At 43.3% G+C, this 144179-nt stretch overlaps 1 protein-coding gene across 3 annotated transcripts; it reads right to left on the bottom strand.

The window, feature by feature from the left end:
- Window positions 1-25569: 25569 nt before the first annotated feature.
- BICD2 (BICD cargo adaptor 2) lies at window positions 25570-143505 on the bottom strand. 3 transcript variants are annotated; one of them, XM_069736731.1, is made up of 8 exons: window positions 142989-143505; window positions 72110-72322; window positions 48298-48450; window positions 45118-45558; window positions 43504-44505; window positions 42841-42992; window positions 30949-31159; window positions 25570-27822 (listed from the first exon to the last, which is right to left on the bottom strand). In XM_069736731.1, the coding sequence occupies exons 1-8, from the start codon at window positions 143259-143261 to the stop codon at window positions 27817-27819; spliced, it is 2451 nt and encodes an 816-aa protein (XP_069592832.1). In that variant the 5' UTR covers window positions 143262-143505; the 3' UTR covers window positions 25570-27816. The 3 variants fall into 3 exon arrangements, with proteins under 3 accessions (XP_069592832.1, XP_069592831.1, XP_069592833.1); XM_069736730.1 differs by lacking the exon at window positions 25570-27822 and having other exon boundaries at window positions 30732-31159; XM_069736732.1 differs by lacking the exons at window positions 25570-27822; window positions 30949-31159; window positions 42841-42992; ... (1 more) ...; window positions 45118-45558; window positions 48298-48450 and adding an exon at window positions 61270-61458 and having other exon boundaries at window positions 142989-143387.
- Window positions 143506-144179: the final 674 nt, after the last annotated feature.

Genomic DNA, 144179 nt, shown 5'->3' with positions numbered 1-144179 from the left:
ACATACCAGCATCTGGTGCTGAAGCCGCGATTCATATCTTCCCTGCAGCAGCGTTTGCTGTAGAGAAGATATGAATAATTGTGTTTAAAATAAAGATCTATGTGCCCCCCGCCCTCCAACCCCCTGTGCGCCCCCTCCCCCCCGCGTTCTGAAAATACTCACCCGGCTCGCTCCCTCGCCAGCGCTGCTTCCTGTTCTGGCCGCATCTTCTCCTGTATGCGGTCACGTGGGGCCGCTCATTTACAGTAATGAATATGCGGCTCCACCCCTATGGGAGATGGAGCTGCATATTCATGACTGTAATCGGCGGCACCACGTGACCACTGATACAGAATAAGATGCGGCCAGAACAGGAAGCAGCGACAGCCAACGAGGGAGCCGGGTGAGTATTTTAATCACAGCGGGGGGGCGCACAGGAGGTGGGAGGGCGGTGGGCACATAGATCTTTATTTTAAACACAATTATTCATATCTTCTCTACAGCAAACGCTGCTGCAGGGAAGATATGAATCGCGGTTTCAGCACCAGTGGGGGGGACAGCGCTTAATGTAGCGCTGTCTCCTGCACGGCACACGGACTGCACACGAACAACATCCGTGTGCGGTACGTGTTTTACACGGACCCATTGACTTTAATGGGTCCGTGTAATACGTGCGCTCCCACAAACACTGACATGTCTCCGTGTTTGGCACACGGAGACACGGTCCGCAAAAAATCAATGACATCTGCACAGATGCATTGATTTTAATGTGTCTACGTGTGTCAGTGGCTCCGGTACATGAGGAAACTGTGACCTCACGTACCGGAGCCACTGACGTGTGAAACCGGCCTAATAAGTAGAATACCCAAGTACTTCTGTTCTGAAGAGCATCGGTTGTAAGTTCTGTTGCTGTAGAGCTGAAGACACCGAAGATTCAGTGTAGGGGGTGGGGGGGTCCCTTCCTGAAATAATGTCCACCCTCCTGTTCTGCTGCTCTTTTCCAGCACATTTAAAAAGAAATAAACAATTCTTAATGCTCTCCCTCATTTACACAACATACGACATCTTCTTCCATAGCCGGTGGAGAGGCTGGCAGCTGACGTGACGAGCGGTGCATGATGTGACTGCCATGTGCCTGTGATTTTTTTGGTGCCTTGTATTGCAGTGCAGGGAGCTGTGGGTTCTCTGCTCTGCAATTCATTTCAGCAGAATGTGCGTCTGAGAGTTCACATTTAGCTTAAATAGTCACTTGTGTCGGCGGGCCCAACTCCTGTACATCCGCAATCCTTATGCCCCTGCTTGTCATCCCCATTGCAGCCTTTATCCATTCTAGAGAATATCTAATTTACGACAAGGTTTTTTTTTCTGCTAACCAGTTTTTTGCCCATCTGCATATAATTTCCCCTAGCCCCTTCCCTTCTAGAGCTTCAGTATAAGTCTATTATGTGGTACAGTATCAAATGCCTTTTAAAAGTCCAGATTAATCACATCATCATTTTGACCAACATCCAGATTTGCACTTTCCTCTTCGTAGAAACCCAACATGTTGGTTAGACACAACCTATCTTTCATGAATCTGTGCTGGTTGTCAGTTATTATATTCTGTGTAATATATTTTTGCCCCCCTTTATTTTTTGTAACAAGCAAAGGTAAAGCGGACAGCTGAGTGCTGACATTATCAGAGCATGATCCCCACCATTTGGAAACTGGGATGCAGTGCAGTATTCCAACATGATAATGACCTCAAATACACCTCAAAGACGACCAATGCCTTGCTAAAAAAAAACTGAGGGTAAAGGTGCTGGACTGGCCAACCATGTCTTCAGACCTAAACCTTGTTCAGTATCTGTGTGGTATCCTCAAATGAAATGTGGAGGAGCGCAAGGTCTCTAACATCCGCCAGCTCCGTGATGTCGTCATGGAAGAGGGAAGAGGATTTCAGTGGCAACTTGTGATGCTCTAGTGAACTCCATGCCTGAGAGTTAAGGCAGTGCTTGCAAATAATGGTGATCACTAGTGATGAGCGAGTATACTCGTTGCTCAGGATTTCCCGAGCACGCTCGGGTGGTCTCCAAGTATTTGTGACTGCTCGGAGATTTAGTTTTCATCGCGGCAGATGAATGATTTACAGCTACAAGCCAGCTTGATTACATGTGGGGATTCCCTAGCAACAAGGCAACCACCACATGTACTCAGGCTGGCTAGTAGCTGTAAATAATTCAACTGCGGCGATGAAAACTTAATCTCTGAACACTAAGACTGTAGCAGTATTTGATCAATATTTTACATTATTATTATTATTATTTATTGTTATAGCGCCATTTATTCCATGGCGCTTTACATGTGAGGAGGGGTATACATAATGAAAACAAGTACAATAATCTTAAACAATACAAGTCATAACTGGTACAGGAGGAATGAGGACCCTCACAATCTACAAGGGATGGGTGAGAATACAGTAGGTGAGGGTAGAGATGGTCATGCAGCGGTTTGGTCGATCGGTGGTAGCTGCAGGTTGTAGGCTTGTCGGAAGAGGTGGGTCTTCAGGTTCTTTTTGAAGGTTTCGATGGTAGGCGAGAGTCTGATGTGTTGTGGTAGAGGGTTCCAGAGTAGGGGTGATATGCGAGAGAAATCTTGTATACGATTGTGGGAAGAGGAGATAAGAGGGGAGTAGAGTAGGAGATCTTGTGAGGATCGGAGGTTGCGGGTAGGTAAGTACCGGGAGACGAGGTCACAGATGTATGGAGGAGACAGGTTGTGGATGGCTTTGTACGTCATGGTTAGGGTTTTGTAGTGGAGTCTCTGGGCAATGGGGAGCCAGTGAAGGGATTGACAGAGGGGAGAGGCCGGGGAATAGCGGGGGGACAGGTGGATTAGTCGGGCAGCAGAGTTTAGAATAGATTGGAGGGGTGCGAGAGTGTTAGAGGGGAGGCCACAGAGCAGGAGGTTGCAGTAGTCAAGGCGAGAGATGATGAGGGCATGGACTAGCCAAAACCAGGAGTGGAACAATTAGAGGAAAAGTATAATAGAAACATATGCACCACTTGTGCATTTATCACCCACTCCTGGTTTTGGCTTACAAATACTGATGTAAAATACTGACCAAATACTGATAGGCAGCCTAACAAATACTCGGAGACTACCCGAGCGTGCTCGGGAAAACCTGAGCAACGAGTATACTCGCTCATCACTAGTGATCACACAGAATATTGACATTTTGGGCACAGTTTGGCCATTTTCACCTAGGGGTGTACTCACTTTTGTTGTCAGCTGTTTAGACATTACTGGCTGTGTATCGAGTTATTGAGAGGGCACACCAAATTTACCCTGTTATACACGTTCTACACTGACTATATTGGATCAGATCTTCAGTGTTGTCCCATGAAAACATATAATAAAAAATTTCCAAAAATGTGAGGGGTGTACTCACTTTTGTGAGGCTATATTTGTATGAGGCTGTAAATTTCAGGTCAGGAGAACTGCAGCTGGCTGGTGAATAAATGGCGGTACTGTGACACAGATGTGCTTTGGCTCCATCTCTTCCTTCAGATGTATGTGATACGTCTGAAAGCAGGTAGAGTGAAGCTAGCACTGCTTGGCTACAGGGATCGCATGACGTAATGCTGGTAAGTGATCAGAGTGCCAACACTGATGCAATGCAATGGCACCAGAACCGGACACGCGTATAAGTTTGATTATTTTAAAAGGGGAGAACATTTGGATTTAGAAGGGGTTGCCCAAGTAGCGTTTATTCCCTTTAAAGTGGTTATCCAACACGTTTAAGCAAGTGGTGTAACAAGTAAAGCAAAATTTAACACGACGTGTCAGTGCTCTGCGATTTGGGTAGACGACACTTAATGTATGTGGGATGTTGAATTTTGTGTGCCAGGGCTGCTTTTTAGGCCAGGGTCACACTTGCGAGTGCAATGCGAGAAATTCACACGCGTCTCATCAATACCCGTCACTGCGGCTGGCACTCGGGACCAGAGCATATGGCTGCATGTATTTCTATGCAACAGAACACTCCGGTCCCGAGTGCCGGCGGCAGTGCTGGATACTGAGGTGAGAGACTTGCGCGAGTTTCTCGAATTGCACTCGCAAGAGTGACCCCGGACTTAGTCCCAGTCTGGCACTGAATCACACCCATTATCTGAATGCAAGAGTGTGAACTTGTGCCAATTGTTCAGTAACTGTCATCTCTGCTCCGTCCTTTCTTCAAGCACAAGGTAAAAAATGCTCGACTCCATATCCAGCTTCATGGCTTGATCATACTGTATATGCCGGATCCTGATTCCCAAGAATATCCCATCAACCCAAGATTGTGAAAAAACGCAAAAACACTTTTATTGGATGTTAAATTGACCAAATATTATTACAAATCACATTATTATTATTTCATTCAGTGTCTGAAATGTAGAATTGGCCAATTGGTATGAAAAAGACGCAGAAAATGGCAAACCCTCGACTCACGAAGAGTCATCCTTCAACACTCAGGAGAGGAAAAACCCCAGTGGAGGAAACCTCTAGGGAACTATGGCTGGAGGATCGCCATTCCCTTGGGCTTAGAAGGTTAATGCCCACACATAACAGCAAATGGTACCAGAATTTGTACATTATATTATATTTACAGTGAGAATAGTCACACAGGTTATACATTACATCAGCAGAACAGAGACAGTAATGGAAAAGGTCAAGGCCGGTGCCCTCTGTGAGCATCGAATGGAGAAGCCTAATGTGACCTCTCCAGGATGTACACATAAAAGTGAAGGCTGCTAGTACCGAACGTGAGGGAGATCTGGCTACAACATCTGTCACCCCATTGATTGCTAGGGTTAGTTTGATCTGGCTGGCTAGGCGGTATGGCTAATCTGGCTGGCCAGGTGGTATCCCCTACCTCCCTCATAGATTATAGAGTGATGAAGCTCCAGGTCTCCAGATACATCAAGTACAGCGGCTCATACATCCGTATGAATACATCCAGATGAATTACCGGTAGTTCTGGAACCTTCTTTTATGACATCAGCACAGGTGCCGTAGTTTATTACAGATGCTTCATTGACTAGAAAGTCCCTCTGTGTTCCAAAGAATTAACCCTTGAATGACCGGCATTGTGCCTTATTCCAAAAGCCCATAAAATAAACGCGTCACTAGGCAGGACTATTATCATTATTATATTTTAAAGTTGCCCTAACCAAAGTTTAATTAGTGAGCGCATCTACAGATTTGATGTGTAACAAACAGAATTCCCTTAAGCCCTGCTAAATGCACAATACGATTACAGAGAAGTCCCATAAAGAATGAATGATACATTCGTTCAATGCAGTTGGAGAAAGAAGTAGAAAGCCAAAACCAAGATGTTTCCCATGACACAATACAACGTACACTGCAGAGGAATGGCATGACTGAGTGTCGCCCACAAAGGTGGCCTCTCCTAAAGACGAGGCACAAAAATGCACACTTCCAAGTTGCCAGGGCCCAGGCTGAAAAATATGAAAACTACTGACACTCTATTGTCACGGGTTTACCGTGACAGAGAGGAGCCAGAAGACTGCAGCATCTGATTTCTCCTACTCTTGCATTGTTTAAAAGCACTTCATCTTCCTTTTAAATGGTGAAAGTTTCTTTTAGCAATGCAGGGGTTAATCTGCTCAGTTGGGAGCTCTTAGAAGCTTTCCTGCTTTAAGCCTCTCAGCTGTTCACTGTTGGCCACTCCCCTCTCCTATATATTCTAGGCCCTGGATAGAGCTACTACACTGCATCGGGACACATATCTATTATCTGTATATCAAGCTTCCTGAGGATCTCAAATGGGGCGAAACGCGTTGAGGCGGTGAAAACCTATTTGGTATATGGCAGATGAAGGGAGGTAAGTGATCATATTGAACTATTTATGTAACACCACGTGGTTTCTTATCTGATGCTTGGATTGTGCTCGATTTCTGGGACATTGAAACCGTGGTGGTTGGTGGAATATGTACGGATGAGGGGCGTTTTACACTGCCCTTGCACTTTGATTGTGAATCTAGCAGGTCTGTTTAGGATATATCTCTAGGGGAAAGGAGACAATATGGTTGGTTAATTCTCTAAGCCAACATGATGTTTATCGAATGAATCTACTTAAATGGAGTGCTATCTGTATATGAAGTCATTTATACTCCTTCACTAAGGTGCCATGAATATGCCTCATGTGTTCTACATATACTATTGTTGTTATTGTGTTGGGGTCTAGGATTCCTTTAGTGCAGTAAATATCTTTGTTTATTGCTAGTGGACTATAGCCTGTGGGTAGGGGGATTCCTTAGTGGCGGTAGGGTGCAACAGGGTCCCTAGGGACAGCCATCGTGGAGCGGGGCCCAAAACGCTCCCCCCCTAGGGTGCCAACCTCCGCAGATAGGCAGGTGTGAGTATAGACAACATACCAGGGATACCTATTACCCCCCACTTTTAATTAGTGTCTATGTGTGAGCACTAGTGTTTATTTTTGATTTTGTCATTTGTGAACCAATTTGTGGGTTCTAATTATCAATAAAGATTTGTAGGTAGGGATTATTAGGATAAATGTTTTGAGACCCTGAGTATATATTTATTTACGTTAAGCAACTCATTGCCAGAGCAAGCTTTATGCTGCATGGTTAGGTGGTGGTGGTTTGTGGTTTGAGCAGGCGTTTGGTGGATTTATCTGGGACTGTTGCTAGATTTTAGTTGTATGCTAATTTCCTCTTCTGCTACTTTGATTTTACCCCATCCTCAACTCCCCAGTGTATACCTCTGTTGTTTGTGTGAGTATATTTGTCTGACTGGAATATTCCTTTATCCTTGTTTGTATTATCTTGTTAATCTGGTTGGTCTATTACGGTACACTAGTACTCCCCTCTTCCATGGGAGGATTCAGGAGCTAAGGCAAAGTATGTGGCCCTGGCATCTTCACCATCAGAAGTAATTCTGGGATAAGGACGAGCTAGCACGCCCCTTGTGCTAGGTACAGGAAAGGAGCCCCTGGTCCCGAGACACTCGACAACAGACTCGTGACGTCTATACTTTGGAGCAGGGGTGGACAATTAATTTTCCTAAGGGACCACATAAGAAACCATGACTGTTCTGGAGATCCGAACCAATAGGCTGAAATTAATTCTGTTCAATATTAATATTAATTGTAATTTTTTTATATTAACTAAGGGACCACATAAGAAACCATGACTGTTCTGGAGATCCGAACCAATAGGCTGAAATTAATTCTGTTCAATATTAATATTAATTGTAATTTTTTTATATTAACTAAGGGACCACATAAGAAACCATGACTGTTCTGGAGATCCGAACCAATAGGCTGAAATTAATTCTGTTCAATATTAATATTAATTGTAAATTTTTTATATTAATATTAATTGTATCACTTAATAGTGAGCAGAATTAAGTATAATGACATACCCCTATATACCGTATGAGCCCTCACACAGCCCGCTATATAACGCATGTTCCCCCACATAGCTTTCTATATAAAGCATCGGTCTCACATGGCCACCTACATACAGCATGAGTGTTGGCATAGCCTCCTATTTACAGCATGAGCCCCCACATAGTTTCCTATATACAGCATGAGCCCCCACATAGCCTCCCATATACAGCTTGAGTCTCCACTATAACCGTGCTCTAGCACTGACAACTGCCTCTGTACTGATGCACTGCTGAGCTGGCTGTCTGTCAGTGCCGGAGCATGGTTACAGCAGTGGCTCACTAGGTACTGAGTGGTGACTGAAGCCGCAACTTAATGGTTGAAAGCCGGAGGTGGCCAGAAGGAATAAAGTTAATTTCCATCTAGTAGTCAGACTGTCAGCTGTGCAGCTTTAGATTGCTATTAGCCTGCTGATTAACCCCATAGATGAAAGTTAATAGCGTAAAAAACTTCAACTGACGCTCAAAGTGTAGCTCAAATCTAACCAACAACTGGGTGTTGGTATTCCCCTTCTCAAAGGGATATGCAGCAAATCCGCAATCATTTTGATAGCATTTTTGACTTACTTCATTGAAGTCAATGGGTGAAAAAAAACGCTGCAAAAACGCTGAAAGAATTGACATGTTGCAGATTGGAATCTTGCTGGCATCAGGATTGCTTCAGGTTTTGTGAGAAGTCCACAGGGCAAAAATGCAACGTGTGCACACAGCCTTAAAATCCCCCATAATAAAGACCCTATTATTATTTGCTGTTTTTTTTTTTTTTATTTGTTGCAGAATTTCATCCTCTACCTGTTCAGCTATATTAGGAGGCTTGTAGCAAACTCCTATTAGCAGCTTTCCATTATTGCCATCCTCACGTACATTTACCTACACTGACTCTACATTGTCACAGCTCCCCCAATGTCATCATTGAGCTCAGGTCTTAAGCAGGATTTAAAGGGAATTTGTCATGTGAAAAAACACTATTAACCTGCTGATATGGGGTGAACCTGCCCGGCGCAGGCACTTAGACCGCCACTTTATTCCCGCAGCCGCTTTCGGCTTCCAGTCACAGGGCAGCGCCGACGCGCATTCTGTGTATAGTGAGCAGTGGCTGTAACCGCACCCCCGGCACTGACTGGCAGCACTCCTAGCATTAGAGCCGGCAGTCAGTCAGGGTCGAAGGTATGATTACAGCCGCAGCTCTCTATAAACAGAGTGTTGACTGAACTTGAGCCGGCGCTCCCATCCCCCCCCCCCCCCCGACTGAACGCCAAACACTACCATCGGGAGGAACAAAAGTTTGTTTCCTCCTGGAGGTGGGAATATAAGTGCAGGCACGGGGCATGTTCAAAACACTATTAACCTGCAGATTAACCTCATATCTGCAGGTTAATAGAGGTTTTTTTTCACGTGACGAGTTTGCTTTAACGGAAATACTCCCCCTCCCCCTTTTTTTGTCTTTCCTGTCCTTTCTCAATGTGTTCTAACCTTCCACATTTTCACCCGGTCATGGCCTACGTCGAGCTAGGTTTCTGTAATGCCCACCACATCGTGATCTGTGTCATTGCAGTATTAAAGACCCAGATACCCAGATAACCCCTTTAATATTACCATCAACTTTTTTTTAAATTAATGAATGAAAAGTCTTCATCCAGCAATAATAGGAAATCTTTGGCCAGTTTATGACCAGGGCTACACAACAATGGGCTTCCCGTGATAATTGTATGGATGCTCAAAAAAAAAACTATTACGACATTGCGTGCCATGTTTTCTTATGTGTACAGTAGGATGGGTAGAATATTGTATGATATTGAATAAAACCACCTGAATACCCTCCCCTACTACGATCGCAGGCAGCATACTGCATACGACTTTGCGACATCGCACGGTATTATAAAATCCCATAGAGCGTGGGGATGTCTATACATAGAGACAGGGATCATTTTTTTGTAAATACAGATCATAGACAAGTATATCCTAATGATAATAAAAATGGCGGCCTATCATCAAATCACCCGTATTTATTCCAAAATTGGTAAATTCTAGACTTTCAGAAATTTCGATAATTAGAATGTATATTATTATAGTCTATAATAAGATCCAGTCCCTAAACATGGACGATTTAGTGTCATATCCTTGGGCTACAGGACCGATCCTACAACATTAGCACTTACTAAGCTATGAGTCTCCTCGATAATCATCCGATCGTTAGCAGTGTCACATCCAGTCTACATGCGCCAGATAATTCATGTTTATAATAGTCCCATACATCCAGTGACATGTAATAAGCACTCACTGACAATTACTATGGGTTACTTTAACCCTGGAAGGACCTGAGAATTTTTCATTTCCTTCTTTTAAGAACCATAACATTTTTTTATTTTTATGTCATCATAGCCACATGAGGGCTTGGTTTTTGCAGGACGAGGTCTAGTTTTGAATGACACCATTCATGTTACCATATAATGTGCTAAAAAAAAGGGAAAGAGAATTTCGTGTGTGTTGAAAATGTGAAAAATAGAAGCAATTCAGCCGTTGGTTTTTGTTGTTGTTGTAAAAATGATCAAGCTTTGTCCTACAGGTCAGTACGACTACAGCCACAACTAACTTGACTAGATTTATTTTGTGATGAAATCAAATCTCAAATTTATAGAAATTTTGTTTGATGGGGTATCATTTTCTGAGAACAGTAATTTTTAGATTTTTCCGTTGACATAGGTGTTTGAGGGATTGTTTTTTTTGTGCCCTAAGTTTTAGCTTTGTTTGATACCATTTTACAGCACATTGTTATTTTTGCAATTTTTGTGGAATTGTCGCGACTAAAAAATGGCAATTCTGGCTTTCTGGTTTTCTTTTTAGTGTTTAGTTTTAAAAAGATAAATCATATTTTGATAGATATTGCAGTATATGGTGAAATCACGGTTCTATTATGAAGCTCAGCCTGAAGATTACCAAAGGATTTTGGGTTTCAATGTAGAGCCATTGTCAGAAAGCTAGGTTTGCGTCCTAGGTCATGGGACTTCCAGCAGGACAATGACCCAAAATAAACTTCATGAAGCCCCCAGAAATGGATGGAAACAAAGCACTGGAGATTTCTGAAGTGACCAGCAATGAGTCCGGATCTAAATCCCATTGAACACCTGTGGAGATATCTAAAAATTGATGTTGGGAGAAGGCGCCTTCAAGATGAGAGACCTCGAGCAGTTTGCCAAAGAGTGGTCCAAACTTCCACATGAGAGGTGTAAGAAGCTTGTTGATGGTTATAGGAAGCGATTGATTGCCGTTATTTATTCCAAAGGGTGCGCAAACAAATATTAAGCTGAGGGTGCCAACAATTTTCTCTGGCCCATTATTAGGGTTTTGTGAGAAACTATGTCCAATTTGCCTTTTTTTCGTGTTCTTCCAATACGCACAAAGGAAATAAACATGTGTATGTATAACAAAACGTGTGTAATTGCAATAATTTTCTGGGAGAAATACTTCATTTTCTGGAACAATTTCAAGGGTGCTAAAACTTTTGGCCATGACTGTATATTGTACAGTAGTAGTCTTCTCAAGCACAGATTAGATGCTATTAACCCTATGAATACATTGCAAATGGGCTCTAGAAACTATCCGAGGCTATAGCAATATGCCTGGAAGGTACATTTTAACGTACAAAAATTGCTGCTGTAGGAAAAAAATAGACATGGCCCCTCTATAATATATACAATTACTTTCCAAAACGGTTCAAAAAATATCCCAGAATCCTCTGCGCAGCTCATTAACCAAACTTCGCTCTTACACCGACAAGTGTGACCTCATTATTGCTACTTTGTATTTTTACCATTCACAGCCCGAGGGGTAAGACGCAAGACTGTGCTAGATTTTGACAACTTTTTTTTTTTTTTTCAATTTCTCGACTGATTTCCACTAGAAATTTATAGCAAATGAGTCCCATCAGACTGCACAGGGAAAGAATAATTCAAGACTTACCTGATAATCAATATGCAAATGAACGTCTAGGGGAAAATAAGCATAATTATCTTCTATTTCCTGTATGAGGGCAAGTGTCGGCGCTGACTCTCAGCACGTATGACCCAGATATGAAAACAGAGAGATGAACTTAATTATCATCTGCGGATATTTTGTGATGATTAAAGAGCTTGAACAGATGATAAAATGTAAAAAATGAGTGTGGTGTAACGACGATAAAAAAAAAAAACTTATCTCATCAATACCCAAGGATCCTATCTGGAAACCTGCCGAACTCTTCAGCCCTTCAGCTGTCTCGGTCTGTGGGCCAGATTGGAACAGCCAGAGGGCCAGATGTGGCCTGCGGGCTGCAGTTTTCCCGCGTCTGATCTACAGTGTAAAGAAGAACAAGGAGTCCTGGAAGTGATGATCCGGCCCCCACAGAGCGCTGATCTCAGCATCATCCAGTCTGTCTGGGATTACATAAAGAGACAGATGGATTTGCCAAATTCTAGATCTACAGAAGATCTGTCATTAGCTCTCCAAGATCTTTGGAACAACCTTCCTGCAGAGTTCCTTCAAAAATTGTGACCTAGTGTACCTAGAACTCTGGCCCGCAGGGTGATTATATTTGGCCTGCGATGCCGGGCTGATCCCTCCTGTAAATTTAGCCTGCGATGCCGGGCAGCTTCCATACTGTATGGAGCACTATGTGGGGCCATTATACTGTAGTGAGGAGTATGTGGGGCCATTATACTGTATGGAGCACTGTTTGTGGCCATTATACTGTATGAAGCACTATGTGGGGCTCATTACACTGTATGGAGCACTATTTGTGGCCATTATACTGTATGAAGCACTATTTGTGGCCATTATACTGTATGAAGCACTATGTGGGGCCCATTACACTGTATGGAGTACTATGTGGGCCCTTAATACTGTATGGAGCACTATGTGGGGTCATTATACAGTATGAAGCACTATGTGGGTCCATTATACTGTATGGAGCACTGTGTGTGGCCATCATAGTGTATGGAGCACTATGTGGGTCCATTATACTGTATGGAGCACTATGTGGGTCCATTATACTATATGGAGCACTGTGTGTGGCCATCATAGTGTATGGAGCACTATGTGGGTCCATTATACTGTATGGAGGACTATGTGGGGGCCATTATACTGTATGGAGCACTACGTGGGGCCCATTTTACTATATGGAGCACTGTGTGGCCCATTATACTGTATGGAGCATGATGTGGGGCCATTATACTGTATGGAGCACTAGATGGGGGCCCATTATACTGTATGGAGGACTATGTGGGGCCATTATACTGTATGGAGAACTTTGTGAGGCCCATTATACTGTATGGAGGGATTTGTGGGGATTACAGTGGGAGAATCATACTGTGATGGGGTCACCATTCTTTGTTGGGGGTTTAAGAGAGGGGAGATAATCATACCATGTGTATGGAGGAATTCACTGTGGGGGCATCATACGGTGTTTGGAGGCGCTTTTGTTGGCATCATACTTTATCTGTATTTAAGGGTTTTTTTTATCCTTTATTACATACTTAAAGTAGGCCATTAGGTCATATGCTTTTTTCTGACCTTACATAACATTTTAGATTATTCCTATACCCCTTTAAGTTTGTTTCCATATGAAAAAGTTCATTGTTATATTTGACGATAAGGTAAAACTTCCTCAACTGTAGACTTTTTTTTAAATAAATATCCAGGTTGGCCCGCGACTTTGTCCAAGCTTTTAATTTTGGCCCTCTGTTTGTTAGAACGATAGAAGACTTTGATGAAGTTTTGAAGGCGAAGGGTGGTTGATACCAATATGGATGCGATTTAGATTTATCTTTTGTCCATTTACTTTATTTGTATCAATTAAAATATAAACTATTAACCCTTCTATTTTTTTTATAGCAATCTTTTTGCAGCATTTTTTTCCACTCCTGCCTAAAAACTTTTTACAATCACTCACACTTGCGAATGAGACTAGTCCACTAATTCAATAAATGCTCAGAATAAAAGGAGACCGTACAGACACTATCCATATGGCATCAGCTTTCCACGGGTCAAGTACAAGAAGGTTACAGGAAACAGATTTGCCCTTTTTTTTTTTTAATGCGAACGTGAAAGAAAAAACAAAAATCAAACGATGTCACAAATAGACATATGGGCCACAAACAGGTGATTTTAGATATAGATGATAAGTAGTGCCGTTTTATCACAAGTTGGACTATTTTTATGTTGCAGTTTGGAATTCATCACTGTACAACAGAATTTTGGAAAGCAAATACTTGTAAAAAAAAATATGGTCCTATTTCTTTATAAATGACTATTAAATCATGTAGCGTCATGGTAAAATAGATCCTCTATGTGTATCCATATGACAGGCTGGCTTATGTTTTTCTCTCCAAAATTCCTGGCCTGTACTCACTGACAGTTCTATAGTTCTCTAAATATGAGCATGGCGTCATCTAGTGGTCAAATACTACAACTACAAGCCCTCATTCTCTCTGGGGAAAGGTGACCGATTAGCCTTTGTCCTGGGCTGTAGAAAATACTATATTTTAAATATCCTATACATATCGCAAAAGTAACAAGGCAGGATTCTAAGAAAATCTTGGATAAAAGGCAGGCTGACAGCACTCACTGAGGTGGATTCTCGTTCAGAGATCCGACTTGGAAGATTAACAGCATAAAGGAAAGTTAACGGCGTCCAGTCCAGGGTGATGCATTTCAAATATTGAAGTTTATTCCGCCATCATATAACGTTTTCACCTGTCATAGATCTTTATCAAGTATACATAGAAACAGACAAAGCAGGTTTATATAGTCGTCTTACAGTGCCTTGCGAAAGTATTCGGCTCCCTGGAACTTTTCAACGTTTTCCCACATATCATACTTCAAACATAAAGATACCAAATGTAAATTTTTGGTGAAGAATCAACAAGTGGAACACAATTGTGAAGTTGAACGAAATGTATTGGTTATTTTAAATTTTTGTGGAAAATCAAAAACTGAAAAGTGGGGCGTGCAATATTATTCGGCCCCTTTACTTTCAGTGCAGCAAACTCACTCCAGAAGTTCATTGTGGATCTCTGAATGATCCAATGTTGTCCTAAATGCCTAATGATGATAAATATAATTCACCTGTGTGTAATCAAGTCTCCGTATAAATGCACCTGCTCTGTGATAGTCTCAGGGTTCTGTTTGAAGCACAGAGAGCATCATGAAGACCAAGGAACACAACAGGCAGGTCCGTGATACTGTCGTGGAGAAGTTTAAAGCCGGATTTGGATACAAAATGATTTCCAAAAATTTAAACATCCCAAGGAGCACTGTGCAAGTGATCATATTGAAATGGAAGGAGTATCATACCACTGCAAATCTACCAAGACCCGGATGTCCGCTAAACTTTCATCTCAAACAAGGAGAAGACTGATCAGAGATGCAGCCAAGAGGCCCATGATCACTCTGGATGAACTGCAGAGATCTACAGCTGAGGTGGGACAGTCTGTCCATAGGACAACAATCAGTCGTACACTGCACAAATCTGGCCTTTATGGAAGAGTGGCAAGAAGGAAGCCATTTCTCAAAGATATCCATAAAAAGTGTTGTTTAAAGTTTGCAACAAGCCACCTGGGAGACACCAAACATGTGGAAGAAGGTGCTCTGGTCAGATGAAACCAAAATCGAACTTTTTGGCAACAATGCCAAACGATATGTTTGGCGTAAAGGCAACACAGCTCATCACCCTGAACACACCATCCCCACTGTCAAACATGGTGGTGGCTGCATCATGGTTTGGGCCTGCTTTTCTTCAGCAGGGACAGGGAAGATGGTTAAAATTGATGGGAAGATGGATGGAGCCAAATACAGGACCATTCTTGAAGAAAACCTGTTGGAGTCTGCATAAGACCTGAGACTCGGACGGAGATTTGTCTTCCAACAAGACAATGATCCCAAACATAAGGCAAAATCTACAATGGAATGGTTCACAAATAAATATATACAGGTGTTAGAATGGCCAAGTCAAAGTCCAGACCTCAATCCAATCGAGAATCTGTGGAAAGAGCTGAAAACTGCTGTTCACAAACGATCTCCATCAAACTTCATTGAGCTCGAGCTGTTTGCCAAGGAAGAATGGGCGAGAATTTCAGTCTCTCGATGTACAAAACTGATAGAGACATACCCCAAGCGACTTGTAATCACAGCAAAAGGTGGTGCAACAAAGTATTAAGTTAAAGGGGCCGAATAATATTGCATGCCCCGCTTTTCAGTTTTTGAATTTCCACAAAAATTTAACATAACCCTTAAATTTCATTCAACTTCACAATTGTGTTCCACTTGATGTTGATACTTCACCAAAAAATTGCATTTGGTATCTTTATGTTTGAAGCATGATATGTGGGAAAAGGGTGAAAAGTTCCAGGGGGCCGAATACTTTTGCAAGGCACTGTATATCCCTATTCTTTCTCCTCCCCCCACCTTTTTTCTTTTCTCTGGCCCTGGCTATGCACGCCACCGATGCATGTGCTCTATGTCAACAGGGGTGGAGACCTATGACAGGTCAAAACATTGTTATATGATGGTGGAATAAGCTTCAACATTTGTAATTCATCACCCTGGACTGGACAATGTTTACTTTCCTTTATGCTGTAAATCTACTTGGAAGATTAGGTTCCTTGGATCTCTGAATGAGCGTCCACCTTAGTGAGTGCGGTCAGCCTTCCTTTTATCTTTGAGTATCTATGTGATCCCTGGCTGGCGGTCACCTATCCGATATTATGGGTGAGCCAGAAACAGCTGATACTTTTTCATATACTGATGATGATGCTACAAGGATACGGTCCTGGTCCAGGTATGGACATTACCTTTTTGAATAAACCTACAACATAGGAAATGGGAGAAAGAGGAGACTCATTTCCTCTGAGCTGCATGTTATCACAGTGACTGAATATCATAAGGCATGCAGGATTCCTCGGGGGCTACGGCCACATCTGAGACCCACCTTGCTGCCAAATAATTTACAGTTTTGTGTGAAATTTGAATCAATCTCAAAAAAATTTGCCTTTGATATTATGTTGCTTAATATTGAATTTTTTCTTATGGAAATGGAGACAATCGGGAAGGATCTCTGATCTTGAGGGTCAACTGATTGAACAGCTGACATAACAGGAATGGACTTCCCTTCAAACTAAGGTGGATGAGAATATTGTTAAGTACAGGAGTGATGTAGAACAAGCTAAACGATCAAAATAGTTCCGTGATGCAGAGGACTGTAAAACGGGTCGTATCTTCAATTTGCATTTAGGAACTCAGTCTAATTTTAATAAGAAGGGCAGAGCGGTCCAGATGAGGAAATGATGTAGACCTCAGAAGAGGAATGTGCATAATTTTGGCGGAATCAGAATCAACAGATGACTCAAGCATAGTAGGATTCACTTCAACACATTTTTAGGGAAAAAGCAAAGTGGACAAAACAACACCTAAAAGGAGGTATCGCAGAGGCAGATGGAATTATGGAAAAAAGAGGAAGAGGAACAGTGCGAGAGCAGAGGACAACGAGACATGCCACAATGAGGACAAGAATGTGGAGGAGAAACGAAAGGATGCCACAATTTATAGGCCATCGAAAGGAAAGCTTTGAATGATCTGGTTAATAATAAATTAATTAAAATTAAATCGGCCGATAAGAGTGGAGCGGTGGTTGTAATGGTTAGATATAAATATAAAGCGGAAATACTACATCAATTGAACGATAAATTTATGAGAAATTAACCTGTGTTCCTTCAACACGTTTTTCAATCGATATTGCTGCTTCTGGTCAATAATTCCTTTCACAATGGACTCATTGACCAGATGCTGTCTGAATATGTTATTGTTGAATCCCCTGTTGTCCCTGTACTGTATATCCTCCATAAGATACATAAAGATTTGAATCCACCTGGATGTCCGATTATCTCGGGCAGAAGTTCCCTTTTCAGTTAAACAGCCATTTTTCCGCATCGCATTTTGCATAAATTTGCCATCAAAGGCTGTTCCTTTGTTAGGGACACTAGTGTTATTTTTGGAAAAGATTAAAGATATTAGTTACAAAATCCACCATTTTGGCATCGTTTGATGTGGTTTCATTATATACATCTATTGAACATGGTAAAATCCTCCAGGCTGTGGCCGATACGCTATTGGGCTCGGACTTGGGCCCCAGAGTGAGCATGACTTGTCCTGACCCTGCTTGCGCTTATTCTTGGGAGGAATTATTTCCTCTTTGGGGATGATTTCTTTCTGCAGCGTCGCGGCACCGCCATGGGGTCCAATTTGACACCCACTTGTGCTAACATCTACATGGCAGTATTCGAGGATAAGTACTTGTACAGTTCCATCCTCTAGTGCCATGTCGGAGCCTGTTGGCATTATATTGATGATGTTTTTTTTTTAGGTATGGGAAGGTAATCTCGCTAAACATTTTTCTTTTGAGAATGAGATCAACCAAATTTTTCCAGAACAGCAGTTTACTTTGACCCACCCTACAGCTCAGTTACAGTTCCTTGACACCTTAGTATATAAGGATACTGGTAACCTAAAAAAAAGATTTATTTTTCAAATGCATGGATAGTTACAGCTTGTTGCAATTTGATAGTAACCACCCACGTAGAATGATCTGCTCTCTCCCTTGGAGTCAACTGATCAGAGTTTGGAGGATAGCATCATGTGAAAAAAGGATAGATGAGAGACTGGAAGAAATGTACCAGAAATTTAGATCCAGGGGTTATCCTGACAGGCATGTCCATGTATTTAAGGATAAGGCACTGGAAACTGAGATGTAAACAACTATAAACACTGACCCGTAGGAAACAAATGGCAAAAAAGAGTTCAGTTTATATCAACATATTGACCAGCTAGGGAACGAATAACGGGCATTTTGAATAGGCATTGGCCCTTGTTACATATGGGTTCACCTGCAATACCGAATTTTGACGCTCAGCCATTTCTGTCGTACAGACGAAGTCGGAACTTGAAAGATCGTTTAGTGAAATCAGATTTCGGCACTTCAAAGGTGACACTTAGCACTCCCAGATTAGGGAGTTTTCCCTGTTTGGGGTGTGCATGTTGTGGTAACATGATTAAGGGAGATTCATTCTATCATCCCCATTCTGGTAGGAAGTATACATTAAATGAGACATGTACATGCTCATCAAAATTTGTTATATATATGATCTTATGTCCCTGTGGGCTAGTATATGTGGTGGAGACCGCCATGGAAATTAGGGCTCATATAGGCAAACATAAAAGTACCATCAGGACTGGACTGACTGATTTACCTGTTCCCAGACATTTTCTAAGTAACAGGCATTCGGTGAACCAGTTGAGATTTAGGGTCATTTTTAGGGTCCCTGTACAGCAGTGTTCCCCAACTCCGGTCCTCAAGACCCACCAACAGGTCATGTTTTCAGTATCTCCTTAGTATTGCACAGGTGATAACTGGTTCTTAAGGACCGGAGTTGGGGAACACTGCTGTACAGAGAAAGGGTGGGGACAGAAAATGATAAAAAGAAAGGAATTACGATGGATTTTTGCAACCTAAAAGGTTTGAATATTGAATACAGTTTGTATAATAGTCTGCCTTAAATCCATCCCTTCTTCATTATCGTTACTATCAGGTTGTTTTAAACATTAGTTGTGTTTTTTTTTTATTTTAGATGGTTCCCCTTTATAGAAGTGAACTTGGATGGACTAAGGTGCGGAGATGAAGTGTGAATGACAGCATTGGATAGAGATAATCCATCGGTGATTCATTATGTATATATGTACAGTGGGGCAAAAAAGTATTTAGTCAGTCAGCAATAGTGCAAGTTCCACCACCTAAAAAGATGAGAGGCGTCTGTAATTTACATCATAGGTAGACCTCAACTATGGGAGACAAACTGAGAAAAAAAAATCCAGAAAATCACATTGTCTGTTTTTTTAACAATTAATTTGCATATTATGGTGGAAAATAAGTATTTGGTCAGAAACAAACAATCAAGATTTCTGGCTCTCACAGACCTGTAACTTCTTCTTTAAGAGTCTCCTCTTTCCTCCACTCATTACCTGTAGTAATGGCACCTGTTTAAACTTGTTATCAGTATAAAAAGACACCTGTGCACACCCTCAAACAGTCTGACTCCAAACTCCACTATGGTGAAGACCAAAGAGCTGTCAAAGGACACCAGAAACAAAATTGTAGCCCTGCACCAGGCTGGGAAGACTGAATCTGCAATAGCCAACCAGCTTGGAGTGAAGAAATCAACAGTGGGAGCAATAATTAGAAAATGGAAGACATACAAGACCACTGATAATCTCCCTCGATCTGGGGCTCCACGCAAAATCCCACCCCGTGGGGTAAGAATGATCACAAGAACGGTGAGCAAAAATCCCAGAACCACACGGGGGGACCTAGTGAATGAACTGCAGAGAGCTGGGACCAATGTAACAAGGCCTACCATAAGTAACACACTACGCCACCATGGACTCAGATCCTGCAGTGCCAGACGTGTCCCAATGCTTAAGCCAGTACATGTCCGGGCCCGTCTGAAGTTTGCTAGAGAGCATTTGGATGATCCAGAGGAGTTTTGGGAGAATGTCCTATGGTCTGATGAAACCAAACTGGAACTGTTTGGTAGAAACACAACTTGTCGTGTTTGGAGGAAAAAGAATACTGAGTTGCATCCATCAAACACCATACCTACTGTAAAGCATGGTGGTGGAAACATCATGCTTTGGGGCTGTTTCTCTGCAAAGGGGCCAGGACGACTGATCTGGGTACATGAAAGAATGAATGGGGCCATGTATCATGAGATTTTGAGTGCAAACCTCCTTCCATCAGCAAGGGCATTGAAGATGAAACGTGGCTGTGTCTTTCAACATGACAATGATCCAAAGCACACCGCCAGGACAACAAAGGAGTGGCTTCGTAAGAAGCATTTCAAGGTCCTGGAGTGGCCTAGCCAGTCTCCAGATCTCAACCCTATAGAAAACCTTTGGAGGGAGTTGAAAGTCCGTGTTGCCAAGCGAAAAGCCAAAAACATCACTGCTCTAGAGGAGATCTGCATGGAGGAATGGGCCAACATACCAACAACAGTGTGTGGCAACCTTGTGAAGACTTACAGAAAACGTTTGACCTCTGTCATTGCCAACAAAGGATATATTAAAGTATTGAGATGAAATTTTGTTTCTGACCAAATACTTATTTTCCACCATAATATGCAAATAAAATGTTAAAAAAACAGACAATGTGATTTTCTGGATTTTTTTTTCTCAGTTTGTCTCCCATAGTTGAGGTCTACCTATGATGTAAATTACAGACGCCTCTCATCTTTTTAAGTGGTGGAACTTGCACTATTGCTGACTGACTAAATACTTTTTTGCCCCACTGTATTACTAATTTGATGATTGTTGTTATGTCCCTATTCTTGCTCCTCCCATCACCTTTTTTTGTTTTCTCGTGCCCCGTTTTGTGTATAAATTCCCTTTATATATGGACGGTTGCCATAGGTTATAACACAACACATATACAGTTGTGCCCAAAAGTTTACATACCCCGGCAGAATTTTTGCTTTCTTGGCCTTTTTTTCAGAGAATATGAATGATAACACCAAAACTTTTTCTCCACCCATGGTTAGTGGTAGTGGTTGGGTGAAGCCATTTATTGTCAAACTACTGTGTTTTTAAATCAATCGATTTCAAACTGTCGATTCTTTTGTTCTAGAGAAGCTGGGGAAGAGAGTGCTAGGCAAACAAACCATCAGTCAAACCATTCTTTCACAGACCACTATCTAAAGTGTAGGGGGGGCTGAAAAATCCATCTGGCCCATCTCCTGACTGGATAAAAGTTGGCTTAATCCACCGACCGCCTTATAGAGGCCTCCCGATTTTCCCTAAACATACGTCAGGGTAGACAAAGATGAGCAAGTTGAGTTTTCAGGGTAAGCTATCACAGATGCTTGGACAGTAGTAGAAATTTAACTGAAAATTAGTGTTTTAACTGCTTATCCTGGAAATGTTGATCTAAGTAGGATGTCCGGCCTTAGGCTACTGCACACAGTGAAGATTCTCCGCTGCTGCGAGTGGCGGGCACATGACTGCAAGTATGCAATTAGCATTCATGGCAAGTAGACGTGTGAAGCCTCGCTCAATACAAATGTATTGAGCGAAGCTGGACATCTGGTCAAAACATGGCCAGAAATAAGCAAATTACCTACCAGCGGTTACATGACTGACCGCTTCTGGTACTGGCAAACCCTGAGGCTGTGTGCAAATGTTGTGTTTTTTTCAAGTTTTTTCGCTATAAAAACACATTAAAAAAAGCATACATATGCATCCCAACAATTATAATGCATTCTGCAATTTTTGTGCACATGATGCGTTTTTTTTACGCAAAAAAACGCATTGCGGTAAAAAACGCATCATGTTCATTAATTTTGTGGATTTTTCGCGTTTTTCCCGCTATTTAATGCATTGGGAAGCTCCGAAAAAAAATGCGAAAAAAACATGCGGATTTCTTGCAGAAAATGTTCGGTTTTCTTCAGGAATGTTCTACAAGAAATTCTGACGTGTGCAAATACCCACATAGTGCACGCTGTGTGAGCGTTCACAAGTCTGCAGTTACATACAGTGACTAGTGGCTTATATCTTAAGGCTGAACAAAGGGGTTGCAACATTCTTCATTGTCCGGTTTGAAGGCGGATGTATACAGTACAGACCAAAAGTTTGGACACACCTCATTTAAAGATTTTTCCGTATTTTCAGGACTATGAAAATTGTACATTCATACTGAAGGCATCAAAACTATGAATTAACACATGTGGAATTATATACTTAACAAAAAAGTGTGAAAAAACTGAAATTATGTCATATTCTAGGTTCTTCAAAGTAGCCACCTTTTTCTTTGATGACTGCTTTGCACAGTTTAGAAGAAGCCACAAGGCGAAACGGCGCTGTCGGGGTTACTGGTGGGCACGCAGGATTGAGACACATTAAGATGTAAGTTATTACTACTACCTCATTATAGAACTGTTACCAATGGGTTGGTCCGTTAGGAATGTTTGTTCCACTGATCGGTCACTATCACATTGTTCTGCTGGGTTAGACACATTTGTTTAGCTTGCTTTTATTTGTGGCTATACCTGTTGGAGGATTAGAAGCCCTGTATTTTTGGTTCTTATTACAGTTATACATGCTCTTGTGAGCAGTATGTATTTTTCTTTATCCTCCATTCACACTTTATCAGCTTCTAGCCAGCTTTATGTGTCTATCAATATATCATGCGTTTATAGTCCGGTTTTGGTCATAATGCATGCCTTAATATTTGTATAGCAGTATGATATAGTATTTCTAGAGTAGCTTTACTTATTATATTTTGGTTGTTATTCCTGCTTGCCATCAGTTTTTACTGAAATTCCTTGTCTTGTTATGTCATTTTATTTTTGCTTTAATAAAATATATATTTTTAAATGTATGCCTATGCCTCATCTTCACCTGCATATTGGTATGGTGGTTTGTGTTGTTGAATAGACTGTTAGCTGCTTTTTTCTTGCCATAATACAAATTCTAAGTAAAGAAAAACTAGTGGCCATCATTACTTTAAGAAATGAAGGTCAGTCAGTCCGAAAAATTGGGAAAACTTTGAAAGTGTTCCCAAGTGCAGTTGCAAAAACCATCAAGCGCTACAAAGAAACTGGCTCACATGAGGACCACCCCAGGAAAGGAAAACCAAAAGTCACCTCTGCTTCTGAGGATAAGTTTATCCGAGTCACCAGCCTCAGATATCGCAGGTTAACAGCAGCTCAGATTAGAGACCAGGTCAATGCCACACAGAGTTCTAGCAGCAGACACATCTCTACAACAACTGTTAAGAGGAGACTATGTGCAGCAGGCCTTCATGGTAAAATAGCTGCTAGGAAACCACTGCTAAGGACAGGCAACAAGCAGAAGAGACTTGTTTGGGCTAAAGAACACAAGGAACGGACATTAGACCTGTGGAAATCTGTGCTTTGGTCTGATGAGTCCAAATTTGAGATCTTTGGTTCCAACTAGCGTGTCTTGCGGAAAAGGTGCAGAAAAGGTGAACGGATGGACTCTACATGCCTGGTTCCCACCGTGAAGCATGGAGGAGGAGGTGTGATGGTGTGGGGGTGCTTTGCTGGTGACACTGTTGGGGATTTAGTCAAAATTGAAGGCATACTTAACAAGCATGGCTACCACAGCATCTTGTAGCGGCATGTTATTCCATCTTGTTTGCGTTTAGTTGGACCATCATTTATTTTTCAACAGGACAATGACCCCAAACACACCTCCCGGCTGTGTAAGGACTATTTGACCAAGAAGGAGAGTGATGGGGTGCTACACCAGATGACCTGGCCTCCACAGTCACCAGACTTGAACCCCATCGAGATGGTTTGGGGTGAGCTGGACCGCAGAGTGAAGGCAACAAGTGCTATGCATCTCTGGGAACTCCAAGATTGTTGGAAGACCATTCCCAGTGACTACCTCTTGAAGCTCATCAAGAGAATGCCAAGAGTGTGCAAATTAGTCATCAAACCAAAAGGTGGCTACTTTGAAGAACCTAGAATATAAGACATCATTTCAGTTGTTTCACACTTTTTCAAGTATGTAATTCCACATGTGTTAATTAATAGTTTTGATGCCTTAAGTGTGAATGTACAATTTTCATAGTCATGAAAATACAGAAAAATATTTAAATGAGAAGGTGTGTCCAAACTTTTAGTCTGTACTGTATATATTTACACACATATATACACACACTGCATTTTGCAGACTATAAGACACACTGTTATCCCCCCAAATTTTGTATACTCCAGCTGTGATGGGGAGTGGCAGTGGCTGAGGAGTGGTCACAGGAGGCAGTAGCTGGCAGCTGCTGCTAAAACGTGTGCCCGCTATTTGAAGATGAATATTCACTGCTCCCGATGCCAATAGTCCCTTCCATCTCCGAACTGAAGCCACCACAGAGCTGAGCGAAACTACAGGAGTGGGGAGCAGTGAATATTAATTTTCTTTAATAACCGGCACATCTATTATCCACGGCTGTCCACTTCCTGCAGCTGCTAGGCGATCACCTGTGTTCGCTACTAAGAAAAATGAATATTCACTGCTCTCCACTCCCATAGTCCTGAGAATGGGGAGAAGTGAATATTCATTATCTTTAATAACCGGCACACGTGTTAGCCACAGCCGTCAGCTTCCTGCAGCTGCTAGGCGATCACCTGTGTTCGCTACTAAGGAAAATTAATGTTCACTACTCTCCACTTCCATAGTCTCAAGCATGGGGAGAAGTGAAAATTCCCTTTATATATGGACGGTTGTCATAGGTTATAACACAACACATATACAGTTGTGCTCAAAAGTTTACATACCCCGGCAGTCTTGGCCTTTTTTTTAGAGAATATGAATGATAACACCAAAACTTTTTCTCCACTCATGATTAGTGGTTGGGTGAAGCCATTTATTATCACACTACTGTAGTTTCTCTTTTGAAATTATAATGGCAACCCAAAACATCCAAATGACCCTGAACAAAAGTTCACATACCCCATTTCTTAATACCGTGTATTGCCCCCTCTAACATCAAGGACAGCTTGAAGTCTTTAGTGATAGTTGTGGATGAGGTTCTTTATTTTCTCAGATGTAAAGCTGCCCACTTCTTGGCAAAAAGCCTCCAGTTCCTCTAAATTCCTGGGCAGTCTAGCATGAACGGCACCCTTGAGATTTCCCCAGAGTGGCTCAATGATATTGAGGTCAGGAGACTGAGATGGCCTCTCCAGAACCTTCACTTTGCTCTGCTGTAGCCAAAGACAGGTCGACTTGGCTTTATGTTTCGGATCGATGTCATGTTGGAACGTCCAAGTACGTCCCATGTGCAACTTCTGGGTAAACTTTTGAGCACAACTGTATATGAATACAAATATATATATATATATATATATATATATATATATATGTATCCGTGAGTGAGAGACAGCCACAACACATGCAGGGGCATCAAACATATTCTATCACACCGAAGTCACTCGGTTAGCACCCAAGCATGCTCAAATAACACCTTATCCCACAGCACATTCGCTCATCACCAATATGTACAATGGCCCCATAAATTCCAAAAGTAAAAACAAAGCAGACACAAAGTTCCTTTATCATTTTTATTGATACATGTGACTACCCTTACACAGGCAACTTCCTACACACAACCTTGTATTAATGTCATTAACACTTTTCATTCACTAGGCAGACCTTTATAAAAAAAAAAGAAGCGCCAATCTACGCAACAGCGAACCGCTTCCACTTTCCGATCTGTGTAAAGGTTACTTGGCAAGAGTACGTGCATATGACATGTAACTGAAGAACACTTTTGCCACTAAAAATAATGCACATTAACATAATACAGTACTTTATGAAATCATTTCAAATAAATACCCACAGAACAGATGAAATCATTTGCAGTAACAATATTTTAAAAGATCAATACTGTAAAAGATGAGCCATATAAAAACCCAACATCTAGAATCCAAACTGTTTTTCCAGCAAACAGAAACCATTTTTCCCCCTTATAACAGGTAATTAAAATTTTTCAAAAACTTTTTTTTTTCTCATCGTCACGTTGCAAAAAAAAATTGCAAAAACGATGTCCGTTTCCAAGTACCAATTACAAAAACAATTTCCTTAGGCCTCAACAAACAACCGCGAAGCTTGTTGGTGCCGCCGAGCGGAGTTTATTGGTGCCGCCGAGCGGAGCTTGTTGATGCCGCTTGCAGATTCTGTTTCCTGAAAACCACAGCAGTTAAATACAACATGCAAGAGCAGATATTAATGCGTTGTTTTCCCACATTTGCTAGCGATAGAATGATAAGGCTACGTCCACCACCGTACACAGGTAACAGATAAGTCCTCGCGTTCCGCCCGCCACCAGAGAAGGGCGGACCACCACCACAAATGTGTCAGTAATATATCTTGCCATATTAAAAAGGAAAAAAAAAAACATTTTTTTTTTTCAAAGCTATTAGTTTTGGTTTGCAGACATTAATTATTTGTCTCGATCCCTGAATTAGCAAGGATCTGCGCTGAAAAAGAATCACTGATTAACGGAATTTTTTACAATTTTTCATTTTCCGGAAATATAGACGTATCTCCATTAAAAATATGCAAGATGATGTTTTGTCTTTTGCTCTTATTGCTCCGCATGGTTTCTTTACTTTTTTCCCCAGAATTTTTCATGTTTTAATTTTTTTAAAATTCCCATCAAAGTTGATCTAAGATTTCTCAAAAAAGGCACTACTGGTATCCATAACAAAGGCTTTAGAAACACTCGGTATTTGACAAGTTTAGCACTGACGTTTCTAGATGTACCAGAATTTGGCACAATAATAAAGAAAACAGTAAAAACTAAACTAAAAAAAAGAAACAATTCCAATTTGGAATTTTAATTGGTAACAGTTGTAAAAAATTCGGTTCATCAGCAATTCTTGATTTCCTAAAAAAAAAAAATCAGACCAATCTGAAATTTTTAGGCAATACTAGTTATTAAATGCATTTTTTTTCCAAGTGCCTATTTCTGTTTTAACCAAAGAAAGTCAAGTTTTTTCCTTGTTACATTAAGCTATTCCTAAGAATAATAATATAGTATGAAAACCCCAGAATTTTCAGACCCTGGATTTTTATTTTTTTTATGAACATGGCAGTTAAAAACCAGTAATTCAAAACACACACACAAAAAAAAAAAAAACAATTGTGGAAAAAAAAAAAGCCGTAAGAAGACAGAACATATAAATTTATAGATATCTAACGTCAAGTGTATTAACCCATAAAACAAAATCGGTATTTTCCTTGCGACGTGCTGATACGTAAATCAAGACGCCTAACAAGGAAAAAAAAAAAAACGCCATGTCGAGGCTAATAATGCAGCCACGAGATGTTTAGAACATTTCTACGTAAAATATAACTAAAAAAAAAAAAAAAAATTGAATATCAAAAGTGCACAGGTTTAACAATCGGATGTAAAATAATAATAATAATAGAATAATAATAATAATAAAAAAAAAAACCTTTACCCAACTTTACTGGACCATTGGATAGTTGAACGTAGCGTTTTGTTCAGCACTTGTAAGTTTTCTTCCCCAGCAGCATATTATAGTAAAGCTTTTTTGGATTCTGAGAATATATTTTGATATATTAAAAAAAAAACCATAAAAAAAAAAGAAAAGAAATGGGAAGGAACGCTTACTGTAAAACATATCAGATTAAAGGTGGGCGCAGTAGTTTCCCGTCTAAAATAGATTTTTTGTGCCATAGGCTCTAATTAGTCAGGAGCTACTCGGATTGGAGGAGTTAGGTGCATCTCAGTGCACTGGGATCGCAAGTTCTTCTTCGGGAACTATTCTACAACTGAAAAAATGGAAAAAAAAATTAAATTAAAATTAGAAATTTTAAAATGACAAAAATCGGGAATTTACTGATAAGGATCCGTGCAGATTGTGTTAGTTGGAAAAATTAAAATGAAGCAAGGCCAGGCAGCAGTCATTAGTGTTCCAGGCATATAGAATAAGCGCTGTGCTCTCTCGGAGACTTTAATAAAAGGAGTATTAGCGGGGATGCGACTTATGCAAGGTAGCACATTTCTTACAGGTGTTGAACAATATTTGCTAAAGCTCTGGAGTCATAAAAAGTGTAATTAAAAAAAAAAAAAAGTGAAGCTTTTTTTTTTTGCATTTGTGCACTGAACATGCAGGAAGATAATTAGTAAGTGCATTATTGTCTTCTATTCCCATGCAGAGAGAAAAAAAAAAGATAATGCCTAAAGTGAATAATGCATTGGTGTTTATAGAGAAAAGCATAAATATTGCAATAACTAAAAGAAAATAATAATTATATCATTATATAAGAATATGGCAAATATAGGATGCCAACCTAAGAACTTCAGACCATTCCAAATTGGAAAAAAAAAATCTCTATACTGAAGAAATAAAAAGTGAATCCGAGCAGGATTTTGTACTTGCGCTAAAAAGATGGGGGGCAGTGGATCAGTTTGTTTGTGCTAAACATAAGTTGAGCCCCTAAAGAAAAAAAAAAAAAATTATATATATATATATATATATATATATATATATATATACATATATATATATATATATATATATATATATATATTATTGGACAAAAATATTAGGCTAAAAAGATTAAGAAAAGCCAAAAGCAAAAGAAAAAAATGCTAAAAATTAGAATTAATGATTACAAAGAAAAGCCTAAAATAAAAGAAAAAAAAATGCAAAAAACTTGTGTAAATGATTACGAAGAAAAGACAAAAACAAAAAAGAAAAAGAAAATGCTAAAAATTAGCCGAAATGATTACAAAGAAATGCCTAAAACAAAAGAAAAAAAATGCAAAAAACTTGTGTAAATGATTACGAAGAAAAGACAAAAACAAAAAAGAAAAACAAAATGCTAAAAATTAGTCCAAATGATTACAAAGCCAAAAAAAAAAAAAGAAAAAGAAGAAAATATGAGTGATCTCGGTTGGTGACATAATGAAGTGTGTGACGACTCCCAATAGTTGTGCATTTCTTTAAGATTTTCTACTGATCCGTTTCTTGCAAGGATACAGAAAAACATTAATGAGGGATATATAAAGTGTAAATATTTTAGGAAGAAAAAAACCAAAACACAACCCTTTGCTAACATGCAATTTCTCAATGCTTTTTACACTCCACCACTCGGGAAAACCAGGCCATGATTCCTCCAATACCTGAGCCTACTTAGCGGCAGAGTGTCGCGACGCAGGAAGCAAAGTGCTGATAATCTATAAAGAATGGCAGTGATGTGATAAGAAGCGGTGCCGGGGTCACAGCGTGTAGAAAAAAAATAAGTAAAGGGATACAAGCAGGGGGACTGGTGTTAGGGGAGTAAGGACACAATCCATTCCGACCTGAAGAAGCTAAATATACGTAAAAAATTGCTAAGAAAATTCCAGAATGAACAGGGCTTTACAATAGTACAGCATCACAAAGTAGGCACTTTAAATAGATTTTTGTTTTCCTTCCCCAAAATAAAACCATTGTGCCGTATTTCAACCTCCGATCAACTAAGGCTCGATTGCGTTCCTTTTTATTTTATTTTTTTTTTCCGGCACAATTTCCAGGTTTGTTTTTATTTTTTTTTTTAAAACCATTTTATTATTTCCTTCACTTGAATTACAAAATTGGCATAATATAATTCAAGCGTCCTGGCTTTCCTAAATGAGGCATGGACCCCTAGGGGTCAGCATTTCTTTTTAATTGTAGAGCCCTGTTACGCTATGTGCTTGCATAAATAATGCAGATTTTCTTCGGACAGTGTATTCTATGACAGTAAAAAAAAAAAGAAACTGCCAATAATTCTGGAGTTAAATGGTAAGATGTTTGCTTGCCGGAACGGGGCCCACACGTCTCCTTTTCCAGCATGTATTTAGATTTTTTATTTTTGGTGTGTTCCTACCATCAAGTATTCTGAAGTCCAAACTAATTTCTGCATACTGTTAGCTTGTTAATACTTGAGCAGATTTTCCCAACCACGTGGCACATAAGGACTAGAGGTCATTTTTCTCAATCTGTGCTCCTTTTGACTTGGATTAAAATGAAAGATTAGCAAAGCATGCATTAGCTCGTACTGCAAGAGATGCTCGTGAAAGGTGGCAGATGGTAAGACCTGTGCTAAACTTCACTTATTCCTCCACACAACTTTTTACAACTTACTCCGGATCGCTAGAATGGTGCATGATACCGACACATGCATTACAGCAGGCCACCGACCAAATGGACCGGTTACGGACCCCCCACCAGATAGGCGACCCCTGAAGCTTTTAATCACTGCTACGAGATGGGCAAGAATGTCTGCCTCTTTTAATTACCATTTCGATTTCCCGTCCAAATTCTCTCTCATCTGCAATTATATTTTTTTTTGGAAGCGCTCATGTGTCGTGACCACAAAGTGGCTGACAATCACTTCCAGACTCAGAGAGACGGGCTGCGATGTCTCCTGTTTAACCCATATATTGGTTTTTATATAAAAAGTAAATTTTTCTCCATGCATTAACGAGAATAGCTGCCCAACATCTAATACCAGCTTGCGAATATAATGCAAGACCGGTCCAAAAACAGTGATTATGGCTTCAGTTTGCAATCCATTTCCCAAAAAGAAAGTCAAAAGAAAACCGCCTGACAGGTTAACTTCGGAAGTGCTGCTCCGTCTCCTTCCTGCGTTAACTTGTCGCAAGCTCCCCCCCCCCATACAAGTGTTAGTTAGAATTAAGCTTAGCTTAATAAAACCATTTGCATACACAGTTTAACAACAGACCAGCGCAGGTTTAGTGGCTGAAATATTGTAGCAATTGGCATTTCATGCGCGGACTATCCAAGCGGGAAAAACAAGGTTCTGCCTTCTCTAGTCACAGCAGATCTTATATTTCTCACTGCAAAACACCTGGTTGTTGAGGACAGAGCCCTCAGACCTGTCCGCACAGGAGCGAACGTGACTTACACTGGGGTTACTAGTTTTGGTTTTGGACGTGGATTTTGTGCGCACGCGCCGGGCCTGCTCGTTGTCAAGCTCCAGATGCTCCAGACGTTGCGTCAGTGCTAGCTTCTGCTGGATGGCCATGCGGAGCAGAGAGTTCAAGGTCTTCTTCTCGTCTTCTGCAGCTGCCAGCTGTCTCTGCATTTCGTCGAGCTGCGTGACATATTCGTCGCATCTAGGGGGAAGAGAATTGAAAATATAGATTTTAAAACAACGGCTGTGTGTTATGCGGAGAACATGGTTGCTTGGAAAGTGTATGATGCAGAGAATATTACTTTGGGCTTGTCTATCAACCAATAACTCTTTCAAGCCTTACACTAGCCATAACCCAATTGGTCAAGTTTGGCAAGCGTGAGACTCCTGAAACTAGGCCACTCTGTTCTATGGAAAGAGAACAAAATTGTACAACCCAAGATGGGCACCCTCTCTACAAGCCTTTCCTAAAGTAATGTGTATAAGGCGCACCCTCTCTACAAGCGTTTCCTAAAGTAATGTCTATAACGTTAGACTTAGTTCACATTCATACAACACTCTACACTGAGCCCTACATCATGGTTTCAGATGGAGTCCCCATGAGAGCCATTCAGTATAATGCCACACATGGATTCACATTAGTGTGGAACCCGTTTCAACAGTGTCCCTCTTTTTAGGTGGACACAAAAAGCAGTCTGCTACACTACTGCACTTGTGTCCACGTAAAAAGAACCTCTATTGGAACCATTCAACACAGAGTCACTTTGATCCACAGCGGCCAAACAGTCAACAGTGATTCCATGTGCTCAATGTCGGAAGCTCCTTTTTTTTTTTAGATTTGCTTGGAATTCTCGATGCACTGCTCAGTTTATCACACAGGGTAAATGTAAACTAGGGATTAAAGTTTTAAGCCTGTTTATGCACACTCATTTCAGTCAAGCGTTGGTTGACTATCTACAAGTCCATCAACTCTTGTTTATGGCCCTATCACGTGGGTCAACAATACTGTATGGGAACAAAATGATTTTGTTAATCTGATCATTCTGTTCCCATACAGTCTGTATGTTGTGGGCAGCATATCGCCCCATGTAAATGCGATTTTATCTATTAACGATCCAATAAGCTCGTTCATCGGCTGATCGGTGACATTTTACACGAGTCGATGGTTAATCACGCAATTGGGCTTTTAAAAAACACAAAATCTGGAAATTTAAACACCCAAGCACTGGCAACAATCACAAAACTACTAGCAACAGCCTAAAGCGCCCACTTTCGAGCAGAAGCCAGGCCATTTTTTTTGACCTGTTGGATTGTCTCAGAAAATAGTAGATTGTTGGGTGACGTGTAAGTAGGCTCTATGGTTATAAAAATTGCTACAAAAATGTACAAGAGATAATGAGCTGTAATGCAATGACACGTAGGCATATTTGTTATTCCGATTTCTGGGAAAGCACTCCTTTCCACTTAGTTGTAAACTGGGTGACCTGAATCTGACATGGGTTCCCAGATGATCCCCCCTCTATTTATACCACCGATTTCAGAGCTGCATCTATATAATTACTCTGGAGCTTCCCCCGGGAGCCGCCTTCATGTATTAATAAATCCCTTTGTGCCTGAGCAGCCTCGGGAAGACATTACTCTCTGCAGTACTAAATGGCTGCAGACTAATTGCTGCACTTACTTCAAGCAACAGAACTTTTCTCCCTTAAATATTACATTATGTATGAATGGTCCATTCTGTAATATTACTCTCAGCCAAACTTACAAATAATTCATGGAATTGGGGACCTTCTCTTGCTGGCTGATATATAGAAAAACTATCATTTTTTATTAGGGTGGGGGGAGATGTAATTTTATATTGCAAACTCTAAAAAAGGTCTCATTTGAAGGGACCAGCCCCAGTGATGAGTGAACTGTAAAATCTTCCCTTTCCATCCTCTGTAATGATTTCCAAATCAGTCGCTTTGGTGCAGGTGAAAAGTCATTTACCGTATATATGCCCCCTTACCTTTCTCTCTATGCCGAGACCCCAGAATGGCAGTGCCAGCTGATTAGCAACAATAACTGAGCCACATTGTTCTGGATCAATTGCAGCTGACAGTGCAGTGTCAATGAAGCCCATTCTAGATTCAGGCTACGGATTCCCGGTAAAGACCTCATTTTGCCAAAAATGTCAGCATTAGCGCAACACAGTGGCAGTTTCAATGCTTTTTTACGGGATAAGATTATTGCAGGAACTGCCAAAAAGACCCACAATTGCAACGTGGTTTCCAATTAGGAAACATTAAAACACATGTTCAGTAGAGGAGCTCAGGCACTGGAGCGGACATCATTCATTATGTTCTGTTTCAAGCAAAAAGAGGCGGTAAAGGAGGAACAAGAGCGAGGAGGGAACGGTAGCACCAACCCAAAAAGAAGAAGTGAAGGAGAAACAAGCGAGAAGGAGGGACAGTAGGACCAACCCAAGAAGAGGAGGTGAAAGAGGAACAAGAGAACAGGGGGGATGGTAGGACCAACCCAAGAAGAGGCGGTCAAGGAGGAACAAGCGAGAGGGAAGAACAGAAGGACCAACCCATGGAAGAAACATCATTGATGAAGTTCTATACTCTCCTATGCATGTTGGATCATGGAAAAGTGGGGAAAAAAGAAAAACCAAGAAGTGTGGCAAGTTAGGATCAGAATTTTAAATAAGTGTAAATTTGAAAAAATGTTAGGCATTGGACCAACCCTTGAAAAGTCTTTTACAAGTAACGGCAATTTCCCAATTTTCATGCAAATTGTATACTTCCATGTCTACATGAGCTTGTACTGCTGGGTATGTCCTAGCCAGAGAACATACAGATGTACTGCACTAAACAGAACACTGTCATGGATTTGATTCCACTGTGAGCGAGCAGGAGAAATCAGGGTTATAAAAAGTCCCATAAATTAGGACTTGTGTAGGATTAGCCTGCTGTAAAGTCCTCTAGCAGTTGGCCTATATATAACCGGTGATCAGATCTGACTGATTAATGTTCTGTACAGGAATGATCAGCACAGATGGGCCGGGTGCTTAAAACCACTTTAATGAAGCCTTTTTGTCTGATTAATAGCATTTGGCAGGAAGGTACGTGACCGGCAGACGCAATCAATTTTCAAAGTGAATTCTGCACGATGTACCAATGCATGAGCCAAAATAATCCTAAATCCAATAGGCAGGGCACAAGGATTTCTTCAGACATCAAATGCAAAAACCTTCATTCAGATCAGTGTCAAGGACATATGGGGATCTTGGACCTAATAAAAGCAGCAGATCTGCATAGTTAGAGAAATGCTGGTAATTTTATGACATTTACATCGGATTCCAATTTTCTTTAAAGGGAACCTGCCAGATGTTTCATGCTGCATAAGCCACGAAAAGCATGAAATTTAGACAGGCTTTAGCATTACAGAAAGGAAGGCTCCAGCTTATAACGACGTTGGGTGTCAGAGAAAACATTGCTTGGGAAATGAGGAAGGCACAGGAGATGAAGTCCAGTGGGTGGGAGCGCGGGGGCCAGAGGGAAGGGAGAGCGCGGGGGCCAGAGGGAAGGGAGAGCGCGGGGGCCAGAGGGAAGGGAGAGCGCGGGGGCCAGAGGGAAGGGAGAGCGCGGGGGCCAGAGGGAAGGGAGAGCGCGGGGGCCAGAGGGAAGGGAGAGCGCGGGGGCCAGAGGGAAGAGAGAGGCCGGGGCCAGAGGGAAGAGAGAGGCCGGGGCCAGAGGGAAGAGAGAGGCCGGGGCCAGAGGGAAGAGAGAGGCCGGGGCCAGAGGGAAGAGAGAGGCCGGGGCCAGAGGGAAGAGAGAGGCCGGGTGTTATGCAAGGCAATTTCAGTAACACAATGTACATAGCGATCAGAGCACATACAGTGATCTGACAATAACCCAAAATAATAGAACGAGCTCTGAGACGTGGAAACTCTGTAGACCGCAATTCCTGATCCTCTCCAAACACAACTAGAGGCAGCTGTGGATTGCGCCTAAGGCTCCCTATGCAACTCGGCACAGCCTGAGAAACTAACTAGCCTGAAGATAGAAAAATAAGCCTACCTTGCCTCAGAGAAATACCCCAAAGGAAAAGGCAGCCCCCCACATATAATGACTGTGAGTAAGATGAAAAGACAAACGTAGGGATGAATTAGATTCAGCAAAGTGAGGCCCGATATTCTAGACAGAACGAGGATAGGAAAGATAACTTTGCGGTCTACACAAAACCCTAAAGAAAACCACGCAAAGGGGGCAAAAAGACCCTCCGTACCGAACTAACGGCACGGAGGTACACCCTTTGCATCCCAGAGCTTCCAGCAAAACAAATAGGCAAGGTGGACAGAAAAAATAGCAACAAATAGCAAAGAAGCACTTAGCTATGCAGAGCAGCAGGCCATAGGAATGATCCAGAGAAACACAAGTCCAACACTGGAACATTGACAGGAAGCATGGATCAAAGCATCAGGTGGAGTTAAGTAGAGAAGCAGCTAACGACCTCACCAGATCACCTGAGGGAGGAAACTCAGAAGCTGCAGTACCACTTTCCTCCACAAACGGAAGCTCCCAGAGAGAATCAGCCGAAGTACCACTTGTGACCACAGGAGTGAACTCTGCCACAGAATTCACAACAGTACCCCCCCCTTGAGGAGGGGTCACCGAACCCTCACCAGAGCCCCCAGGCCGACCAGGATGAGCCACATGAAAGGCACGAACAAGATCGGGAGCATGGACATCAGAGGCAAAAACCCAGGAATTATCTTCCTGAGCATAACCCTTCCATTTACCCAGATACTGGAGTTTCCGTCTTGAAACACGAGAATCCAAAATCTTCTCCACAATATACTCCAATTCCCCCTCCACCAAAACCGGGGCAGGAGGCTCAACAGATGGAACCATAGGTGCCACGTATCTCCGCAACAATGACCTATGGAATACGTTATGTATGGAAAAAGAATCTGGAAGGGTCAGACGAAAAGACACAGGATTAAGAACCTCAGAAATCCTATACGGACCAATAAAACGAGGTTTAAACTTAGGAGAGGAAACCTTCATAGGAATATGACGAGAAGATAACCAAACCAGATCCCCAACACGAAGTCGGGGACCCACACGGCGTCTGCGATTAGCGAAAAGTTGAGCCTTCTCCTGGGACAAGGTCAAATTGTCCACTACCTGAGTCCAAATCTGCTGCAACCTGTCCACCACAGTATCCACACCAGGACAGTCCGAAGACTCAACCTGTCCTGAAGAGAAACGAGGATGGAACCCAAAATTGCAGAAAAACGGCGAAACCAAGGTAGCCGAGCTGGCCCGATTATTAAGGGCGAACTCAGCCAAAGGCAAAAAGAACACCCAGTCATCCTGATCAGCAGAAACAAAACATCTCAAATATGTTTCCAAGGTCTGATTGGTTCGTTCGGTCTGGCCATTAGTCTGAGGATGGAAAGCCGAGGAAAAAGACAAGTCAATGCCCATCCTACCACAAAAGGCTCGCCAAAACCTCGAAACAAACTGGGAACCTCTGTCAGAAACGATATTCTCCGGAATGCCATGCAAACGAACCACATGCTGGAAGAACAATGGCACCAAATCAGAGGAGGAAGGTAATTTAGACAAGGGCACCAAATGGACCATCTTAGAGAAGCGATCACAGACCACCCAAATGATTGACATCTTTTGAGAAACGGGAAGGTCAGAAATAAAATCCATAGAGATATGTGTCCAAGGTCTCTTCGGGACCGGCAAGGGCAAAAGCAACCCACTGGCACGAGAACAGCAGGGCTTAGCCCGAGCACAAATCCCACAGGACTGCACAAAAGTACGCACATCCGCGACAGAGAGGGCCACCAAAAGGATCTAGCCACTAACTCTCTGGTACCAAAGATTCCAGGATGACCAGCCAACACCGAACAATGAAGTTCAGAGATAACTCTATTCGTCCACCTATCAGGGACAAACAGTTTCTCCGCTGGGCAACGATCAGGTTTATTAGCCTGAAATTTTTGCAGCACCCGCCGCAAATCAGGGGAGATGGCAGACACAATTACGTCTTCCTTGAGGATACCCGCCGGCTCAGATAAACCCGGAGAGTCGAGCACAAAACTCCTAGACAGAGCATCCGCCTTCACATTTTTAGAGCCCGGAAGGTACGAAATCACAAAGTCAAAACGGGCAAAAAACAGCGACCAACGAGCCTGTCTAGGATTCAAGCGCTTGGCAGACTCGAGATAAGTCAAGTTCTTATGATCAGTCAATACCACCACGCGATGCTTAGCTCCTTCAAGCCAATGACGCCACTCCTCGAATGCCCACTTCATGGCCAGCAACTCTCGGTTGCCCACATCATAATTTCGCTCAGCAGGCGAAAACTTCCTGGAAAAGAAAGCGCATGGTTTCATCACTGAGCAACCAGAACCTCTCTGTGACAAAACAGCCCCTGCTCCAATCTCAGAAGCATCAACCTCGACCTGGAACGGAAGAGAAACATCTGGCTGACACAACACAGGGGCAGAACAAAAACGACGCTTCAACTCTTGAAAAGCTTCCACAGCAGCAGAAGACCAATTGACCAAATCAGCAGCCTTCTTGGTCAAATCGGTCAATGGTTTGGCAACACTAGAAAAATTGCAGATGAAGCGACGATAAAAATTAGCAAAGCCCAGGAACTTTTGCAGACTTTTCAGAGATGTCGGCTGAGTCCAATCATGGATGGCTTGGACCTTAACCGGATCCATCTCGATAGTAGAAGGGGAAAACATAAACCCCAAAAATGAAACCTTCTGCACACCAAAGAGACACTTTGATCTCTTCACAAACAAAGAATTAGCACGCAGGACCTGAAAAACCGTTCTGACCTGCTTCACATGAGACTCCCAATCATCCGAGAAGATCAAAATGTCATCCAAGTACACAATCAGGAATTTATCCAGGTACTCACGGAAGATGTCATGCATAAAGGATTGAAACACTGATGGAGCATTGGCAAGTCCGAACAGCATCACTAGATACTCAAAGTGACCCTCGGGCGTATTAAATGCAGTATTCCATTCATCGCCTTGCCTGATTCTCACCAGATTATACGCACCACGAAGATCTATCTTAGTGAACCAACTAGCCCCCTTAATCCGAGCAAACAAATCAGATAACAATGGCAAGGGGTACTGAAATTTAACCGTGATCTTATTTAGAAGGCGGTAATCTATACACGGTCTCAGCGAACCATCCTTCTTGGCCACAAAAAAGAACCCTGCTCCCAATGGCGACGACGACGGGCGAATATGCCCCTTCTCCAGGGATTCCTTCACATAACTGCGCATAGCGGTGTGCTCAGGCACGGATAAATTAAACAGTCGACCTTTTGGGAATTTACTACCAGGAATCAAATTGATAGCACAATCACAATCCCTATGCGGAGGCAGGGCATCGGACTTGGGCTCATCAAATACATCCCGGTAATCAGACAAGAACTCTGGAACCTCAGAAGGGGTGGATGACGAAATTGACAGAAATGGAAAATCACCATGTACCCCCTGACAACCCCAGCTGGACACCAACATGGAATTCCAATCCAATACTGGATTATGGGCTTGTAGCCATGGCAACGCCAACACGACCACATCATGCAGATTATGCAACACCAGAAAGCGAATAACCTCCTGATGTGCAGCAGCCATGCACATGGTCAGCTGGGTCCAGTATTGAGGCTTATTCTTGGCCAAAGGTGTAGCATCAATTCCTCTCAATGGAATAGGACACTGCAAGGGCTCCAATAAAAACCCACAACGTTTAGCATAATCCAAGTCCATCAAATTCAGGGCAGCGCCTGAATCCACAAACGCCATGACAGAATACGACGACAAGGAGCATATCAAGGTAACGGACAGAAGAAATTTTGACTGTACAGTACCAATGGCAGCAGATCTAGCGAACCGCTTAGTGCGCTTAGGACAATCAGAGATAGCATGAGTAGAATCACCACAGTAGAAACACAGCCCATTCAGACGTCTGTGTTCTTGCCGTTCAACTCTGGTCATAGTCCTATCGCACTGCATAGGCTCAGGTTTAATCTCAGGTAATACCGCCAAATGGTGCACAGATTTACGCTCACGCAAGCGTCGACCGATCTGAATGGCCAAAGACATAGACTCATTCAAACCAGCGGGCATAGGAAATCCCACCATGACATCCTTAATGGCTTCAGAGAGACCCTTTCTGAAAATGGCTGCAAGCGCAGATTCATTCCATTGAGTGAGCACGGACCATTTTCTAAATTTCTGGCAATATAGCTCTATCTCATCCTGAGCCTGACATAGAGCCAGCAAATTTTTTTCTGCCTGATCTACTGAATTAGGCTCATCGTACAGCAATCCAAGCGCCAGGAAAAACGCATTGATGTCACTCAATGCAGGATCTCCTGACGCAAGAGAAAATGCCCAGTCCTGAGGGTCGCCACGCAAAAAAGAAATGACGATCCTAACCTGTTGCGCTGAGTCACCAGAGGAGCGAGATTTCAAAGCCAGAAACAGTTTACAATTATTCTTGAAACTCAGAAATTTAGTTCTATCTCCAAAAAACAAATCCGGAATAGGAATTCTCGGTTCTAACAAAGAATTCTGAACCACAAAATTTTGAATATCTTGAACTCTTGCCGTGAGCTGATCTACACATGAAGACAGACCTTTAATGTCCATTGTAACACCTGTGTCCTGAACCACCCAAATGTCTAGGGGAAAAAAAAGACAAATCACAGTGCAAAGAAAAAAAAATGGTCTCAGAACTTCTTTTTTCCCTCTATTGAGAATCATTAGTACTTTGGGCTTCCTGTACTGTTATGCAAGGCAATTTCAGTAACACAATGTACATAGCGATCAGAGCACATACAGTGATCTGACAATAACCCAAAATAATAGAACGAGCTCTGAGACGTGGAAACTCTGTAGACCGCAATTCCTGATCCTCTCCAAACACAACTAGAGGCAGCTGTGGATTGCGCCTAAGGCTCCCTATGCAACTCGGCACAGCCTGAGACACTAACTAGCCTGAAGATAGAAAAATAAGCCTACCTTGCCTCAGAGAAATACCCCAAAGGAAAAGGCAGCCCCCCACATATAATGACTGTGAGTAAGATGAAAAGACAAACGTAGGGATGAACTAGATTCAGCAAAGTGAGGCCCGATATTCTAGACAGAACGAGGATAGGAAAGATAACTTTGCGGTCTACACAAAACCCTAAAGAAAACCACGCAAAGGGGGCAAAAAGACCCTCCGTACCGAACTAACGGCACGGAGGTACACCCTTTGCGTCCCAGAGCTTCCAGCAAAACAAATAGACAAGCTGGACAGAAAAAAATAGCAACAAATAGCAAAGAAGCACTTAGCTATGCAGAGCAGCAGGCCACAGGAATGATCCAGAGAAACACAAGTCCAACACTGGAACATTGACAGGAAGCATGGATAAAAGCATCAGGTGGAGTTAAGTAGAGAAGCAGCTAACGACCTCACCAGATCACCTGAGGGAGGAAACTCAGAAGCTGCAGTACCACTTTCCTCCACAAACGGAAGCTCCCAGAGAGAATCAGCCGAAGTACCACTTGTGACCACAGGAGTGAACTCTGCCACAGAATTCACAACAGCCGGGGCCAGAGGGAAGAGAGAGGCCGGGGTCAGAGGGAAGAGAGAGGCCGGGGCCAGAGGGAAGAGAGGGCCCAGGGGGAAGAGAGAGTCCAGGCAAAGACAAGAAAGTCCATTGGGCAGTTCCCTAAAGCTTAGCACTCCCAAATCCGGAGATGTCAAATAAAATGTACATGACTTGACAAGATTAAAATCCTTGAAAATGAAGTGGAAAAAAGTTAAAGTAATGGCCGCATACAAATTAAATATTGGTTGGCCAAACGAACGGTCAACAGCCATCTTTCCCGACTCCCCCATACACAGGGAGTCGGGAAAAAGTCGACCAAAGGCTAATGCGTTCTCTATGGCAGACTGCCCCAGCAGTGTTTTATTTCTATAGAGAACAAAAAGGATCGGCCACTGTTACAAACATACGTAAATTTTATTCTCAACTAACCCTTTATATCTATTTCACATCAATTATATTAAATTAAAAGAGCCCAGATATTTTTCTTTTCTTTGTTTCTAGAAATTATAAATCTAAATTATTTCTAATTATAGTGGATAGGTCAAGATCAAAGTAAATGCAAAACAATGGTAGCAATTAGGATTTTAGGATACCATAATTGAGAAATCGCCTCCATTGCCATTCATTTATTATACAATATCCCAGAGTGCCTGCACAAACTTGTGCCACATATTGTGAATTGTTTTCTGGGGCTTCACAACCTTGGCCGGTGTCTTGTGTTTCATTCAAATGTCGCCATGAAAGACTACTGACCCCACATGAAAGCGGCCTGAGTTTTGCAACACCTGTACCTGCGTCAAAAGCTTCAAACTACTAATAGTGTACAGGCAGAAGGTTTACAGCAGGGGTCAAGTGAGGAGCGAGCATGCTCACCATTCGAGTGAGCACCGGGGTGATTGGGTACGCATCAAGTAGCGCTGGTGCTTGAGCTCCATGATCGATTTCACGCCCCACGTTTCGCGGTTCTTAGACAGCCAATAAACCGACAGCACTGCACACAATAACAGACGCCAGAAGCACCGGTAAAGACTCATCCCTGCACCTGGTGAGGGTGAGCAACGCACAGTTTGTTTTGATATTTAAAACAAGCTGCATCCAGAGGACAGGGCTTATCTGAAACCAGTAAAACCCTTCGATATTGTCATCCATGTGAACCATGCACAAGAAACCAACTGGTGGTAAAATAAAGAGGGTGGTAGGGGGGACAACTCCAAGCAATGGCAGAATCCTTAATTTGACGTTTGTTGCCTCTTTCTGCCATGATCAGGACGAGCTTAATAACGTAGAGTTCCCCGGTCATTAAACATCTCATAGTAGAGAAGGGAATACAATTGTATCCTGCAATCTATGAGTACAATTTAGCTCACACATGACTGACCGAATACATAAAATATGAGCACAGAAAGGTTTACTTTATGATTCCTCTTGTATGTAGCTTATATACGTTAGTCATAGTGAGTGGTGTTGTCAAAAATGGTTCATTTTTGAGGATATCAATATAAAGTAAAGGGTGTAATGCCTCATCTCCCCTGAGGAGGCACTGCAGTAAAAGTGGACACTTCCTGTCACTTGCTGATTGGAGTCGATCACTGGTATTTCCATCAGAAGGTCAAACTGTGATATCCTTACTATTGGGAGAAAGTCAAAAATAGTGGACAACGCCTTCAAAGTCCAAGTGTAACTAAACTTTTATTTATATTTTTTTTATAAGAGTTTTGTCCAGCATGGAAAATTATGAAATTTTGGAACATACTTGATTAGGGGATGTTTCTTCATTCAATGCATGCAAGTGACTTCTAAACCTCGGCTTTTTCCCAGTATATTATCTTGCCTTAAGCTGCACCGATATCAGAAAGTACTCTTTGGGAGCACAGATGATGGCAGTGATGGGTCAGCTCAGCACCTATATGTCTCACTAATTCTGGGGATAAGCTGCTGGAAGAGATTGTCCTGGTAAGCAGATCACGTCAAGGAGGAGACAGGTGTTGACCCATCACCGCCATCATCTGTACTCCAAATGAGAACGCTTGGATATTAGGGCAGCTGAAGGTAGAGAAATAGACTGAGGGAAAAGCCGGGGTTTGGAAGCCACTTATATGTTTTGTTTTTTTTTACAGGAATTAAGACAAATCTCTTAATGAAGTGATTTGCAAAGTTTCATAGCTTTCCATGTTGGACAAAATTATTTAAAAAAAAAAGAAAAAAAGTTTAGGAATGTGTATGCAATCGGTCATGTCTACATACCTTGTAGCAAACATGGCTCTGAGGGAGGAGAATGTAGCAGCGTCTTCCTTGAGAGCCTTCAGCTCATTGCGCAGTTTCATCATGGTCTCCGTCACCATGGTCTTCTCATTCTCATACTTGCTCTTCAAGTTGGCGAGTGCGACCTCCGCAGTCTGAAAAAGAAAAAAAAAAAAGGAAATTCACTATAAGAAATGTTATTGTTATGATCAAATTATTTTTATAGAGATACCTCTATAAAACGTAAAAACTTGTCAATTTCCAACAGTGATTAAAAAAAAAAATATGTAGGTTTACAAAAAAAATAAAATGATTTTATTCTAGTCCTAAATTACTATTATATTTATCAATGTAAGGACATTAACTGAAGAATATTACGGTTTGAAGCCTTAATCTGGAAAATCAACACTATACATCCATTTGATGCACCGCAGTAGAAAACGTTTCTTTAAAGTAAAGATAAGATTGAATAAGAAATAGGGTCAGAATGGTCCATTCAAGCTAAGAAATGGTTGAGGATTCAGCTGCTGTAGAGATTAATTGCAAATATACTTTCCCCTTCTGAAATAATGAGAACTAACCTACTTTCCTCAGAGCGTATCACGCAATGAATAAATTATAATTGAAAAAATAATTGCTTAAGCTCCATATCAAATTGGGACTTACTTGTTTGTTGGCTTTGAGCACAGTTCTCAACGTAGCAATCTGTTCCCTCTTAGTGCTCAAAAGAGACTTCAGCTTCAAGATGTCTTCCATGAGTGCTTCTTTGTCTCTATCCACCGCCGGTCCAAGCTCTTGGCTGGCTACTTGCTGCCGGGATAGTTCTGTGGTCCTGTCCACTGCAGCCTGTAAATGCTTGATCTGATCACGGATTATAGCTATCAGGTTATAAATGTTCATGGGTTCTCTTCTAGGATCAGAAACAGGAGATGGGATTGGAGATACAGGAGATCCAGACTCACTATGGCCATTTTCGTTGTTCAACAGACCCTTAGAAAGAAGTATGGGTGACCTACGGCCTTTGCCTTCAGGACTGTTTCTTCCACCTTTGCCCTCCTTGTAATAATCCAACATGACCCGGTTGGGCGTTTCATTATTACACATACACACATGATGGTACAAATTGGCCAGCTCTTCGCTAAATGTAACCAGCTCATCTTGGGCCACGGTGAGACTTCCTTGTGTCTCTCCAGCTACATCACTCACTTTCTTTAACTCTTTCTCGAGCCTGACAACTTGGTCTCTGTCTTGTCGTGTGGTCTTCTCAAGTAAGGAGATCTTTTCTACCATGGCGTGTGTTTCACTCTCAAACCTGTTCTTGTCCTCTTCGTATTTTGACTCGCATTCCTCGTATTTGGTCTTTACAGTCTTCAGTTCTTCTTTCAGGTCGAGTATTTCTGCCGAGGCTACCTTGTACTTGCATTCTAAGATCTCAGGACCATTAATGTCAACCTCATAATAATCTCCATCTTCGTGACTATCCCGCTCTTTCTCATGGTCTAGAGAGGACTGGCGTTCCTTGGAGGCATGAAGTTTCTTCATGGCATTTAGATTTTCGGTGAGCCTGCTAACCTTGTCGTTCTGCTCGGACAGAACACCTTTGGTGTTCTCCAGTTGTTTCTGAGATTCCTGAAGAGTAGACAACAAACTAACCTTTTCTCGTTCCACCTAGTTACGAAGAAAATCATGGTCAGTACAAAGAAACTCTCACACACGTTACATTATCAATGCTAAATATTACAAATTTGCGCAATATATTGAGTTGTCTTACTATTTAGACCACAGTGTATTGTGGCTTTATATTTTTTTACGTTTCCATTTGTAATTCATCTTAACAAATGCTTATATAATTTACTTACTGGTGGTGTCAGGCAATGGGTATACTACCTACTGTACATATAAAAAATTGTCCAGTTCTCAAAATAAAGGGGCCAAGGTCTCATCAGGAGAGCATAGCACAACTCATGTTCCACCCCTGGTACTCGCACTTGTCTACTACTAGAGGAGTTCGAAAAACTGCAGAATGGGCATGATGCCCTGACCTCCGTCATGCCTGGTGGTGTAGATGCTAATACAGAAGTCCTAGAGAGCCGTACTTGCACAGTAACTCATTTATCCACTGAACGAAGCCTTACCAGCGGACATGGCAATGGATCAAGGAACCCCCATTCTGCAGTGAGACTCACATGTATTAGACAATAATGTCTACGAAACCCTTTTAACTACATAGCATAGCAGTGGGCTTGGTCCTACTGATGTAGTAACATATATGGCATATACCTGCATCAGTTGTTGTTTGAGTTTCTGTATTTCAGAGATATTTAGCTCACTTAGCAGATCTGAAACCAGACTTGGCGCTGGATCGTTCTTGTTGGGGTTGGACACTTTATTATCAGCATTCATCTTGATGACTCCATTATGCTCGAAACCATTCACAACGTCATCGTTGTTGGGCTCTGTGATTTCGTCACTGAACTTTAGCCCATCCAAGGAGAAGTTTAGGTGGTTGCTGAACATGGAGTCGTTGATGTTCATATAGTGGGACAGCTCCTTTCGCAGGTTGTTTTTCTGTTCGCGTTCAGTCTTCAGGGTCTCCAGAGATTCTTCCAGTTGTCTTTCTGAAATCTCTTTTAATCGGATGGCATCTTCGAGCTGGCTGTTCAGGAACTCCGTCTCTTCCTCCAATCTTTTAATTTCATGTTTGAGACCCTCAAACTCCACCTGGTGGCAGACCATAAAGAAGATATCAACAATCTCTGAATTATTTATGCTATAATTATAATATACAATGAATGAGATTTCAGAATATCCACTTCCACTCATAACACATCTTCTAAACATTGAAGCATGAAGACCAGTTATTGATTGACTACACAAGAGAAAATAACATTGGGATAAGTGCTTTTTGTGTCTGCTATTCCACCAGGTTTGACCATGATCGTGAGGACATTAGCCCCTTCTTCTGAATCTCCCTCTATTAGAGAGAGGAGCCATGTCCGGCAGCCTTTTCAGCCATATGGGATAGCATATGTCTAATTTCAAGCAATTCCGTTTAATAACTCCAGATCATCAAGACCCCCCCCCCCCCCCCCCCCGCAATTAGTGGAATCCATAATCCCAGTTCACCCCCTAATTCCGCGACATTGGTTTTTAGCCTACAAAATTGCTTATACAAGTATTTTGTTCAAATCTTTTCAAGTTAACAGAAATGGTGCCATTTCAATTCTGCTAACAGGTCATGAATTTGCCCATACTTGCCAGAATTTTATAAGATTCCTTACCTAGAGTTGAGCCAAGAAAAAAAAAAAAAAAAAAAACTGTAGGACTCTGGTACGGGAGCCACATCAGCAGTCTATGGCTGCCATACCAGACGGATGATAATCTGCTCCTACCTTCGTCCTCTTCTGTTTTGTAGGTCCAAAGCACCATCATCGCAGATTTGCAGGGCTCTGATCCGATGGCTGATGGCTACAGACGAGGGTCCTGTGAATCATTTTGCTCTACTCTACCCTTAATTGAATGATTTATGTTTATCTAAAGACTGAACTCTACCAAAGTCTGATTCAGACATAGAATATGAAGGTTAAAATTTGCCAAAATTTGGGGCTTTTTCTTTTTGTTTGTTTTTAACGCCTGACACATTGTGAAAACCCAATAATACATCCCCATCATTGATTTCTTCGAGTGGATGGAATGGTTATGTACATATACAACCCAGTAAGTTTTGTACTGTTTTGACCGAAAAATGGAACTGGAATTGAAAAGTCACACGTTTATGTGCAAAAACTTAGCTACCTTTAGAATTTTTACACCAACTTTTGTTGCATCTTACTCCAGTGAATAATGGGTCAAGAACTGGTCTATAACACCAGTCTTGATGATCCCTCCCATGTCTTTTTATTATAGAGTATACATACCTCTGTCACACAAAGTTATGACTAGATCAATCTTTTTTTTTTTTTAATTAAGTCAACATTGGTGCAACACAATTATCCCTAAAGACCCCAATAAACAAAAGAGCAAAGTCATCCAACCCACATGAGTGGCGCCGAACAACTATCTTACGTGTTTAGTGGTCTCCAGACTCTACTATTAGAGACAGTAGCAAGGGGATAAAAAAGGATTGGGCATGCTGAATTTCATCATACCCGATCCTTTTGTTCTCAAAGGAGATAATCCATCACCAAAGATGTCTGACAGCAAATTATTTCCCTCTCCTTATTAAGAACACGTTCAAATATTCACGTTTACGCCATGGTCAAGAAAGGTCGGACGCTCAGCTATGGAAGGTGTACAGACGGGATTAATCCAGCTTTGCTCACTTCCACAACTGCAGGTGAATGGTAACGATGACGCCAAGTCTACAGATATATGCGAGCCTGTCGGCAGCATGAGTGGAGATATCACATCCCCACCCTAGTCATTAAAATAGGATAGGTGCAGGAATTGCATCTAAGTAGCGCACAGGTGACGGCAGATATTTGTAGACTTGACAACACCAATCTGGTCACCTCCAGATGCGGAAGTGAGAAGAGCAGGATTACCCCCTATAAGGCCACGTACCACCGAAACGTGTGCTTGTAGCCTGTGTGGGAGCACACAGATCATGGAGTAGGAAACCAAGTGCCCTCGATGCACTATTGTATAGCGCCATGAACCACATGACGAATATATTCAAGGCATTGAGATCACTGAAACCCAGCTTCCGATGGGGCATGACAAAGGCCTATGGAGGCGCACTATTAGCCTGAAGATTTCTAAAAATGCTATATTACAGCTCTGTAAAACTCAGCAGTTAGTATGGAGCCAGTCTCCGCCATGTGCATCGGCCTTAACCTCTATATGCTGTATATTATAAACTTGTTTAAAAAAAAAAAACAAATTGAGAAATATCATCAGAAATGTAACATCCTCAATTCCATAACAACAAACTGTGACATCTTGCTAAACACTATTTTGCAGAACAGAGCTAGGAGTTCCTCTTATTTAGTCAAAATTCTAAAATTAAAAACCTGAATATGACAATAAAAAAAGTCAGAAACTATCCAAAAGACAACAAATATTCTGAAATCTAAAACTACACATACAGTTAAATGCTTAATAATAAAATACTCTGACAGACATAATCACAGACTGTTTGGGGATTTCTAATATTATATCGAAAACAATGTTTGCATAAAATAACTGTTCAAACCAAGCACAAGGTGCACCTTTGCTGAGCAATTAAAGTCACCTTTCCACCTACTTGTTTTCCATCTATCTCCACCCTACTAGTTCCTGTAAAGTCAGAGTTGTCAATCAAGGAGAAGCGGGATGGAAAGAGATGGAAAATAAGTAGGTGGGAAGGTGCTTAGAACTCCTTGGCCACACCAAGGGTCCACGTCGTGTCAGTGCTTGGTTTGAACAGTCGTTTTGTGCTGACAGATTTCCTATAAGTGCACAGACACTACTAGCACTTACCTGATTTTGCTTAAGAACTGAAACTTGCTTCTGCAGAGAGATGTTCTCCTCCTCCAGCTCGGTATAATCTTGGAGTAACCTGGCTTCTCGGAACTTGTACTCTTTGATGTCATCACGTAGGCGAGCTCTTTGGGCCTCCACATTTTGATTCAGCTGAAACGATATAAAAGCACAGTATTATATAATATGGCTCTAATGTTTAAAATAAATGCACTATACTGCATATATAGGTCTGCGCAATATTACACTCCAGGAACATTTCCTACAAAGGTTGCATTGTTTCAAAAGATCTCACTTGCGCATGTCCATTAATCTGATCATTCCACATAGACTGACAGTGATCATCTGATGGAGCTGGTCATCTTCTCAGAAGCAAATTGTTCTCAATCTGAACCCTATATCAGGTTAGTGAGGCTAAAAGATGAATATATACTATACATGGAACATAGATTCTGCGAGTCCTGAGCTGTGGGACCACAGCTGTAAGAGTAAGCAAGGACTATCTTTGTGCCTTATCCATGTAAGCTGTAAGAGTGAAGCTCTGTTGCTTCCTATTTGTTTGTTTTTTAAATAGACAGGTTTATCTTCATTACCATTATGTTAGCACTATATGTGCTAGAACTTCCTTTTCCTCACTTTCACCAATAGTCTGCCCAATTTACCAATAGCTTGCTTGCCTTCAACTTCAAGCTATTCTCTCTTTTATATCTGTAAGATGTTTCACAGACAGGAGAGCAGAGAGCAGAAATGAAGCAGACAGGAGCGCAGAAACCTGAACCCACTTCCAGTATTTTGGAGATGGATTAGACTTGACAACAGGCAGAGGACAGCAAGTTTTACATAAGGTAGTCATCTAGCGCTGGGACTGTTGAGTCATATTTTTGGGACTTTTGGCAACACAAATTTCTAAATAAAATAATTTGAGGAATTTCAATTTATTACATTATCGATCAAATGAAATCACGGTGATTGAAAAGTACAGTGATCATTTCATGCGGCAAAAATGACAAATATCCATGAAATGCCATTCTTATAAGGCTTATAATGATGAGAGCATTATACTGCCTCTGTACAAATCCCTAGTTAGACCGCACATGGAGTACTGTGTCCAGTTTTGGGCACCGGTGCTCAGGAAGGATATAATGGAACTAGAGAGAGTACAAAGGAGGGCAACAAAATTAATAAAGGGGATGGGAGAACTACAATACCCAGATAGATTAGCGAAATTAGGATTATTTAGTCTAGAAAAAAGACGACTGAGGGGCGATCTAATAACCATGTATAAGTATATAAGGGGACAATACAAATATCTCGCTGAGGATCTGTTTATACCAAGGAAGGTGACGGGCACAAGGGGGCATTCTTTGCGTCTGGAGGAGAGAAGGTTTTTCCACCAACATAGAAGAGGATTCTTTACTGTTAGGGCAGTGAGAATCTGGAATTGCTTGCCTGAGGAGGTGGTGATGGCGAACTCAGTCGAGGGGTTCAAGAGAGGCCTGGATGTCTTCCTGGAGCAGAACAATATTGTATCATAGAATTATTAGGTTCTGTAGAAGGACGTAGATCTGGGGATTTATTATGATGGAATATAGGCTGAACTGGATGGACAAATGTCTTTTTTCGGCCTTACTAACTATGTTACTATGTTACTATGTTATTTTTTTCAACCAAAAGTGGAAAATCAGAAGTAAACTATTTCTTCTAAACGACATATAAAAAAAAAATTGGACCATTAAAGTTGTAAATGGAAATAAAAGGGGAAGAATAGATAAGGGCGTTACATATCCAGCAGATTAGCCGAGGAGATACACAGACATGTGATTATTAGTTCAGCTCTCGGGAGCCGGTCACATTCCTTTCCGATTGCCAGAAAAACAGAATAACGGAAAAAGAAGCTTCATTTAAGTAGCAGAACAGGGAATGAACGAAAGTGCCCCGATCGCTGTTACTATACTCGGAGGTCAGCCCCAACTCTAGAACATAGCAATAATAAGAGGGTCCGGGAGTTGCTAAATAATAAATTTGTCATTTCTCTTACACCACTTTTGTCATTCACAGGTCCGCTGCCCTGGCCTTCGGTTCCTGGTGATTGGTTTCATAGTCATGAATTTCAACATTGTTTTTTTTTTTGGGGGGGGGGGGAGAGAAGGTAACCAATTTGATTTACACATGTGCCGCCTCAGCTCCAATAACTGTGTATGGGACAGACAACCCTATAGGCAATGAATGGAGCAGAGGGCGACAAGGTGTACAACAAGCATCAGGAGCATGTATGAGCCACCCAGATCCGTGGGAACTATTTTTTAGGACAATGGAGTTCCTTAGCTTGTTTAGCTGCTGCAGACAATACATGACCGTCCTCTGGGTGTCAGCAGAATCTGATGGCGGCTCGGCGATTATTCATGTAGGTAATAACTGTGTAAATAAGAGTTGTAAGGGCTGCTTGTCGTGAATAATATTTCTATTTACTCAGGCTTGAATAAAAAGGGCTCCGGTGTAAAGACGGATTAGACCGGACAGAAAAGGTTTTGTCTGGAAAAATCAGTAAACACAATAGGCAAAGTCTAAGTCAATATGGCGGATTATGATATGGGAATTTTTTTCCCTTTTTCAGTAAATATTGACACATGCTCAGATCATTGTATACTACAAAATTACAGGATATACAGTATGTACAGCCGGGAGCTGAACTCACTGACTGCCAAGCAGAGTGCCAGGTTCACCAGAGCGAAGCTGCTGCTCAGCATGTCTCCAATCCACCCAAATATCCTAGGGCATTCTGGACCAACTTGTCCCAAGCGGGCAACCGACTTTCAGGATTGCTACATCCAATAGGTGACGCCAGAGATCAAGTCCTCTTCCTTCTGAAGAGGCTATTTGCATATTCAGGAAACCACACGTGATCGGACTCCGACCTTTTCTTTCCTATTGAAGCATCTAATGAGCATGTGCAAAGTTGACTGTGAAGGGATGGGGATAAGGTCAGCTGTGACATCGCCTCTTGTGATTCCTGTATTATCCGCTATGAACAGAGGTGTTAACTGTCATTGTATTCCTACCTCTGCTGATAAGAATACTGTAAACTCTTCCTGAAAAGACAGGAAGAGCTTTAAAAAAAATGTGAAAAAAGATAAATTTACTAATTTTTCTCTAAATAAAGATTGTAATATGAAAAAAAATAAAAATAAATCCATTAACAAAAAAAAACACATTCATACAAAAAAAACCTAGATTTAAACAATAGGTTATATTCTGACAACTCCATTACAATTTCATCTCGCGCGACCCTACATTTCTAAATTACCGTAAATATAATTGGACAAATTGCACTATTTAATTGCAGAAATCTTCTATATAGCTGTTCGTCAAGTAAATCTTCCTGGCTTGTCACTTTTGTAATCGACTGGTTCCTATTGAAACAGCTCCACTTTTTTCGTCCATTACTGGAGTTTTGATGGACCTCCCCGAGTGTCAGGGTACTATTTGGCGAGAATATAAGCATGGCGCCGCTTTAGATTATGGTCTTGGATATGCTTCATAGCTACAGCTTTACTTGGTCTGAAGATGAGATTGGTTTAGTGATTTAATGAAAGATGAAGATAAGGTGCATACTCCAGCTTCTAAAATCTTGAAATACTTTATTGGTGCATATAAATATAGCGTGATTAAAATCCTTGCTCAAAGGTGGATGCAGTCATGAGGATAGACAACGCGTTTCGATCTATGCGATCTTAATCATGTCTAACTCTCTTTCTCTATCTGTTGTTTTACTGCAATTTCTCTAGTAAATTCTCCCACCAGTATGGATTTAATTGTGATACTGATTAAATCTAAGATTGGATTTTTTGGTAATTGTTTTTTTTTATCACATTCATCTTTTAATTTTCTTAGGTCTTTCTTTTGATATTAGGTTTACGCACAGGCACAACAAAAAGTGTATATCGTTCCCTGATCTAGAACTGGAGGGTGACTGCGGTAAATCTATTCACTGCAAAACGCATATCAAACCTATGAGTGGAAATAAGGTTTTACACGCCAAGAGTAATCGCCCCTCCCACACAATTAAATCCATACAGGTGGGAGAATTTACTAGAGTCAAGAGAAATTGCAGTAAAACAACAGATAGAGAAAGAGTTTGATCATTTGGAAACACGACTTGATAGGCGCAGCTATCCTAAATGGTGCCTAAAAAGAGCCCGAAATATGGTGGATAAAAAAGATAGAGAAAATCTATTAAAATCTAATTTTAAATCTAAAAAAAGTAGGGCAGTCAAGCAAAATAAACCGTATGTTTGCCTTCAGTATAATTCCCATTTCAATGAGATCAAATCTATTATACAGAAACGGCTACCTATTTTAGAACAGGATGACATTTTGTCAAATATACTAAATTATGACATTAATATAGTAGCCAGAAGAGCCCCAACCATAGGAGATATAATTTCTCCAAGTCAATATACATCCAAACCTAAATCTAATACGTGGTTGGAATGTAAAGGCTTCTATAAATGCGGCACTATCGCATGCAGCACATGTGCATCTAGCCAATCAGGCAATAGATTCACTAATTATGAGAACTCTAAAAGTTATAAAATTAGAGATTTTATAAATTGCCACTCTAAAAATGGGGTATACAAGATCACAGTGTAAAATTTCGTATGTGGGATGTACCACCAGAAAGCTCAAAACGAGAATCTCTGAACATATAAGAGATACAAGTAATTTCAACGGAGGTAATAGAAATGTATCTATGGTTGCCAGGATTTTTGCTACTTGCCACGGAGGTAACATTGCAGCCATGTCTGTCCAGGGCATAGAACTGGTTAAATGCTCAAACCGTGGTGGGGACATCAAAAGACGCCTTCTTACTGGGGAGGCGTATTGTATATACACTTTACAAACGAGATCACCGTTCAGTTTAAACAAGAAAAACAAAATATTATATCGTTATTGTTAACCAGGGATTCAAGCTTCAGGAGGCTAATTTGCATATTCCAGGTGCCTTCTGGGAGAAGCGAAGTCTCCCTAAGCTAGAAGATCGTTGGGTACAGCCGGGACCAGCTGCTTCGAAAGCATCACCAAACCAGGGATTCAAGCTTCAGGAGGCTAATTTGCATATTCCAGGTGCCTTCTGGGAGAAGCGAAGTCTCCCTAAGCTAGAAGATCGTTGGGTACAGCCGGGACCAGCTGCTTCGAAAGAATCACCAAACCAGGGATTCAAGCTTCAGGAGGCTAATTTGCATATTCCAGGTGCCTTCTGGGAGAAGCGAAGTCTCCCTAAGCTAGAAGATCGTTGGGTACAGCCGGGACCAGCTGCTTCGAAAGCATCACCAAACCAGGGATTCAAGCTTCAGGAGGCTAATTTGCATATTCCAGGTGCCTTCTGGGAGAAGCGAAGTCTCCCTAAGCTAGAAGATCGTTGGGTACAGCCGGGACCAGCTGCTTCGAAAGCATCACCAAACCAGGGATTCAAGCTTCAGGAGGCTAATTTGCATATTCCAGGTGCCTTCTGGGAGAAGCGAAGTCTCCCTAAGCTAGAAGATCGTTGGGTACAGCCGGGACCAGCTGCTTCGAAAGCATCACCAAACCAGGGATTCAAGCTTCAGGAGGCTAATTTGCATATTCCAGGTGCCTTCTGGGAGAAGCGAAGTCTCCCTAAGCTAGAAGATCGTTGGGTACAGCCGGGACCAGCTGCTTCGAAAGCATCACCAAACCGCGCGCCTTACGGCGCGCAAATTTTTGCCTGTAGGACATTATTGCAAGAGAGCTTGGCTGAGTAGATTACACAAGGAGGAAAACACACAGCAAGTCAGCAGGATCTAGGAGCAACATGGCAGATGTGACAACCTACATGGTGAGCTGCAGCATGTGCTACATGTTCACAGATCGACCAGAAGAAGAATCCAATTTCACCTGTCAGAAGTGTAGACTAGTGGCCCTTTTAGAAGAAAAGGTGCGGGGTCTGGAAGAAAGAATAGCAACTTTGAAACTCATCAAAGAGAATGAAGACTTTCTAGACAGAACAGAAGCATCTCTACTGGTCACAGAAGGTGCAAAAAGTGTCAGAGAACCTCCAAAAGCAGATGAGTGGAAGCATGTGACCAAAAGAAGCAAGAAGACCATGGAGAAATCACCAACCACACAACTGAAGAACCGATATCAAATCTTTGTAGAGGATGAAGATGGCACACCTAAGAATGAAGCAATACCAGCAAGCAAAAAAGAAAAGGGCACACAGCAACAAGTGACAGCAAAAAGTACAGCCAAGAAGCAACGAAGAGTGGTGGTGGTGGGAGACTCACTACTGAGAGGCACAGAAGCAGCCATCTGCAGACCGGACATAACTGCAAGAGAAGTATGCTGCCTTCCAGGTGCGATGATCAAGGATGTGACCGATAGGATACCAAAGCTCTTCAGCTCCAAGGACGTCCACCCATTTCTTCTGATACATGTTGGCACCAATGACACGGCAAGGAAGGACCTACCGACAATCTGCAAGGACTTTGAAGAGTTGGGGAAGAAAGTAAAAGGAACTGGATGCACAGGTAGTTTTTTCTTCTATCCTTCCAGTAGACGGGCATGGCACCAGGAGATGGAACAGGATCCTTGATGCAAACAACTGGCTAAGACGATGGTGCAGACAACAAGGATTCGGATTCCTGGACCACGGTGTGAATTACTGGTATGATGGACTCCTCGCCAGAGACGGACTACACCTCAACAAACCTGGGAAACACACATTCGCCAGAAGACTCGCTACACTCATCAGGAGGGCGTTAAACTAGAAGAAGAGGGGACGGGAAGAAAAACATTAGACTCAAACAAAGACGACCCAGGAAAACATACTCAGAAGGGAGGTAAGAACATTTCTAAAACAATCCACAGTGAGGAGATTGGAACAAAACAAAATCCTCTAAACTGCATGCTCGCAAACGCCAGAAGCCTGACAAACAAGATGGAAGAACTAGAAGCAGAAATATCTACAGGTAACTTTGACATAGTGGGAATAACCGAGACATGGTTAGATGAAAGCTATGACTGGGCAGTTAACTTACAGGGTTACAGTCTGTTTAGAAAGGATTGTAAAAATCGGAGAGGAGGAGGGGTTTGTCTCTATGTAAAGTCTTGTCTAAAGTCCACTTTAAGGGAGGATATTAGCGAAGGGAATGAGGATGTCGAGTCCATATGGGTTGAAATTCATGGAGGGAAAAATGGTAACAAAATTCTCATTGGGGTCTGTTACAAACCCCCAAATATAACAGAAAGCATGGAAAGTCTACTTCTAAAGCAGATAGATGAAGCTGCAACCCATAATGAGGTCCTGGTTATGGGGGACTTTAACTACCCGGATATTAACTGGGAAACAGAAACCTGTGAAACCCATAAAGGCAACAGGTTTCTGCTAATAACCAAGAAAAATTATCTTTCACAATTGGTGCAGAATCCAACCAGAGGAGCAGCACTTTTAGACCTAATACTATCTAATAGACCTGACAGAATAACAAATCTGCAGGTGGTTGGGCATTTAGGAAATAGCGACCACAATATTGTGCAGTTTCACCTGTCTTTCACTAGGGGGTCTTGTCAGGGAGTCACAAAAACATTGAACTTTAGGAAGGCAAAGTTTGAACAGCTTAGAGATGCCCTTAATCTGGTAGACTGGGACAATATCCTCAGAAATGAGAATACAGATAATAAATGGGAAATGTTTAAGAACATCCTAAATAGGCAGTGTAAGCGGTTTATACCTTGTGGGAATAAAAGGACTAGAAATAGGAAAAACCCAATGTGGCTAAACAAAGAAGTAAGACAGGCAATTAACAGTAAAAAGAAAGCATTTGCACTACTAAAGCAGGATGGCACCATTGAAGCTCTAAAAAACTATAGGGAGAAAAATACTTTATCTAAAAAACTAATTAAAGCTGCCAAAAAGGAAACAGAGAAGCACATTGCTAAGGAGAGTAAAACTAATCCCAAACTGTTCTTCAACTATATCAATAGTAAAAGAATAAAAACTGAAAATGTAGGCCCCTTAAAAAATAGTGAGGAAAGAATGGTTGTAGATGACGAGGAAAAAGCTAACATATTAAACATCTTCTTCTCCACGGTATTCACGGTGGAAAATGAAATGCTAGGTGAAATCCCAAGAAACAATGAAAACCCTATATTAAGGGTCACCAATCTAACCCAAGAAGAGGTGCAAAACCGGCTAAATAAGATTAAAATAGATAAATCTCCGGGTCCGGATGGCATACACCCACGAGTACTAAGAGAACTAAGTAATGTAGTAGATAAACCATTATTTCTTATTTTTAGTGACTCTATAGCGACAGGGTCTGTTCCGCAGGACTGGCGCATAGCAAATGTGGTGCCAATATTCAAAAAGGGCTCTAAAAGTGAACCTGGAAATTATAGGCCAGTAAGTCTAACCTCTATTGTTGGTAAAATATTTGAAGGGTTTCTGAGGGATGTTATTCTGGATTATCTCAATGAGAATAACTGTTTAACTCCATATCAGCATGGGTTTATGAGAAATCGCTCCTGTCAAACCAATCTAATCAGTTTTTATGAAGAGGTAAGCTATAGGCTGGACCACGGTGAGTCATTGGACGTGGTATATCTCGATTTTTCCAAAGCGTTTGATACCGTGCCGCACAAGAGGTTGGTACACAAAATGAGAATGCTTGGTCTGGGGGAAAATGTGTGTAAATGGGTTAGTAACTGGCTTAGTGATAGAAAGCAGAGGGTGGTTATAAATGGTATAGTCTCTAACTGGGTCGCTGTGACCAGTGGGGTACCGCAGGGGTCAGTATTGGGACCTGTTCTCTTCAACATATTCATTAATGATCTGGTAGAAGGTTTACACAGTAAAATATCGATATTTGCAGATGATACAAAACTATGTAAAGCAGTTAATACAAGAGAAGATAGTATTCTGCTACAGATGGATCTGGATAAGTTGGAAACTTGGGCTGAAAGGTGGCAGATGAGGTTTAACAATGATAAATGTAAGGTTATACACATGGGAAGAGGGAATCAATATCACCATTACACACTGAACGGGAAACCACTGGGTAAATCTGACAGGGAGAAGGACTTGGGGATCCTAGTTAATGATAAACTTACCTGGAGCAGCCAGTGCCAGGCAGCAGCTGCCAAGGCAAACAGGATCATGGGGTGCATTAAAAGAGGTCTGGATACACATGATGAGAGCATTATACTGCCTCTGTACAAATCCCTAGTTAGACCGCACATGGAGTACTGTGTCCAGTTTTGGGCACCGGTGCTCAGGAAGGATATAATGGAACTAGAGAGAGTACAAAGGAGGGCAACAAAATTAATAAAGGGGATGGGAGAACTACAATACCCAGATAGATTAGCGAAATTAGGATTATTTAGTCTAGAAAAAAGACGACTGAGGGGCGATCTAATAACCATGTATAAGTATATAAGGGGACAATACAAATATCTCGCTGAGGATCTGTTTATACCAAGGAAGGTGACGGGCACAAGGGGGCATTCTTTGCGTCTGGAGGAGAGAAGGTTTTTCCACCAACATAGAAGAGGATTCTTTACTGTTAGGGCAGTGAGAATCTGGAATTGCTTGCCTGAGGAGGTGGTGATGGCGAACTCAGTCGAGGGGTTCAAGAGAGGCCTGGATGTCTTCCTGGAGCAGAACAATATTGTATCATACAATTATTAGGTTCTGTAGAAGGACGTAGATCTGGGTATTTATTTATTATGATGGAATATAGGCTGAACTGGATGGACAAATGTCTTTTTTCGGCCTTACTAACTATGTATGTTACTAAATAGCTTTTATTCATTTATATTTAGTTTTATTGTTACATGGTAGGACCTGCGACTTCTCAGTCATGCGACTGTGAAACTCCTTGTGATTGGTTTCTTAGTGCTATGAATACTGGTATGGCAGGACCTGCGACTTCTCAGTCATGTGACTGTGAAACTCATAGTGATTGGTTTCTTAGTGCTATGAATACTGTTATGGTAGGACCTGCGACTTCTCAGTCATGTGACTGTGAAACTCCTTGTGATTGGTTTCTTAGTGCTATGAATACTGGTATGGCAGGACCTGCGACTTCTCAGTCATGTGACTGTGAAACTCCTTGTGATTGGTTTCTTAGTGCTATGAATACTGTTATGGTAGGACCTGCGACTTCTCAGTCATGTGACTGTGAAACTCATAGTGATTGGTTTCTTAGTGCTATGAATACTGTTATGGTAGGACCTGCGACTTCTCAGTCATGTGACTGTGAAACTCATAGTGATTGGTTTCTTAGTGCTATGAATACTGTTATGGTAGGACCTGCGACTTCTCAGTCATGTGACTGTGAAACTCCTTGTGATTGGTTTCTTAGTGCTATGAATACTGGTATGGCAGGACCTGCGACTTCTCAGTCATGTGACTGTGAAACTCATTGTGATTGGTTTCTTAGTGCTATGAATACTGTTATGGTAGGACCTGCGACTTCTCAGTCATGTGACTGTGAAACTCAGTGATTGGTTTCTTAGTACTATGAATACTGGCAATGTTCATATGCTGTTAGACATGATTAAAGGGAACCTGCCACCCCGTTTTTTCAGTAGGAGATAAAAATACCATTAAATAGGGCCTGAGCTGTGCTTTACAATAGGGTATTTTTTGTCCCGATTCCCTACCTATGCTGCCGAAATACCTTACAAAGGTGTCCTTTTTCGCCTGTCAATCAGGCTGGTCAGGTCAGATGGGTGTGGTCACAGCGCTGTTTCTCCCCCACATCTTGCTTATGTTCCCGTTGGTGGCGTAGTGCTTCTCGCATGCGCAGGTGCCGAATGCACTGCGCAGCTGTAGAAAAAGAGCACGCTCGCCGCTATTTAGCGGTTTCTCGGTGGGCGCGGCCATCTTCCTGAGGCCGCGCGTGCGCAGATGGAGTCTCCTGCTTCCCGGGGCTTCAGGAAAATGGCCGCGGGATGCCGCGCGTGCGCAGATGGACATCGCAGCGGCCATTTTCCTGAAGCCGAGATTCGAACTCGGCTTTAAGAAAATGGCCGCCGCGATGTCCATCTGCGGCCATTTTCCTGAAGCCCCGGGAAGCAGGAGACTCCAGCTGCGCAGTGCATTCGGCACTTGCGCATGCGAGAAGCACTACGCCACCAACGGGAACATAAGCAAGATGTGGGGGAGAAACAGCGCTGTGACCACGCCCATCTGACCTGACCAGCCTGATTGACAGGCGAAAAAGGACACTTTTGTAAGGTATTTCGGCAGCATAGGTAGGGAATTCGGGGACAAAAAATACCCTATTGTAAAGCACAGCTCAGGCCCTATTTAACGGTATTTTTATCTCCTACTGAAAAAACGGGTGACAGGTTCCCTTTAAGATCGCATAGATCGAAACGCGTCGTCTATCCTCATGACTGCATCCACCTTTGAGCAAGGATTTTAATCACGCTAAATTTATATGCACCAATAAAGAATTTCAAGATTTTAGAAGCTGGAGTATGCACCTTTTCTTCATCTTCCATTGCTGTACGTCTTGGTCGGGACGATATCTCCGTGCTCCTTCGGTCTGTCGGTGAGCTGGCTGTGGCTTTTTTAGCCTTATTTTTCTGTATATTTACGTGATTTAATCCAAGGGGGGAAAAAAAGTATGAACACAAAGCACAAATTGCTAAAAATTAGGTAGAGAAAATACCGAATTGGCAATCTTTCAGCATCCATACAACTGCAACATAAGGACCCAGCGTTACAAGCCCAGGACAATAATCATGACTTATGCCTGATCGTACAACGTGCCACGTAATCTCAACACAAAAGAAGCAGGCATTGCCCCGAAAGTGATTTACATACAGCCTGGGCCGAGCCTGACAAGTAATCCACGCACCAACAATGGGGTCATTCTCTCTTGGGAAGTGTGGCAGTAAATATAGGCGACAGATGCCAGCTTATTACACCCAACGCTAATGAGGGAACATTCATACATGGATGATGGATGGGCACGGCTTAGCCGCAGTGGGCAAAACAACAGTATTCCCATTGTAGTTGAAATGATACATGGTAGAATATTCAGCAGGGACACAAGCCGCATTCAGGTGGGCAGACGGGCTCACAACGAAAGAATGGCCCAAAGGGGTTGTCCGGGAAAAACAATATTTTTCCCAAAGAACTGGATATGTAAAACATGCTCAACTACCGGCACCGCCTGGATCCAGCGCACGCTGCTCCATGGTCTGTGCAGAGATAGGAAGGGGTAATGTCCTCGGACCACCAACCACCAGGGCAGGGGCCAACGGCTGGTGGGACGCTAACATCACCAAAAAAAAGGAATGACAGTTCGTATGGACTCAAATTTGTGCTTTTTTTACCCATGGTGTCCATTTTTTTTCAGATGGGCACAGGAACTAATCAAGCAGCACTAAAAAAAATGTTCATTTTAGCTCTTTTTGTGATGTTTGACTCCATTGGGGTTTCCATCTGAATGTCCAAAACTGGAAAAATGAATCGAGTCCATATCAGTGGTAGATGATAACTTGGTCATAAGTAGGAGCAGATTTAGGGCTCTTGCAGACATCCATGAAGAACGGTCCAAGAGCGGACTGGCGGATCAAGCTCTGAGGCAGTCACGATTAGGTCAGGAGACCTGCGGCCAGTCCTAGCATTGCGGTCCGTTGTTGGACCACGCTGCCCGGACATCTACATGAGCCGTTAGACCATCAGGAGGTCCTCGTGCACATAAGATTTTTAGCCAGTGATGGGAAATTGGTGGGCAAACGATAATATACTGCATAAGGCCAGCTGAAAGGAAAAAATAACATACTTTAAATGTGAACACATTTTAATGAAGCTTTTGGTAAGAAAGTGGTTTGGTACGATGCCATTTTTTTGTTAGTTTGTTATTGTGGTCCAATAGCCGCTGCCGTAAGTGAAAGCAGATTTCACATTTACAAGCCTAAAAATATCAGGACCCATGGGGCCCAAGCTTTACAGGCAAGAGTCCCCTCCTGGATCTACATGACGCGTTCTAGTCTCCGATGTGTGGAGGCCGATCTGTGGTTCCAGGCCTCGCTTGTAGCATTTCATAGACGTCTCCAGGACTTTATTCGTCATCTACAAGGCACAGATCTGTGAATGCTGGAAGACATTCGGCTTGGTTGATCATTCTGAGAAATTCGAAGAAGAAAACAACTAAGGAAATGATTATATGTAAGAAAAAGAACCAATATAAGAGTTACACACATTTTATATACGATTTGTTAGGCCCATTTTTGGGGCTTTTTTTCTCTACATTCATAAATACAGTATAAAACATACACACACAAATACATACATACACACACACATACTGTACATACATATACAGACATTATATTACACATACATACACACACATTACACATACACTATATATTACATTATATATTATACATACACACATACACATATTATACATACATATACATCCATACCCACACATACTGTACATACATATACAGACACATTATATTACACATACATACTATATATTACACATACACACTTATTACACATACACTATATATTACACATACATTATATATACATTATATATACACACACACATTATATATATTATACACACATATATTACACATACATACACATATTACACATACACTATATATTACATTATATATTATACATACACATTATATATATTATACACACATATATTACACAGATGTATATACACACACATATTATACATACACATATATACACATCAGATCCATATTATACACACATGTGCATTATATATATTATACACACACATTATATAATATACACAGACATACATACACACATATACACACACATCAGATTACGCACACAGCTCCCCCTACTGTAGGTGAAAGTCAATGTCAATCTCTAGAGGCATGGCTCGCACTTTCTCACCTCAATCACTGTCTATGTGTAACTACTTTTCAGCCATTACGCCGCTAACTATTGACCAGATGACTGCAGCACTTGCACAGCGATGGTCAAACATTTCTGCTCATTATACAGGCAATATCTGACTTACGGCCTTACATAATGTAGCTGTATCGCTCTCCAGACCCATGCCACAGTGACACGGGATTTCTTATTCTTACAGGTTTCGTAAGTTATGAGTGCACACTAGCACTCACCCTTTAATCTTATCTTCACCTAATATTACAATTAAAACTGAGAAGTACCGTATATAAGGAAATCTTCTCTAGTCTCAGGAGATCAGCTATGTCCCCCGTCTGGCCCCTCACAGTCCTGCATATGGCTATAAAACAATTGCAGCTGTATATAGAGGTGTTATCAGTCATTCTACAGGAGGAGGAGGTGAGCTGTGATATCACCTATTGTGAATGGTGGATCCTGTGTTATCTACTGTATATAGAGGTGTTACCAGTCATTGTACAGGAGGAGGTGAGCTGTGATATCACCTATTGTGAATGGTGGATCCTGTGTTATCTACTGTATATAGAGGTGTTACCAGTCATTGTACAGGACGAGAAGGAGGTGAGCTGTGATATCACCTATGGTGAATGGTGGATCATGTGTTATCTACTGTATATAGAGGTGTTATCAGTCATTGTACAGGAGGAGGAGGAGGTGAGCTGTGATATCACCTATGGTGAATGGTGGATCATGTGTTATCTACTGTATATAGAGGTGTTATCAGTCATTGTACAGGAGGAGGAGGAGGTGAGCTGTGATATCACCTATGGTGAATGGTGGATCATGTGTTATCTACTGTATATAGAGGTGTTATCAGTCATTGTACAGGAAGAGGAGATGAGCTGTGACATCACCTATTGTGAATGGTGGATCCTGGGTTTTCTACTGTATATAGAGGTGTTACCAGTCATTGTACAGGACGAGAAGGAGGTGAGCTGTGACATCACCTATTGTGTATGGTGGATCCTGTGTTATCTACTGTATATAGAGGTGTTATCAGTCATTGTACAGGAAGAGGAGGTGAGCTGTGACATCACCTATTGTGAATGGTGGATCCTGGGTTTTCTACTGTATATAGAGGTGTTATCAGTCATAGTACAGGAGGAGGAGGTGAGCTGTGACATCACCTATTGTGTATGGTGGATCCTGTGTTATCTACTGTATATAGAGGTGTTATCAGTCATTATACAGGAGGAGGAGGTGAGCTGTGACATCACCTATTGTGACTGGTGGATCCTGGGTTTTCTACTGTATATAGAGGTGTTATCAGTCATTGTACAGGAGGAGGAGGTGAGCTGTGACATCACCTATTGTGACGGGTGGATCCTGGGTTTTCTACTGTATATAGAGGTGTTATCAGTCATTGTAAAGGAGGAGGAGGTGAGCTGTGACATCACCTATTGTGAATGGTGGATCCTGGGTTTTCTACTGTATATAGAGGTGTTATCAGTCATTGTAAAGGAGGAGAAAGAGGACGTGAGCTGCGATATCACTCGTTGTGAATTGTGGATCCTGTGTTGTCACAGATCACCTTCTACTCCTGTACAATGACAGATAACACCTCTACATGAAGCAGATAAAGCAGAATTCACCATCCACAACAGATGTCACATTGCAACTCCTCCTGTACAATGACAGATAGCATGTCTATAAAAAGTAGATAAAGCAGAATCCACCATTTACAATAGGTGATGTCACAGCTCACCTCCTCCCGTAAAATCATTAATGCCTCTAGATACGACTAATCACACAGGTTCCACTATTTTGATAAGGTGATGTTACAGCTCACCTTCTACTCCTCCCTTCATAGTAACCTTTGCCCAGATTAGAACATGGTCAGTTTATTAGCTCAGAAGACATATAGGTTAAGGCTCCTTCTAATTTTATTTATAACTATGTGGCCAACAGGAACTAAGAGTCCTAAATTACAACTGAAAAGATTTTCTATATATTTTTATTTTTCATATGTATCAAAATCTTTTGCAAAAATGTTTTTTTTTTAAAAGAGGACCTATCGCATCATATGTTAAACTCAACATGAAAAAATTGGTGGAAGGTCCTATTTAACATAAAAAGCAACATTTAAAAAAAAACTGAATAATTTTCTGATTCCCTCTTGAAGGAACCTGTCATGTCTCTTCCCTTTCCAAATCACTACTACACCATTATTCATTCCAAATCTTTGTTCCAATAAGGTCTAGGTAGGAATGTTAGATATTTTGTGCATGTGCACCACATGACAGCGAGTCTACAATGACGGGGATTGTATGGCGGATGTGAATCATGCCCAGAGAGGTGCGATTAGAGCAGGGGTGTCAAACTGCATTCCTCGAGGGCTGCAAACAGGTCATGTTTTCAGGATTTCCTTGTACTGCACAGGTGATAATTTAATCACCAACTCATTATTTGTGTAGGTGATTAAATTATCACCTGTGCAGTACAAGGAAATCCTGAAAACATGACCTGTTTGCAGCCCTCGAGGAATACAGTTTGACACCCCTGGATTAGAGGATCCCAGCCAGGACTAGACTGGTGGAAGAAACACCTTGCCGGACTAGTCTGATTTCCATATGCCATACAGCAGCTTAGCAATGTTATTAAGCCCCTTATAAGACCTTATGAGAATGCTAATAAAAAAAGAAATTTGGTCATACCCGGTCCAACATCATCTATCAGGGTAACATTATACACTGAAGAAATAACCTAGGGCTGCTTTGGAATATAAGAATGGCCAATGTCAGGCCTGAACTCAGAAGTAGCTAAAACGCACACATCCCCCATCCCACCACGTCGGACATGCCGCCTGTTGCCCATCATTTGCTCTTAGTAGCTTAGCACGGACATATGTGCAGTCGAGCAGTTGCTCAGACAGACGGGCAAAGCATGCTGGCATCTGCGGATCAGAAAATACTAAAGGTACCACAAGCAAACACAGTAAGGGTTTAATCGCAGCCACAACTCAGGAGTGGAGGAAAAAATAAATAAACCACAAAAAAAGAAAAAAAGAAAACATCTCAACCTTAGGTGGGGTTAAAAGTAACACAAATATAAACCGCCTGCTGCTGATTCACTTGTGAAATGAACATAATAGCACAGCAAAGACAAAGCCAAAAACAATGCAGACAATAAGGAGGCTGTGTGTTCAATTAGCTCTTCACTAACTATAATGAAAACCACGTGTATGGCTCAGTACAGTCTCAAGAACTGCTCGGAAAGATAGCAAAACACAACAGCGGTGTTACATGAAACGCGTGAACCCTGATGCCATATCTCCAATAAGACCCTAAACTGTCACGGCTTTAGTATTGGTCTTCTCAAACAGAGGAAAATAACTTTTGGCTCCTTCCTAGGCTCCAGGGTCCGGGTGCGACTGCAACCCGTGTACCCACCATGGCTACACCCCTGACAATACCCATAACAGTGGTGACCAAGGAGGGAAAAATGGCTGTGAAATGCGTCATGCAGCACTGGATTTTATTTTAGCAGTAGACAGGATTGATCTACACAGTCGCATCCAACAGGGAGATGTGGAAAGTAAATGACGCAAGAGATGAGGCGCTGACTCGCATATCTGATACGTGTGAAACTTTTTGATAATGTTTCCCTTCCCTGTTGGTAGGAGACGGGGAGAAGTACAGCTGCGGCGTCTACATGACTCACACAATGAAATTAGTTAAGACTGAAGTTTTCAACTTTAGACCATGACATCATTGTCACGCTCTCAGCAACTGCACCCGCCAAATTCCAGCACAAGTCTAGGAGGGGGGAGAAGGGCTCATGAAGAGGCAGCATTTTTAGCTCCTAGGCCCTAATGCAAAATCTCTACCTCCGCCCATGTGCCTTTTATAAAGATGTTGTATTTTTGTGCAATTAAAAAGGGCATAAAAAAAATCATCACTGGTCTATGCTTACTTTCTGCAGTGATGATGTGCCATCTCTGCACAATCGGCTGCAGCCAATCACTGACCTCAGCGGTGATGCCAGAATGGACGATCGCTGCAGAAATAAAGCAGAGTTGCGGGAACCACTGGAATTCAGCAGGGGATAAAACTGTACACTGTAGGTGGAAGCCAGGCAACTCTTAGGGTGCTTTCACATTGTGGTTTGGCACCCGGTCAGTGGCCCAGTCAGGGATTACACCCGACCCACCACAAAACAGGATGTGGATGTACGCGTCGACTGGGCCATAGACAATAATGGTACCAACAGAGTGACGTAGTAGACTGCGTAGTAGACCTACAATAGGCGTAATGCCTGAAAATGATGTACATCAGTGTGCACATTTGCTCTGCCACCACCATTATAGTCTATGGCCCCATCAGGCGCATACATCCGAATTCTGTTTTGCTGGGGATTCGGAGGTAAACCCCGACGGAGTCGCTGAACGGGTGCCAAAATGCAACGTGAAAGCACCCTAAATATTGCTTCCATGCACAAGCCACTACGTTTAGCAGGTCCAAGAAGACTACTGGTCTTCACGCTTTAACACCTATGTATAGGAATCTGGCATAGTGCCCTCTGTGTTATATCCACAGAGTAGAATATATTCTGGCTGGTGGAGCGAGACTGCAGAAAGAAGGGTCGCCAATTCAGGTCGAATCAAGTAGGTCAAAGTAGCCACTCCATGGACAAAACCCAAGGTGCCCTGCACAAGTCCAGATCACGGTCGTTACTTCAATAGGAGTTGAGCTTCAGTAACGGAGAACGGCCACTACAGGGCCGTGCTGTTTTGGGTCTGCAAAGAGCTGATCAGTAGTGCTGCCCGATGTCCCATACCCCCCTCGTTCCCAATCTGAGATTGATGACTTACCCTGAGAAAAGGGCTTCAAAAATCTGAGTAGTGGACATCCTCAATAAGCAAACTATAGGAGTAAGGTAAATAATTTTAATATTTAAAGCTAATTTATGAATATTTTTGTTTAGTCTGGAAAATTCCTTTAAGCAAACCTTCTAGCTAATCTCCTTTGCCTTCATTCTGTAGCTGTACACGGTCACCTTTCATCACCATTACTTCCCGTATATGAGCAGGAAAGAGTTGTATTCCTTGCGCTATGACCTCCTAACGCTAGTATGGATGATGGAACGAGAATCCCAAAAAACATAAGGCTGCAAAAAAAAAAATTACCGTAAGTGGATATCTTGTGAAACTTCTCCAAATTGATTTGTAAGAGTACTTATAAATGACAAGCTTGGACTAAAGGATTTCCTAACATCATAGAACAATTTTTAATATTGTATACAGAACAAAATAAGTCTCCAAATATACTAGAACAATCTCCAACAAGAAGAATATACTAGGAAAACCTACAAGAGGGGGTCAGGGAATCCAAATTATGACAAAATAAAATGTTAAGTTTATTACGGTACCATTTAGAAGGAGCAAGAAATCTTTTATTTAAAAATAAAACTACCCTAACAAAAATTTGGACATAATCCACTAATAGCCGGGCAGAAAAGATATCACATCTATTAAAAAAAAAAAAAAAAAAAATGGAAATCACAATGCCAGGCGATGTCTATGTACAGAGGAAAGAAAAAAAGAGAAATCACCATTATAATCAGCCTCCTGGATAATTGGGGCAATTATCAGGAACAGCAATGAAAGATTATCAGCCGCATTACAAGTGTTAAAATGAATATGTTGGGGATACAAGAAGGAAACAGAAAAGAGCAAAAAAAAAAAAAAAGCTAAAAATGTTGAAAGGAAAATATCTAAAAAAAATGGAGAAACATCTGCGATGGTATTGTGTTTTTTTAAGCACTTCTCTAGCCATAAATCGTTGGTGAATTGATCAAATCAGATGGGAGCCTCACAAAGGATCGGCGATTGCTGCCTGTGTATGTAGCCAGACATCCATTCTTCAGTCTGGTGGCGACTAGAGTCAAATTATCCGGATCGAACGTTACACGGCGGTTGGGCACAAACGTCGACCTCCTGAAGAGCCGGCCTTTCTCACAATTTCTTCTCAAGACCACCTAAGAGATTAACGGGATTATCCACTACCGGACAACCGCTTTTAAAACGCTGAAATGCCGCACATAACATAAACAAACTCGCGTACCGAGCCAGCGTCACTCCAGAAGTGTCGGCGCTGATCACTTTTTCGGACACAAGGCTGCAGCCGTGAATGACGGGAATGGAGCCAGTCCGGGTGGTGAATATGTGTTTTGTTTTTGAATGGGGCACATCAGCATTTAAAGAGAACCTGACTGCTGATACCTGTTGTCCGATCCACGGGCATCATGTATCAGACATTGGCTGTATTATTTCAGCCAGGTATGTTTGACTCGGAAACGCGTTGGCGTTTCGGAGAGTAACATACTTTAAAAGCCACACAGTAGACTTGTTGAACAGGTGGGTCCCGGTGGCTTCTTCCCACATCCTTGCAACCAGTGTCTGATGCATCTTGCCCATGGATCGGAAAGCATGTATCAGCTGTCGGGTTCCATTTAACACCTTAATTCCCTTTGAATCCTGCATTGAGCAGGGTGGTTGGTCGCGATGACCCTTGAGGCCCTTCCAACTCTAACATTCTATGACCACTGCGGGCATGGTGGCACAGTTCTCCAACAGTTCAGTTCCCTTCTGGATGGAAGGACGCAGTACCATTTGGCTGCTTATTCTCCATATCAGTCCCTTAAAAAGACCAACACACTGCTTGGTTCTATCCCGAATTCTGTTTGAAATTTATTTGTTAAATAATCAAAATATCGTAATCCAGAACCATGGTCTGACGTAGGATCAGCTATGCCATCGATACACATTTATATCAGACATTCTAGCCAATGCACACTGTCCGATCCTTATCTCCCACCATGGGGAGAGTCCCATACCCAATACAGTAGATTTGGCTAACAACTGAACTCCACTTTCTCCGGCAGTCCCATAGACAATGAATGGAGTGGAGATTGAGCAAGCGCACCTCCGATCCATCCAAAATGGGGGTCAGCAAAGTCGAGTTTCCAGAGCCCTGTTTTGGATGGATCGGAGGTGTGCATGCTCAACCTCCTTTCCACTCATTGTCTATGGGACTGCTGGAAACAGCTTAAAGCTGTACTCCGCTTTCTCCAATAGACAAAGAATGGAACAAAGGTCAACCATGCGCACTCCTGCTCCATTCAAAATGGGACTCTGCAGAGTCCAGTTTCTTGTGTCCAGAGTCCAGTCTTGGATGTACTGGAGGTACGTATGGTCAACCTCTTTTCCATTCATTGTCTATTGGGACTGCTGGAAACAGTGGATCATTATACACGGATTCTTCTCCAACAGTCCCAACGGAAAGAAGTTTGAGAATGTGCACCTTCAATGCATCCAAAACAGGGCTTATTAGAGTCCAGTTTTCAGAGCCCCTCTTTGGATAGACTGGAGGTGGGCATACTCGACCTTTCCATTCATTGTCTATGGGACTGCTGGAAATAGCTGAGCACTGTACTCTGCTTTCTCCGGCAATTCCATAGACAATGAATGGAAAGAAGTAAGAGCACCTCCAATACAATCAAAATGGGTTTCTGCAGAGTCCAGTTCCCAAGTTCCAGAGCCCCATTCACAGAATTGATGGAGGTCTCAACAGTAGCATTCCCAACTTATCAGTAAATTATCTTTTGTCCTAAGGGTTTGGGGTCAATTTACTAATTAACCAGTGCCACACAGAATCCCTAGTGATCAACACAACATAATTATTAAACCCTACTTTACATTTCAATGTCACTTAAAATATTGAATGAGTTTATAATTAGCGTTCCCCTCTATGTATGGAGCTGGTGGTCGTCTTCTTTCTGTAGCCCACACTGGCATATGCGGGGTTCTCCTTTACTCCGCAGTTACCAAGCACCTGCAGCCTTGGAGAAGATGTCGAAGGATTCGAAAGCGGGGAAAGAAGCGGTGGAGGATTTGGCAGAGATTTTAGCCGAGTAAACATTTTTGGTTTGCCTTTAATTTAGTAGCACGGTAATTCACGCCAAGCGATATTTGCATTTCCAGCTCATTAAGTAACGCAACCTTCCCATTACTTCTAAGTGCCCTTGTGTTTGCCGAGGGCGGTGCGGCCGATGATCTGTTTACTGAGAATCTGTTTAACTTTGACACGGAGCCCTCCAGAAAAATATTACAACCGGCATTAAATCCAATTACACGGAGAGTTACTTAAGTAGAGAGCCTACTTAAAACCGGAAAGTTATTTTGGATGGGTAATAAATTCGAGGCAGCAGCTATGTTCACTTATTTTTGTTTTGTTTACTTTTTTCCACTTTAGTAAAGAAGTGGATGGACACAAAAACATCTAAAAAGTTGGGAATTAGTTTCTAGGAAGAACAGACTAATATTTGGGAAGAAGAGTCAACTCTGATCATGTTGGCTGCTCCCATTTAGGACATTAGTGACTTTGCTGTCAATGGGCCACAGTGATGGAAAAACCAGGGAAAGGGTAAGGTGAGAGACTGGAGGGGATTTTATTGTTTTTTCCCAACCCTATATTGGCCCTGTAAATATTTTGCTTTAGGGACCTCTAAGCATAATAAACGGCAAATTGGGGCAGTTTCGACAAAAACTGAATTGATTAATTTAATCTGTCAACTGATTGGGGCAAATCTGCCCAAAACGAATTTTGGACGTTTTTTATATCTTACGGTCATATTTGACATTAAAGGATAACTCCTATTCATTTTACGTTATCCACAGGACCAATCTCAGCTATAGGCCTCAAATACCAGGACAGTCAGAGATCTCCAGCAGTCCCATAAAGAGTGATCGAAGCAGAGAGAAACCACTGCTCAATTCGTATGGCGCATTTAAAGGGGCTGTCTAGTCTTGTAATAAAGTCTGCTGTCACTATGTCACTGCAGACCTCTGAATCCTGATAGCACGTAAAAGATTGGATAACCCCTTTAAGAGGGCACCTTTCTCAGGATCAGCTTGGGTCATACTTGGTCAAATCCATATTAAGCCATACACTGTACATGAGACTTAAAATTAAAAACACACACAAAAAAAGTTACTATATATTAATATCGAGTCTTTTCATGAGAATATGCAAGGGATCTTTTGCGGCAGAATTAGTATGAAAACGGTCTTACACTAAAGCTATGTTCAGACATATTATACAAGCACACCCCGTCTCAGCACTGCATCGGAGTTTCCATCAGATTTCCAGATAACAGGATTCCAATGGAAGCCCCGAAAATCACTTTTAAGCCACAAGTCATTTTGGACTCTGGCCTCTGACCTGGCATGTTTTTGTGCACATCTGAAAAATAGAAAAAACTGCCAGAAAGGAGGCCAGACTGAGCCCAAAGTGACTGCATCAGCTTGATAACAGTGAATGGTTCAGTCAAGGTTCCAATGGGGGGTTTTCCGAGGGAATCCCGGCTCGCGACGGTTCCGAGGGAATCCCGGCTCGCGACGGTTCCGAGGGAATCCCGGCTCGCGACGGTTCCGAGGGAATCCCGGCTCGCGACGGTTCCGAGGGAATCCCGGCTCGCGACGGTTCCGAGGGAATCCCGGCTCGCGACGGTTCCGAGGGAATCCCGGCTCGCGACGGTTCCGAGGGAATCCCGGCTCGCGACGACTCCGAGGGAATCCCGGATCGCGACGACTCCGAGGGAATCCCGGATCGCGACGACTCCGAGGGAATCCCGGCTCGCGACGACTCCGAGGGAATCCCGGCTCGCGACGACTCCGAGGGAATCCCGGCTCGCGACGATTCCGACGCAATGATTAGCTGAGAGCACTGTATTTGTGCGAACTTAACTTTAAATAGCACACTGCTCATTTTGTGGGTAGAGCAGAGTAGGTCACGGGTCCTGAACATCCATCATCCCCCACATATAGTAATGAATGCACCATACCTCTCTCAGCTCCTGTGCCAGGGAACTCAGACGCTCGTTCTCAGACACTGTGTTGGCGACGACATTCTTGGACTGTTTCAGCTCAGTTTGCAGTTCTAAGACCTTTTTCATGTAATATTCTTCCTTGGTTGCAGATTCTTGTATGAGCGATTCCTCTCTGCTTTCTCCATCCGCTGCCACTTTTTTATGGTTACTGTGCGCTTGTCCAAATGCCTGCGGGGCGGAGATAACACGTGTTACAGAAACAGACATCTAAAATACAAGTTTCTGAAGAAAGCATAAAATTCCTTGCCTCATCAGTGGTCTCGCTCGGGGCTAAATTTTCCGGTTATACTTTGTATTTTGTGCTCAAATCTTTCTATTCATTGTTCGGGAATAGTTACTGACTCCGCCAATAAGGAGATTAGAGCTCAATAGCCACAAATCTCAGGTTCTTGGCTGCAAGCGGAAAAATAAACATTCTCAAGGGAGAAGAATTTTATGCTTTTTAGACTTCATTTTTATGTTTTCGACTATTTTTTTGTAATGCATGATCAATGATATAAAAAAAAATCTCAGTTGAGATGGATATGTGACCGCTGGCTCTAAGAACGGTGCTTTGGTTATTGCTGTGTGTATGTATTCATACACACCACCGGTATTACAAATTATGTCTGCCCCTGAGGAAGGAGGCCGCCCTAAGATCTGTGCAATTTATGGTGTCGTATTCAAGGAGGTTGGAGAAATGGAGGAAGAATCTCTTCTTTCTACTGACAAGTGTATTGGTTTAGGTTACAAATGGCAGCAGACATTGCGCGCTGTGCCAAATCAGCTTTACATTGGACAGCTGATTCTTTTAAGACAGACTAGTTGCTATGGATACAGCTACAAATATTTAGCATATCCTTAGTAACCAGGCCGTCTCAGATTACTCGTTAGTATTTATGCTTTCAGCTAAGGCTAGAAAAAAGGCTTCTATAAAGCCTCCTGTTTTGCAAACTTATATTTTAGAGAAGACATCCATTAAAGAAGACCTGTCACCAGGTCATAAGTGGAAAGCATGGCTCTTACTTTATTCCCTCTGCTCCCACGAGTAAGCAGATTTTTGTCTCTTTAAAATCAACCATACGGTTTGAGAGATATGAGGACTTTTTTAAATTTGGTGCTTATTTTTATTATCTTTACTAGAGGGTGTGGCTCGCAGGATCCTCTGGGGCGTGTCTTTATCTGCATAATTACCCTGTGAGCCATGCCCCCTTAGTAAAGACTATAACAAACAAACATGCCCATTTTTCTGGAACCGTGTGATGGATTTAAAAAAATAAAATAAAAAATCCTGAATCCTCAAGAGAACAGCTGGAATAAAATAAAGAGTAAACAATGTTCACTTCTGACCCGGTGATAGTATCCTCTTTAAATAATGAAGTTGGAGATGAGAGACTCCTACATTTAGGAAGCATATGACTTGATGAGACAGGCAGAAAGTGTGCCAAATTTATTACGGTTGGGACAGCTGTTAGATAAATTTACAACATTCTGCTACATATGTTAGACACATTTTTATTCTATGTACACCATCACATGGCTAACTTAATTACCCCAATATTTGGTGCCAAATCTGGGTTGGCTTTGGACTCCACTTAACCACATTTTATTTTCTTAGACACTTTTCAAAATTATGTAGTTTGGCGTAAAATGTGTTTAAAACACATAATATATTTGGAACTCGGTAATTACGCAAGTTGTATTTCTTTGCACAATTTGATCCAGAAGTCTATCGAGCTTGGCTTAGTAGAGATGATCAGCAGAGATATCAATGGCATATTATTGGGATAGTTTATAGTGAGCTGACCATGTGGTTACCGGAGAAGGCAGGGTGGACCCAACACAGGGCTGTTGCCACTTACAGATGATCCCTCCACCATGAGGCTCAAACAGGTCTATCTTTCTCATGTGTAGACTCCTGCCTGGTGCCGTCCGTTTGCCTCCTGTTACGTCTTCTGATCATATCGGTATTCAAGAGAATTCCAAAGCAGTGGGATGGGGCGCGTAATGATAGGTAGATATGTGGTTTACACTTACCACTGCGGCAACCCACTTGGTAGCAGAAGGAAAGGAACGCCTATCCAAGGAGATGAATCGGTGAAGAACACCAGGCATGATTACTATAAATGCATAGTCATTTTTCAGTCCCATAGTGAAGCATCATTTTAAGATGCATTAAGACAAGCTCTCACAAGTTTTTCATTATCGGCCCATGTAAGCCATTTGCTTTCTTCCAATCACATTCCGACTAGACGTGTCCAGAATATCTCAATTCAGTTAAGGAAGTTTGTGCACGTCTAGTCGGCATGTAACCGCGTGTGTGCAAATCACAGTCTTGCGGTCACGCGCGCCCGCCCATCAACTGGAAGGGGTCACAATGGTTGAATCACTGCAACACTAATTGCATATCCTAGTGACAACCTCCCAGTTATTTCAAAAATGCATGGTCAGACCAGTAAAGAATAGACTGGCCCTAATCACAGTCAACAGGACAGTACAATAGATACTGGAACTTGATGCGCTATCAATGCTAGGTACAGAAAACAAGGTCAGGTAGAAAGACAGAGAATTCCAAAAATGTCTATGGCTACGTTCACATTTGCGTTCTGCCGGGCTGCGTCGGGCGCAGCCGCGGCGACGCATGCATCATGCGCCCCTATATTTAACATGGGGGTGCATGGACATGCGTTGCATTGCGTTTTGTGACGCATGCGTCTTTTTTGGTGCACGCGTCAGAGCGCAGAGGACGCAGCAAGTTGCATTTTTTTTGCGTCCAAAATCATGCCAAAAAAGGACGCATGCGTCACAAAACAATGCGTTTTGCATGCGTTTTGGTTTGCGTTGTGCGTTGCGTCGCCGACGCAGCACCGCACAACGCAAATGTGAACGTAGCCTATGCTCACACTTAAGTTTCTCTTTATAATTACTGGATACACGGCGAGTCGGGTGAATATCCATCCTCCTGTGACATCTACTGGCTGTCACTTAGCTTCTATTATCACACTGTATTTGATTTCAGATAAGAAAATATAGTGAAAATAAGATTAACAAAAAAAAAAAAAAAAAACACTGATCCCATCGGGATACTTTTCACAGGAAAAGCCCCAGGGAAATTAAAAAGCATCACATATACAAGGAGTAAATACTATCTGTGCCAGGTCTCTAGAAAATAACTTTCTTCTTTTCAAAAACAGCTTAAAAGGTCTCCTAGTAGGTGGCATACAATCTTATATATAATTGCCTAGAATACTACTTCCTGCAATTTGTGCCAACTTCCGTGGCTTTGTCCGGAGCTAATGTCCGGAGCTAATGTCCGGAGCTAATGTCCGGAGCTAATGTCCGGAGATAAGTGACGTCAACAGTGTCCAGTGTCTAATTGGTTGCCGCCTGCTGCGAGCGACCAATCAGAAACGTGCCGTACTGTGACACACTCTGCCCGCCATTTTGGTGTGATTTTTGAATTTTTACCTCACAGCAAGTTTCTACTGCGTGGAGGCGGGCCCAGTGACGTTGCTCTTCAAGCTCCTGCCGAATTTCAAGTATATATGGATTCTAGACTCCCGATTCTTTAGAATCGGGCTGCCATCTAGTAATTAATAATCATGCAAATTACCGTGGAACAAGGGGTTAAACTAATTCAATACTATCTTTATTTTTTTGCTGTACCATTGTAAAAACCAATCCAGGCTTGAACATAGACATAACATCTGATACTTTAGATATTTACGCAGATGGTCGTCCTCGACCTGAAGGCCACATGTACGTGGAGAAGATTTGCCTGAGAAATCTATTTCATCACAATCACTGCTGAAACACTGCAAACTACAATGTTAAGTGTGGATTTTGCTGGAAATGTTTTGGCAGATTTCACTATTCGGCACTGCAAGAAGTGAAATCTGCAATGAATTTTGCTGAAAGTGTAGACGCGGTAATCTTACAATATCTATACTGCCTGTCAAAATCCATGCAGAAAATTTCCACGCGTAGATAGGATTTTTAAGATACTTAGAAAGTGCTGTATTATCAGCAGTAAATAAACTACCTCTCCAATAACCCTTAAAGAAACTCCTAAGGTCTCATTGTCTACTTTTGCTAAAGGAAAACCTTGAGTTGAGACCCCCTTCTAAGAGGTCCACATGCCCCAACACTAGAAATGAGAAGTGGTTGAGATACCTAAATCAATCTTTGAGTAAAGACCCCCACATAGACTATAGTTGGCTATAGCTGGATTGGTCGACAGTCTAAAGTCCTACGGGGTCCTCAACTCTTCCTCAATATCTAAAGATGGGGGAACGAAAAGATCAGAATGTTGAAGTTCCAACAGCCGTTCGTTTGGTTTTTCCTGAGAGATCGTTCCAATGAATGTTGGAGTTGGGAGAGATGGTTGTTGGCTGAACAATTGTTTGGCCAATGATTATCTAAAGCCAATGGGGACTTAAAAGGACTGTCACCACTGAATGACTGCAGAACCAAGTACAGGTCCTTGGTGGACCCTTGGTCAACCAGCTCAGCGCACCTGCCTATTTGCTCTCCATGGCCAACCTTCTCTGCCTCAATAAAGCCAGGACTGTCAATCAAAAAGGAGGGGAGGGCCGAGCCCAGCTGAAAAGCAGAAACCATTGCAGTTGGTTTGTAAAATGCCCCATATCAATTCCCTAGATTTTGCGGGATGGATCAGCTGGAACGTCACAAGATCAGTTGTAATTGGACACATTTTGCACGTAAACCATCAGTCTTCTCGCAAAATAAAGTTATTGCTCGTTAATCAATTACAAAAGTGCAGTGCCTAATGGCCGCCCATTTTGGCCTCACCCTTATGAGGACGGCCAACATAAAAATACTTTGTATTAATATATATATTATTTTTGTTTGACCTGTTACAGTGTCCTTTCATGATTTACAACTTTCATATTTTTACCATATGGTAGACCTTATTTTTACCATACGGTATTATAACCCTGGCGTGGTGAAGTTGTGTTATTTGGCTTGTGGAGCCATCCATCATTTATCTAATTACTGCAGCACCGCCAGCTATATGAAATAAGGACTTTGCCAGGGACTGGAATAACGCTCATTTATATGCACAGTAAATCCTTTTTATTTTTCCCCTAACAGAAGACCGAGAGAAAGCGGAGAGAATAAATTCTGCAACGTCTGCACGTGGAAAGAGTCCTCCAGCGCTCTGCTCATTTCCCTCAAGTCGCAGATATCAAATTGGATTGCAAACGCTGAAGAACCCTTTTTTTTTTTTTTTTTCGAGTTGCCCAAGGCAAAACTGCAGAGATCATCTATTTTGAATTCTGGGCTAAAATAGTTCTGGGACTTTCTTATTTCCCATATTTTTAGGTGTTCAAAACAGAAATCTCATTCAACCAGAACAGGAGTAATTAGGAGAAATTAATGTGGCTATATGCATTAGAGGAAAGACAATTTCATTGGGACGGACTGACCGGTAAGGAGGTGCAGCTTAGGCTAGGTTCACATTGCTGTGAGTTGCCACATTTTTGTGCATGAAAAAGAGGAATAATGCCAGATGGTGTCTACAAAGACTCTGTTGGCTTCATTGAACTGAATAACTCCACTGAGGCCTCGTCGTGGTTCAGGTCAAAATAGTTTATGGAGGATTCCAGAAGAAGCTCGACTTAGTGGAGATCACTTTAGTAAAGGGAATCTGTCAGCAGGTTTGTGCTGTGAAAACTCTTTGCAGCATGATGTTGTGGTAGAGACCCTGAGTCCAGAGATGTATCACTTAGTATACTGTGTTCAACAGACACGCCCCCTGAGGAAGTGGAATGAAACGCGCGTCGGGGTAATGGACACATGACAGGACACACTATTCTCTTTTGGATACACATCTTGGTAATTACACATTTAATATGGACTACATGCGCATTACCAAATGCATATCTAGAATAGGTACTGTAAATGATGGGGTGATATTTGTCTATTGATATGGTTATTAATTCTACCATTTGTGGACGTGTGGATTTTTAAAGTTCTTGTTCTGTGTCCCTATTTTTTTTTAAATACCTTATTTTATCTTTTAATATATTGTAATAAAATTGTATATTTTATTATCTTTTGTGTAGTAGTCACTCTATATATCCAACCAGTGGATTTTTGGTTGTGATAACTATTGATCTGTATTAGTTGTAACAGAATCAAATTTTTCTCTGCTGAAGATCGAGCAGAGCTCAGAATGCAGAGCGATCAGAATGCAGAGCAGAGCTCGGAATGCAGAGCAGAGCTCGGAATGAAGAGCAGAGCAGAGCTCGAAATGCAGAGCAGAGCTCGGAATGAAGAGCAGAGCTCGGAATGAAGAGCAAAGCTCGGAATGAAGAGCAGAGCTCGAAATGCAGAGCAGAGCTCGGAATGAAGAGCAAAGCTCGGAATGAAGAGCAAAGCTCGGAATGAAGAGCAGAGCTCAGAATGAAAAGCAGAGCTCGGAATGAAGATCAAAGCTCGGAATGAAGAGCAGAAATCGGAATGAAGAGCAGAGCTCGGAATGAAGAGCAGAGCTCGGAACGAAGAGCAAAGCTCGGAACGAAGAGCAAAGCTCGGAATGAAGAGCAGAGCTCGGAATAAAGAGCAGAGCATAACCCCATCCACACCATTGATTGTGCCTGATTACAATGCTTTTCAATAGGGACACAGAAAAAAGTCTGAAAAAGACGTATTCCCCAATGTTTATAACTTCTATAGCTGATGGTCAGAAATTTTAGATGCCTGTTACTTTAACTCCTGGTTGATCGTGAAGGATAAATCCCGATCTCAAGAGCTGATTTTGCGGGGGAAAGCCACGGGCAAGCAAAGCATTTCCTGTGCAGCGGCCTTTATAGCGGAGATGCAGAATTACAGGGTGGCTATTGAGACAAATGGTCATCCCGGTAATAATACAAGGATGACTTCAGTCCGCCTCAGTGCCAGTTTGCTTTAATAGAGAGGGCTCAGTGTTCTGACTCAGAGGTAGTCAGATCATTTCAGCACGGGGAGCGCCAATTTACAAGAAAAATAAATGACAGTGGTCAACGCAATTAATACATTTGCAAGAATAATTATTCTAATAATTATTCCAATAAAAGACCACCAGAGCTCTACGAAAAAATGCTCACAAAGTTTTACTGGACAGAAAATTAATTTTTAATTTTTAAATAATTTTTAGACTTCTTTCATGATCTCCAAAAATAATCCCATCTTAACGTATTAATATTCATGGATGGAACTTTCCCAGATCAAGACGATCAAAAGAATCAGCCATTTATAGTATCACAGTCTCAAGTGTCATTTTACTGTGGTCAAAACCAACCGCAAAAAAAAAAAAAAATTACCCGGAAAGTAAAAATCGAAGCCAGTGAAGCTTTTTAATGAGAGAACAATTTTGAGACACAGATTTTTCCTTTCTGCATCCCAGCAAGGTTCCTTGGATAATCCGGCTCTACATGTTAATACCTTTCTATTACTGACCAGCCAAAGGCTCGTTCATTACCTCCTTCCAGTAGTCGTCAGTGCCCCGTATATAACAGTTGTAGCTTCTACAAAAACTACCAATAATTTTGATAATGGAAGAACCTGCAGATTCGCTCGTCAGGCAGCCTCCCCATATATATGAGCACCAGGCTCGAGCGAGGGTTCACGTGTTTTTAACGTGGAAACTGGGTTATATCTAGATGGGCTGATGAAATTCCATCTGCGCCCAATCCTTGAGGGAGAATCGGGGCGACCTCTTACACATCAGATGGTCATCAACTCCGGTCAAAACTGGACAATATTTTTGTATTGGAGATTAAGCCGCAGCTAGACACCTCTGGTAGCAGCTCATCTGTCACGGGAAAAAAGGATCAGACATGATGATACAGAAAGTCCCATATTCCCCTTCAACCCTGACATATGCCATCGGGGAGAGACAGGAGCCCCTTATGCACAATAGACAGTAGATATCAAGGTGGCTCAGTGGTTAGCACTGTTGCTTTGCAGCACTGGGGTCCTGGATTCAAGTCCGAACCAAGGACAACACCTGCAAGGAGTTTGTATGTTCTCCCCATGTTTGCGTGGGTTTCTTCTGGGTTCTCCAGTTTCCTCCCACACTCCAAAGACATACTGGTAGGCGATGTAGATTGTGAGCCCCAATGTGGACAGTGATGATGATGTCTATAAAGCGCTAAGGAATATGATAGAGTGAGCCTTACAACATCTTCAGATAATGCGTTTGGTCAGTTTAGACACAGATGATGGCTGCCATGGGAAGTTTTTAGGGTGCTAAGGAGATTCTAGGGTTACAATACAAAAAGGTGACCATTTACTAACACTTGACCTGGACAATTTTTTCCCCAGACATGGGATCTTGTAGAAATCTTTGAGAAATTAATGTAAAATAAGGAAATTTGCAAGCCACCTTAAAACATATTAGGAAACATGCAAGTAGTCTAAAAATTGACTCCCCCCCCCACCAAAATTAGAACTTAATAATTATAGGAACCCAATTTTTGCACCCCTAGAGGTTGTCAAGAAAGTTTGCCTAACAGAAGTCAATGTAGATGAAGAGTTGTTCATGGGAAAACCCATCAAAGAAAAGATGATTTTAATCAATAAATCTTGGAATAATAATAAGTTCCACAATTGGATGTGTTTAAATAAAATGTTCCTGTGCTGAGATAATCTTATAAATGTGCCCCTGCTGTGTACTTTGTAGTGGCTGTGGCTGTGTCTGACCATGCAGGAACGTACAGGGACATCTCTTTCAGTTCTTCAATACAGAGTGATCTATTTCAAGTGTTTATTTCTGTTAATGTTGATGATTATGGCTTATAGACAATGAAAACCCTAAAGTCATTTTCTCAGTAAATTAGAATAATTAACATAAAACACCTGCACAGGCTTCCTAAGTGTTTAAAAAGGTCCCTTAATCTGTTTCAGTAGCTCCACAATCATGGGGAAGACTGCTGAATTGACAGATGTCCAGAAGGCAGTCACTGACACACTCCACAAGGAGGGTAAGCCACAAAAGATCATTGCTAAAGAAGCCGGCTGATCACAGAGTGCTGTATCCAAGCATATTAATGGAAAACTGAGTGGAAGGAAAAAGTGTGGTAGAAAAAGGTGCACAAGCAACTGGGATAACCGCAGCCTTCAAAGGATTGTTAAGAAAAGACCATTCAAAAATTTGGTGGAGATTCACAAGGAGTGGACTGCTGCTGGAGTCATTGCTTCAAGAGCCACCACACACAGACGTATCCAGGACATGGGCTACAAGTGTCACATTCCTTGTGTCAGCCACTCATGACCACTCAATAGACAACGCCAGAAGCGTCTTACCTGGGCCAAGGAGAAAAAGAACTGGACTGGTGCTTAGTGGTCCAAGGTGTTGTTTTCAGATGAAAGTAAATTTTGCATTTCATTTGGAAATCAAGGTCCCAGAGTCTGGAGGAAGAGTGGAGGCCACAATCCAAGCTGCTGGAGGTCTAGTGTGAAGTATCCAAAATGTGATGGTTTGGGGAGCCATGTCATCTGCTGGTGTAGGTCCACTGTGTTTTATCAAGACCAAAGTCAGCGCAGCCATCTACCAGGAAATTTGACAGCACTTCCTGTTTCCCTCTGCCGACAAGGTTTCTGGAGATGTAAATATCATTCTCCAGCAGGACTTGGCACCTGTCCACACTGCCAAAAGTACCAATACCTGGTTTACAAACAGTATCACTGTGCTTGATTGGCAGCAAACTCGCCCGACCTTAACCCCATAGAGAATCTATGGAGTTTTGTCAAGAGGAAGATGAGACACCAGACCCAACAATGCAGACGAGCTGAAGGCTGCTATCAAAGCAACCTGGGCTTCCATAGCCCCTCAGCAGTGCCACAGGCTGATCACCTCCATGCCACGCCGCATTGATGCAGTAATTGATGCAAAAGGAGCCCAGACCAAATGTTGAGTGCATTTACTGAACATACATTTCAGTAGGCCAACATTTCGTATTTTAAATCATTTTTCAAGCTGGTGTTATAAAGTATTCTAATTTACTGAGATAATGACTTTTTTGTTTTCACTGGCTGTACCTGTAAGCCATAATCATCAACATTAACAGAAATAAACACTTCAAATAGATCACTCTGTAATGACTCTATATAATTTATGAATTTTACTTTTTGTATTGAAGAACAAATAAATTAACTTTTTGATGATGTTCTAATTTTGTGAGAAGCACCTGTACATATAATTCTACATTACTCCTATACACACACACACACGTAATTCTACATTATTCCTATACACACACATGTAATTCTACGTTACTTCTATACATACAGGGTAATTCTATGTAGCTGCTATATACACAGTCAGCACGACGCAGCATGTCCCGGACATCAGATGGTCACACACCCAGGGTGCTTTGTAGGTAACCTCAGATTTGCCTGTAGGCTGCAGTGTGACCTGACTAGACGAAGGACGGATTAGTCTGAAAATGGGTCACCTACTAATGCATAATTCACAGCAGCTACTGGCTGACAGCTCACAAATAGACTGTCAGTGACAGCCGGCAGAGTCTGCGCCTGCAGCGGCAGAAAGTCACTAAGGCAATCTCAGCTCTATGTAGAAGGTGCAATATATCACAGTCTGAACTGGGACCAGAGTCCATTTAAGGGGTTAGCCAGGACTTTAAATATTTTTCCTTATGAACATAAGAATTAACAGGCGGGAACTTGCCAACTACCTCTTTGTTCTGCACAGGGACAAGAACTGACAGGCGGCAACTTGACAACTACCTCCTTGTTCTACACGTGGAAGATCTCTGCCGCCACAGCCGATGATTCCTCTACTTAATTTCACCCTCTCGTCAGCAGTGTAGGTCTTCCTCTGTCAACAGGGCACCACTGGAGACGTCATCCTGATTGATAGCTGGCTCCTCGCTGCCCATGAGCATGACATCTGCAGTGGTGTCCCGTCAACAGAGCAGGGCAAAAGAGAGGTTGCTGCTCTGTTGACGTGATGTCAGTGGAAATTGCATAATCCGTGTCAGAAGTGGTTCATGAGTCAGCAGAGATTGGCGCCAGGCAGATATTAGCAACCACCTGCCTGCTAGTTCTTAGCCCCATACGTAAAAATATTAACAGTCACAAATAATCCCTTTAAGAATGTATCAGTCTTTATTGCACCTCCATGCTACCTAGCTCAGAAATGCCCAACCTTTTTTGATCCAAGTGGCCAATTTCATGATTGTACCAATCCCAAGCGCCGCATAACATTTGTAGGGTTTTCTGGTCAGAAGTATATATTAACAATACTACCGTATATATCCCATACTCCAATAAGTGGGGGCATCCACTTTTGTAGACGCAGAAAGTCCACTACTCCCCAATATTTTGCGTTTCAGAAAAAAAGTCAAGATGATCAGCGAGCGCAGCTCTCCCCATAGTTTATCAGAGTTACTGAACGCATAGGAGTCAGAGATGGCTGGGCGCAGCGCAGAACGACAACGATGGTCACATGTGGCCCCCCGGGGTCACAGGTTGTGCACCCCTGCTCTAACCAGTCCTCAAATAAAAGAGCATAATAAGTAAAATATATCTATAAGGATGACAAACATAAGAAAAACAGTAGAATATAATTTACAAGGCAACCAAGGCAAACTATAACAATCTATGCTGATGGCACCATATTGGTAAACTTACAACCCAAAACTGCCGAAGATGTCAATTTTTTCCTTAAGAACAAATACTTTCCACCTCCACACAGGCGTTAAAAAAAAAACCACAAACAGTTGACATTCATCTTGTGTTTATGGTATGCCTTAGGGTGCGTTCACATTGCATTTAGGCTCCTGTTATATGGCCTCATTACGTCAGAACCCCTCACGAAACGTCCAAATGCCGTTTCACAGGGGATTCAGACATAAGCAACGGGGCCACAAAACGGGTGCCTAAGTGCAATCTGAAAACTCTAACCCGTCCAAGACCAGTAAAGACGCCCACACACCTTAAGGTACCATCACATTTAAGCGACGCTGCAGCGATCTAGACAACGATGCCGATCGCTGCAGCGTCGCTATTTGGTCGCACAGACAGCTCTCCAGCGACCAACGATCCCGAAGTCCCCGGGTAACCAGGGTAAACATCGGGTTACTAAGGCAGGGCCGCGCTTAGTAACCCGATGTTTACCCTGGTTACCATTGTAAAAGTTAAAAAAAAACACTACATACTTACATTCCTGTCGCGTCCCCCGGCCTCAGCTTCCCTGCTCTGTGTAAGCGCCGGCCGGAAAGCAGAGCGGTGACGTCACCGCTGTGCTGTGCTTTGCTTTACGGCCGGCCGGCGCTGACACTGGGGGACGCAGGGAAGCGGACGCTGAGGAACGTGACAGGAATGTAAGTATGTAGTGTTTTTTTTTTTTTACTTTTACATTGGTAACCAGGGTAAACATCGGGTCACTAAGCGCGGCCCTGCGCTTAGTAACCCGATGTTTACCCTGGTTACCAGTGAAGACATCGCTGAATCGGCGTCACACACGCCGATTCAGCGATGTCAGCGGGAGATCCAGCGACGAAATAAAGTCCTGGACTTTCCCCAGCGACCAACGATCTCCCAGCAGGGGCCTGATCGTTGGTCGCTGTCACACATAACGATTTCGTTAAGGATATCGTTGCTACGTCACAAAAAGCAACGATATCGTTATCGATATCGTTATGTGTGACAGTACCTTTAGACAGCTGTCAGCACATGGCTTGGTCAATCAATAGTCACCTCTCACCCTCCCCCTATACAGGTGTGCTCAAAAGTTTACATACTCCAGCAGAATTTTTGCTTTCTTGACCCTTTTTTTCAGAGAATATGAATGATAACACCAAAACTTTTTCTCCACTCCTGGTTAGTGGTTGGGTGAAGCCATTTATTGAACGTTTTGGCTACAACCATAAATGTTATTGGAGATAGGTCAACAAGGCCTATGATGAAAAGAACGCCATTCCTACTGTAAAGCACGGAGATGGATCGCTGATGTTTTGGGTATGTATGAGCCTACAAAGGCACAAGAAACTTGGTCAAAGTTGGAAGGAAAGATGAATGCAGCATGTTATCAGCAAATACTGGAGGCAAATTTACAATCATCCCGGAAGCTGCGCATGGGACGTACTTGGACGTTCCAACATGACAACGATCCAAAGCACAAGGCCAAGTCAACCTGTCATTGGCTACAGCAAAACAAAGTGAAAGTTCTGGAGTGGCCATCTCAGTCTCCTGACCTCAATATCATTGAGCCACTCTGGGGAAAACTCAAGAGTGCAGTTCATGCTAGACAGCCCAGGAATTTACAGGAACTGGAGGCTTTTTGCCAAGAAGACTGGGCAGCTTTATCATCTGAGAAAATAAAGAACCTCATCCACAATTACCACAAAAGACTTCAAGCTGTCATTGAGGTTAGAGGGGACAATACACGGTCTTAAGAAATGGGGTATGTGAACTTTTGATCAGAGTCATTTGGATGTTTTGGGTTGTCATTATGATGTAAAAAGAGAAAACACAGTAGTTTGGCAATAAATGGCTTCACCCAACCACTAGCCATAAGTGGAGAAAAAGTTTTGGTGTTATCATTCATATTCTCTGAAAAAAGGCTAATTAAGCAAAAATTCTGCTGGGGTATGTAAACTTTTGAGCACAACTGTATAAACATGCATGCTTGATTAAGAACGCATATGTTTTCAATGGGGAGAGACACCGACATCACCTCTTCGTTGCTCCCTTCAATATTTATTTACAGGGTTGTAAAAGGTGTCTACAACATGTGACCACTGCAGCCAATCACTGCTCTTACTGATGATACCAAGATAGACTGCACAAGCTGAATCCGGCGGCTCTGGCAGTCTCTTGTTGTATACATGATCTTACCACTAATGCATAACGGTTAGCAATGACTAAATGGGGGCAACAGACGGGGGTTTCAGTAAGTAATGTTAATTATACATTTTATCCAGCTAATACACCACCCCCCCCCCCTCCCCCCGATAACCTGCGGTGAGTACACAATGCCATCCCACATTAGTTCTCCACAGCAAAATACATACCGACATTGAACATGCAGGTAATGCTTACAGAACTGAACAAGCAGGTAATGCTTACAGAACTGAACAAGCAGGTAATTCTTACAGAATTGAACTTCGCATCCCGTAGGTAACAGCATGTGGAAGATCCTTATTTATTATAAACTAGATGGTGGCCCGATTCTAACGAATCGGGTATTCTAGAATATGTATGTATGTACGTCGCGCTTAGCACAGCCACGTAGTATATAGCACAGCCACGTAGTATATAACACAGCCACGTAGTATATAACACAGCCACGTAGTATATAACACAGCCACGTAGTATATAACACAGCCACGAAGTATATAACACAGCCACGTAGTATATAACACAGCCACGTAGTATATAACACAGCCACATAGTATATATCACAGCCCACAATATATAGCACAGCCCATGTAATATATAGCACAGCCCACGCAGTATATAACACTGCCCACGCAGTATATAACACAGCCCATGTAGTATATAGCACAGCCCACGTAACAGACAGCCACGTAGTATATAGCAGCCACATAGTATATAACACAGCCCACGTAATATATAGCACAGCACACGTAATATATAGCACAGCCCACGCAGTATATAACAGGCCACGTAGTATATAACACAGCCCACGTAGTATGTAACACAGCCCACGCAGTATGTAACACTGCCCAAGCAGTATATAACACAGCCCACGTAGTATATAACACAGCCACGTAGTATATAGCAGCCACATAGTATATAGCAGCCACATAGTATATAACACAGCCCACGTAATATATAGCCCAGCCCACACAGTATATAACACAGGCCACGTAGTATATAACACAGCCCACGCAGTATATAACACAGGCCATGCAGTATATAACACAGCCCACATAGTATATAGCAGTGTGGGCACCATATCCCTGTTAAAAAAAATGTAAATAAAAAATAGGTATATACTCACCCTCTGGCGTCCAGCGAAGCTGTGCCGATGCGCGCTATGCTGCCGCCAGCTTCCGTTACCAGTGATGCATTACAAAATTATCCAGATGACTTAGCGGTCTCGCATCGGTGGACGGCGGAAGGTGAGAATAGCACAATTTTTTTATTTTATTATTTTTAGCATTATATCTTTTTACTATTGATGCTGCATAGTCAGCATCAATAGTCAAAAGTTGGTCCGGGATCGGGCGACACTGGCACTGACTGTAGGGGAGTAGATAGGAGCACTGACTGGAGGAGAGCAGGGAGGGGCCAATTTGCGGCCAGACTAAGCCTGTCGCTGATTGGTCACGGCCGGCAGGCCACGACCAATCAGCGACGCAGGATTTCCGTTAGACAGACAAACGGAAGTACCCCTTAGACGATTATATAGATAGAATCGGACCACCATCTAGTCTAACGTATCGGGTATTCTAGAATATGTAGGTAGTATGTAGCACAGGCTACGTACTATATTGCACAGTGACATAGTATATAACACAACCGACGTAGTATATAACATAGCTACGTAGTATGTAACACAGCGTACGTAGTATATAGCAGAGTTACGTAGTATATAACACAGCCACGCAGTATATAACATAGCCACGTAGTGTATTGCACAGCTACGTAGTGTATTGCACAGGCACGTAGTATATTGGTCAGCCACGTAGTATATAGCAGAGTCACGTAGTGTATAACAGCCACGTCGTATATCGTAGTATATTGCACTGCCACATAGTATATAACAGAACCACGTAGTATATTGCACGGTCGACGTAGTATATAACAGAACCGACACAGCCACATAGTATATTGCACAGCTACGTAGTATATAGCACAGAGCATGTAGTATATTGGACAGTCACAATGTAAATTGCACAGTCATGTTGTATATTGCCCAGCTGCATAGTATATAGCACAGAGATGTAGTATATAACAGAGCCCACACAGTATGTAACACAGCCCACGTAGTATATAGCAATGTGGGCACTATATTCGTGGTTAAAAAAAGACTTAAAATAAAAAATAAAACATATACTCACCTTCCGAGGGCCCATTGAAGTCCTGGCGCCTGTGTGTGGTGCACGCGGTAACTTCCGGTCCCAGGGTTGATATGAGCGCAGGACCTGTGATGACGTAGCGGTCACATGACAGTGACGTCATTGCAGGTCCTTCTCGCATAGCATCCTTGGCACCGGAACCTGCCGCTTGCACTGCAGAGGACAGCAGGCGACGTCGGAGGGTGAGAAAAACCTTTTTTTATTATTATTTTTAACATTAGAGACCGTTTTACTATTGATGCTGCATACGCAGCATCAATAGTAAAAAGTTGGTCACACAGGGTTAATAGCTGCGTTAACGGAGTGCATTACACCGCGGTTTGTTAACTCTGGCATTAACCCTGTGTGACTGCTCAGCGCTGACTGCAGGGCAGTAAAGCAGCGGCCATTTCGCTGCCAGACTGTGGCCGTCGCTGATTGGTCGTGGCAATGGTCGTGGGCGTTTTGCCACAACCAATCAGCGACTTGGATTTCCATGACAGACAGAGGCCGCGACCAATGAATATCCGTGACAGACAGAAAGACAGAGACAGACGGAAGTGACCCTTAGACAATTATATAGTAGATTACAGTCATTGGTAACGATCACTCTCCACGACTGGCAATGGTTTTCTACCTTAAATTAGATTACAAATAAAAGTGAATGAAAAGATTTATATCCCTTAATAAATCCCGACAGGCCACTTTTAGGAGACAGACGGCGAGCAGTTTCCTGTAGAGATGGTGTCTGATTCGTGACAAAATATCAGACTTTGCTGACAGATGTTCTGTAGTTAATTTAGTAGAACGTGCGGTGATACGGTGCATCCAACATCTGTGGCTGCAAAGAAGAGAATGGATTATATGTCATTACTCCAAAGTGGGAAACAATTCGCCGTGCAGCTCGGGGGTCTTTCCTAGGGCACGATATAATGCACACAGTGATGTCACAGCACAGGTAGAGGGCTGAGTGCACACAACGTCTGCACCTATGTTCAAGAAGTATGGTCACTGGATGGGTATCGGGGCATGAATACAGATGTGTGAAAAAGTGCTTGTCCACTTCACGATTTCGTATTTTTTTCATGTTTGTCACACTTAAATGTTTCAGATCACCGAACAAATTTAAATATTAGACAAAGATAACACGAGTAAGACAAAAAGCGTTTTTTAAATTAAGGTCTTTATTATTAAGAAAAAAGAAATCCAAACCTACAGCAACCTGTGTGAAAAAGTGATTGCCCCCTAAACCTAATAGCTGGTTGGACCACCCTTAGCAGCCACAACTGCAATCAAGCGTTTCAGATAACTGGCAATGAGTCTTTTACATCATTCTGGAGGAATTTTTGCCCACTCATCTTTGTAGAATTGTTGTAATTCAGCCACATTGGAGGGTTTCCGAGCACGAACCGTACTTTTAAGCTCATGCCACAGCATCTCAAATGGACTAAGGTCAGGATTTTGACTTGGCCACTCCAAAGTCTTAATTTTCTTTTTCTTAAGCCATTCAGAGGTGGACTTGCTGGTGTGTTTTGAATAATTGTCCAGCTTCATAAGTGCGCTTCAGCTTCAGGTCACAAACAGATGGTAGACATTCTCCTTCAGGATTTTTTATAGACAGCAGAATTCATGGTTCCATTTACCACAGCAAGTCTTCCAGGTCCTGAAGCAAAAAAACAGCCCAAAACCATCGCAATACCACCATATTTTACTGTTGGTATGATGTTCCTTTTTTGAAATGCTGTGTTACTTCTACGCAAGATGTAATGGGACATACCTTCCAAAAAGTTAAACTTTTGTCTCGTCAGTCCACAGAGTGTTCTCCCAAAAATATTGGGGATCATCAAGTTTTCTGGCAAAACTGATAGGAGCCTTTATGTTCTTATTGCTTAGCAGTGGTTTTCACCTTGGAACTCTGCCTGCCATGTAGGCCATTTTTGCCCAGTCTCTTTCTTACGGTGGAGTAACGAACACGGTCCTTAACTGAAGCAAGTGAGGCCTGTAGTTCTTTGGATGCTGTTGTGGGGTCTTTTGTGACCTCTCTGATGAGTCGTTACTGCGCTCTTGGTGTAATTTTGGTCAGCCAGCCACTCCTGGGAAGGTTCACCTTTGTTCCATGTTTTCGCCATTTGTGGATAATGGCTCTCATTGTGGTTCTCTGGAGTTCTAAAGCTTGAGAAATAGCTTTATAACCTCATTTATAATATAATTTGTTCCAGAATTTCTTTGGATTGCGGCATGATGTCTAACTTTTGAGGATATTTTCGTCTACTTCACTTTGTCAGGCAGGTCCTATTTAAGTGATTTCTTGACTGAGCACAGGTGTGGCAGTAATCAGGCCTTGGTGTGGCTAGGGATTTTAAACTCAGCTTCCCAAAGATGTAATAAACCACAGTTACCATAATTTATGTTTTAAGGTGGGGGAGAACAATCACTTTTTTCACACAGGGCCCTGTAGGTTTGGATTTCTTTTTCCCTTATTAACAAAGACCTTCATTTAAAAATTGCATTTTGTGTTTTCTTGTGTTATCTTTGCCTAATATTAAAATTTGTTTCGTGATCTGAAATATTTAAGTGTGACAAACATGAAAAAGAATAGGAAATCAGAAAGCGTGCAAAAACTTTCACACAACTGTGTACAAGAGCCCTAAAATGTGGAACAATATTAGCAATTCTTGATTACCATTCTCCCAGTAAATGACCGATGGAATCTGATCGTTTGCTATAAGCAGCCACTCGACTTTTCATTTGCACCAGTTTGGGTAAATCTCCCCCCCAATCTGTTTTAGGTTCAGCTCAATCCCTGCCTTTCCCATTCCCTTCTTTTCCGGTCTGATTATTCCGAACGACCACTGGCTGCCCTCAGAAGCACAAAGAGGATTTTGTACACTAGAAATCCAATTAACTGAACTCCAGCAGCAATGTCCGCACCCGTGTGCTTCAATACGCAGACAGTAGCGAATGTCAGTGGCGGCCTAATGAAGGGCACGCTGCCCTTTTCTCCTGTGCACGGTACAGAAATCTGACGCCAATTGTCCTTCCCCGGTAAACCCACTGGAGGCTCTGGCTCCATCCAACAGGCACTTGTGAGGCCTTTGTCAAAGTCGTGCTCAAATTACAGAGAGCGTTCTGCAGAGAGAAAAGCAAGACCGGCTCCTAAACACACAGCAAATGCAAAATCCGGCAAGGCTATGCAACAATTCATAAAAAGAGAAATAAATAAATTCTCCTATCACCACTATTATTCTCCAAAACTCAATTCACCTTGAGGGTTTTACAAAAATATTTCAATTAGCAGAGAATAATTATTAGCACCTACATAGTAATGTGGTCTGAGACCCTCGGGCACCAATGCCAAAGTGCATGCTACAGTAGCTTGGCTCCCCCAACAGAATGGTCCCCCCATCCAGTGCCTGTGCTGTTTCGGCAGTGTCATCCCTGGCCCTCCCGATAATTGCGTGACACAACCATCCCTACAGCCAGTCAGCTCTGGTTTCACCCTACTCGCCTTCAGAGAAATCTAGACATCCGGAGGAAGTGAAAGCCGGCGCTGCTCTTAACTGACATCCCGAGGAAGTGAAAGCCGGCGCTGCTCTTACTTCCTCCGGATGTCAGTTAAGTCCGTAATGGTGGAGAGTGAAGCCAGCGCCGATTAGCAGCCAGGATTGTGTCATGCAATCCCCAGGAGGCCCAGGGCCGACACCAAAAATGAGGTCAGTATAGGTGTTATTTTTTTTTACCGGTGGGAAACAAAAGGGATTCAGAAGGGGTTTTCCGTGTAATGAGGAGCCAGTTTAAGATAAAATTCATATTTAATATGGGAACCACTTTAATGCAATTCACGCGCCTTATGAAAAGATCGTTCAGTAAATATTAGGAGTGACATTTTCCAACGAAAACCTAGACAGATTACAAAGTAAACATATAGCAGGATGTGAGCTACTTGTTGGATCCTGCCAGAATAACAAGCAGGTAGTTTATATGGCGCATCCTCAAATGTTCTGGCTGGTGTTTCCCCAGTAGGAAATTGAGAAGTACTGGTTTATAATAAAGGGCTTGTCTAATTATCGCCATTGCTGACATATCACTCGGAGGTCTAATCACTGTGGACCCGATTCATCATTTGCGATTTTTTTTTTCTTTTTTGATTTGTGGCTTTCACTGAGGGCTTTCTGTGCCAAATCCATCAATACCCGATTCATAAATTTTGCACAAAGCCCATAGAAGAAAATGCTGGCGAACAACGCCAAGAACGCCAAATAGTTGTGTCTTGTGACCTGTTTGATTAAAAAAAAACCTTCTACGAAAAAAAAAAGCCCAAACTTGTCTTTATCGGTCTTTCGCACGAAATGTCACATTTTGCTACATGTTGTTAAAAAGGCACCAAAATAACTCAAATACATAAAATCACTCCAAGTGTGGAAGCGGATGAGAACTGCATCAACTTTTGCAATTTTTTCTAAAGTTGCATTTTATCTGTCTAAGGGTAAGTTCCCCCTTGGGCGTTTTTTCAGCTTTTTTTTTCTGCAGCAAAACCTGATCTCTTGGCAGGAAAGAAGATGCAGAAAAAAGCAGGTTTTCCTTGCGTTTTTGATGCGTTTTTCTTTTTGTGTGGTTTTGGCCAGGGCTGTGGAGTCAGAGCCAGAGCCCATTTTGGTGGAGTCAGAGTTGGTGTCAAGGAAATTGAGGAGTCTGAGTCAGAGGTTTGGCTTACTGACTCCACAGCCAGAATTGTGGTGTCGGAGTGGTAGCCCATTTTGGTGGAGTCGGAGTCATGGAATTTGAGGAGTCGGAGGTTTGGCTTACCGACTACACAGCCCTGGTTTTGGCATGCTAGACTTGTCTCTTGTGCATGCTGATAAAGTTTAGTGTTGAAAAAAAAGTCCTATTTTATAGAATCAGGTTTTGGCAAAAAAAAAAGGCAGCAAAACCCTATACCAGCGTTTTTTCACCAGCCATTCATTTCAATGGTTGAAAAACGCTGAAAGAAGTAACATGCACCATTGTGCAAACAAAGCAAGCAAAGCACAAAATCCTGACAAAAAAAAAACAAGCTGTGTGCATGAGATTCCTGAAATATCATACACTTTGCTGGTACTGTAAAACAAAGCTGAAAATTAGCATATCAAAACGCTGCAAAAACACCTAGTGTGAACTTAGCCTAAAATAGCATGGCCAACTTCCAAAGGACTGTCTTTTTGTTTTCTGGGAAATTAACTGCCAACAAACGAGTCTGGCCGCGCATCTCTCATACAGAAGCAATGGAATGAAATTGAAAGGGAGAAGATACTGATTAGATATTAGAAAAAACTTTTTGGACAGTGAGGGTGATCAATGAGTGGAACAGGCTGCCACGAGAGGTAGTGAGTTCTCCTTCAATGGAAGTCTTCAAACAGAGGCTGGACAGACATCTGTCTGAGAAGGTTTAGTGAATCCTGCATTGAGCCGGGGGTTGGACACGATGACCTTGGAGGCTCCTTCCAACTCTAACATTCTATGATTCTAGAACATGGGAGCGTTTGTCCAATAGCCATCTATTATGTATGGGGCACTTTAGGGTGCCCCCATTGACTCTCCCTTGATAGATGAGGTTAAGGGAGAGAAGATTGAGCTGTTAAAACTTCATCAACCGATTCTTTTGTTCAGAAGGTAGATAACCCACCAGTAGGAGAGTCTAGCAGAAGCTCTATGGTATGTGGCACAGAAGAGCTCAGACGAGTTGGGCATTTCTGGGTCAGGGGCAGTTGGCAGAGAAATCTACCAGTTGGATAATTGGACTATTAGGCTTCTGTTGACTCCAGATGCCACATGGTGACCCATAACAGCTGATGACATTGATCACCGATCCAACACAAGTGGTAGAAGTCCAATGAGACATGCTTTGAAATTTAGTAAAATAACAGCGGTAGTTAATATTTTCTAGTAAGGTGCAATTAATTGTGTGCATCATTCTTTGAACGTCGTCATCTTTATATCCAAAAATATCTTCCCAATTGAACAATGAGTATTTAACCTAATATAATGACAGCGCAAACTCTTTAATCCCCGAATGACGGATCAGTCATTTCTCAGTTTCTAAAATTAAGCTGGAAGCGCATCTAAACGAAAGGTGTATGACAATGCTGGAAGATTAGAAACCTCAGCAGTTCGGATCATATAATGTCTAATCATTGACACATGTAATTGACGTTAGGAGTTAATGTGAGGTTCCGCTTTGAAGACGCCTTCAGGTGTGGACAGATTACCATAGACTTTAGGAGCCAGTCAGATCACACAAAAAGCCAACGTGCAATAATGTCTCCGTAATGAGAGCTATCATACGGGCTCGCGCACATGAGAGATTTTCTTGGATGGTTTTCACTGATCGCACGCGTACCTTTGATATTCTATAGGGTTGTGCACATGGTTTTTAGCAGGTCTATGGGTTCGTGGAAAAAATGGGATGAGATCCGACTGCAGACCAATTTTCATGGACTGACGGAATGGAGAAGGTAGATAAACTTTTTCTACCTTTTCTCTCTCCGGGTCCGAGAAAAACTGCCACCACTCTGATCAAACTCGTTTTTCTCAGATGTGGAGAAGTCGGTCGTGTGAACCTACTCAACATCTCAATAGAAAACTACGGTACTTAAAAGGCTGGTCACCTGCAGCAAAGTTTTAGGCACACCGGGCAAGTGGCAACTTGGTTTTCCAACCTTATCTTCCAAAATTGTCCCTAACAAATTGTTTAGGAAACTCAACGTTTATGTACAGGTTCACACCAAAAATGTACTGAGACTACCGAGCAAGGGAGCTAGGAAGTCATTACATTTCCAATCAGTAGAATATACAGTAAGCTACTGGTTATAATGATCTACAATCTCTGACTAGAGGACACTCTGAGAAGTCGGAGATGGTTTCACCATCAGTCGGTGTCTTTGAGGTATCCAATCATCCATGGTCACAAGCATTTCTGACCACATTGGGACATGGCACAATTCATTGGGTATGGTTCATGATTCCATGTTCAAATGGTGAAAAATATGTTACTACTGAGAGTATATTAAGAAAACCTGTTACTAACTCAAAAGAATTTAGTCAAGCACCTTGTAAACATCTCCAAGCTCCACTAATTCTGCTGTCTTTTTCAGTTTTATGATGCGTCGCTCCATTGCAGAGATATGCACAGTTGTTGCATTTGGTGTGCAGTATGTGAAATCTCTGCTGGTGGCGTTTCTTCAGAGTCTTCCCTGGGGTCGAGCATTTTCACATCTCCCTCCCAGACACTGTCAATCACAATTCGGTAGCATCTAAGATTGCTTTATCAGCTGTTGATCTGTGATTAACAGCATCTAGGAGGGAGGGGTGGAAGTGAACACCATCAGAGAAGACTCTGAAGAAACGCCCAGTTGAAGTGCAAGCTGAGATTTCACGTACTACGCTCCAAAAGCAACAAATGTGGATACCTCTGCAATGGAGCAACGCAGAGAAAAATGAAAAAGAGCATCAGAATCAAGGGAAAGCAGGCATTTTACAAGATATTCAGCAAGTGACATGTCCTCCAAGGAGTTTTGTGTAGAACACAAATGATGTGGTGTTTTCTTCAATCTATAGATCTCAACCATCTCGCATGTACTGATGTATGACCTGCATATATATCTTCAAATAAAAATAAAATTGCAGCCTCAGCATCTCGCCCATAATCATAATCTACCACGGGGTGCTTGAGTCATCTCGTGATGATGCCCCATTTTTAGATCTGATTCATTACCTTCACTACTCTCTATTAAGGCCATTTCCCTCACTGAAATGTTCCTAAGAGTTCCTAGAGTATCTATTGCACAGAAGTTGTGTGCGGTGATCAGTCACTAATGTTACAGGAACTTGTGGGATTTGTACAGAAGTCCGACTGAAAAAAAAGTGACTAAAAGGTCTTCGTGAATCTCATGACTGGCGATAAAAAATCCCCATCACACGGTCTTCCTTCCTACTTTGAAAATGCCAAGGCGCAAAAGGAAAAAATAGACATCAGCTAAAGTTTCGATAAACGCAAAACTATCCACCTTCATTTTAGAGGGGAAAAAAAACAAAACAAAATGACATTTATGCACCATATACACAAACAATGGCGCTCATCACACCAGCGGAGGTCCCGATTTGCCATCACTGCCTTTTGCCAAGAGCTTACCCCCTGCTCTTAATCCAATCCGACTGTCAGGGGAGGGTCATTGCATAGACCGAAACATTACAAATATCAAATATTTTTGCAACAAATATATAGGGGCCGAGTCCTTTCTACCCTTGAGAAAAGTTGTCAATATCAGATTGCCGGTAGTCCAACACACCAACCCGTCATCAAGTTGCTGCTCCCGCCGTAGCCATACAATGTGCACAGAGTACAGAGCTGAAACAGCATACACTGCATAGTGGCCATTCATGTGTACTGCAGCTCAGCTGCCACTAATGTGAATGGGAGCCAAGCTTCAGTACTGCCGCAACAGTGTGCAGAGTTGTGCCGTATCGCTTCTGTACACATCTGGCCACTGCAGGAGTTGCAAAGAGCCGACTGTTGGCAGTGTCAGACCCCAACTGATCTGATATTTTTGACCTATTGGAAATATAAATCATCACTTCAGCTGAACAATCCTTTAAAGAGGATCTGTCACCGGGTCAAAAGTGGCCAGTTTGTACACTTACTTTATTCCCGCTACTCCCCTGAGTTTTCTGGTTTTTGTTTTATTAAAATCCGCCATACCGTTCCAGAGACAGGGGCCTAATCTCTATAGGCTTTACTAAGTGGATGTGGCTCACAGGCTCCTCTGGGGCGTGTCTTCAAACCGCTCTGCATAATTACCATATGAGCACCGCCCCCTTAGTAAAGTCCATAAAAAAATGCATTACATAAAAAAGCCCATATCTCTGTTACCGAATGACCGATTTTAATTAAACAAAAACCAGAATACTAAGGGGAACGGTGGGAATAAAATAAGAACAGAAACTGGCCACTTTTAACTTGGTGAAAGGTCCACTTTAAGCTTAGTGACCAATAGGAACACTTCAAGGGTTCAGGATTATTTTACATATAGTTATGGATAATTTAAAAACCTCACCAAAGATTTTAAAAAAATGAATAAAATTTTGCATAAAAATTCAATACAAACATTTTTTTTCTGAGAATATTTTCCTTTTAATGCTAATTTAAGAACGATATGGCCACAGAGATGATCTTAAGAATATTTCACGGATTTTCAATCATCTCTAAAATCCACAAAGGAAGACAAAAATAACTTGCAATAAAGGCTCCTGAGAATCTGGCACAATTCTTCAGCCGTATCATGTTGCCGACTCAGGAGTAAAGACTAGAAAAATCGATGAAATTGCGCAGACAGCTGAGCTGAGTATCATTATGATATAGATATCCAATCTGAGCTTTATTCTTACATAAGGGGCTTAAATTAAGCCACAGTCCCGAGATTGGATATGGGGAAACCTGCAGGAATAAAGCCGGCTGACCATGTGCTGATAATGTGCCATATTCTCAGCCATGAGAACGCATGTTTGATGTGCAATGTCTCAGGCCTAAGCAAAAAGCTGCAAAAATCTAATTATCACTATGGGAAAGAAAAAAAAAAAAAAGTGGAAAACATGTATTCTAGGGAGGGCGTAATAAATTCAGATTTAGCCTAATCTCCTGTACCCATTATCTGGACGGATTTCCGGATTGCAGCAATATACAATATATGTGATTTACTGTAAATCTAATGATCTGGATTCGGATCTTTAGCCGATTCACATCAAGAACCAAAAAGTTAGACCTAATTGTTCCAGGAAAAGTCTCTAAGGAAGGAAAATTGACATTAGTTTGGAGACGACCTAAGATTATGAGGAGACAATGCTGATTATACAGATACAGGTTTAAACATCAGAATTAAAAGCGTATTTATCTTGGGGGTTGCGTTCTTGATTATTATTTTTTTTTATGTGGAGTAACAGCAAACTGAATTATATATTTCTAAAATCTCATACACAGGGTGCTTTTATTTTTTGCATTAAAAAAAAAAAAACAACATGTCAACTCTTTTGGGATATGTTCCCACACTCCACTTTTTCCGCTGCCTTTTTGTTTTTCAGTGCAGAAAATCTGCATTGGGATTACCTATCCAGGCAAGATGGATGCGTTCTCAACGCCTGCACACTGTGCAGTAAATGTATTGATGAAATGTGCAGGATTTTTTGGGGAGGGGGGTTTCCCCCTTTGTAGGCTGAAAAAAATAAGTCTGTAGAAAAAAAATGTAAAAAAAAAAATAATAAGTCTGTGTGTATAATAAATCTGTAAAAAAAAATAAATCTGTAAAAAAAAAAAAACACAAGTCTGTAAAAAAACAAGTCTGTAAAAAAAACAAGTCTGTAAAAAAAACAAGTCTGTAAAAAAACAAGTCTGTAAAAAAAACAAGTCTGTAAAAAAACAAGTCTGTGCGTAAAATAAATCTTTAAAAAAAATAAGCCTGTAAAATAAATAAGCCTGTAAAAAACGAAAGCCTGTAAAAAGCTAAACCCTGTAAAAAACTAAAGCCTGAAAAAAACTAAAGTCTGTAAAAAAACTAAAGTCTGTAAAAATATAAGTTTAAGGCTGCCGTCACACTAGCAGTATTTGGTCAGTATTTTACATCAGTATTTGGAAGCCAAAACCAGGAGTGGAACAAATAGAGGAAAAGTATAATAGAAACATATGCACCACTTCTGCATTTATCACCCACTCCCGGTTTTGGCTTACAAATACTGATGTAAAATACTGACCAAATACTGATAGTGTGACGGCAGCCTAAAGAAACAAGTCTGTAAAAAAAATAATCTGTAAAAAAAATAAGAAAAAAGTGTAAAAAAAAGTTGCGTTTTTATAAGCTGAATCAAAGATTTTCAAAAGCTTCAAATCTGCAAAAAAAAAAAAAAACAATACAAAGGGGAAAGTTTGGCAGAAAATATGCAGATAAAAAGCATCAGAAATTATGCAGCACTTATGGCCAGGAAGAACTAAATACATTACTTAAAAAAAAATGAAAAAGTCAAAAAATGCACAGTGTGATAGAAATTTTAGGAATTATTAATTTTGCTGTTAAAAATGATTTTTTCTGATTAGGAAAAAAAATATATGTGCTTCCTGACCATTATGCCTCTGGCAATGAAATAGTCAAGGACAAGAGAACAAAAAGGGATCCATAAACATTAACACTTCATGTAGGAGGCCGAGCCAAGAGAAATAAGATGGTGGAAAGAATGACTTCATCATCGCCATAACAAGAAACAATAGAAGCAGGAAGAAGCCCCCCCGGTATCGACTCTTCATGTTAATCCGCCACAGACCCAAACAAGATCTGCCGGTCGTTACCATAATCAAAAGCATCTACCACGTATAATGGAGTCTTGTGTAAACTGACAGAACAGGAAACTATTACACAGAGTTTTATAGTCGGGTACTCTAGTAAGCTATGACGCAAACAAGAAATGACCTATCCACAGGAAAGGAGAGAACATATTGATCGTGGGGGTCAGAGTGCTGAAATCCCCAGCGATAGGCAGAACGGGCCATTTATACCATAGTTAGAATAGAGCAGTAGTGCGACCACCAACCTATACATTCACTAGGTTGCTGCCCAGCGCTGCACTCTTTTTTTTTTGGGTGGTTCTATACAGAATGAATGGCCTTGATCTGCCAACTGGTGCAGGTCCCAATGGTCTGATCATCGCCGATCAGCAAGTTATCACCTATCCCATGAAGGGGTTAGGACTTTAGGACTTCTTTATACAGGACCACAATATGAGGTTCTAGGTTCACATTTATACAGTGCATTCGGCAGGACGTAAATGCCAGAATAAAAGAAAAACCTGTATCCAGACGTACAAGGTTGTGTACACATAGGACTAAAATGGGCAAGTAGTAGTAGTAGTAACACAAAAATGGTCTTTTGACTTCGTTTTAATCAGGTTTAAATTGATTTTTGTGACAGTGCTGTACGAGGGTCTCTACAGACATCAGAGCCCACTGCATGGATCCTGCACAGCACTACACAAGGGTCTCTACAGATATCAGAGCCTGCTGCATGGATCCTGCACAGCACTATACGAGGGTCTCTACAGACATCAGAGCCTGCTGCATGGATCCTGCACAGCACTATACGGGGGTCTCTACAGACATCAGACCCTGCTGCATGGATCCTGCACAGCACTATACGAGGGTCTCTACAGACATCAGAGCCCGCTGCATGGATCCTGCACAGCACTACACGAGGGTCTCTACAGATATCAGAGCCTGCTGCATGGATCCTGCACAGCACTACACGAGGGTCTCTACAGACATCAGAGCCCGCTGCATGGATCCTGCACAGCACTATACGAGGGTCTCTACAGACATCAGAGCCTGCTGCATGGATCCTGCACAGCACTATACGAGGGTCTCTACAGACATCAGAGCCCGCTGCATGGATCCTGCACAGCACTACACGAGGGTCTCTACAGATATCAGAGCCTGCTGCATGGATCCTGCACAGCACTACACGAGGGTCTCTACAGACATCAGAGCCCGCTGCATGGATCCTGCACAGCACTATACGAGGGTCTCTACAGACATCAGAGCCTGCTGCATGGATCCTGCACAGCACTATACGAGGGTCTCTACAGACATCAGAGCCCGCTGCATGGATCCTGCACAGCACTACACGAGGGTCTCTACAGATATCAGAGCCTGCTGCATGGATCCTGCACAGCACTACACGAGGGTCTCTACAGACATCAGAGCCCGCTGCATGGATCCTGCACAGCACTATACGAGGGTCTCTACAGACATCAGAGCCTGCTGCATGGATCCTGCACAGCACTATACGGGGGTCTCTACAGACATCAGAGCCTGCTGCATGGATCCTGCACAGCACTATACGGGGGTCTCTACAGACATCAGAGCCTGCTGCATGGATCCTGCACAGCACTATACGGGGGTCTCTACAGACATCAGAGCCTGCTGCATGGATCCTGCACAGCACTATACGAGGGTCTCTACAGACATCAGAGCCCGCTGCATGGATCCTGCACAGCACTACACGGGGGTCTCTACAGACATCAGAGCCCGCTGCATGGATCCTGCACAGCACTATACGAGGGTCTCTACAGACATCAGAGCCGGCTGTATGGATCCTGCACAGCACTACACGAGGGTCTCTACAGACATCAGAGCCCGCTGCATGGATTCTGCACATCACTACAAGAGGGTCTCTACAGACATCAGAGCCTGCTGCATGGATCCTGCACAGCACTACACGGGGGTCTCTACAGACATCAGAGCCCGCTGCATGGATTCTGCACATCACTATACGAGGGTCTCTACAGACATCAGAGCCCGCTGCATGGATCCTGCACAGCACTATACGAGGGTCTCTACAGACATCAGAGCCCGCTGTATGGATCCTGCACAGCACTACACGAGGGTCTCTACAGACATCAGAGCCTGCTGCATGGATCCTGCACAGCACTGCACGAGGGTCTCTACAGACATCAGAGCCTGCTGCATGGATCCTGCACAGCACTATACGGGGGTCTCTACAGACATCAGAGCCTGCTGCTTAGATCCTGCACAGCACTATACGAGGGTCTCTACAGACATCAGAGCCCGCTGCATGGATCCTGCACAGCACTGCACGAGGGTCTCTACAGACATCAGAGCCCGCTGCATGGATCCTGCACAGCGCTATACGAGGGTCTCTACAGACATCAGAGCCCGCTGCATGGATCCTGCACAGCACTATACGAGGGTCTCTACAGACATCAGAGCCCGCTGCATGGATCCTGCACAGCACTACACGAGGGTCTCTACAGACATCAGAGCCCGCTGTATGGATCCTGCACAGCACTATACGAGGGTCTCTACAGACATCAGACCCTGCTGCATGGATCCTGCACAGCACTACACGAGGGTCTCTACAGACATCAGAGCCCGCTGTATGGATCCTGCACAGCACTATACGAGGGTCTCTACAGACATCAGAGCCTGCTGCATGGATCCTGCACAGCACTATACGGGGGTCTCTACAGACATCAGAGCCGGCTGTATGGATCCTGCACAGCACTACACGAGGGTCTCTACAGACATCAGACCCTGCTGCATGGATCCTGCACAGCACTATACGGGGGTCTCTACAGACATCAGAGCCCGCTGCATGGATCCTGCACAGCACTATACGAGGGTCTCTACAGACATCAGACCCTGCTGCATGGATCCTGCACAGCACTATAAGAGGGTCTCTACAGACATCAGAGCCCGCTGCATGGATCCTGCACAGCACTATACGAGGGTCTCTACAGACATCAGAGCCTGCTGCATCGATCCTGCACAGCACTATACGGGGGTCTCTACAGACATCAGACCCGGCTGCATGGATCCTGCACAGCACTATACGAGGGTCTCTACAGACATCAGAGCCCGCTGCATGGATCCTGCACAGCACTATACGAGGGTCTCTACAGACATCAGACCCTGCTGCATGGATCCTGCACAGCACTATACGGGGGTCTCTACAGACATCAGAGCCTGCTGCATGGATCCTGCACAGCACTATACGAGGGTCTCTACAGACATCAGAGCCCGCTGCATGGATCCTGCACAGCACTATACGGGGGTCTCTACAGACATCAGAGCCTGCTGCATGGATCCTGCACAGCACTATACGGGGGTCTCTACAGACATCAGACCCTGCTGCATGGATCCTGCACAGCACTATACGGGGGTCTCTACAGACATCAGACCCTGCTGCATGGATCCTGCACAGCACTATACGGGGGTCTCTACAGACATCAGAGCCCGCTGCATGGATCCTGCACAGCACTATACGAGGGTCTCTACAGACATCAGAGCCCGCTGCATGGATCCTGCACAGCACTATACGGGGGTCTCTACAGATATCAGAGCCCGCTGCATGGATCCTGCACAGCGCTATACAGGGGTCTCTACAGACATCAGAGCCTGCTGCATGGATCCTGCACAGCACTGCACGAGGGTCTCTACAGACATCAGAGCCTGCTGCATGGATCCTGCACAGCACTACACGAGGGTCTCTACAGACATCAGAGCCCGCTGCATGGATCCTGCACAGCACTATACGAGGGTCTCTACAGACATCAGAGCCTGCTGCATGGATCCTGCACAGCACTATACGAGGGTCTCTACAGACATCAGAGCCTGCTGCTTAGATCCTGCACAGCACTATACGAGGGTCTCCGTCTTATTATGCCTCCAAATTTTTCATACTGATTTTCATGGGAGACATAACAGGTGAAGTGTAATCAAACCCCTGATGACAGACGTGAGGGGCATTGTTTGACTCCAGTATGACAGCCGGAAGCGCGGCCCCCTCCTCTTCTAGCGTCATGCGCCTCTCGCTCATTACCCGGGCGGAGAGGGTGGGCGCCATGCCGCCTTCTGGCTATTTTTACACAGCCTGATTACAGATACTTTCTGCTCGGAAGCTTAGTGCAGTCACTTATCATTTTACAGTGCAGCAGTAGATGGAGGAGAGAAGGTGCACAGCCTCCACCCGCACACCTGGCCGCCCGCTGCCTTCTGCTACCAGCCATGTACCTCTGCTGAATCGCTGCACATCAGAATGACTATACATACCGCACGCTATAATACCGTAACATATGCCAGTGCACGAGCCGTCACTCCTGATTAGCACTGCTTGTTCTATAAGGGAGGGGGTCGGCTGTCAGTGACAGCAGTGGCCATCTACGAAGGAGAAGGGGTGCATAAGTGAGAATAAAAGTAGCCTTCCCGTATCCAGCATAGCCGAGTGCACTACCGGTATCCATCCATTCATCCTTAAAGGGGTTACCGGTATCCACCTTTATGCAAATTTAGTTTTTTCTTAAAAAATAAATCACTTTCTAAAGTAAGTTTTATTAAAAAAATGTGCACCGCTTGCCTTCTGTAGACTCTGTGCTACACGTGTCCATTGCTGGCTGTAGAAAGAGTTAACTGACGATCTGTCAGTGAGCTCATTCTTGAAATTCAAGGGAAAAGAAAGCGGTCAGTAGGGAGCGCTGTGAGGGTCACAGTTAAAATTGAAGGCAAAAGGTCCACCGCAGCTCCAGCCGCTCACCTTCTAGGAGGATACAAAATGCAGTAAAGAATAGTAATAACGGACCGTTATTACTATTCTTTACTGCAGTGAGCTCATTCTGACAGGGAGTTTATGAAATTAACTAGATGGTGGCCCGATTCTAACGCATCAGGTATTATAGAATATGTATGTATGTATGTATGTATGTATGTATGTATGTATGTATGTATGTATGTATATAGCAGCCACGCAGTATATAACACAGGCCACGCAGTATATAACACAGGCCACGCAGTATATAACACAGGCCACGCAGTATATAACACAGCCCACGCAGTATGTAACACTGGCCACGTAGTATAACACAGCCCACGCAGTATATAACACTGGCCATGTAGTATAACACAGCCCACATAATATATAGCATAGCCCACGCAGTATATAACACAGCCCACATAGTATATAACACAGCCCACATAGTATATAACACAGCCCACATAGTATATAACACAGCCCACATAGTATATAACACAGCCCACATAGTATATAACACAGCCCACATAGTATATAACACAGCCATGTAGTATGTAACAGCCCACGCAGTATGTAACACAGCCCACGCAGTATATAACACAGCCCACGCAGTATATAACACAGCCCACGCAGTATATAACACTGGCCATGTAGTATATAACACAGCCCACGCAGTATATAACACAGCCCACATAGTATATAACACAGCCCACGCAGTATATAACACTGGCCATGTAGTATATAACATAGCCCACGCAGTATATAACACTGGCCATGTAGTATATAGCACAGCCCACGTAATACATAGCACAGTCCAAGCAGGATATAACACAGCCCACGCAGTATATAACACTGGCCACGCAGTATATAACACAGCCCACATAGTATATAGCAGTGTGGGCAACATATCCCTGTTAAAAAAATAATTAAAATAAAAATTAGTTCTATACTCACCCGCCGGCGTCCAGCGAAGCTGTATCGATGCGCGCGCGGCTGCCGCCAGCTTCCGTTCCCAGGATGCATTGCGAAATTACCCAGATGACTTAGCGGTCTCGCAATGCATCTCTGGGAACGGAAGCTGGCGGCAGCCGCGCGCGCCTTGGCGGACGACGGAAGATGAGAATAGCAGGGGTTTTTTTTTATTATTATTTTTAACATTAGATCTTTTTACTATTGAAGCTGCATAGGCAGCATGAATAGTAAAAACTTGGTCACACATGGGTTAATAGCAGCATTAACGGAGTGCGTTACCCGCGGCATAATGCTGTCCGTTAACCCTGTCATTAACCCTGTGTGAGCGCTGACTGGAGGGGAGTATGGAGCAGGCGCCCGGCACTGACTGAACGGAAGTAGGGAGGGACTAATTCTCGGCCGGACTCTGCCAGTCGCTGATTGGTCGCGGCAGCCAGGACAGGCAGCTGGCGAGACCAATCAGCGACGCGGGATTTCCGGGACAGACAGACAGACGGAAGTACCCCTTAGACAATTATATACATAGATTACTCTTCTCGGTCTTCTTTTCTGAGCTCCTCTGTGGCTATTGATGACCACAGACCACAAAACAAGTTGAATGTGCAACAAAACAAAAAGCCTGTAAAAGCCAAATGAATCTCAATTGCAAAAATGATTTTTTTTAGCCCCAAATACATGCATTTAAGTGAGAAAAAGGGACCCCAAAGATTAACAATCCCTTTAAAATATAGCTTCATTTGTTGAAAAAGATAAGGGACTTTTCATTAGTCAACATCAGATCTGCTTCAAAATCCGCATAAAAAATGCTTTAAATACTCTTTGATGTTAACTTTGAAGCAGATCTGCTTCAAGTTCCATATCCAAAAACTCTGTGTGAACGTACCCTAAGACTATGTGCACACGTTGCGGATTAGCCTTCGGAATTTCTGGTGCGGATTCTGCATCTCTTGGCAGAAAACGCAGCTGCGGATTTGTCACGTTTTGTGCGGATCCGCAGCGTTTTTTGTGCAGTTTTGCTGCGGTTTTTTTTTTTGCAGATTTTCATTAAATCCGCAGTGCAAAAAGTACTGCGGATTTATTGCGGTTTATTGTGCGGTTTCCACTGCGGTTTTAGACACCTGCGGTTTTTTAATATGGAGCAGGTGCCAAACCGCTGTGGATTCCGCACAAAGAATTGAAATGCTGCAGAAAATAAACCGCAACGTTTCCGCGCGTTTTTTTCTGCAGCATGTGCACAGCATTTTTTTTTCCATAGGTTCCATAGGTTAACATTCCGCAGCAAAAACTGCAACGTGTGCACATAGCCTAATGGAATGGGTACAAAAACACTGCAGATCCGCAAAAAAGTAGTAACATACTACTTCTTTTAATCCCCAGCGTGTCTGCACAGCGATTTTTTTTTTCTCATTGATTTACATTGTACTGTAAAATCAATTGCACATCTGCAGCGTTTCTGCACTGCAAAAAAATGCTGCGGATCCGCAGCAAATCCGCAATGTGTGCACATACCCTTACTGATTTTGCTTGCAGGTAACATCGCTGCACCATCTATTGCCACCTTTGCACAGAAAATGAGGTGAAAATCCCAGTCATGCCCTATGTGTGCCCTCCGCCTTCAGGATTGTGGCTGTAGGATTAACCTCATCCGTACATGAAAACTTTGAAGAAGTATTCTTGCTGATGGTTTTTACTTAGAAAAATTAAAAATCCATAAAGACATCTCAGAGAGGATGTGAGGACGTATCACCCGCATATGGGATTACGATAATTAGAACTGGGGAAAAGAGAAAGAGCCAACATATCGACCTCCGTTGAAGTAGGGACATCGTGTAGTGACCAGGTAATTACAACCAACAAGACTTGGATTCGTTTATCCAGAGGTGGAGAAATACACTTCCAAGGCAAGAGTTTCCTTTGTTCAAAGGGCTTGTCTGAGACACTTTGGAGCAAGTAGTCAGTGGTGAAAATTGGGGTTTGCATCGATCCGATATTTATGGGAGATATATTTTTGGCGTCATAGCGAAAGGACGAACATCACACATTAACTCACATCACTATAAGGCCGGCCGACCACCTCTTAATGTTGGTCCGATGGGTGATGCTATCAATGCCATGTTTCATAAAAATAGAAAAGGTAAAATGACGATAGGAAACATGATGACAATATCTACCACCTGGGACAAAGATATCCTGAAAGCTAGGGATCACCTAAAATACTAACAAACCTAGCACATCCCACAACCAGCCCCCATATGAGCTCACCAAGGATAGGTATTTGGGCATAACTCTGATCTAAAGGTACCTTCACACATAACGATATCGTTAACGATATCGTTGCTTTTTGTGACGTAGCAACGATATCGTTAATGAAATCGTTCTATGTGACAGCGACCAACGATCAGGCCCCTGCTGGGAGATCGTTGGTCGCTGAGGAAAGTCCAGAACTTTATTTCATCGCTGGACTCCCTGCAGACATCGCTGGATCGGCGTGTGTGACACCGATCCAGCGATGTCTTCACTGGTAACCAGGGTAAACATCGGGTTACTAAGCGCAGAGCTGCGCTTAGTAACCCGATGTTTACCCTGGTTACCAGCGTAAAAGTAAAAAAAAAAAAACACTACATACTTACCTACCGCTGTCTGTCCCCGACGCTCTGCTTCTCTGCACTCCTCCTGCACTGGCTGTGAGCGTCGGTCAGCCGGAAAGCAGAGCGGTGATGTCACCGCTGTGCTTTCCGGCCGCTGTGCTCAGTCAGTGCAGGAGGAGTGCAGAGAAGCAGAGCGTCGGGGACAGACAGCGGTAGGTAAGTATGTAGTGTTTGTTTTTTTTTACTTTTACGCTGGTAACCAGGGTAAACATCGGGTTACTAAGCGCAGCTCTGCGCTTAGTAACCCGATGTTTACCCTGGTTACCGGGGACCTCGGGATCGTTGGTCGCTGGAGAGCTGTCTGTGTGACAGCTCTCCAGCGACCAAACAGCGACGCTGCAGCGATCCGGATCGTTGTCGGTATCGCTGCAGCGTCGCTTAATGTGAAGGGGCCTTAATAAAAAGCAGAAATTGCCTTTTTGTATTTTGTCCTGGAAAGTGCAGCTTGCTGTGTGTTCTGTCCGTTTTCCTAAGGAGTACCTCCCTCCGCTGAGTTCTGTCCCATTTCAGTGACACAGGTTTAGTACTTTTCTAGCATTATCCCTTTAATCGCATGTGATTTTAAATACCGTATTGTTTTATTTCCACCTTGTAACATCTTTGCATATTTTTTCTGAACACTGCCTACCATTTCGGGTTAAATATATAAAATGTAAAAGCTCTGCTCCTCTTGCTCTGTAAACCGCACCCTTGAAGCCATACGCTACCTGTTGTCCAATCGGCCTGTATAAACGAGTGGTGGTGGCAGCGAGTAGTTCATTTTGTTTATTGTGGGGTTGGCAGTCACCCCACCGGGGTATATATTGAAGTAGATCGGCTCACTCGGCTGCACACAGAAGTAGACACGGGTACACTGCAGCTTTACGAATTTCCTTTGGTTAATTATAGGCAGCATAAACCAAGGTGTGGTAGAGAAAATACAGCCCTCTGGGCAAAACTGGAAAACAAAATAAAATGGTGGCAGAAAACACAGTCCTTCTGAGAGCGTGGTTCCTCCCGCTCACCGCTAGCACAACACACAAGGTATAGGCTTTAGCATACACTTTCCTGAAGTGCTTCCTCTCCAAGCACACACTAAACACTGGGAGCTTTGGAAGCCAGCCATTTAATCCCTAGACCATGTGACAGATTGTGACATCACCAAAGTCCTGTCAGCACAAGGCAGTGCTCGGCTCTGTAGGTGGAGATAAGGTGGACATTCTTCCACCCACTCTATGAATGTCCACATAAAAACCGGCTCAGAATATAACTAATTTACCCCCCACAACATGTAGTGCGCTGGAGGAAACTACTATGATTTCACATCACTGACGCCATTATGCACAGTGACACATATCTCCCCTCTATTACTTTACCAGAGACTTTGTTACTATATATATATATATATATATATATATATATATATATATATATATAATCTATATATTATATATTCCATGCGCTGGAATCTGAGGTGTACAGTTAAGTCCATATATATTTGGACAGAGACAACATTTTTCTAATTTTTTTAAAAAACAGGGTGGCACATGTTAAGGAGCTGAAACTCCTAAACCCTTCATCCAATTTTAATGTGGATACCCTCAAATGAAAGCTGAAAGTCTGAACTTCAACTGCATCTTGAATTGTTTTGTTTAAAATTCAGTGTGGTAATGTCTATAACCAAAATTAGAAAAATATTGTCTCTGTCCAAATATATATGGACTTAACTGTATATACCATAAGCTCAATGTGAGTTCCCCAACAACCGGCCAAGTAGTGAAAGCAGCCGCAGCCTCTTCCATCAATCATCAGTCAATTGCATAATTGTCCTGACGATTGAAGACAGTGGAACTGCGTTCTCTGACAAACTGGTGGCAGCGGAGAGATCTGCGTGATCTCCCCGGTATCATTCGTGACAAACTGGTGGCAGCGGTGGGATCTGTGTGATCTCCCAGGTATCATTTGTGTCAAACTGGTGGCAGTGGTGGGATCTGTGTGACGGTGTCTCAGTGGTTAGCACTGCAGTGTTGCAGCGCTGGAGTCCTGGGTTCAAATCCCACCAAGGACAACATCTGCAAGGAGTTTGTACTGTATGTTCTCCCCGTGTTTGCGTGGGTTTCCTCCAGGTTCTCCAGTTTCCTCCCACATTCCAAAGACATACTGATAGGGAATTTAGATTGTGAGCCCCATCGGGGACGGTGATGATAATGTGTGCAAACTGTAAAGCGCTGCGGAATATGTTAGCGCTATATAAAAATAAAGATTATTATTATTTATCTTCCGGGTATCATTTTAGATAAACTGGTGGCAGCGGTGGGATCTGCGTGATCTCCCCGGTGTGCTCATTGACACATTCCAAAAAATTTCTGAGCTTTAAAACTTGTCACGTCAGGAAAACATAAGACAATGGGGGTCACACATTGTGCATTTCAAAGTTGCAGGATTTGTATTTTCAACGTAATGTGAGAAAAGTCATATACCAGTAGGCATGTGATCGCCTGGCAGCTGATGGGTTAAATGTCAGGTGAGGTCATGTAGGACTGGACCGGAAGCAGAGAGTCGGCCTGGGAGCACAGCCTCCAGATTTAGACTACAGTCCATTAGCGGAACGTCTTCCTTCCTTGATAGCGCACAATAAGATGGCATTAATCCAGGACACTGCACTTATCTGCACCTCCACAATAGACTGGACTGCGAGGTCGCTTCTTGCCGATTCTTCCTTTCACCTCTGGAGCAACCCACTGTCACAACAGATAAGAGTCACATCGGAACAAACAACAACAATACGGGACATATAAATTACGGATGGTTTTCTATTCTCTGTGGGATCAGTTACAAAACCAAATAAAAATAGCAGTGAAAACTAAGGTGACACCATCAACAACCTTAAAGAGAACCTGTGACTTCCCATAACGATAGATATTTTGTTACGTGGTATAAATGCCGCTGTTCTCCCGAGTCCGGGATGGTTTTTCTTTAGTTTCTGCGCCTCTCCATTCACGAGATATGGCCTTTTTTCTTTCTGTCGAAATGAAGTCTTGTTGTCCAAGTGGGTGTGGCTCTCTTATAGCTGATCACTCCCAGTTGGTTACACATATTAGATTTACATCCAGTGAGTAAGCGGCCATATCTCCGGAAGGAAGAGGCGCAGAAACCAAAGAAAAACAACGCCGGATTCAGGAGAACAGCGGCATTTACCCCACGCAGAAAAATGTCATAAATATATCAAGTAACAGATACTCTTTCGAGAAGTCTCATAATTTGATTGAGCCTAATTTATCAACATTTTCCAAATGCAACCAATCTGAGATTTATTGATGCTGGTCAGACCTAGATGTGCCATAAATACATTATTGATGGCTCTTTTTAGGTAGTGAAAACCCCACTAGACCCAAGAACTAAGGAGTCCCGTTTCTCCATTTTCTGTGTAGAGACAAACAGTCTTCGATTAAAGGGAACCTGTCACCCCGTTTTTTGAGATTGAGCTATAAATACTGTTAAATAGGGCCTGCGCTGTGTGTTCCTATAGTGTATGTAGTGTACCCCGATTCCCCATGTATGCTGAGAAATAACTTACCAAAGTCGCCGTTTTCGCCTGTCAATCAGGCTGGTCAGGTCGGGAGGGCGTGGTGACATCGCTGGTTCTTCCTCAGCTTTACGTTAGTGGCGTAGTGGTGAAGACACAGCGCGCGATCTGCGCTGTCATCCCTTTCGTCGGTGGGGGCGGCCATCTTCCTGGGGCCGCGCGTGCGCAGATCGAGTGCTCTGCTGCACGGGGCTTCAGGAAAATGGCCGCGGGATGCCGCGCGTGCGCATTAGAGATCGCGGCGGCCATTTTCCCAAAGCCGAGTTTGCATCTCGGCTTTGGGAAAATGGCCGCCGCGATCTCTAATGCGCACGCGCGGCATCCCACGGCCATTTTCCTGAAGCCCCGTGCAGCAGAGCACTCGATCTGCGCACGCGCGGCCCCAGGAAGATGGCCGCCCCCACCGACGAAAGGGATGACAGCGCAGATCGCGCGCTGCTTGTTCACCACTACGCCACTACGCCACCAACGTAAAGCTGAGGAAGAACCAGCGATGTCACCACGCCCTCCCGACCTGACCAGCCTGATTGACAGGCGAAAACGGCGACTTTGGTAAGCTATTTCTCAGCATACATGGGGAATCGGGGTACACTACATACACTATAGGAACACACAGCGCAGGCCCTATTTAACAGTATTTATAGCTCAATCTCAAAAAACGGGGTGACAGGTTCCCTTTAATTGACTAGCGTTACTGAGACATTGTAGATTAGCATAATTCCCAATAAAAGGAATCCATCAGCATAAAATGACTGTTCAAACCAGGCACAGTCACTCAGAGCACTCTAGGCGTGGCTGAGCACTTCGGTCCACTTTGCCACCTATTTGTTTTCCACCTATCTCCGTCCTTCTCTTCCTGGATTGACAGTGCTATATTTGTAGTAGACAGAGGATGGTGGAAAAATAAGGGAAACAAGGGGGTGGGAAGGTCCCCTGAATAGTTCGACCACGCCAAGGGTGCCACAAGTGCCTGTGCTTGGTTTGAACAGTCATTATGTGCCAATAGACTATCCTTAACTTCACTGGGGAGATACTGTGGCCCCAATTCAGCATTGCCTTTGAACCAAATTTTTGTCTATTTTTGTGCCATTTTTGTTTGCACCCAATTCATTATTCTATTTGTGCCCTTTTTTTACTTTTATTTTACATTTGTTCGTCTGTTTTGTTTTTTTTTGTTTTCCCGCTTTGTGGCCTTAATTGTGATATCAAATGTTTTCTCCTGATCCGTCAATAAGAGTTGCAAAGTTTGGCACAACACCACTCCAGTTTCCCCTAGTTGTATGTTTGAGTATGCAAAAATGTAGGCACAATTTTTGCCAAAAAGTCACAAAAGAAAAAAAAGTTTAAACACTGAGAAAAAGACCATTTTTGACTTTGCATTAAATTAATCGAATCACGTGCGCGTGAAAAACGTCAACTACGGTAATACAACAACCCAAAAAAAGGCAAATTATGCATCTATGCCTGTGCATTTATGGCATCTTTCGCATCCAAGAACAAGGGATAGAACTTTGAAGCTATGGGATTCTCAGAAGTTATGGGGGGTCTCGGCAGCCAGATACTCACTGATCACAATTTTATGTCCAAGTTAAGAAAATCCAATGATCACCAGTATATTTACAGACTACGCATTCATAAAAACATCCATGCATATCCATAAAATATGCAAACAATTGGAAACTTATGCAACGGATTTACCCAGCATGATAAGTAAAAAAAAAAAAAAAAAATCATCCTATAGGTGTAGACACTATACATTAATGTCCAGCGCTGCACAATAGTCAGTCAGCACAGTACTCTATACAGTAACGCAACGGCCTTGTACACTGGACAATTGCCCAAAAAAACAGTCTGTGATCACAATCGTCTTCTTATGCGGCACAGAGAAAGGGCTTAATTTTTAAGTCGGCGCCATTTAGAGGAGATTACTGTATAATTGCAGCCGGGGCTGGAACACAGCGCTAGGCTGGGCGATTTCTTTTTTTGTTTGCAAAGCCTTCTATAGTAACAGAGGCAACTGTGCGGCAGAAGCAGGTCCTGGTACAATTCACAGATAGGGGGCCTCAACCATCCCCACCCCCATGTGTGAATCTCAAGGAAAAAAAAAAAGGGGGGGGGGAAGAGGCTGGCAAAAAAAAAATAAATAAATAAATAAAGCCACACACACAAGTCCCATGCAGCTGCCATCTCTTCTGAATGCCCAACAGCATTCTCTGAACACACAAATCTCTCATTGATCTGTATTCAAATGAGCTGGTGCAATGCGGAGAGACGCGCTCCTTTATCATCCGTTTCGTTCGTGTCAGTAGATCTGTGCAGAAAGAAAATATTGTTGTCTGCACAGCGCGGCTTTACAGCTCAGCCAACAACCATGAAAACTAACTTATCGACAAAGGAAAGGGAACGTGGCGGTAGATGCGGCTTATGTATAGCAGTCAATTTATGCATTGAGGGTCCAGATTTCGCGATAAAGATACAGATGCCATTTTTTTTTAATCCGGATGAAACGCCGCTGTTTTCCCGAATTCGGCGTTGTCTTTCTCTTGTTCCTACGCTTTTCCGTTCCTGAAATATGGCCCTCTTTGTAAATCTAATCTTTTTAGCCAAGTGGGTGTTTTCTCAACTCTACACCACCCCCGGTTGTCGAAATTTTTTTTTAGATGTACAGGGAAGAAAAGGTCATATCTCAGGAAAGGAAAAGAGCAGAAACAAAAGAAAAGCATCGGCGGATTCAGGAGAATAGTGACATTTACAGCAGATTTAAAAAATTACATATTTATGAGAAGTGACGAGGACTCTGTAGGTGCAACACTCAGGCCTCACCTATGCCGTTTAAAACTAGAGAAAAGCGGACTGACTGGCAGGACTCCAGTCCAGGTCAAGGGATCCTGGCGGCTAGACGGGAAGGGGGGCATCAAATCTATTACTTTCCGGGGTCGAATTTACATTTGGGCGATGTGAAAACAAAGAAAAGAGAATCTTACTTTAATGTAACCCATTAAACATTGGGGCCTAAAGGTTCCAACTCACACTCATTTTACTATATCGTATATAATATTATATATATATATATATATATATATATATATATATATTATAATTGATTTAATATTTTTATATGTAATTGATTTTTACATTCATTGTCAAAATGTCATTTTGACCCCAAATGTAAAGTAAAAAGCACATTAAAAATGCCTGTAGCTTTAGAAAGAAAAATTTACACGGAACTTTGTACTAAAACGCCTCTTTGATAACCATCAACGCTCCAAATGTAAATGATCCGGACAATGAACCTCATGAGTTAAAGGGGATCTGTCAGCAGATTTCACGATACAAACCAGCTGCTGTTGGAAAAACTGCCATTTTAAATCAGCTGATGCGTTTTCACTACCGTATACGATATTCGCAAAAATTAGAAGTAATTGAGAAATAATAAATAAAATTAAAAAATTTGAAATAATTCAGCAGATATCAAAATCCTCGTCTGACCCATTTAGGTCAAGATTAATTCCCATCTATTGATAGGATGTTATCATTGGGAATAAATCCATTCTTAATAATATAGATGTAGTAGGAGCTCACCTTGGGTAAAATATTTCCGAATCACCTCCAAAATGCAAATATCAGATGTCTGATCCCGATTCTGATGAGATTTTTCGGGTTGACCACATGCCGGCAATTATAGCCTCAGTAACATGTGTTCACCATATTGCAGGCATATTGTGAATGGTTTACCAAGGATTTTTCAAAAGTTGGGCAAGCGTTGAGAAAGTTATAAAAACAAAGACCTAACTTTTTATTAACTGTTGAATGCCCCACCATTCCAGTGCCACTGCTAAAGGATCTCCACCAGTCCAGAAGGAATTACATCCTGGTCCATAACACACATAATGGCTGCAGCCAATCACGGACCTCATCAGGGATGTATGTATAGCACATCACTGTCAAGGCTCATGATTGCCTGCAGTGGTCACATAAATAATTCATTGGGTGTCATCATTGCAGAACCCGACTGGAACAACAAGAGCAATGGTCCTGGAATTCATATGGGACCATCTATGGGACGGGAGACAATTTCCCAATCGCTGAGACCCCTACCGATCCTGAGAACCGAGGCTCTGAAGAGCCCCATGTGAATGGAGAGGTAGTTGAACATACGCATCTTTGCTCTATTCAATCTCTATAATCGCCGGAGCTAGCCAAGCACAACGTATTCCCATTAAGAATGAATGGAGTGGCAGCGTACATGGTCAACAGTCGCTCTATTGACACGGCGTTCTCCAGAGACCCAATTCTGGACTTAAATGGGGGTCCCAGTGGTCAGACCACCAGCGATCGGGAAGTTATACCCTATCGTATAGAAAGAGGATACATGCCACATTTTAATACATGCAATGTGTATGGTAGAGAGGAGTTTCCTTTGAGCCAAATAGTATTGAGGCTTAAAAAGAGCATCTTTTTCTAAAGGAGCCCGGGATACTGCTTTACATGGACACCCAATGGGGGGGCGATACAACTGCTTCTCAAGGAGGGCGACACAGCTGCTTCTAAAGGGTTTAATTGAGCCTCAACTATGAAAACACAGAACCCACAGCATACACCAAGGAGCGGTGCCAAGTTTCACCTTTATAAGTTTCTTCTACTCTTCTCTTCCTCCTCAACAATTCACAGGAATCCACCTTACATTCTTATATCACTACATCCAGTAGGAAGACGGGCAACATAAGTCTCCCCGGTGTTCCCAAGGCGTTATCTCCCAGTTAAGAAGCAGGAAGTCTCACAAACCTGTCAAGAAAGTGAGACAGCGTAGAGTCGGACTTTAGCCTCTTTTATCATTAAGTTAGTCAGGTTTTTTTTTTTACTTTTCCTTATTATGTATATTTGAGGAAGGGTTATATTTTTGGTCTCCGTTTACAGCATGAATTTACCCAGGTTCTAATGAGTCCTCTTTAATTTAGCTCCTTGGCACTGAGGTTCAGAAGATCCTGTTCATATTTAGGCATCGGAAGACGACAATTAGTGGCCGTAGGCAGCCTCAGGCCGACACCGTCCCGCTGACCTCTATGTGTGCGGCTGCAGACTTTGCCAAGATGCTGCCACCGTACACTAGCACAGTCTTGCTTTATTTCCAGCCTTTTTTTGTGGAATAACTGTACTCCAATTTTGCAGCAATAAAAATGGCCGCGCTGCAGTGTACTAGGATAACTTATGGTCTTATTTAGTATGCATGGCTCTGCGGGGTTTGATGACCAATAAAATCGGTGAGGTCTTTGCACGGCGCGTCTGTAGGGGAACAATTTATCTCCTCGCACGGCTGGATTTAGACATCTTCTTACGGGTCTGAAATCAATCCTTTTCTGCAGCTTTCGACTCAGGCCGGGGATTTTTAATAGAACTTTCCAAATTGGGAACATAAATCTGAACGTACTTTGCTGTGAACACAATCTTCTTCCACAAAATACCTTACAAGGCACCATGGTATTCGCAGCCCGTGTGACCGACATGTGGGGCCTTGCAGATACATCGAGGCAATTAATCTGAAGTGCGGCTACAATTTGTTCTTCTGTGGCCTCGTATGTCAGGTTTTATTTTCCTTATGAACAAGGATATTATCCGCACAACTAAATGCCGCCCTTCATTATTCCACGACTAAAAGGCATATTGGAAAATCATGTCAGAAGAAGGGCACTGCCCTAATTGTAACCGAGGTTTACAGAGGTGGTTTAGGCAGGATTGGACTGGCCCATTGGATTACCGGAGAATCCTCCGGTGGGCCCTAGTGCAAGAGTGAGCCACCACCCTCTTGTAGGAGCAGTACATGGCACCATCTCTATGTACAGACAAAGGCGGCATCTTATTCATTTACCAATCTACCCAGTTCATTGTTATATAAATTTGTGATTGAGGATAATGTCACATTTGTAGGTAGCTGAAAAGTGCGGCACTGGAGTTGGTTACTGGTGGGCTCTCGGCACCCCAGTCTGAGACTGGGCTTATGTGTGGCCAAATATGGGAGCTGATCTTTGGCAGTATTGGCCTGTGTTTAGTTCTAGTTTATAATGTCTTTCCATAACAATTTTCAGGCACAAAGCCCCATAACTGTCCACACGGCCTGTACACAATAGATACGTCTTCTCAATTCACCAATTTGGTCAAAAATCGGCCAACCGTATATTGTATGCTTATATAAGAAGACAGAAGTCAAACCTTTCTGCAGTGGTTTACCTTCCCCCAAGAACATAAACGATCAGGCATGTTGAAATCCAACAGCCTGATCCTTCTTAAAGTCCACATTTGCTCCGAGGAGGAAGTCAGGACTTCTCCATATACATTATTCTAGTCCGCTGCAATCAAGGCGCTCAGCTGCTGTTGATCTACTGTGTACGACCAGGTTTAGGTCGTATCATAGCTCTTTATCAGCGTACCAAGAAACGCCACATCGCTCCATCATTTGCCAGCAATATCTATTTGTTTGGCTGGTGGAAATGCTGCTGTTCTCCTGAATCCGGCTTTCTTTTTCTTGTGATCCTGCGAATCTCCATTTCCGAGATATGGCCCCTTTCTCTCGAACACACATCTAGTCTTTTTAGCCAAGTGGGTGTGGTTCCTAAGAAGACGCCTTGATTTGAAGGGAAGAGGTGGCCATATCTCAGGATCAGAGAGGAGCAGGAACTAAAGAAAAACAGCGCCGGATTCAGGAGAGAACAGCGGCATTTACACCAGGTATTAATATGACATTTTTGGCAAGTGGCGGTCCTCTTAGGCCTTATTCACACGGCAGTATTTGTGCATCAGTGTTTGTATGCGAAAGCCAGGAGTGAAACCTACAGAGAAAAACTAGAATTGAAAGATTGACACCAATACTGATGAAATATAGATGTGTGAATGAGGCCTGAACGGGTGTGAAGACAGTCTAATCTTTTTTTTTTTATTTTTTTATTGCCCCTCATTACAGCCCTCGTTAATTTTTCTTTCCATTAAGTGGCTTTGTTTTATGTAGGACAAACTCAATTATTTGTAGAGCTATTTTTGGGGGTGCATCTAAATTGCTGTGTAATCATTATTTATATTTTTGCAATGCAAATATTGTTGGCATTTCACTTCAAACAACTTGGAAAGTCCACAGAACAAGTTATTACAGTTACGAGGAAACCTTATATGTATAGGTTTGGGGTATTTTTGTTAGTATTTTATACCCCCCCCCCCCCCCCCCAAACAAAATATATAAATATATATATATATATATATATATATATATATATATATATATATATATATATATATATATATATATATATATATATATATATATATATATTTTTTTTTTTTTTTTTCCCCTTCTTTATATATATATATATATATATATAAAATATAATATTATAAGTATATACATATATAAAATTCATATTTTTTGCAGTAAAAAATTTTTATGCACTTTCATTTTTTTACATAATTTTTCCACCTCCAAAAGATCCTAAAAAATCTAGGGGAATTTTTTTTTTTTTTTCATATTCAGTAACCTGCTGTGCCGCCGAATACAGTAAATTTCTGGCAGCCATAAATGAAACAATCTCCCAATGAATGAGATTTTGCACGAGCTGATAATTGGGGACAGGCGTTTTTCAAGGAATCAACTATCTAAAAACACAATAAAATATTTACAAGTGTTGTACCTCTATATATCTCACAGATTTCATGCCGAGGCATTCACAGGTTTATGTATTATTCATAACGAATGGTCCAAAAATGCAGTAATGTACAAGTAATAGTATAATAACTCGGTAATAAAGCCATAACTTGACATTTGAGAAAAAAAGAATTTGGTTTGCACGACGGGGGTGTAAACCAAAACTTCGAAAAAGAGAAACCATTCTGTAAACATGTAGAAAATGGTCACAGAACGTGAAGAGTAAACACTGTACGGATCTGCAGCTCATATCAGCCAAAGATACACGTCTTCCATCCAGTGTTAATGGAATAAAGCTGGAGGGAACAGAAGTGGTGGGGGATGGGGGGCAGAGAACTAAGAGGTATGAGGCCTGGAGAACCTTTACACACAATCTCAGAAAGTAACATAAAGCAGAGCCCGTATTCTTCACACTAGGTAAACCAGCAAACAAGAAAAAAAAAGAAAAAAAACGCAACAATTGTGTAAAAGTCAAAGAGAACAATAAAAACATAAAAAACAAAAAGTGACCAAACATATATTTTCCATCACGTCTGACGATAGATAATCCCTTAATTGTTTCATTGTTGTAAATAGTGTCAAGCCAAATTAGCTTAAAGGGGTAAGAGCGACTCAGGAGGACGCACACTGTCCCTATTAAAAAGGTTACACAGTGATCCATTCAAACAGACTGTCTGCAGCGGGTCAGGGGGTCAGTGTCAATTAGCCCGACCAACCTTGTGACTAATTAATAACTGGCACTCACTTAAAGGCTTCCAAATTCTGAAGTTACCCCATGTGCCGACCAACCCCCACCCATCCCCAGGCAATGTTCTTTCCGCCGTCCGAGTGCATATATGAGAATAATCAGGGATTAAACTCCAGCAGTATTCCATCTTTTAGCATGGGCTTCTCCCCGTGCCACCCCCTAGAGTTCACACGCAACTGCTATGTGTACATGACACACGCTAAAAAAAGGCATCCATGGGGGCTCAAAGGGTGTCAGATCACAGCACCTGTATAGGGAGTCTGTCACCCCCAAAACGCTAATCAAATAATTTACACAGATAATGGACTTGACTGTATAAACATCACACCTATAGTGGTTTTAGTTTCCAAAAAAAAAAAAAATCTATCCTGTATCCAAAAGAGGGGGTTTCGGCTCACCATTGCCATAAACAAATAATCAGTGCACAGTTAAGCCCCCTCAATTTGCAAACAGAGCGCAGTATTGCCCAAACGTATTCAGAGATGCAGTGTTACTGCTGGCTCTTATCGCTCGCTGCTGTCTGCAGCCACCACTCGATACTGTGCTGCAGACAGGAGCGAGCGATGAGAGCCCACAATGACACTATGTGAGCGCCGCTGCGGGGTCCCTGCAGAGTATTCAGAGATTCTGCAGCCATGCTCACACAGGGTTATTGCTGACTCTCATCGCTCGCTCCTGTCTGCAGCCACCACTCTATACTGTGCTGCAGACAGGAGCGAGCGATGAGAGCCCACAATGACACTATGTGAGCACCGCTGCAGGGTCCCTGCAGAGTATTCAGAGATTCTGCAGCCATGCTCACGCAGTGTTACTGCTGGCTCTTATCGCTCGCTGCTGTCTGCAGCCACCACTCGATACTGTGCTGCAGACAGGAGCGAGCGATGAGAGCCCACAATGACACTATGTGAGCGCCGCTGCGGGGTCCCTGCAGAGTATTCAGAGATTCTGCAGCCATGCTCACACAGGGTTATTGCTGGCTCTCATCGCTCGCTCCTGTCTGCAGCCACCACTCTATACTGTGCTGCAGACAGGAGCGAGCGATGAGAGCCCACAATGACACTATGTGAGCGCAGCTGCAGGGTCCCTGCAGAGTATTCAGAGATTCTGCAGCCATGCTCACACAGGGTTATTGCTGGCTCTCATCGCTCGCTCCTGTCTGCAGCCACCACTCGATACTGTACTGCAGACAGGAGCGAGCGATAAGAGCCCACAATGACACTATGTGAGCGTCGCTGCGGGGTCCCTGCAGAAGCGAGGAGCCTCCCAGTTCAGGCCATGCTTGATTGAGTGCTGTCAATCAAATTATGTCAAAGTCCTCACTTTGCCGACTCCTATAGAAATGAAAGTAGAGAACTGCGTACTAGATTTCTCCACCTCCAGTCCCCAAATTAGGATTGGTTTTTTAGAATTTTTTTTGCATACAAGAAAAACATAGGTTGATTAGCGTTTAATCATCTGATTTTCATCCATAAGTCTCCAGGCTTCCCCTACCCAAGACAGTAAAAAAAAAAAAAAAAAAAAAGGGCAGCGGTAGGATACACAATGGATGGCATCCATTTTTTCACCAACCCAAGGGTGATTTCGATTAGGCAATCGGACCTAAAAAAGGGCACCATTTTGTTTTTTGGGTTTAATCAATCTACACATGCAAAAAAAAAAAAAAGAATATATGAACAAGACAATATAGTATAATGGGTGTGTGTTGACAAAAAAAAACCAGATAGTTGAAAAGCTGAAAAATGGGGCCATAGAGTAGCAAGCAAAACATAAAAACAATAGCTGAGAACGCCTTATCAGTGGCCTAAAATAACCGATTTTGCTGCAAAACTTCCCCTTTTGATCAATGCAGATTACAAACAGCCGCCTCGGACTCCGGCTTCCTGCCCTTAAAATAAAATCTCCTGCAGAGAGTTGGAGCTGAACGTTAACATGTGTCCTGACAGGACCAGAAATCCTTTCTATAAATGCCTTGCCTGGAAACGCTTTTCACCAAGAACAGACATCTTTGTAAAGGGGCTTTGAAGTGCGAGGAGAGATATTCCACGCGAGACCCTGCGGGTCACCTCTTATTCCTTCCCGAGTGGAGAGATGATTGTTCTGCGCACTTCAGCTTTGCCAAAGGTGCAATGCTATCTCCAGACATCCATAATTTTTCCCTCCTTGAAAGAAGAATATTTTATCTGTTCTTCATTGGTAAAAGAATGGTTTAAGGGCCTTAAAGTCCACTTGAGGAACCTGTCAGGACCACTTATGGATGGCTGTATAGGTCCTAGGGCAACAACAAAAATTATACTTGTCTTGTTGTAATCAGATTTGCCAAAGAGGAGAAACCAAGCTTTGAAGCCCTATGCAAATTAGCCTCTAAGTGCCTCGGGGGCGGGTCAATGCACTCAACATTTATCAACACTCCTCTGATGCACTTAAAGTCTAATTTACATGTGCTTTTAAAGCTTGATGTCTCAGCACGGACACACTGGTATCATCATCATCGCTACTGTTGCATCCTTCCCTTTCAGCTATTAAAATGAACCCTTTCTTACATTGCACTGATGATTTGCTTATGGTAGAAACCTTCTATGTCAAAAAAAAAAAAAAAAAAAGAAATGGAGCAGCCAGGACCTGGACCGCATCGGATATCTAAGGATCAGGGCACATATTGTAATACAAGTACATTACTAAGTTCTAGATTTAAAATTAAGGAAAGCATCTGACCATATAGTTCTTGATACATAAAGATTGGCGTTTTGTAGGCTAGACTTGATGAATGCACACTGGAGTAAAATGCGGCAAATTATCAAGAGACGGGAGCTTCCTTAATGAATCCAATGCGGCCCTGTATCACTATAAGAAACGTACTCTGGCTCGGACTGGCCAGCGGAGAAAAGGAGAATCCTCCGGTAGGCCGCCCCTGTGAAGGAGTACTAATGAGTAGCGCCATTACACTTGATTCACAATTTGCAGAAATCGCAATAATGCAATAATTCACTAAACTAGCTAGCCAAATTAATATTACATAGAAGCTAAAGTCAATTTGTGTACTGGGAAAGGTTATTTTTGCATGTAGCTGAACAGTGGCCCCAAGAATCAAACAATGTTACTAGTAGGCCTTTGCCAACCCAGTCCGACACGGATTATGTACTGTACAGTTTTTGCCACTGACATAAATTGAGAATGATGATGAATGTGTGCGTCACGCTGGGCTACACCCGCCATCCATTTTGTACAGAAGTTGCCTAAAAATGCAACATTTTCTTTTGCAAATTTTGCGACATCTCCATTGTACAACACAGTTCTGGCGGAAAGTTTTTGATGGAGAAGGGCCAAAATTATTTTAACAAGCTTAAACACCTATCAAGCAAACAAAAAAACAATAAAACAGAAAATGGTTTTCTTTAAGTCAAGTGCTACCAGAGCCTGGCATACAGTAGCTGGCTATGACAATCTGTCCCAAATGCAAGGCAACTCCCGCATCCAGTCAGGCAACACAAAGTGCCAGAAATATCAATCAAAAAGACATTTCAAAAAGTCGTCAGCAGAAAAATGCCTAGGCTCACTGGCTTCCAGGCTCCTGGGGACTGTCGGGGTCTGCGTGGGGAGAGACCGCGTCAGAAATCTGACACTGACAGGGAGGTGTGGGTGGTTGGAGTCGCCTGAGGCTGAAACTGACAAGTCTTTGTCCAAAAACAAGGGAAACACTAGGAAACCGATGACATTAAAAACAGAAAGAAACAGAAAGAGCGAAAACAAAACTAAAACATAAATGTTATACGCAGGGTGGTGGAGTCGGAGTCGTGGAAATTGAGGAGTCGGAGGTTTGGCTTACCGACTCCACAGCCCTGGTTAAACCCATATGAATTAAAAAACACACAAAAAAAAAATATTACTGTATTCAAGATGAGAGCATGAAAAAAAGAAGTGATAATTAGTTGGCTTGGTGAACAAGACATTGGCAAAGAAAACTCCCCAGGTCTCAACCACACTGAGGACTCAAAAAACACAAAAATTGTGATAAAACTCCAAATACTGGTGAGACAAGAATTGGGCGATCATCAGTCATGATTTGGCCAAAAAGCTGATATCCAGCTGCAAGGAAGAAGGGCGGAAGTCTAGAAAAATATATACTGAGTCTCTGTAGAAACGATGTATCCGTCAATAAAAGCTTAAAAACTTATGAAAATGTTTATAACCGAACTTCATGGACAATATTAACATCTGTCGGCAAGACCTAAAAACAGTGAAGCTGTGAAAAAACTAAATTTGTGTCGATCTCAAAACTTTTGGCCAGGACTGTAGTTTAGCTGCTGCCCATCGAGAAACCCACCTCCCTTCTCTTAATCTCAGATGCAAAGCCTCCCCATCCCGCTGACACAGTTTACTCGAGGGATTGATACACCTATGCCAAGCTACTGGCATCCATCTTCTAGCTAGTTGGCACATAATGTCCGGGGGCACATACCAAAACCACTCGAGCATGTAAACGCTTTCTGAAACCAATGTGACCTTGGACTTCATATTTGCATTTCATGGCTACTTAATTCAGACTATTTGAAACGCTATTAACTGTCAAACAGAATATTATGGCCATCGAAGCCGACATATATACGCGCAGAAACTGCAGTCCGTCTGGAGCGCGTGTGTACTGAAGGGATAATGGATTTATGGAGGGGTCACATTTTATGGAAATGTAATCATCAATCTACTAAAATATACTTTAAAGGGAACCTGTCGGCTGATTCAAATCGCAGCTAGCAGGAATCAGAACCTGGATGCGAGATCGCAGCCAGGTACGTTTTTTGCCGAAACCTTCCGACATTTAATTAAAAAAACAAAAAAAACATTATTCATTGCTTATATAGCGCCACCCTATTCCGCATCGCTCTGCGGAATGTCAACATTGGGGCTCACAATCTAGATTACCGATCAATAGGTCTTTGGAATGTGGGAGAAAACCGGAGAACCCGGGGGAAACCCTCGCAAACACGGGGAGAACATACAAAAGAAAAAGGTATAAAAGGAGTGTAGTAAACTCAAAGATTGAATTTCTTGAAAATGACAGCCTCTCCTAATGCTTCACTGTGATTATGGAGAAACTTCGATTTATAGACCCGGGTGAAGTCACAGTCAAGGTCTAAAAATATCCAGTATATTATCACCCAGTGTATACTGTAATTAAAGATTAACCAAAAATTATTTCTAAGGCTCTGAAAACTGCAACCATATTTTTATTTTATCACTCTAGTGAATCAAAACCGGAATCGAGTTCACAAATAGTCCTATCTTGACTGTAAAACTCCTCAACAGACCTATGTGTCTCCATGGGAACAGACTACAAACAAATCCTGCGTAGTCTGATCTGCAGTCCCTTGTATCTACCCGATCTCCTTTCTAAACTAAAACTTAAAAGTCAGGGCCGCCATCAGGGCATTACAGGCATCACTGCCGTATGGGGCCCGGTGATGAGGAGCAAAAAGGGGGGCCCGAGCGAGCACGCTGGCAGCCGGTCCGCGCTCTGCTCGGGCCCCCCCTGACATTTTTATTCAGGCTGCGGCTGCAGTGCCACTGTGCTGTGCCTGCTGTCTCTAAATGAGCCTTGTACCTTTAAGGCGGCCGGGCCCGCGGTGATTCATGGGCCCGCCCGCCGCAAGTTAGTGACGTCACACGCTGCCCTGCTCCACTTCCTCATTCCGAGACCAGAGCAGAGCAGCGTGCGGCGGCACACCACGTGGACGGCGGAGGCCGAGGGAGCAGAGAAGAGGCAGCGGGGGACCACCGGACGACGAGGGACCCGGCGGAGGAGAAGAGGCAGGCGGCAGCGGGGGACCGGTCACCGGCAGAGGAGAAGAGGGCAGAGGCAAGCGCCGGCGGCAGCGGGGCCCGGGGGACCTGTAAGTGGGGCAGAAATGCTGGACACAGTGACAGGGGCAGAAATGCTGGACACAGTGACAGGGGCAGAAATGCTGGACACAGTGACAGGGGCAGAAATGCTGGACACAGTGACAGGGGCAGAAATGCTGGACACAGTGACAGGGGCAGAAATGCTGGACACAGTGACAGGGGCAGAAATGCTGGACACAGTGACAGGGGCAGAAATGCTGGACACAGTGACAGGGGCAGAAATGCTGGACACAGTGACAGGGGCAGAAATGCTGGACACAGTGACAGGGGCAGAAATGCTGGACACAGTGACAGGGGCAGAAATGCTGGACACAGTGACAGGGGCAGAAATGCTGGACACAGTGACAGGGGCAGAAATGCTGGACACAGTGACAGGGGCAGAAATGCTGGACACAGTGACAGGGGCAGAAATGCTGGACACAGTGACAGGGGCAGAAATGCTGGACACAGTGACAGGGGCAGAAATGCTGGACACAGTGACAGGGGCAGAAATGCTGGACACAGTGACAGGGGCAGAAATGCTGGACACAGTGACAGGGGCAGAAATGCTGGACACAGTGACAGGGGCAGAATGCTGGACACAGTGACAGGGGCAGAATGCTGGACACAGTGACAGGGGCAGAATGCTGGACACAGTGACAGGGGCAGAATGCTGGACACAGTGACAGGGGCAGAATGCTGGACACAGTGACAGGGGCAGAATGCTGGACACAGTGACAGGGGCAGAATGCTGGACACAGTGACAGGGGCAGAATGCTGGACACAGGGGCAGACTGTGAGACCCGGGGGCAGAATGCTGGACATTGGGGCAGAATGCTGGACATTGGGGCAGAATGCGAGACACGGGGCAGAATGGAGATACAGGGCATGATTGGAGACACGGGGCAGGATGAAAGACATGGGGGCATGACTGGAGACAGATGGGGGAGGATTGGAGACAGATGGGGCAGAATGGAGACACAGGGGGCATGATTGGAGACAAGTGGCTGGATTTCAGACATGGGGGCATGGTTGGAGACATAGGGGGCAGAATGGAGACATGGGGCATGATTGGAGACAGATCGTGCAGGATCATGGGGCAGGATGGATATGATGCAGAAAGATGGGGCAGGATGGAGAGATCACATGGGGCGATCATATGGGGCAGGATGGGGAGATCATATGGGGCAGGATGGGGAGATCATATGGGGCAGAATGGATACTCATGAGGGCAGGATGGGAGAACATGTGGCTGACGCCAGGAATGAGACACACGGTGGCCAGGCTGGGGGTTATTATTACCATAGGGGCTAATTTAGGGATATTATTACTGCAGTGATGTATTTATTTTATTTTTTGAGGACACAGTTTTAAATGGGGGGGCGGTCCTGTTACTGTGTAGAGTGACACTATGTCGCCTCTTTTTCTTCATGTGGTGTAATGTAGAAGGTGGGAAAAATTAAGTAATGTATTCTACAAGCGGAGCTCGAGATAACTGTGTTATTTCCTGCAGAGAGAAGTCCTGGCTGGATGAAGTGATGGCGGTCTGTGCTGGATGAAAGATGAAGGACTTCACCTAGAGACGTCACTGGTGAGTCAGTGTGTTACCTATACACTGACACTATACACTGTATACTGTATACAGAGCTCCTGTGTATAATTTCACTAGTGATCACTATTATCTGTACACAAACACTGCATACTAAGTACAGATCTCCTGTGTATAATGGCACTTATGGTGATAGTATGGTGCTTTTTTTTAATTACTGATCAGAATTGTAGTATTCAGTCACTATGTGGTGGTAATATGTGGTCTGGACATGGTGTTGCGGTATTTGTTCCTTGTATGTGATATTATTCGATCACTGTGGTGGTAATATGTGGTCTGGTCATGGTGTAGCGGTATTTGTTCCTTGTATGTGATATTATTCGATCACTGTGGTGGTAATATGTCATCTGGTCATGGTGTTGCGGTATTTGTTCCTTGTATGTGATATTATCCGATCACTGTGGTGGTAATATGTCATCTGGTCATGGTGTAGCGGTATTTGTTCCTTGTATGTGATATTATTGGTCATTTTAAAAATTGAAAAATAAATAAAAATATACCTAAATTGTATTGCATATTTTAACAAATATTTAATAGGTTACAGTAGAGTAGGGCCCGGCCAAAAGTGTCTACCGTGTTATGGTGGCGGCTTAAAAAATCTTTTGGCCAAAACAAAAGCTGCCGGCTATATGTGTGATCTGGTGATGGGAACTGTTGATGTGTGATAGGTGAGAAGTGGAGTTTTTCCAAGAGAGAGCGGTGGGTCTGTGGACAGTTCGAGGGGTGGAGCGTGGAGGCGGGGCTGGGGTGGAGCCTGGGCAGAGTCTCAAGGGGGCCCCGAAAATTTTGCCAGTATGGGGCCCCGAAATTTCTAGTGGCAGCCCTGTTAAAAGTCATTCTTTACATTGTCTCTCTGTGGTCATCTCTGGCTATAGTCACACAGATTTTTATTGTTGTGGTTTTTTTTTTTTGTTCCCCCGCCCCCACTATAAAATCCACATCAAAATAAGCTTAAAATACCCTTTGAAAACTCTTATTTTAAATTGAAAATCCTCTTTGCGACAGACAGCAATTTTTGGCAAATTTATTTTTCCAACGAGGTTCTGAAAACTTGTGAAAAATAGAAAAAAAAAAAAAAAGAATTTATTTAATCCATTAATCTGTGCGAACTTATTGTTACAGCAAACATGAGTTTTCTGAAATTGGCATCTTTTAATTTGAGTTGCAGTTCTGTTCCGGAATCCAAGGGTGATCCAGAAAAAAAAAAAAGAAAAAAAAACTGAATGGCTTTTAATGGGAAATCCACGGCTCTGTACAGATGAAAAATGTGGCGGTTAAGCACTTGCAGATCAGCCCCATCATGCAATCGGAGACTGGCGGCTGCTCAAATTGCAAAACGGTGGCAGAAATCCAAGGATGACCCACGGATTTCTTACGCAGATTTGCCGATTCTGCAGGTCAGATTCTTCCATAGGATCTATTGGAGATCACAATCTGGCATCTCATCATCAGAATGATATTTAAAAAAAAAAAAAAACACACATTTTTCATGACACATGACAGCACCTTCTGCAGGCATGGGGGTTTAGTTGCTTGGTTACAAGTCTCTGCAAATTGCTGTTCATGACCCGCACAAGATCCTGGAGCCAGAGCTGAAATAAAATACTTAGGAAATGAATCACACAACATAGGGGTCTCTCCCCCGGCATTCCCGATTAGTCATGACTTGAAATACAGTAAACAGCAGCTTCAGTCGGAAACATAACTCATCAGAGCCAGCGAGGAAACATCGGTACTGTAGATCCATAGTGGACAGTGGCTGCAAGGAGACTTTTTTACATAAACTGCGCTGGAGAAACAATTGTACAAATGTAAATCTGCAGGGAAATGAGCAGCAGGAAATTAAATATATGAGAAGTCACATTGTCATCATTTTCTAGAGTGATAGCCACACAAACACAAAAAACGTGATCACTTGTAGATCTGCACAGCACAATTGTAAGCCGGGCCGGGCAAAAGGCAAGGCCGGGCCGGGCAAAAGGCAAGGCCGGGCCGGGCAAAAGGCAAGGCCGGGCCGGGCAAAAGGCAAGGCCGGGCCGGGCAAAAGGCAAGGCCGGGCCGGGCAAAAGGCAAGGCCGGGCCGGGCAAAAGGCAAGGCCGGGCCGGGCAAAAGGCAAGGCCGGGCAAAAGGCAAGGCCGGGCCGGGCAAAAGGCAAGGCCGGGCCGGGCAAAAGGCAAGGCCGGGCCGGGCAAAAGGCAAGGCCGGGCCGGGCAAAAGGCAAGGCCGGGCCGGGCAAAAGGCAAGGCCGGGCCGGGCAAAAGGCAAGGCCGGGCAAAAGGCAGCGCGAATCCTAAATAGCCAACAACCCACTTAACCAGGAAACTCTTGGTCTATTGTTGATAAACACAACTAACGCAAGTTCTTAAAGGAAACCTCTCAGACCCAGTAACACTAATTACCGGCAGATATAGTGCTTAGTAGAGTAGCAGCTACAGGGAGAAATATGTTTTTGGCTTTAGTTTTTACCTACTTTGTACACACAGGGGTGTGGTTCCCCCTTTTCAGGCTATGCCTCTTGTCTATATAGCTTTCAACGAGCATGTGCAAAATAGTCAGGTCTGGGTCCTGCTCTGCCATCAACCATTTTTGAGGTCTGCTGACACATAGGGGAACTACAAGAGTTAGTGTACATCCAGATTGGGTACACCTTGTCATGAAAGAATGGCTTTTACACTCTTGAGCAAAATGGTGTCAACTATCAACCTGAGGGAAACCAAGATTAGACCTAATGGAAGGGAAGAATCGGGTATTTGTTCCATTTCTTTTATCCTAGGGAGAAATTTGGTTTTATTCTCCCTGCAGATGCTCGTGTCCAAACATCGAGGCGGTCCAGACAGCTGGTAAGGTCCCTGCTCACTGTCAGCGCAGGTGATCACTCATTGACAGTTTGATTGACAGCGTGTGTGCAGAAGAGTCTGTCAATCAATGTGCCAGGGAGTGACTGCAGCATGCTCGCGGGGTTGTGAGCAGTGACTGACAGCTCCTGGCACTACCCCAATGACTTAAAATCGGCAGCAGCAGTTAGAATATACCTATATCTACAGGTATATAGCCTCTCTGTATGTGACACATTCCCTTTAAGAACATCCATTAAGGGTCCGTACACACAAGCCTTATGCACATCTGATTTTACATCAGGAATACCCTCTGTGTAACCCAGAATCATTATTGTAGATGAGATCTTATGAAATCTCATTGTGCAGAGAAAATCGCAGGTCACGGTCGATTAACCGGAACATGTGACCGATAAACGGGACATCATTACATACAACGGATAAACCGCACAGCTCTAGTTATGTGACCCGTGGATGATTACCAAATTGGGGGCACAATGAACGACGTACATTGAAAAAGTTACTTGCCGCAACTTAGGTACAATGGTCTGAAAAAAAAAAACTGTTCAAAAATGATCTGCCACCAGATTTTACAGTACAAACTCCATACATTACTAACCAGATCGTGGACTTGAAAAGGCTGGTGTGTTTACTACTAAAAGAATCCATGTTAGAATGGCTGTATGATCCTTTATTAAAGTTCAAACTCGGTCTCAGTCTGATTCACAGCTCCTCAGTGTCCCTCCTCCCTGCTGAGATCTCACACTGATCAGTACAAGCTGCAGCTGTCAGTCAGTCAGGCTGGGTGGGCAGAGAACAAATGCATTTAGTCTTGTTAGCTCTCGCACTCTATAGCTGGACTAAAATGCTCATTATAACATCAGGTTTATACACACCACCTGACATGGATTTTCCTAAGTAAGTACACCAATGTCATCCGGTCTATTAGAGCTATATCATACTGTATGCAGTATTTTATTGTGAAATCTGCTGTAAACATAATATAGTCACAAAACATAACACTCGAAGCATGGAGGCTACAGGTTTATTAGAAAACATTTCTCAACTGGAAAAATCAAGTCCTCGTAAGACCCGAGCCAAGAATGTTCACGTCAGAAGGAACAAAGTTCCTGGGCGATTAGCGCACGATATATTAAATGCACCCAGTGGGCTACTTGAAGTTATTCTGACGAGCCCCTCACCCCCGCTGTCTCGTTAGCAGCGGAGGGGGATCGGGATTGGAGTTTCCATGGCGACATACAGAGTAACGGAGTCCGTGTCTGTCAGCCGCAGATCCATTCTGTCACCGTCAGATCCCATAACATCGGGAGATTGCTTCAGATACCACGGATATGTCGGACTCTTGTGAGGAGACACGAGCGGGGAACACCTGTGTGATAACATGGCTCCGCTAGCCGACCAGGTCACGGAGGACAACGCCATTCTGCTCATCGTAGTCAGCCTGGTGGCATTACAGTGGATAAAAAATAAAATAAATTAAAAAAAAAAATAAATCAGATTTTCTTCCAGGAAAAATAAAAAAAAAAAAAAGAAAAGAAGAAAGGATGTCTTTTCACCTCAATGTCCATTTTCTTACATCATGTGGCATCCGTTTTCATATATCAGCAGTTAATAAAAATTTACAAGACCGTAAAAAAATGGTAGCTGGAAAAAATAAAAAAACGGAAGAAACTAATGCGCGCTGCAATTTTTTTTTCACGAGGATATTTGGTCCATGTGAACAAAAAATAAGTTCATCTGATCAGCCCGATGGAAGAACCTTGGTCAGAGTCCTGTCCATGGCAGGGCAGTCTTTTCCGAGGACAGGACTCATGTGACCGAAGCTTTATGGTGGAGAAAACCGGAGTAGCTCTGTGGTTGCAAAATTAGCATCGACCACTAAATGACTTTGTATTTGTGCCTAAGGCAAGAAAAATAGCTTGCGAGCCCCGTGGGGTCCATGCAGTGATACAGGAGATCTATGTAATTAAGCAGCGGTCAATAAATGTCACACCAACACTGGTCCGGGAAAGATGAGATATGAGCAGGGCTGTGGAGTCGCTCAGCCAAACCTCTGACTGACTCCACCAAAATGGGCTCCGACTCAACAGCCCTGGATACGAGGAGCTGTTCGGAAAAGAACCATAACACAAAGGGGTCTACTGCAGGACTGTCACATGAGGGGGAAAAACCGTGTGGTCACCAATGATCTTTTTGCCTAATAAAACCCTATCTACAAGGACTACAGTAGGCCATAAACACAAGTTTTCATTTGGCCAACAGCTACTCTTCTGATTCCCCATACACAAGAGCTCAGTTGAGTGTTCAAGAGTTTTCAAGAGGAAGAAGGGAAAAAAAAGGCTGTTCTAAGACTCCTCAGGCAGCAGCTCATCTCCCCTGAAAACAAGAGTATCAGACGTTGACCTTGAAATGAAAGGCCCAATCCTTCTTGAGAACTTCTCGACTCTCGAGACGTTCTCAAGAACTCCCATACACATCAGATGATCATCCTGCCAGATTTATTGACCAGAAAGACTTAGCCAGCATCCCTAAAAAAAAGTGGTTAAAATGTTCAATTGTTTATTTTTTGGTCTTGTACATCTTCTTCTGCACCAGAGAAGGACAAAAGAAAACCATGGGAATACGTGTTTCAAACCCACTTGGCACCTTAGTCCTCTTCTACTGCCAACATTTTTGGGTTTGGACAACTTTCACGCAAATTTTATGGGAGAAGCCAACAAAAAAAAAATAATAATTTAGGCTTTTTTGGGTAAATAAATTGATAAAAATCACCAGTGAGTTATCAAACACCTAATTTCTCAGCTTCCTGGACCATTGGAGAAGTGACAATGGAAACAATCATGCAACTAGTTGCAGTCACATAGGACTTCTTAGGTCATTTGTAGACATATGTTTTTACAGATGGCCTGTCGGCATGGCACAAGACATTTTTCCACCAAACCAATCCCCACTTTTCTTCTTTGAGGCGCTATGCCCCTTGTTAGCCCTTTTGCGCACCCGGAAGGTGCGTGCGTTTGACCCCAAGGCTAATTCTGAAAACGGACCACCCTAGTATTAGGCTATGTTCACGCGCTGCATTTTTGCTGCTTTTTTATGCAAGTTTTAGGCTGCGTTTTAGAGTAGCGGCAATAGCAATGAGATTTCAGAAATCTCAAGTACACAAATTGGGCTTTTTTTTCCTAACTTCTTTGGAAAACTGCTGCGATTTTTCAAACGAGTGAGGGCAAAAATGAAGCAAAAAACATGTGTGGGGGTTTTGCTGAATTTTTGGTGCAAAAACCTTAAGGAAGTTGCATAATTTTTTTTTTCTTGGGGGGGGGGGGGGCTGAAGTTTATCAGTATGAACAAGAGACAATAAAAACAGCAAAAACGCAGCAAATACGCAGCAAAAAATACAAAAAAAAAAAAACAAACAACTTCCAAAGCTGCTTATTTCCAGAAGACTAGGGGAAAAGGCAAGTCACCTCCATTTTGTCCTCTGGATTAGGAATGCAGTTCTAGAATATGGCAGGTTATAAACTAGAAATAGAAATGGATTTTGACCCATGATCTAAAGACAGGAAAGGCGAAACAATTGTCTTCCTCCATGATACAATAGGAGCCAGAAAGCAGCACATACATCACTGGCACTATTTGCTCCTGACTACTGGAATCCAAAAGCAAGATACCGTAATTGTAATTAGCACGCCAATGGTGACCTGAATGCAATATCTGGTCAATAATCTAAAACTGGTAGGACGGAATCCCTTTAAAGGGGGTTTCCATGGTCCTAAAACCACTGTTCACCACCTGCAATTTGTTAAAAAAAAATTTTTAAAAACTGCGCCTTACTCACCCTCCCCAAGTCCAAGTCTGAGTCTTTGCTGCTGTTCCCGGTGCCCGATATGGTCTTCAGCACTGATGTCATGATGACAGCGCTGCAGCCAATCAGAGAGTTCAGCGGCTCTGGGCAGCTTGTGCTGTGAACTTGGGCAGCGACTGACCTCACTGATTGGCTGCAGCGTCGTTCACATTAAGTCAGTCCTGCAAACAATACCACAGAGTAGAGAATCAGCGATGGACCTAAGGAGGGTGAGTAAAGACAGTTTGCTTTCTTAAAACAAACTACAGCCAGAGGACAGGGATTTACCAAAACCACTTTATAATTAGTGGGCCACAGACCCGACCCATCCTTAGGTCATCAGATCAACGGAGGCTCGACCCCCGACACCCCCACCAATTACCTGTTACCAGCTATGGCAGACGTCTACAGTTTCCAGATGAGGAACAGCAGCGCTCCGTCACACAGATCACATCCTATTCAGATATAAGGAGTTGTTTGGTGGAGTTTCCATCTTTTTGTCACGTAGGGCAAACACTGGGGTCACTGACGACTTATAGTTACACTACAGTGGCGGAACGTCGTGGCCTCTACACGCTGCATTAATTTATCACTGCACTGAAAAGTCCCTTGTGTGGCCAGTGCTGTTTGCTGAATTCTTGTTATCAGAATTGCTGCACATTCCCGGAATACCATCTTATTATCACAGTACTAACAACTTGTACAGGGACACATAAGAGGGACTTATGGAGGACTCGGCCTTCACTACAGATAAGCCGGAAATGTAGAAAATGTCCTACAGAAACCAGAAAGAAGCTTGTAATGATTGTGGAGGTGTCAGCGGCGATATGTGCGGAGAGGAAGGCGAAGAGCGCGGAGAGGGAGGCGAACAGCGCGGAGAGGGAGGCGAACAGCGCGGAGAGGGAGGCGAACAGCGCGGAGAGGGAGGCGAACAGCGCGGAGAGGGAGGCGAACAGCGCGGAGAGGGAGGCGAACAGCGCGGAGAGGGAGGCGAAGAGCGCGGAGAGAGAGGCGAAGAGCGCGGAGAGGGAGGCGAAGAGCGCGGAGAGGGAGGCGAAGAGCGCGGAGAGGAAGGCGAACGCAGAGAGGAAGGCGAACGCAGAGAGGAAGGCGAACGCAGAGAGGAAGGCGAACGCAGAGAGGAAGGCGAACGCAGAGAGGAAGGCGAACGCAGAGAGGAAGACGAACGCAGAGAGGAAGACGAACGCAGAGAGGAAGGCGAACGCAGAGAGGAAGACGAACGCAGAGAGGAAGGCGAACGCAGAGAGGAAGACGAACGCAGAGAGGAAGGCGAACGCAGAGAGGAAGGCGAACGCAGAGAGGAAGGCGAACGCAGAGAGGAAGACGAACGCAGAGAGGAAGGCGAACGCAGAGAGGAAGACGAACGCAGAGAGGAAGGCGAACGCAGAGAGGAAGACGAACGCAGAGAGGAAGGCGTTACAGTTTTATGTTAAACCTTTGATAGGCTGGGTCTAGCAGGATGTGTTCTGTTCTAACCCACTGTTCCTTACCTAGATTACATTTATGAAGATCAAAAATGGCTCATAGCTCAAGGCTAACTAGGTGGCCATAAGGCCAGGGTACACTGCCAGCCGACATTAACACTCATCTCCAATGGAATCTAAAGGATCGAACAGGAGAGATGCACCAAGATTCCACCATGTTCTTCAGTCCAGGACATTCAATTATCAGCAAACTTTGGCGAGATTGCATGGATCCACCATGGGAAATCTAATGTCTATGCCCAGACTACGCTGTACCTGATTACCCAGGTTATGTGCCACATCCAGATCTGTACGTATCTACAATAATGAAATGCAGAGATCACGTGAACCAATGTACCAAAATGTTGCACCAGCTCAGCCATTAATGGGGTTGTCCAATACTTGTTGGTGACGGAGCCACAGAACAGATCACCATATCAGATTGGTGGGGGTCCAAGACTTCATTGCAGAACCCGGAGCGGCTGATACCCAGTGTACAGCGCCATACACTGCTTACATCTGGTCAATGCCGGGAGTTTCAACCTGCTGATCAGTGGGGTAAAGAGTGTCACATCGCCCAGCTATCCGACACAGATGATCTATCATAAAGGAAGGTCATCAACATCACAGTCCTAAATAACCGCTTTAGGCAGAACTATCTATGTACAAGAGTTATGCTGACTTTCGGGTAGTGCTCTCCGCGTTTTTCACAAATAGCACTCAGTGCCATTCACAAGTCTAATTTTTTCCTTGGTCGAGTGATCTGCAGAAAATATCAGAGACATCTCAGATTTTGATCCAAGGACTGGAAATAAACGAGTCAGTGAAAAAAAAGAATAAAACATCGGACTGCACTCGGATGACATCTGAGTGTGGTCTGATTTTCATGAACTGTCACAATGGAGAAGACTTTTTTTTTTTTTTTTTACGTCTCCATGTATGAGAAAATCAGATGACACTCGGACCACTCTAATCAGAACAATCGATCAGATTTTCTCGTATGCAAAAAAAAAAAAAATCTAACATCTGAACGAGGCCTTACACTTCAACAGACGTCAATGTAAAGGTGGTCACACACATCCTCCTGTACTCAGGGGAAGGAATACCTGTGGGGCTAAATGCTACCTGAAGCGTCATGGCTTGTTTAATTATTTCCGTCCAAAATTTGCAGATGGAAAATCTGCTGCGGATGGCAGGAGCCAAATAACTGAGATCTCTACATGTAAACTGACCTAAAAGGAATCATGCTCATAACACAGTAAGGCCAAAAACCAATCACAACAGAGGATATGAAAAATTTAATATTTATTTATTAAATGGTATTTATCAAATTATAAGATTCCAAAATTAAAAACCAAGAGTAATTCAATATACATGTATTCAATAGAATATGTTTAATATACTAGTGCCCATACCTACTTGGCTGCCATCATATATATTTTATATATGTACAGACCCGTAAGGACTTCAAAATACCCATTGTGGTTTGACAACACAGTGTTTAGGGATACAACAAGAACAACAAAAAAAAAACTAAAAAAAAACCTCTTTTTATAAAAAAGTGCAACAATGTGCGTATAGAAGAGCAAAAAAAAAACACACAAAATAAAGTGCATTCAGTGCAAAAATTGCAAGTGCATTAAGTGCAAACCAACATATCAATAAGGTGCTGATAGTTGAATAGTGTATGAAGTCACTTACTTTTAATTATACGGGAATTTATTATATGGACCTCCAGTTTGGTATGTTGGACCCCGACGCGCGTTTCGGACGCACTGTTCCTTCGTCAGGGGGTGACACCTATTTTGTTTAGATTTATGCCCTATATGGTACCTCGGTATAACTAAAGTGTGTTTTTAATTAACTATGTAAACTGACCTGTAGATTGCAATGTCTTTAGGATGGCTATACTGTCTTCTCCTGGGATAGATCTCAAAAAGCTACAAAAGTCTTGTGCCCTTGAAGATATTTGGTTATTTTTGCTCGGGATATCCAATGCTTATTCATGCCCCGCGGACATGCCATGTGCCACCTTTATTAAGGGCATTAACTTCTGTGTCTCAGTGGACACTTTACAAAAGTTTACAGAAAAGCCGTCATGACTTAACATATTTGTAAACTACGCTACGTTTATTAAAGGATTGCGTCAATTTTTTTAGGCATAAAGTTAGTCTAGTTATTTGTGTACAAGTTCCATCTCTGTTTTTCAGGGACAGAAATTGTACCCATTATTGTCTATGGAGCTGTTCATGTGATCGTGTACATTTGGAGACACGTGGTGCACGAAGAATCACAGACTTGTCTGATTTTGATCCAACCAAACTAGACAATGCAACATTATTGGTTTGTGAAAAAAAAACAAATCGGACAACAATTGCATGCCATCTGTTTGATAAACGAAGCTTAAAGGGGCTTCCACTACTTGGACAAACCCTTCTGAATCTTCACGTTTCCGCCTTATAAAATAATAACACTTACTCACCTCCGATGCAGACACTGGATCTCCCACAGATCATGTAACATTTTTATGTCATGCCATCCCTGTGGACAATAAGTAAAGGCTTTAATTTGCTCTCCTTCAGATGTATTATATTTGGCGGAAATGAGAGAGTGGCGGACCTGACTTCCTCCAGATATATAGGATTTGTTCAGAGGCGGGGAGAGAGTGAAACCAGGGTTGATAGGCCTCAGTACTCGTGTGACAAAATGTTACGCGATCCCTGGGAGTGCCAGTGCCAACACTGCTGGAACGGTGCCAGTACCGGAGGAGAGCATAAGGGTGCAGTCAGACAGTCGTATAAATTGGAATGCGGTGCACAGACTGGCTGGCGGCTCTTCCTACCAGAGCATGAAAGCGCCATGATTGGCGGCTGTACTCGCGTGACAATGTTATGCAATCACTGGGAGAGCCAATGTCGACAGTGCTGGAATGGTGCCAGCACCAGAGGTGAGTATAAGGGCGCAGTCAGACAGTCGTATAAATCGGAAAGCGGTGCACGGACTGGCTGGCGGCTCTCCCTACCAGAGCATGAAAGCTCTATGTATTTCTATGCAGCTGTCAAACTCAGTCCGGGAGAGCCGGCAGCCAGTCCTTGCACTATATTCCGATCTCAGTCCGCTTTATACAACAGTCAGAAGGATGATGATTGAGAAGGGGGTTCTCTGGGAAGTGGAAAACCCCTTTAAGAAACCTTCATCAGCTTATTTATATTTTTTTTTTTCATAAACTGATGAAACTCTTGACAGTAAAAACCAACATGGACCAAACTTTGATAAAAGTCTGTAAAAAAAAAATACTGATGAAACACGGACTGTAATATAAGAAAATCACCGACGTCTGAATGATCTCTAAAAACTTAGACTAGTCAGTCCAAAGATGCGCCAAGTTTAATATCTAAAGCATTAGCCACGGTGGTAAATTTGGCACATTCTAAGACAGTCTAGCTCCTATTACACATGATTCCTAAATCTGCCCCTATGTGTCACACTCGTCCTTTTTGCATTTGCTATTTTAATTATTATTAATCGCTTCTTCCCCTTTTTTTTGCAGTGATCTCATTTCCTGTTTACAGCTATGATCTACTCTGCAGCTCCAGTAAAATAGGAGGATGGAAAAACCCCAAAAGCAACAATGTAGCAGATCCGACAAATAAACACAAACACTGATTGATAAACATTGCACAAATGTAACAGTTTGGAGTGAAGCTGCAGTCACATCTCAGCTCTAAAGCCCAGGAAGGAGGCCAGAAATGACATTTGTATCAATTTATTATCCATTTTTCCCAGGCAGCTTTTTTTTTTCCCTTTCCATGGCTAATTCCTTATCCATAACAGGATGGAGGAGGGGAGGCTGGGAGCAGATGTCTTGGGAAGGGCAGGCGCAGCCTCTTGTGCGCAGACTCCCAGCGCAGCGGATGATGCCACATCTCCTAGACACATTGCAATGCCAGCACAGGCCAAGGATGCCAGGGCGATGGCACAGGAGGCACGCAATGCAAATCTCACAGTCTAAGCAGCGTCTATGGAGCCCAAAAACACTGGGAAAACTCTCATTTTTCACCTCCAAAAATATTTTCAACATCAATCGGCTGCTGCGTCAACAGCAAGATGATGTTAACCCTTACACTGCTTGCACTAGATATTCCGAGATACCGGCAAACGTACATTTCAGTCATTAGACTCATACATAGGCACAATCCATTAAGGATTGTGGTGAAGGGCACAGGGTCGCGGAAAATTAGATCAGTGTCCTGAGACGACGGATTATACCGATTGGCATGCTTGTATTTTACAGCGCTTCTATCCGGGCGGGAGCATTCGGCAGCATGGTTGGCGATAATGATGCTGGCACACCATGCGGCACAATACCAGTGTATGCCATGTGGATGGCAGCATAGGGATCAGCATGAAACGAGCCCAGTTCTAGGCAGTGATAGAGACGTCCTCAGGGCAAAGTGTGATACAGCACATACCGTCACGCATAGATCCCAGTGCCTGGGGGTGCATGGAGTAGTCACTGCTGCACAGTGTGGGGTCCCATGTTAGGCCCGCCATCTAGAATGACAGTGATTCCAATGTGTGATTTGGGTATCACTGCAATCTGGTCCAGTGATAGTGGGGGCTACAGCGCAGTGATGGCAGTGCAGGCCTGCAGTGCAGTTTACCGACAGGCCATGCGCAGATTTGCATTGGAGGCTCTATGACAAATTCCATGAATGAGTGAGTGACAGCAGTGCAGCTCTGCAGTGTCAGCGCAGTATCTAGAAATGTACCAGCTCTAAACATTTTTTAGAATTATCTGTTATTAATATTGTGGAATTAAACATTGCTAAATATTGCTGATTTATGAAGGAGTCAGAAGATGGGCTAAATGGACTGCACAGCCCGGGTACAGTGGCAGCGATGGGTGTCTGCAGTGGTAGTGCAGTAGCCATGGTGTGGGTACGCCACGCACTTCAGTGAGAGCAGTGTGGATCTGCAGTGATAGTACAGTGACTAAACAGTGGGTATGCATTCTAGTGAAGGGAAGGCAGTGTGAGCCTGTAATGAGGCATGAGTATGCAGTGTAGACACAGTCCTGTGAGTATATAGTGCAGTGACAACAGCATAGGTCTGTAGTGAAAAGTATGCAGTGTAATGACCACAGTATGGGTCTGTAGTGGCAGTGCAGTGACAAAAGCTTGGGTAAACATTGTAGTGTATTCGTTAATCTGCAATGCAGTGACAGCAGTATGAGAATGAACTGTAGTGAACTGACAGCAGCGTGGGTATGCAGTATAGTGCAATGGCAGCAGTGTTTGTCAGTAATACAGTGACAGCTGCAATGGTCGGTAGTGCGGCGACAGCAGCATGGGTAGGCAGTTAGTGCAGCGACAGCAGTGTGGGTATGCAGCGACAGCAGCGTGGGTATGCAGCGCAGTGACAGCAGCGTGGGTATGCAGCGACAGCAGCGTGGGTATGCAGCGCAGTGACAGCAGCGTGGCTATGCAGCGCAGTGACAGCAGCGTGGGTATGCATTGCAGTGCAGTGACAGCAGCGTGGGTATGCACTGCAGTGCAGTGACAGCAGCGTGGGTATGCACTGCAGTGCAGTGACAGCAGTGTGGGTAGGCAGCGCAGTGACAGCAGTGTGGGTAGGCAGCGCAGTGACAGCAGTGTGGGTAGGCAGCGCAGTGACAGCAGTGTGGGTAGGCAGCGCAGTGACAGCAGTGTGGGTAGGCAGCGCAGTGACAGCAGTGTGGGTAGGCAGCGCAGTGACAGCAGTGTGGGTAGGCAGCGCAGTGACAGCAGTGTGGGTAGGCAGCGCAGTGACAGCAGTGTGGGTAGGCAGCGCAGTGACAGCAGTGTGGGTAGGCAGCGCAGTGACAGCAGTGTGGGTAGGCAGCGCAGTGACAGCAGTGTGGGTAGGCAGCGCAGTGACAGCAGTGTGGGTAGGCAGCGCAGTGACAGCAGTGTGGGTAGGCAGCGCAGTGACAGCAGTGTGGGTAGGCAGCGCAGTGACAGCAGTGTGGGTAGGCAGCGCAGTGACAGCAGTGTGGGTAGGCAGCGCAGTGACAGCAGTGTGGGTAGGCAGCGCAGTGACAGCAGTGTGGGTAGGCAGCGCAGTGACAGCAGTGTGGGTAGGCAGCGCAGTGACAGCAGTGTGGGTAGGCAGCGCAGTGACAGCAGTGTGGGTAGGCAGCGCAGTGACAGCAGTGTGGGTAGGCAGCGCAGTGACAGCAGTGTGGGTAGGCAGCGCAGTGACAGCAGTGTGGGTAGGCAGCGCAGTGACAGCAGTGTGGGTAGGCAGCGCAGTGACAGCAGTGTGGGTAGGCAGCGCAGTGACAGCAGTGTGGGTAGGCAGCGCAGTGACAGCAGTGTGGGTAGGCAGCGCAGTGACAGCAGTGTGGGTAGGCAGCGCAGTGACAGCAGTGTGGGTAGGCAGCGCAGTGACAGCAGTGTGGGTAGGCAGCGCAGTGACAGCAGTGTGGGTAGGCAGCGCAGTGACAGCAGTGTGGGTAGGCAGCGCAGTGACAGCAGTGTGGGTAGGCAGCGCAGTGACAGCAGTGTGGGTAGGCAGCGCAGTGACAGCAGTGTGGGTAGGCAGCGCAGTGACAGCAGTGTGGGTAGGCAGCGCAGTGACAGCAGTGTGGGTAGGCAGCGCAGTGACAGCAGTGTGGGTAGGCAGCGCAGTGACAGCAGTGTGGGTAGGCAGCGCAGTGACAGCAGTGTGGGTAGGCAGCGCAGTGACAGCAGTGTGGGTAGGCAGCGCAGTGACAGCAGTGTGGGTAGGCAGCGCAGTGACAGCAGTGTGGGTAGGCAGCGCAGTGACAGCAGTGTGGGTAGGCAGCGCAGTGACAGCAGTGTGGGTAGGCAGCGCAGTGACAGCAGTGTGGGTAGGCAGCGCAGTGACAGCAGTGTGGGTAGGCAGCGCAGTGACAGCAGTGTGGGTAGGCAGCGCAGTGACAGCAGTGTGGGTAGGCAGCGCAGTGACAGCAGTGTGGGTAGGCAGCGCAGTGACAGCAGTGTGGGTAGGCAGCGCAGTGACAGCAGTGTGGGTAGGCAGTGCAGCGATAGCAGTATACACACAGTGCAGTCCCAGCTGCAGAAGTGTCGGTCTGTAGTGCTGTGACAGCAGTGTGTTCAGTCCCAGCACCAGTCTCAGTCCCAGCACCGGTCCCAGCACCAGTCCCAGTATCAGCACCAGTCCCAGCACCAGTCTTGGTCCCAGCACCAGTACCAGCCTCAGTCCCAGCAGCACCAGTCCCAGTATCAGCACCAGTCTTTCAGTCTCAGTCCCAGCAGCACCAGTCCCAGAACCAGTCCCAGCACCATTCCAAGTACCAGTCCAAGCACCAGTCTCTCAGTACCAGCCTCCAGTCCCAGTCTCAGTCCCAGCAGCACCAGTCCCGGCACCCACCTCCTTGAGCTGCTCCAGCTCCTGCCGCACGGTCTCGTACTCCAGCTCCAGCTCGTCATACTGCTGCTTCAGCTGCTGCTTCTCGTCCAGCACCACCAGCCCGTACTCGGCCGCCTGGATCTTCTCCCGGGTGGTCTCTCCCAGCTCCCTGAACAGCCGCCTGGTCTCTGCCCGCAGCCAGTCGGAGCCGGACTGCATCACCAGCTTGTCATACTCGTCCTCCTCCATGAGGAGCGCCATTCCCGGGAGGGGTGCAGGGCTCACGTCTGTCATCAATAATGTCGGGGTCCTCTCCCTGCACCCCGGCTCCTACCCCCGGATCAGCCGCCGCATCCTGCGCCCGGCGCTCGCCGCAGACACTGGCAGGAATGCAGCCGAGCCCTGACGACTGCGAGTACGAAGCGGGGAGCGTCTGACAACGCCGGCCAAGAAAGCGCCGCGAAGGTGAAAACGTCAGTAAGGAGGCACGGGCTGGACCGCGCTGCAGGGAAGGACACTTGGTAGACGTTCCCTAAGTGTCTGCTAAGGGCAAGACGCATGCGCAGTAGCGGCACGGCGCTGGAGGGCGGCCACGACTGAGGGCAAGGCACATGTGGGAGATCAAAGCCGGAGGAAGCGGTGATGTTTATCTCTCCCTGCTGAGATCTGGGGAGACCTCCGACCTGTACACAATGCTGACAATAGGAGCCATTGCTGTGCCCAGTCCCATCACTAAATGCAGTAGATCAAGGTCATTCCTTCCAGGAACCTTCACCTACTCCCATTGTTTGTATCATTTAACACTTTAAATAGCAAAATCCACATTTTTCTGGTGTCCTGAATGATTTTAAGCTGTAATATTGATTGTCCAGAGCACCGATATTTACACCCGCGACAATCAGCAGCGATTTATCGGTTAGCGCTGCACCGGGTCGTGTGACACAATGGTCGAGCGACCAAGGAAGCCATGGAGTCATAGCTGTTAATAACTCACACCATTATAAAGCTATCTGGCTGCAAGTTCTGTCCCAAATGTGGCCCTTACGACCTGAACTGACAGCATTATTAGTGCCGGGACTAGCACTTACAATACAGAAGCGTTTATGGTCATGTTGATTGTCATTAGCCACTAATCTATTAAAAAGGATTTCCCAAAATTACAAGTGGATCGCCCCCAGACACAGGGCCACGAGTTCTCGGTACCGGGCCTCT

The sequence above is a fragment of the Ranitomeya imitator genome, chromosome 8, assembly GCF_032444005.1.
Source record: "Ranitomeya imitator isolate aRanImi1 chromosome 8, aRanImi1.pri, whole genome shotgun sequence".
NCBI lineage: Eukaryota > Metazoa > Chordata > Amphibia > Anura > Dendrobatidae > Ranitomeya > Ranitomeya imitator.
Note: the sequence above shows the minus strand (reverse complement) of the source record. Positions and strands in the feature narration are given on the sequence as shown.

Bases quoted from the DNA above. Each gene is read 5' to 3' on its own strand.
- BICD2 (XM_069736730.1), bottom strand. From the start codon at position 143,261: ATGACAGACGTGAGCCCTGCACCCCTCCCGGGAATGGCGCTCCTCATG. The intron at 48,451-72,109 runs GTATGGTGCATT...ATATCGTTTCAG, and splicing joins TGGCACAGGAGCTGAGAGAG to CTGAATCAAAATGTGGAGGC. The intron at 42,993-43,503 runs GTAAGTCCCAAT...TTTCTTTTTCAG, and splicing joins TGCTCAAAGCCAACAAACAA to ACTGCGGAGGTCGCACTCGC.